Source organism: Wolffia australiana, chromosome 5 (genome assembly GCF_029677425.1).
Source record: "Wolffia australiana isolate 7733 chromosome 5, ASM2967742v1".
Lineage (NCBI taxonomy): Eukaryota > Viridiplantae > Streptophyta > Magnoliopsida > Alismatales > Araceae > Wolffia > Wolffia australiana.
In genome coordinates this window covers 12,993,313-13,135,224 of record NC_135839.1, presented here as the reverse complement: position 1 = coordinate 13,135,224, position 141,912 = coordinate 12,993,313, and the positions used below count along the sequence as shown (strand labels likewise).

Sequence of the window (141,912 nt, the reverse complement as noted above, 5' to 3'; positions counted from 1 at the left end):
TTCAGTGTTCTGACTCCTTACTACAGCGAAGACGTCTTGTTCGGCCGAGAACAACTTCAGAAGGAGAACGAGGATGGCATTTCAATCTTGTTCTATCTACAGAAGATTTATGATGATGAGTGGGAAAACTTCATAGAACGCATGCGTCGAGAGGGGATGACTAATGATGATGACATCTGGGGAGACAAGCTTAGGGATCTTCGTCTCTGGGCGTCTTATAGAGGACAGACACTAGCCCGAACGGTCAGAGGAATGATGTATTACTACAGGGCGCTCAAGATGCTCTCTTTCATTGACTCTGCCAGCGAGATGGACGTCCAAGGAGAAGAACAGAGCGACTTCTCTTCTTTTGGATCCATGCTTATGACTCAGAACGGCTTGCGAGGCAGCTTTGAAGACTCTGGCCGATCTCTAAATCTCAAAAGTAGCTTGAGCAGATCTGGCAGCAGCATCAGCCGCTTGTTCAAAGGTCATGAGTATGGCACCGCCCTGATGAAATTCACCTACGTGGTGGCCTGTCAGATTTATGGCTCTCAGAAGAAGAAGAAAGATTCTCGCGCTGAGGAGATTCTCTACTTGATGAAGAACAATGAGGCTCTCCGCGTGGCTTATGTTGACGAAGTCAGCACGGAGCGAGATGGAGTAGATTATTACTCCGTTCTGGTGAAGTACGATCGAAGACTGGACAAAGAAGTGGAAATCTACCGTGTGAAGCTTCCCGGACAGCTGAAGCTGGGAGAAGGCAAGCCAGAGAACCAGAACCATGCCATGATCTTCACCAGAGGGGATGCTCTGCAGACGATAGACATGAACCAAGACAACTACTTTGAGGAAGCCCTGAAAATGAGAAACCTTCTTGAAGAGTACTCTCAGTACTATGGGGTGCGCAAGCCCACCATCTTGGGAGTCAGAGAGCACGTCTTCACCGGCTCGGTGTCGTCTCTGGCGTGGTTCATGTCTGCCCAAGAGACAAGCTTTGTGACTTTAGTGCAACGTGTTCTGGCCAACCCATTGAAGGTGAGGATGCATTACGGCCACCCTGACGTGTTCGACCGGCTCTGGTTCCTAAGTCGGGGCGGCATCAGCAAGGCCTCCAGAGTCATCAACATCAGCGAGGACATTTTCGCCGGATTCAACTGCACGCTTCGAGGGGGGAACGTCACCCACCATGAGTACATTCAAGTGGGCAAAGGCCGGGACGTCGGGCTGAACCAGATATCCATGTTTGAAGCAAAGGTCGCTAGCGGTAACGGCGAGCAGGTCTTGAGCAGGGACTTGTACAGGCTGGGACACAGGCTGGACTTCTTCCGGATGCTGTCCGTCTTCTACTCCACTGTCGGGTTCTACTTCAACACCATGGTTGTTATCTTGACTGTGTACTCCTTCGTCTGGGGAAGGCTGTACTTGGCGCTTAGTGGCCTGGAGGATGCTTTCAAGAACTCTGGAACCAACAACAACCGGGCCCTTGGATCCGTGCTGAACCAGCAGTTTGTAATCCAGCTGGGTCTGTTCACTGCTCTGCCAATGATCGTGGAGAACACTCTGGAACACGGGTTTCTTCCTGCTATATGGGATTTCTTGACCATGCAGCTACAATTAGCGTCTGTGTTTTATACTTTCTCCATGGGGACTCGAACCCACTACTTTGGGAGGACGATACTGCATGGGGGAGCCAAATATAGAGCCACTGGCCGGGGGTTTGTCGTTCAGCACAAGTCCTTTGGCGAGAACTATAGGCTCTACGCCCGCAGCCACTTTGTGAAGGCGATTGAGCTGGGTGTGATGCTCACTGTCTATGCCGCTCACAGCCCGCTCGCCAAGAGCACTCTGGTTTACATCTTCATGACTATTACGAGCTGGTTCTTGGTTCTTTCATGGGTGCTAGCGCCGTTCGCGTTCAATCCTTCAGGTTTTGACTGGCTGAAGCTTGTCGAGGACTTTGACGAGTTCATGGGCTGGATCTGGAACAGGGGCGATGTGTTCACCAAGGCAGAGCAGAGCTGGGAGACGTGGTGGTATGAGGAACAGGACCATCTCAGAACCACGGGTCTGTGGGGGAAGCTCCTGGAGACAGTGCTTGACCTCAGATTCTTTATTTTCCAATATGGGATAGTTTACAGGCTGAAAATCGCGGGGGGGAGCACCAGCATCGTCGTCTACCTTCTCTCATGGATCTTCATCGTGGTGGCCGTGGGGCTGTTCGTGCTCATGGCCTATGTTCACGATAAATATGCTGCCAAGGAACACCTTTACTATAGATCTGTGCAGTCTCTTGTGACGCTGCTGCTGCTTGTGGTGCTTATCGTGTTGTTGAGGTTCACTGGGTTTGAGATCGTTGATATTTTTACTAGTCTTTTGGCCTTCATTCCGACTGGGTGGGGGCTGCTGCAGATTGCTCAAGTGGTTAGGCCATTTGTGCAGTCCACCATTGTGTGGGACATGGTGGTGTACTTTGCCCGTCTTTATGATATCATGTTTGGGCTGATCGTTCTAGCTCCGGTGGCGCTTCTGTCGTGGTTGCCTGGATTCCAGTACATGCAGACGAGGATCCTCTTCAATGAAGCCTTCAGCCGTGGCCTTCAGATATCACTCATTGTCACCGGGAAGAAGTCTGAGCTCTGACTTATCTTGTTCACTAGGTTGGTATTTTCTTATTTTTTTTATTTTTCTCTTTTTTGCTTGGGTTTTGTTTTTGGTTAACTGAAATGTTGGATTTTCTCTCACTCCCGTTCTCCATCTCTCCTGAAGTTAGGCACGTAATCGGTGAAGGTAGAAGATGAAGAGACATGTAGGGTAAGTATATTTTTGTCGTTTTGTTGGCCTTGGGATGCATTTCTTTTCCTGTTGAATGTATCTCTATCGCTTTTTCCTTGTGTTTATGCATGTCCCTCAGCAAACTAAGTAGATAATAGATTTGAGGAAGATCATAGTTAGAAGTGATAGAGAGACATGCAAAAAGAGACCTAAGGTTGGCGCTGAGAATGTTTTAACTTTTACTCCGTTGAATTTCTGTCCCATTTTCTTATGCCTCCACCAGTTTATCAATTTATCTATTTATCCATTTATCCATGTATGCAAAGAAGGACACACTTTGGTTTATTTTAGATGAACTGCCCCTGAACAGTACTGCCGGTGCACCAAAAATTTTTAAACCAGTTTTCTGGTTCCGGTTTCCATCCTCAACTGCGGGTATATCAAAGTCGAAGGGAACAAAATAATTAAAAACTATGCTCTCTCTCTCTCTCTCTCTCTCTCTCTTCTTCCATTTCTGCGCTTACAGCGGAAGCTGCCGTCTTTAGTTTTCTTTATTGATCCAGTCTTATTCTCTCTCCATTGAGGAAATCTCTCTCCGTCTCTTATTTTTCTTTAGAAATTTCCGTGAGGGAGTAGGCGAAGCACTCTAGCGATATGAGTGGCTAATGCTCGTGGTAACTTGGGGTGCGGGGAGTTGGAACTTTTATCGCCTGACAAGGGCTTGAGGCGTCTATTCCGTATGTTTTGATATTTTCACTTGTTTTCCTTTTTTGGTGCCCTTTTTCACGCTGTGTTCTTTGAGCTTATTTTCACTTTATAGACACTTATTGACGCGGAGTTCGTTGAGCCTTGCTGAAGGAACATGATCTCTGCGAGTTTTGTGCTCTTTTATTTTTTTGCTTACAATATTAGAATTTATGAATCGTAAGTGCTGGAAATATCGAGTCTATTTCTGGTGGGAGTAGATCAATCTACCTTATTTTTTATGTTTCATAAATATCAAATCTACCTTCAAGAATCCACCTCAACCTGGGACCCTTGTGTATTTCTTGATTGCCGTGTAGTCTTCGCAGGATACTTATTCGGGAAATCGATTTTTTATTTTGGCTTCTTATTCTTTTCGCTGGGTAGCCTGCTCCCTGGTTGTTTCATTACTCCATATACCACATGAATATATGAATCTGAAGATATTCTATCTTTTTATCCTTAAAAGAGTTTTTCTTTTCTGAACAGAATGAATATCTTCCTCTTATTGTCTTCTCTTTAAATGGGGATAAGTTTCCTTCTTATTATGAGTGTTATGTTTTCCACCTTGTCATTCCAAACAGATTTTCTGCATGCGATGGGCGCGTTGAGTTTGATACATGATTTAGAACGAAAACAGTTCCCTCCGTCTATTTATCGGCTGATGTTATGTTTGATTTACCTTTAAGTCATCCCTGTTCTTTTATGGTAATGCAATTTTAAAACCAAAGTAAACACTCTTCATTGAATGTTACATGTCCGAGATTGGTCTTGGTCTTCCATAGAGTGGCTATTTATGCCTTTTCTTCTTCGTTTATTTGGTAAAAGATTGGAAACCGATGATGTCTGCCACTCTCCAATGTATCCATTCCGGGTTTAAGTTTGAAATCTAATATATCTGTTTTTCCTTCCCAGGCTGCAATTTTGTTGTATGACTATTTGCATCAATGGAAGGAGACTCGAAGTCTTTTGTAGCCCACTGGTTTCTGGTGCCACACAAAAGTATCTCATCAGATATCCATTGGTAAACCGTTCTCAGTTTTCATGTTGTATCAAGTTTTATTTTCTAACTTCTTTGAAGTACTTGATTAATTAAAATGCTTGTTTATGCCTGAAATTTTATTTGGATCGAATGCACTCTGGAAACTCCAGAAAAATTACTTGGGATGAAAAAGAATAGCTGAGGGATACAATAGCAGTATCTCCTGAAATAGGTCAAACTGGGGTCAGGTTGACTTGACCACCACATGAGTTGAGAAACCCAACCAAGGGTCAGCCACCTGACCTTTTCATGAGTCAACTGTGGGGCCAAGTTGACATAGAGTCGGGTCCACAAAATGTCCTATCCAGAGTTAGGTTCAGGTTGCAAGGCAGACCCTTGACCTGAGGACAGATAGACTAGGGTTGGCCCGACCCAAGCCTGATACCAGATGATATCGGAACAGATATTGAACCTGTCGGCTGATTGCCAATCCTTCCACTCTATAAGAAAATATCTTCTTCAAGCTCTTAAAAAGAATAAAATAGCATGACAGAATTCATTTGTAGTGAATATGAAAGAAATGGTCATGCACTATGTAAATATTCTTGACAGTAACATAACAATGTTTGATCATTATTCAAACCTCTCTGAAAAGTTTTAATTAAAAACCCAATATCTTTATCTTTGAGGAATTATTGTTGGAGCGATGAGAAATAAATGCATTTAAGCAAGCCACTGAGATAGATTTTTTCAATTTTATCTAGATCGATATCCTTTCTTAACTTAAGGGCATTCAATGTTGCTTCCAAATATTCAGGCATCTTTAGAGGTTGAAAATTATGCAATGACTTTATTGAAGATAAATGGTTTGGATAATATTCTTTATCAGGTCCATAATCTATTTTTCATGATTTTAGAGGAATCATAATAAAAATGGACTGATTATTTTGAGATCATTGAACTTTTGAATTATAAGGCTCATACGAATCTAGAGTTATAATTTTTTTAATTCATAATATACAAATAGGAAATCATCCTGATAGATAAAATAAAATGTGGTGACGCACATAAGAGTGTGATGAACCAGAAATTAGCCTTAAATTTGCAGTTGAAGGCTTCTAGTTTTAACTATGATGTTTATAATGTCCTTATGAGCATAGAGCGAGTAAGGTTCGAATCCACCAGGAGCAAGTATTGTACAAGCAAATTTTATTGTTAATTTGTATTTTTAGATTTTTATATGTATTTTGAAATTTTATTTTAATTTGTATAAAGAAAGCTAGGGAGAACTAGTTCAAAATAATTATAGGAAGGTCAAAAATATGAATCCTATTTAATCTTTTATACAAATGTTATACAATAATTTTGAGAATTGTAATACAATTTTATCGTAAAAATACTAATCGATTCTAAAAAATACCTTAACCAGCGCTTTGGGAGCACTAGATGATGGTAGATGGAGATGGACATGAGTGGCGAGGAGTGGATAAAAGAGATACTTTGTTGATTGCAATGGAGATGATAGTGGATACGCCCCATAAGTGATCGAGCAGGGGAGAGTGATGACGATTTTACCATCGCTGGTGCAACAGAAAGGGAGGAGGATATGAGCCAACGAGCAGTGGAGTTGAAGGTGGTGACCATGATAATGGAAACCTAGGCTATAAGCGATGATAATCTAGGAAAAGGGATGAAGACGCGTGTTAGAAAACAATGAAGATCAAAGTAACATTAGATCTAGTGGTTCTTTTTCTTCACATATCTTGATATGAATGCCACTCCTTCAGTTCTTCACTCTTGGATTACAGGAAAGGAACCCCGACGAGATTTTGAATGAGTAAATCACCTTAGTAATTGATAATTCCAAATTTAGGGGTTTTATGTCCTTGTTTTGATTCAACTTAACCAATAATGTTTATGAAAATTTTTCACTTAAATATTCTAAAATTATTATAGGGCAAGTAAGGGGCCGATCTACAAAAAGGCAGAAATTTAATTTCAGAATGTTTCTCAACCTTGGAATGAAGGACATGAGTTTAAATGTGAGAAATATAATTTCTGAGATTTTTATATATGTTTAGTAAATTTATATAACTTCCTATGATCTAAATTGAAGCACAAATACAAAGAAAAACACTAAAATATTTTAAACTAATTTCATAATTTAATTCACACTCAAAATAGAAAATAAATATTTTTTGAATTTTATGGAATTTAATTGACACGAAAAACCACTACAAATATTAAAAGCGAGAGTTAAAGATTTTAGAATTTTTGTAGATGCAAAAATCACTGAAAATTGATTATATTAATTTTAGAGTTTTTTTCTGATTTTTTTGGAAATTTTAAATGCAGAAAATAATTTCCTAAATTTTCCTGAAATTTTCTGATTTTCATGATTTTAAAATGCACAAAATAAGGAAAATACCTTTTTTCGTTGATCGCTGGCAGCGGAGCAGCGACAGTGTGGCGGTGGAGTGGTGGCGGAGTGGCGCGTGGCCTTTGGGTTGGTTCGGGTTGGGTCAGCGGGCCTGGTGTGGCCCGTGAAGGGTTGCCTATTGGGTCAGCCCAATTAAGGCACACTATTGGGTCAGCCAATCGGGTTAGCCCGACTGGGTCAGCCAATTAAGGCAGGACTTAGCCGATTTGGCTAAGTCCTGCACGATGCGATTTTTTTGCTTAAAATGATGGAATTCAAGAGCATTTTTTTAAAAATTTGAAATGAAGAATGAAGGATGATCTAGGAAAAGATAGTCATGAATTTTAGAGAGAGAAATAAATGGATTTAGAGAGAGAAAAGTACTGAAATGAAGAGATAGAGAGAGAAAATCAAGAGAGGGCATAAAAGAAGTTTGAGATGGAATTTGAAGGTGCAAATGAAGAAGATATTTTGAATTTTTTAGGGCATTAACTGGGGATATGGACAAAGATATTGGGCGAGAATGAAACGATTCTAGGGAGAGGAAGTAGGGAAAACGAGTGTTTAGAGTGAGAAAATGATGGATTTGAAGGGTAAATGGATGGATGATGATAGAATAAGTTTGAGATGCTTTTTTTACAAGGATAGGGGGTTTTATTTATAGATCCAAGATGCTGGATAGATAGAGGAGAAAAAGGAACTACTCTGAACTATCCTAGACTTTCAACCCAAAACTCCTCTCAATCATATTTGAGAGTTTCAATTTGGAGCAATCTAAGCCATCCGACTTTCTCTTTCCTCTTATTTGTGTTGCAGGTTACCAGCATGGCACACTATTCTAGGAATTGAAAAGTCAAAAAAATTATTAAAAATATTTCAATAAAATCAAAATTATCTCCTAGCTTATAAAATTATGTTCTTGATGAATTTACCGTCAGAAATTCCATAAAAATACCAGAAAGCCCATAAAATCTTAAGATTCATTCTAAAAATATAATGAATCATTATAAAAATTTAAGTAAATATGAATTTATATTTTCTGACTTATAAATTATTTTTATCAAATAAATGTCAGAAAATTATGTTAAAATACCATAAAATATACAAAATTGGGAATTTTTTGTAAAAAATTAATAATTCATTTCAAGCCTTAATAACATGAATTTATGATAATTTTAATGATATTAAACACATAAAATACATGAAATTATTATTTTATTTGTGGTTACCAACGATATTAGTGAAAAATGATTTACATATCTCTGAAGATTTATGTCTCTCTCATAATGAACTCCCTCATATAATATATTATTATAGGAAAAGAAAACCACTGTATGAAGCAGAATACTCCTAATGAGAACTAGTTCCTGGCAACAACAGCGATGAATGATCCCATATTTTGTAGGTTTAAATTATAAGATAGTGATGAGGATAGTCATCTCCATAGGGAGTGGGGACTAATGAATTAATGACTTTGAAATGGTTATTAAAGGATGAGAATGAATATGTTATAATATAAGAATTAGAGATAAATATGATGGTGCATATTATAGACATAAGTGAAAAAGATAGGGATACATAGATAGTAGAGAGGTGAGGGATAAATTAGATGTTTATAGGTGGATATTGATGGATGTGTACAGGTGGATGAATATGTGGATAATTGGATGGCTGTTGAGAATGATACATGGTATGTGGAAGGAACTCACCATAGATAAAGGAGATTTGCTTCTACAATTGAGCACATCCTCTTTTGTTTTTTCTTCAAACTTTAAACAATACTTTACACCGAGAAATATTAATGGATCGTAAAATGATTAATTTTCACTAGGCCTCCCCGCATAGGAGTAATTTCAAGATGAAGTTACATGGATATAATGGCTTATTAATAGATACAAGAATAATGATGGGTAAAGGAAATACGGAACATTATTCTCTCAAACTTTAATCCAAAAATCCTTATGTATTTTTAGATATCACATCCTAAAGTTTGGTCATTCTCATTTGTTGATTTTTCTCTCTTCTCATTAATCAACATGTCATGTCAGAGCTCTATTGTGTCATTAATCAACAACTCAAATCCACCAAAGATTATACCATGAAATTCCTCATCTTACTACAAATCTGTCATGTGTCATGTAATGAAAAGTACCCTCACTGTCTCTAAAATGAGCAAATTTTTATCTGATTTTTACTGCTATTCTTCCTCCACGTGTTGACATATTTTCCAATCTTAGAATTGCATTTAGGGAAATTTAAGTTGTTAAATTTTATAATGTTGACACATATTATTTTCATATCACCTTTATTTACTTGATAATCTCAAGTTAAGGGTTTTCATTAGTCGTTAGTATTTGAGATTAATCAATAAAAATATAAACCTATACTCACTTAGTAATTTTAGCTAGTGATGAGCATGTATCCTCTCCACAAGGAATGGTGATTAATGATTTAATATTCTTAATAAGGTGATTATTGAGATGAGAAGAGATAAAAACTAAATATGGAACCAAGCTACAAGAAATACTAGGTGAGATAGTGATATTAATTTGAGGGAAGTAGTAAGTAGATGGTGATAATTCAGGTTTGAGAAGAGTGAGTGAATGCGAGACTGGAATAACGCCGATGCAAAGAGTGATGGGAATTGTGTAGAGAACGGCTTGAAGATCATAATTAACTAGTAAGTTAACTGTTCGACGATGTGAAGGCGGTAAGAGGTGATTTGGAGAATGTATGAAGGTGATGGAATGGCGAGGTGTAGGGAAAAAGAACTAAAATTATAACATTGTCAAGAAAGGCAGAGATGCTTGCAGTAGATCCTTACGTTCCATTAGGATGACGGAAATTTGTGAGAGCAGGTAAGCTCTCCCCCTTCTCTATTGATTCTTTCCACACACCCAAGACACCAAGAACACACTTGATGGATTTCAAAAACAATCTATCTTTCAATCAACCCACATGAGTAGGAAGTAAGTTCAAGGACGATCTTGACAGTGATACACGCCTCTATTTATCGATCAGAGGCTGTGGATGGAAAGAGGAGAGGGAGAAGAAGCATACCTAAAAATTTGAGCTCAATCAGACCTTTGGATTGTAAGCTATCATGTTCTAAATTTGGAGCAATCCAAGTCGTTCATTTTTCTTCCCTCGTCATCAGCACTAATGCTTCCTCTTTTTCCATTTTCGGATAAGAGGTCCAATCCTCAGATATTACTCATGGGTATGATTGCATCGTCTTCTGGAGTTACATGCTTCGAGATTGCCACGTGTAACTCTAGCGAAAACACATTTTCTCTTCATCTTTATTTAATTGTAAGGTGGTGACGCATTGTCGTGCATCACATCACTTTCTCTCTCCAGTTTTCTCTTTCTTATCGAATGATACATTGATGATTTCTTGATGTGGCTTGTGTTTCCATGTGCTACGTTAAGATCAAAATCCTTTTTTAATCAATCGTGGAGGTACAAGTGTGTGCCACGTGTACCGCCGCACTTTTGACTTTTCTCCTACGATTTGTATATTATAAGTCTTTTCGATCCATGAATCACATTTATTGAAATTTAAATCATTTTTTTTTCATTGGTCCATGTCCCATCCTGCAAAAAGCGTGTCAGTTTGTTAGATAATGATTGGTGCAGCTAATCATTGCAGAAGCTCTTGGTCAGTCATCAGCAGACAAATTGAATGGCAACATGTGGCGAACGCATTTTAAAGCGGGAAAAACATATTATCAATCATTATAAATTAAATATAATGTCTTAAATATATAATTAATATATATATTGACTTGGAAAATTCATATCTCTCTGAATGTGAAAAATTAATAAACAAATGTACTCCAAAATAGATAATTAAGTTATTTAAGGATACAATGTCAGAAAAATTATTTAAATCTGGTTAATCAACAAGAAATTGCAATTTCAATCTAAAAATAGGATTAATAGTTTTAAAGTTTGATAACACATAAGTATTAACGCATAAACATGTGTAGATTTTCCATGATTAACCTCCTAATTTATGTGTTATCACTACCTTAGTTCCAATACAACAAGAAGTTCATGGAGGACTACAAGTTAATCACATGTTCTATATCTTATTTATTTTTCATTAGTACAATGTATTCATTATAGTGTGCATGCGATGTTTATAATTAAGTACATCAATACATGATCCAATTTAAAAACTATGATGAAATCTTCATATTTAGATCAATAGACTTTCAGCATTCATTCTATATATTCATAATCAAAGGATACTCAAGGACATCTAAGCATGTGAATATAATAATAACTATATAGTCTCAATCATATATGAATATGGCATGTTCCATAGCTATTGGTGTGGACACACTAAAGATAGATAGTGGGTTCCCTTTAAAAAAAGGAGTTCATTAAATAGATACTCAAATTAAATTCATTTTTTTTATTTTATTGGCAAAAACACGGTGCCAGGTACGGCCAACCCTAGGGTTGTGCCCGTAGACCAATCCATCTGTGTCGTGGACGCCACCCAGGAGGGTTTTATTTATTAAGTGAAGTGTTTTTCAATGTTTTTAGGCGTGGAGCGAGTATATATATCCCAATTACACTCGGATCCCACTCGTCCACGCCCATAGTTTAGAAAAAGAAAACATACATAACTGATACCTTGCAGGCGCTCGGGGAAGTGTGGTCGTCATTGTCCCTCCAGAGCCACCCGGCGGTATCGGTGTAGGTCGGGAGAAATCCTTGCTTTCATGTCATCAAGCGGAGGCTGAAGTGCGTGGGGGGCGCTAGTCGGGGCGGGTACATCTGTTCCTCAAACTCCACCGTTCCACGCGATTCTCCAATCCCGCGGGCATGCCGTCGCGTGGGTTTGCCAGGTACGGAGGGTTGGTAGGCCGAGACGATCGACTCGGTAACATCCCCTAGCTGTAGAAGGAAACGCCTGCCAAGAGAGAAAGACGGAGGAGGGGGTCCGTGCGTGTACCATGTGATTGGCGAGGGCGTCAGCGGTCTGGTTGCCCTCTCGTAGCTGGCGGTGAAAGCACTTGATTTGATGATGACACTGCATAATATCCTGCCATATGCGATGGAGGCACCACTGGGAACATGTACCTGTACGAAGCATATCAACTAATACCCGTGAGTCCGACTCTACGACGATATTGTGAAGGTTCCGCTCCTCACAGAGGAGTAGACCATCACGTATTGCCGTAGCCTCGGCTACTGTATTAGTCTGTACTCCATAAAAAGAAGAGAAAGCGAAGAGTATACTCCCTGTATGAGTCCGAAGGATACCGCCTCCCCCAGCTGGTCTCGGGTTCCCTTTGGCCGTGCCATCCACATTCAATTTGAGGATGTCAACTGGCGGTGGGAGCCAATAAACAATCCTGTACTGAATGCGGATAAGGGCATGGGTCACGGGCATCCCTAAGGATCCAAGGAACTCGCAGGCGAATGCTGAGCTGCCGTCTCGGGGGGGATGAGGCGGTGAATACGGCGTAGCCATAACTTGACCTGGCGTAGGATATCCACAGCACGCATGGGTGTACCTGCAAAACGACAAGAATTTTGCCCTTTCCATATCTCCCATAGTAGATAAGCTATGGTGATGTATAGGATGGGGCGCCATTTAGAGTGTATTGGCGAGAGAAAGAGCTTGCCAAAACACTCAAACTGGGTCAGTAGATGCCAATGATCTGTGATTGGGCGCCAGCATGCCAATGCTACCTCACTATAAAAGAAAAGGTGATCCATGGTCTCTGTGTGGGGAAGTGAAGGACAGCAATGGCAGCAGGAAGGTAGCGAGTGCCCTATACGGATCACTTGATCGTCAGTCGGGAGCCCTCGATGTAACAATTGCCAAAGGAAAAAGGAGACTCGCGTAAGGATGGCCGGATGCTAGTTACAGCGACCCCAATGCTGTATAGGGGATTTTAGGCGAAAGTGTTCCCAAGAAGAGCGGCCTGTGTAGGCTCCATCAGATGTGAGTGTCCAGATAGCAGAGTCAGAACTCGAGTCCAGTGGTGTAGTCTGGACCTCAGGAAGTGTGTTCAGGGGGAGACCGTGTTGCTCCCAGAGGTGTGATGTATTGCCTCTGAGCAATTGAGTCACCGTGAGTCTCACTCGGTGTGGAATGAACTGGGGGTGGCAAGCGAGGGGCTCATCAGCATGCCAGGTATCATACCACGCACTGATGTCACCTCGGCCTATATGCCAGCGTGTGACTCGAGCCATCTCAAGCCAATGGCGCTGCCATGCCCGCCACCTCCTAGATCCCCGAATATCTATCTCGCGACGTGCCCATTTGCCATATTTGGCGTTGATAAAATTCCCCAATGGGAAGGATGTGGTACGCATACGCCATACAAGCTTCTTTTGAAGCGTATCCTGGACGTCCGAAAGTCGTCTGATCCCTAGACCTCCTTCTTCCGTCGGACGACATGCTTTCTCCCAAGAAACCTAGTGATGGCGCATCTCTCCCTCGAGGTGACCAGACCATAGAAAATGCGCACATATGCGTTCTACAGAGCGGAGAACGGTAAGAAATAGTGAATGGACCGCAAGGGTATGTAACAGGATACTCATGAGGACATGCCGAATAAGTTGGATACGGCCTCCTGGGGAGAGGAAACGAAGTTTCCATCCCTCTAGCTTCTTTCTAAGCTTACCCAGCATGGCATCGAAATAGTGATGACGAGCGGGGCCAAGAAAGATAGGGCATCCAAGATAATCGAACGGAAGGCATCCTCGTGAGAATCGTGTATAGTGCCGGAGTATCTCAGTGTGCCTTATAGTGGTGGAGGGTCCCACTATAAAGCTACTCTTCGAGGCGTTAACAAGCTGGCCCGAAGCGTGCTCGTACGCGGTAAGGACGCTCATAATTAAAATCATTTATTAATGGTTAAAATCATTTATTGAAAATTTAAAATGAATTTCTAATTTTCTCTTTATTTTATGGTATATTAACCTAATGTTTTGACATAATTTCATGAATAAAATAATTTCATATGTCATAAAATATTTATTTAAAGTTAAAATGATATTCAGATATTCTGATTTTTATGGATTTTATAGTATTTTACAGAATTTTCTGAAGTTAAATTCATGGAGAAAATAATTTTATAATTCAGAAAATATAATTTTGAATTCATCCAAATATTTGTAATGAATTAATTGACTTTTCCGCTCCTAGAAATTTGTGCCATGCTGGCACTCCGCCATACATTTCAAAGAAGAGATTGGTGGAGAGAGAAAATAAGATAGCTTAGGTCGCTCCAAATTGAAAGATTGTATCTAATGCTCCAAAAGAATTTTTAGGCTGAAATTTTAAGGGTAGTTCCACATTTTCTTCTTCAATCTATCCACCATCTTGAATCTATAAATAAAATGCCCATCATCATGTAAAGAAGATAACCTTATATTTTGTTACTAATTACGAGTAACTTAATGCTTTTCTCATTTAAAACATCATTTGGGTCGATTCTTATACTCGAAGAGTGAAGGATTGAAGGATTGACTTTCAAATCAAAACACATGAAAAAACACACCACTCAGCCCGTTGGGCACAAGACGACAATATTAGTATGATCTTTATCATTTTGTAACTCACGTCTTTGTCACATTTCCAAGGTTATCATCGCCAATAGCCCAGGTTTTCACTTTCACGCACACCACCTTCAACTTCACCACTCATGACGCCTATCTGGCTCTCTCTCTGTTTACTAATGAGTGTAAAAGTTTCATCACTCACTCCCCCTCTGAAATTCATTAGCATGTATATTTCATCATCTCTATCGCAAACAGCACGTTATCTCTTTCATCCTCTCCACTCCACTCATCTCCATCTCCGTCAACTGTCATCCAGAGCTCCCAAAGTGCCAGATGAGGTATTTTAAAATAAATAAATTAGTAATTTTCTATTACAAAGTCATAAGAAAATTCTCAATATTTTTCCAGAAAATCTGAACAAATTAGGTTAAAGGATTAATGCTTTCTGTTAAGAAAAGGATTTTGATGATTTAATATAATAAATATTAAATGAAATTAATTAAGTAGTTGAATATAGTAGTAATATATAAACATTTATTAGATAAATATGTGATGGAGTATATTGGGGATAATAAGTTCATAATTAAGGTAGAAGCCCAATAAGACAAGGAAAATTGGGCCCAATAACAGTTGAAGGCTATAAATATCCAATGTAGTCTTTTTTTCTAAGGTATTCCTTTGGTGCTCATTCTCTCTCTTCTCTTGAAAAATCGTGATCTCTCTCTCTCTCTCAACTGAAAGTTATTGAAAGTTCTGGCTGGTGGCGAGGAAATTCAAGACTGGTGGACGTCATCATCTGCATGTTTGTGATTACTGATTCTTCAAGAAAATCCTGGTTAGATTGTTCCATATCTTGTTGAAGGTTCTTAATACCAATTTCTTGAAATCAAGATACCAATTTCTTGATTTCTGTTGAAATTAATTTGAAGGTTCTTGAAATTCATTGACTTTCGTAAGTTAGAATCTAAAATCGAAATTTGAACATTCATAATTTGAAAAACTGATTTTGATCTTGGATTTCTGAAATCTAAATAACAAGTTGTTTTCGGTTTCTTGATTATGCGAAATCAAACATAAAATCTAATTGAAATCATGATCGATAAAGATTAAACATTAAATCACTTTTTACTACATTGTCAATTGATATAAAATTCAATTCGATTTTGATGTTTGCAATTATTTGAAATCATATAAGTAACTTTCTTGGACTTCTTGATTATTGAATATATTGACAGCTTTAAATCTATTTGAATTCTTTGATTAATTCAAATTAGTTTTGAATTCGATTTCAAAATATTGGAATATTTTAGGCGTCCTAATTCTAATTGAATTTAAGTAACGTTCTTGAAATTCAGTTTTCTTCAGATATACGAAATTCAATTCGAAAATTATTTATTCATCTTGTAAACTTGAATTTGAATTTTAGATTGGATGAAATTTAAATAACTGTCTAAATCGATTTCTTGAATGCATTAACTCGCAAATTCAAATACATTTGATATCTCCCATATATATATATTCGATCATAATTGAAATACCTATTGGATTTGAAATGATATATCGTTGTTATGACTGAACAGATTTGATACAAGTGTTTGATTTAAATTGATATCATCTAACTACATTGGATCAGAATTGATATAACTATTTGATTTGAATTGATATTTCCTAAATCACATTCGATCAGGATTTACACAGTGAAATTGTTTGATTTAATTTGAGATTTCTAAATCACATTCGATCAGATTCACTATGATTACTTTATTTGAATTGATATTTGTTAAATCACATTTAACTTGAGTTAAGACAATTGATCTTTAATATTGATTGATCTGATTGTCTACTTTGAATATTTATGATATTAGTAAACATCAATTGATTTCATTGGACTATCTTATCACAATTGAGCAGAATTATTACCAGTTGATATAAGTTTAGATTTTGACTGCATTTGATTAAATCCATTGGTAGTTGACATCGATCGACATTTGATACACGGTTTGTGACTTGAAAGTGGAAAAACAGAATTTAGGAGAGAACTAGTGTTAGGAGAAAAATTGACTTAAGGTCAACAAAGATATTGTCATTATATTGCTTTTCAGGGAAGTGCACTAACAGGAGAAAGATCACATCCACTTGAACACGGGAAGGTGGCCTGAGACGTGAGGACTTCATCAGCACAGAGTGGACTGAGGAGAGGCTCAGAAAGTTGCTGGAAGCTGAGAAGGCACTCGATTGAGGTCGAGGAAGACGTCGGCACTGAGCAAGTGTTTTTTTTGGTGTGTGATTACTTGAGATCAGTGTGAGCGATTGTACATCACAAATAGTTTTTCTCACTTTGCATTTGCCAAAGTGATTAGTGGAGTTAGGGCGACTCCTCGGGTGAGGCGCGGCTGCAGTAAGGGCACATTATTGCCCCGAAGCAGGGTAAAAATTTATTGTCCCTTGAGTGAAGTAAGTGAGAGTAAAACAAGGAATCTATATAAATAAAAAGAAGTGGAACTAATTCACCCCCTCTTAGTTCAGCACTTTCTGACCTTCTTATTAATATTTCAAATTTTATTTTCAATATTTTTATTTCATTCAATTAGATTTTTTTGCTTGAATCAATGTATAAATTCTAAAATATACAAATCAAAGATAAAAATTTGCTTACTCAATACTTGGTCTCTATGGACTTTCTTTGTGCTCGTATGAAAATTCAAAATTATAAATATTGTTGTATAAACCAAAAGCCTTAAACGACTTATTTAACCATATTGTCTGGTTCATTAGTATTACATTTAAATATCAATTAGGTTGATTCACATCATAGTTGTGTAAGTGGTCCTTAGCCATGAGACACCAAAGATGTATTGTAGATCAATAGTTGTTCTTTGACTATGTCCCACAAGTTTATAATCATGGAATTTCTAATAGTTAGTCGAGGTTCAACAATAAGTTCAAAATGATAATTGAGCGGTCAAGATGGGAGCATCCATCCTCTAGAGAACACAAGACAGCTCAAGGAAGGCTATGTGATGAAGTCCTTCACAAAGCTTTTGGAATAACATAGAAGAGTTATCTGATAATTTCGAAATGCATATGTACTAACTCGGATGACCAATTAGGGTTCATAGTTGAACATATTATAATTTGTCTCATGAGTGATAAGAAGTTCCATGAATGAGTCGATACACACTCCTTTGAATATTCTAGAGTACGAGGTGTAGCTTGGCATCCCATAAGCTAGAGAGTCGACCTATCGATTGGGTTAAATTGATCTATCAATAACTAATTTATATGATTACATAGCTAATTATTTTGGAAGGCCAGTGAAGGTTATAGGGAAATTGAAGTTGTTAACTATATTGATACATGGGCCTAGATGTTTGCTGAAAATATTTTGGCGATGTTTGGTGAAAATTTTTGCAGAAATTTGCATAGCACATTGCATAGCGTCGCACTAATGATTGCAAAAGAGAGGGAGCAATAAAGAGGAGCCAGAAAAAAATAATAAAGATGGAGAGAGAGAGAAGACCGACTGCACATTCGCATCGATCAGGCCTCTTTGCATGTCCGGTGCATGGTGTGTGGTTTAAATAGTGTGTGTTTAGAAATTTTGAGCTGCACCGTACATCACACCAAAACCGCACTGGTCACACGACATGACCTTCCCTACACTCAAATGGTTTTTTGGGAATCCAAAGATATACTTCAATGTTGGTGGTTTTTTTTTAAATACTCACTTCATATGAATACAGGAAGGCCCTAAATAAAATTCACCGTGACTAGTGTTGCTCAAGACCCTTCCCTTTCTTCTCCCTTCTCTTGGCTCCTCACCATTTTGAATGTTTCTGAGACAAGGTAAAGATGATGGTGAAGCATGAATGGGCTCATCAAGGTTGACAAGGAGATTTGATGTTTCAGGAATCATGCAGATATGTCAGGAGATTTTGCACTTGAGTATCTCAGCATGTCGTACTACATTTTTCATCAGTATTGTTTTAATTTTGTAGATTGGATCCGTGCCTAGGTCATTTGATTACCATTGTTTTGAATTTCATTTTGATTATGTTATCAGTCTTACATTGTGTAAATAAATTTTTTTTCTTACAAATCTAGGCCATATAACCCTAAAAGAATTCTTAGAATGCATACATATTTATTAGGATGATATATAAGCTCAAAAATTAGGGCTTTAACTCTCCGTTGGTATTTTTTATTTTAATAAATATATTTATATACATATATATATGTACTCACTTATATGGATAGTCTCCACTGACAATGGTGATTAATAATTTAATATTATTAAAATAGTGATTAGCGTGATGAAATGAAATATATATAAAATACTTAATATTTTAGTATTATAATTAAGATGATTATATTAGATAGTAGATAGTAATAAATAAGATTTTAGAAGATTGAGTGAGAACAAGATGAAATGATGATAACAACAGGAATGCACTTTACAGATATAAAGGGCGAATCTAATGAATAAGATGATTAAAGGACAACAATGTGATAATGGAAGGACGTGACTAGAGAAAATACAGGCGCAACACAATGGTGGGATGTAAGGGTGAAATTAATTTAAGCTAATTATGATGTCGAGAAAGAACAATGTAAGACAATGATAGTTATTGTAGATCCTTACGTTTTTCCAGGATCACAGCCATTTGAGAGTGCAGGTAAGCTCCCCCCTTCTTTTTTGCCTCTTTCTACACACCCAAGTCATTGAGAGCAAGCTTGATGCCTCATATTAACTCACTAGCTTTAAATCAGCCCACATGAATAGGAAGCAAGTTTAAGGATGATTTTTACAATGATCCACACCTTTATTTATGAATCATATGGCATGCAAAAAGAGGACGAAATTGAGGCGTCCCTCAAATTTCAGCTCAATCGATCTTTTAGATCATTAGATATCAAGTTGTGAAGTTGGAGCACTCTTAGTCCATTCTTTCTCTCTGCTCATCATCGGCGTTTACACTTTCTTGTTTTTCATTGGCGGTATAAGTCCCGAAAGATTCCTTATTTTGTACGAATGTCATTTCCAAGATAAGGAAAAATCTTTAAAAATATCATTCAATCCACAAAAATCAGAATATCACTTATATCATACACACTTTTATAATTATTTTAACGCATAAAAGTACATAAATTACACAAAAACAACCCAATAATGTGTGTATTATGAATATTGATTAAGGTTAAACATTTAACCATACCATAAATCATCCTAAAAGCATCAAGCGGATTATGTGTTATATCTATATGGTAAGTAATGATAGTAAGTGATGACATGCAGTTTTAGTAGTTTAATCTAACCATATTACATGTTTATTTGCATTAAATCAGTTATATATATATGTTATGAAGCTTGAAATGATATAATTTATTTTTAGACTGAAACTTTGAATTTTATGAAGTTGAAGTACTTTAAATGCTTTTTCTGAGATCAAATTCTGAAAGATATAATGTTATGCAGAGAACACAAGTTTTCCTGAATTGGTTGACATTATATCCGTAAAGATATGATTTTCTAAGTCTAAATGCATATTTATTTATATTTTTGGGCTTATTAATTTTGGAATAATTTTTAGCTCTTTTATTTCCATGATGCCATGTGTTGTCGTTTGATTCGTTGAACGGTCACCAACCAAAAATTAGGATTAATGATTGGCAACAACAAATCATTTTTTGCAGATTGTCATGACATTGAGACTGACAATGTCATAATGGCATTTATTGCTATCAGATTTATTTATTAACTTTTTAAGTGTAGGAGTGATTAGCAATATAATAAATGCTACGCAGAGGCCAAGGCTCGAAGAATAAAAATAATGATCATTATTCCTTTTTACTGGTCAAAGAAGATGATTGCATCCCATGTGTCACAAGACACCTGGCAGCAGGTTTATACATGTCACATATGTGTACGCGTGGTGCACATGTGTCATCCTGCCATTGGCTTTTTAAGGGAGTGCAGTGACATGTTGCGAGCTGACGCGCAGCCATGTCAGATGCGACATAGTTATTATTAAATAATAAACAGTTAAATTTATTTTTTGTCTTTTCCAAAAGTGATACGTAGCACAACAAGAGCTGTCGATCGAGGATGACACGCGCCAATCTGTGCCAATGATCACATTTTATGTGACGATGAGACAAAAACCTAATAGAATGACATGATGGCACTGACAAGGATGAGGAAAGTGAAATATTTTGTTTAAATCAATGGCTAGGAATTGTCCAAATTCCAGGCTTGATATCTGACGATCCTAAATTCTTGCCTTCACATTCTCCTCAATTCTATCAAACCTGAAACTAGTAAACCATAAATTGTTGAACCCTAAATCAGTTAAATTCTCATCTTGTCTCACCATCCCCGCCTCTCCTCTTCCGTCATACTACACTCTAGTTTCCACTAGTTTTATCATGATTCATTACTAGTTTGATACTTGTCCATTGTTCTTCAATTACTGCAATCTGCATCTTGATCACTATCTTCTTCCTATCACTATCTCTTATGCCATATGGGATCCTTCTCACCTCCTCGAATTAACCCAATAGAGGCAGATCTTCTTTTAGATCCGTTCCATGTGCAGACGGCCCTTACTGATGACTAACTAACTAAATTATTTTATGAGTAAAGGTTTATACATATTATTTATTAAACTCAATTTCACGATGACATATTTTTAGCCCTATGTTTGAGTTTATCGATTCTATGATGAAGCCATTATACTCATTTTTATCTTCTCGTGCATAAGGTGTAGCTTCACACCCCACACGATGAAAAATCAACCTATCAATTGAGTTAAAATAATAGTTGATTAATTAATCTCTTATTTGATACAATCAATTATTAAGGTAATCGATAAAGACTAAACCATTAGCTTTATTAAATAGACTAATATATGGGTTTAAAGGGTCATAAGATGTAAATAGAATTTTATGGGTTTTATGAAGGTTCTACTTAAGTGTAAACATGAGAAACCCCAGAAAAAATTTACCCTCGGAAGAGTTCTTCAAGCCCTCATCCTTCTTTTTCTTTATCTCCCTTGGTGCCGTCATCTCTAAGTGTCATCAGAACAGCAAAACAATGATGGGGGATCAATAACAGTGCTCATCAGGGTGGATGAGGATATCTGATGTTTTGAGGATTTCATGGACATTTTTGGAGGCTATAAACTCAAAAATCTCAACACAACTCAGTAGAGGAATCAATAAATTATGGATCTGATCTGTATAGAGGTGAGTTGATCATCATGATTTTATTTTTTTTAAAGGTCCATTACGGTTGCTGTTGTATGCACTTCATGAAACATAAATGGATCGTGTCAATTATGACCTCAAAATACAAAAATGTGTTGATCCCTTTTTCCATATTGGGAAAGTTTTATGGAATCCACCTCTTACTAGTTCAACCCTTTACTCTAGACTGGGAGATATATAAATGTATCATTTTAAGAAAATGTTTAGTATTGATATGAGCAATGAAGAAACATATTTCGAGGCAGCCTGCCATATGCATATATAAGTTGATATGATTTGAATTTATGTGTCATGTACATTGAGGGAGCCTAGCTCACATGTATTGGGTTTGATACAATCTATGATTAGTTGGGGCCACCCAATTTGTCTGGTACAACAAATCTTAATATTGTGGTGCTCAAATGGGGGACTCAGTCCATGTGATTAGCCCAAGCTACACAAAATTCCCAGCACATGATGGGCTTGGGCTAGCCGGCCAGAATGGTGCAGCATGAATCCATGGCCTCGTGGAGACCTTGTGCACACTAATCGGCCCCACAACTTCAAGGCGCAAAATAACTTGTAAATTTATTTGGCACCCGCCCGTATTTGAACTTGGGATGTGATCTCGAAAACTAGGTGATGAAGTTAATTTTTGGGGTGAATTATTTTTATGGTGATTCATTTAATAAAATATGATCAGATGGTGATTAGCAAGGTTTCCTCCTCAGGAAAAACATATTATGGAATTTTCATGAACACATTTGTATCTTTATATGCAATTTATTTAGTGAAGGGATGACAAGGATTATAAGGACATCTAGATTTGTACTTTGATATATTTATTTATTTAACAGGGAATCGTAGTAGAAAGATGTGAAAATGATGATGATAAAGGGTTTATGATGTGGGTGGAATGGGTGAAGTGGATTTTTATTTATAATTTATTTATCAACAGAGAAACACGATGGAATGATGAGAAATGATGATGATGATGATGAAGGGTTTGGATGTGGATGGAATGGATGTTGTGGATTTTGAAGGATGGATATAAAGTAAGGTTGTTGAGCAGAAGATGATAATGCAAGTACAAGGAACTTACCATAGATCCTTACATTTTTCTAGCGTAAAGGTGATTTTGTAGTATCAAAGAGTTCCTACACTTCTTATACTGCCTTCAAATGTCAATCAACAATGACAACATCAAGAAATCTGAATGTATTATGAAACCATCACTTAAAAATGTAGGAAAAAATCCAAGATGGTTTTGACATAGACACAACGGTCTATTTTTGGATCCAAGGGTATACTCTGATCTTGTACAGTGTTCTACGAGGCCATGATTGCATGGTGTGATTCAAATTTTGAAATCACATTTGTGGCAGCCCATGGAGCATTCACCCCACATACCACAGAAACCATCAGGCAGAGGGGTAAATAAATTTTGGGGCTTGTATTTTTTGTTTCTCTCTCACTTGCTATTACCTTTGTCATATCTCTCTTATCTCTCCACCATTATTTGTAATTTCTCTTATATATATTCTAATCTAGTTTTGATTTCTTCGTCTCGCTCTCATTGTTTGCATTTCTCAACTCTTTTTTTCTGGTCGTTTGTCTCTCTCTTGTTGCCCATCTCTCTCTCTCTCTCTCATTTCTCATCTCTCTCATTCTCAATCATTTCTCATATCTGCATCTTTCTCTGTCTCTCTCATTTCTCATCTCAATCTCATGTAGGTCAGCTATCTCTCATGCTGCTCATCTCTCTGTTATATCTATCTATTATTTCTCATATTGCTCTCGCATTGCTCATTTTTCTCTTATATATATATATATATCTCGTTTCTCCTGTCACTCCCTCATAGCTCATCTTTATATCTCATGTTCCTCTTCTCTCTCTATCTCTCTCTCTTACCCACATTGTGTGAATTTTTGCACTGGACTGCATGATGAGCCTATTGGTATGGGGTCATGTTCATGCCCAATCAAAATGTGCTTATTCATAATTTGATAATTTGATTGATGAATTATCTACATTTGGATGCATGTACTTAATTAATTAAAATATTTAAGTCTTCAGAAATTTGAAGATTTCAATGTGGTAGAAAATTCGACCAGAAAAAGTGTTAAATCATGTTATGGTGAAGAAATGTATGAGCACAAAATTCACATAATTCATAAAATATAATGTTATTCTAAATTTTTGCCAACAAAGACTAGCGGATGCATGATCAATTTTGGGAAATTAAGATTCTTGTGTTGTAGGAATACTTTCTTGGATAAAGCCGTGGATGTGAACAAATTTATTTGTGAAGGATTTAGATGAAATAACCTAAATACTAGGAATACATATCTTTTGAGATATATTATAAAGTTTGTTGAGATTGGCCAATCCATGTACATAGACACCACCATCAAAAGTGTTGACATGGAGAATATAAGAAAAATCTCATGCAGATTAGGCATAGAGTTAAAATATCTTAGGGGTTCACATCAATACTACATAATTATTATAAGATCATTGGGTCAATACAATTCTATGTAAACATTAAATTTTTCTGAGCTTGTAAGAATGAGTTTATATATGAAATTTTAACTTTGGGAACTTTATGGATTTGTCAATAATTTTTATCATATTTAATATAATTTATAGAACATTAAAACAGTATCGTTCCTATTTTAAATGAAAAATATTGATACCCCATTCTTGAAATATTTTAAATGTGTGAAAATGCTTAAATATAATATTATAAAATATAAATATATTTTTGGAATTTAATATAGGGCGCTCGAACAGTGGCAACAGAATTTCACGAAGGGCGCTCATACATGGCAGAGCTGAGGTAGAATTCAAATTTGGAGGTGCCATTGAAGGATTTTTTATGAAATTTAGATATAGAAACCAGAGATAGAGTTTAGGGTTTGGAGAGCGAAAATGATACAGTCTTCAGATCTAAAGTTATAGAAATTGGTGATAGGGAGAGAAGTAACAGACAATGAAGGAAAAGTCAAAGAAATGAAAGGGGATGACAAAACAAACATATATCTAAATTTCTAGGTACCAATTATAGTGTATTGATTCCCCAATGCCGCTTCCTAAAGTCCTATCATTATATTTTGGTAATATTGGGTATTTTTCTGTGCAAGAAAAGGATTATCAGTTTAAAAGAATTACATCATCCAGGATCTTGCAGACCTTTCTCCTGACGGTTAGGCACTGTCAGAGAATTGCCAAAATAATACTTATTCAAGCGCATGATTAATAAAATGAACTTATATAACTCCATGACATTTATTTGCATTTTTTAATTAATTGAGGGTTTGATTCTGTGAATTTCATCCTTCTCCTTTGGAGGGAGGATATAACGATTAGTAGAGTGATAAACCAGAAATTGGGGTTAATATTATAAATGCAATGGTATTTATAATTTTCCTTATGAGCAAGTCATTCTCAGTAGAAAGAAAAAACTCAATTGAGATTTTGTATGAGCAAATCTTGCCAGTTATCAAAATTAGTAACAAAATCAATGTGTACATTTTTTCCTAGATTCAATATGGGGGGTTTATTTATAGATCTCACTTAATATTTTAGATAGATCCAATAAAGATAGAACTATGTTTCACCTAAAAAATCCTTATATATTGTAAGATATCATCATTTGAAGTTTGAGCTCTTAACTTTTCTCTATTGTCATCCCTGATTCCAAGTGCGACATGAAATCTTCTGATTTCTCAGAGAGTATGTGTCAAATTTCACATTAAAAAATCCTCCATAATTGCACTTGAACATGTTCCCTTTTTCACAAAAATTCTGATACTAATTGGCATAAAAATTGGTGTTACGGACATGTCCTAAAATTCTGGAAAAAAGTTGTCAACCATTGACTTTAAATTCATGTACCCATTTCTGTGACACAATTCATACCTAAAAAGTAAAAACAAGAAAAAAGAAAATGCTCATTAAATGCCCCTCTTATCTTTCATAAAATTGTCTTTAACGATGTGTTTTCTTGCATGAAAGTTGATTAAAAATTAATATTTTATTTCCTCTATCTGGCACATGTTCTACGCATTATAGTGCATTTATTATTAATAATATCTTCCTGTTTTCTATTGTTCATGCTTTGTGTTAGGGAAATAATAATAATAAACAACTATATTTGAGAATTACAACTTAATCAATGTCTGTTGCTTATGATGTGTTGGGCCAAATCATTCACCATAGCCAATTATTTGTAAACAACAAGCATCTGTGCCAGTCTGAACAAATCAGGTTGTGACACATGAAAGAGGGGATTCAATTAAATATAACCCATTTAAGACCCCGAAAATATTTAAATAAAGATAATTTATATTTTTGTCTTATAATTTTTTTATGAATTTAATGCTTGAAGATCCATGGACATTGGAAAATCATAATATGATTTAAATATATAAAAAATCCATGGAAATATTTAAATAAATATATAAATTAATATTTAGACATAGAATTTATTTTATTTATGAATCTGAGGTCAGAAAATACTGTTTAAATACAATTAAATGAAAAAATTGGAATTGGGAATTTGACATGGTCTCTTGAGAGAGTTAATTTGCATTTTCTCCTCGAATATTGGGCATCCTATTCTGATCCAGGACATGGCTTGAACTCTCTAGTCTCCAACATGAATCAAAAAATGAATTTTCAATTTACCTAAGTCTTGGATTTTTAGTTAAGGTCAACGAAGATGTGACAATTTATTTATTTGAATCATAAAGGATTCAAGTGGGAACGGTATAAAAGTTCATTAATAAGTTTATAACATAAGATAATTCCCCACTTAGATATTACTTAAGGATTTATCTAATTCCAACATAAATGATAATTGATATATGTGCATAAATTAAAGTAGTTAATTAAATCAAAAGTTATTTATGCACAATTATCAATCATATTCAATATTATCATTATCAACCAGGTTGATGCCACAGTTGCGAAAGTGGTCCAAAGATCTGATACGCCAAGGATATGTACTAGATAGAGAGTCGTGTTTTGACATTGAACTAAAAGTCCCTAAGCCAAGAATTCCTGGATGTCTTTGCTCAAATGCAGCAATACATCCATGGATGTGATTTAGTGATCAAAACAGAATCATCAACCCTTTGAATCAGAGGAAACTTAACCGAGGAAGACAGTGTAATGAAATCCATTGGCAAGGGAATGTAAATATTACAAAATGAGTATTCTAATTGTCTCCCAATGCATCCGTCATGACCGATTAGGATTTAAACAATTCCCATACCCTAACGTATTCTAGATGTGTCATGAGAAGGAAGGGTTATATGTGCACATTAACCTATGATAGAAAGATCCCATCTAAAGGTTTGTTAAAACCCTCGTATCTTGTGGAATGTTTGTGGATATGACTCTTTAGGCCCAATGTACCAACTTATTTAATGACTCCATTGGCCTCATAACTTTTTATTTATAAACCTCATTAATAAACTATATTGAACATATATATATATTAAATTATCACAATGGAATGCAACTCAATTGGTTGATTGAGTCCCAAGCATGTGATATGCCAAGCTACACCACAAGAGGATTTTCTTAAAGTAAATTTTTTAATGAGAAACTCTGTTAAGTGCAAAAGGATGAGAAGTCCACTGCATAAGTATCCATAAACTTTTCTCCAGGTGAGAATAATTTTAATATTTGGAAATATTTGGCCCTACTGGTTGAGAAGAATTTAAGGATATATGGCATGCTAAGGAACACGTGGATACATCTATAAATTTATTTGAGCATATGTGTGGCTTAAATAAATTTATTTGAGGAACCAAAATGGAACTATATTTTACTCACCGCAAGGTGATACAATCATCTGGAAGTATATTTTACTCACCACAAGTAATTTTGTTTTTAGGCTTTCAAAGGACTGATTATTAAATAATGTTTATTTAGAAATGGGAATATTGCCTTGGACTTACATCAAGGCTGAACCCACCTAGATATGGGTCAACAACTTGAGGAAATAAGTCAAACAGGTCGCTAGAGAGGAATTAGTGGGTTCAAGCATATTGTAGATCAGTAGTTTGTAAAGAAGGAGCACGCTGATGGTCCATGTCATGTATGGCTTTTATTGGTGCAAACTCTTAGATTGACTTTGTTGCATTGAGTTTATACATGCGACTGAGGGTTATGGGTTGCTATTTGATTTCTAAGAAACACAAAAATCCGTGACATTTGATTCTAGTTGAGCATCCATATGCATTCATGTATAAACATTGTCATCCCCCCCTCTTTTTCCCAGTCCTGATACCATCAAACTTGTGTGGATTATGAGAAAAAAACTACGCCGATCTACAGAGTACACACGTGTGGTTGCTCGAAATATGATATCCATACCTTTCATATGAATGCATTTTCAAGTGAATCGGTGCTGAGGAGACATAAAACTGAGCTTGAAAAGTGCAGACCAATGTTGATCCACAAGTTTTTCAGCTGAATCCACAGCTGAAAAACTTGGGGATCAATATTGATTTCCAAGGGGATTACCATGGCTTTTGAGTAATAATTTAGATCAAAACCTATTATAATGTTAGACTTATTCATTCATGAATCCATTTTCGTTGTTCCATATTTTCAAGATTTCTAGGAATCAAAAGACCTTTCATCACCCATTTTTTGTGGGTTTTCTTTTACTCTTCTCCACTCATCTATCAGCACAAAATTTAGAGACAACTATCAGCATAAAATTGATGATTCTGCATATTATAAGTGGATCAGCAATGCGTTCGTCCTATTTGAATGGCACCTAGAATTGATGGTCCATGAAGTGGGAAGACATTCCAAAAGGGAAGACAAGGCAAAGACAATTGAATTAGTTCATATCCTTACATGATCAAACACGAGTGAGCTGGAATACACGAGTGAGCTGGTTACTATTTGGAACGAATTGGATCAGTATCGACCTCCAAATCCTAACTCAGTAGATAGAGAATATATCCTTCAGGATATATTTTACCTATCTTTACTTGGTCTAAATCATGAACTTGAGCCAACAGTTGATGATGTCATATCTGCTGCAATTCATGAAGAGATTTGATTGAAAGTATCAGTATAACGTAGTCGAAATCCGGACCATATTTCAAATTCAGCATTTATTGGTCAGCCTAAGGACAAAAAACCCCAGCATATGGCTTATCAGAATCAGAACCAAAGGAAGAACATGAGAGGAAATCAACATGATCCCAAGGAGAACCTTTGGTGTACAAATTGCAAGAAGAGAAGACATAGAGACATGTTGAGACAGCCAAAGAATTGGGGAAAGAGTTTCCTTAGATTTGAATCTGATAAACCTAGCACATCAGTTGATCTGAATCAACTAACTCGAAGGTAGAATGAGAGCTTAGCAGAATTGGGAAAGATCAAGGAAACAATCTCAAATATGAATCCAGAAGCTGTCTATCATCAACTGTGCTTCAATGGTTGATTCAGGTGAGTGTTATAATCTCTTAAAACTCTATCATCCACCAGTGTTTCATAGTTTATAATCATGAAAACAAAAATGCATTGATTCTAGCTTTGGGTGCTACACATCGTATGAGCCCGAAATCTGATATTTTTTATCTTTTACCCCAGGCAATAAGAAGGTTCAAACAGCAAATGGATCATTTTAACACTAGCATGGATTGGAAAGATCAGATTAGAACATATTGGAATATTAGAAAATATTTTACAGATTCTTAAACTGTGTATTAATCCCATCTATGTTCACAAATTAGCTAACTTACCTCATTATGGTGTACACTTTGATAATGATGAGTCATTCTTGGTGGACCAGGAGTCCAACCAGAGGGTTGGACTTGCTAAAAATGTTCAAGGAATCTATCATATTTCACATAATGGACAAGTTGTGTGCCTAAAATAGGAGCTCAACGTGAAGAATGAAAAGGATTTGAGACTTACATTGGCGATTGGGGAATCCTTCAATTAGAGGTCCCCAATTTATTTTTCCAAGTTTAAATTTAATAAATAATAAACTTGACTGTGATGAGTAATACTTTTCAAAACATAAAAGGCCTCAATATCCTCCATCCATAAATCAGAAACACTTACCATTTCAACTGATTCATATTGACATATGCGTCCAACCTTGGATTTGTACAGAAATTCAATGCTAAGATAAATTATTTCTGACCTAATAATGCTAAGGATTATTTCAATCAGAAAGTTATGGATTTTTTAAAAAATAAAGGATATCATACATGAGACATCATGTACATATCCCTAGCAGACAGACTTGCTGAAAGGAAGATAGGGCACATTGTTGAAAAAACAAGAGCTCTAGTAATTGACAACAATGCTCGAAATAATGTGGGGAGAAGCTATGTTATGTGACACCCATTTTTTTAATAGATTTCCATCGATTAGTAACAATCATGAGTCTCCTATTTATTAGATGAATTTAATTTCTCATCATTTAAATATGAAGAATAATCTCAAACCAAGGATGTTTGTGTGTATGTTTTTCTTAAGCCTAATGTGGCATTGAATGAGTTGGAATCAAAAGGTGTTAAATGCATATTTGTTGGTTACTCTAATACCAAAACGGGTATAAGTGTTTTTCTCCAAATTGGAGGAAATTTTTTTAATCAAAAGATTCACTTTTCAAGAAAATTCCATGTATTATTCTGGTACTAGGATAAGAACTGATATAGAGAATGGTGTTGCACCTAGGAGCTTCAGACAATGAATGTGGAGATACCCCAAATTTAGACGCACAGAAATCTGAAGTAAACATTATTCCTGATGAAAGTGTTCATTCACCCAATTCAGTTCATAGACAAGAGATACATGATTATGGAGATCAGATGAGTGGATCTGAGGCTGAAAACCAGAATCCCAAAGAAGACAAAGTACTTGAAAGTGAGAAAGGAAAATTGAATCTCCCTACACCCTTAATAAGAGGAAAAAGATTAGGTACAATAACCAAATTATATCCTATCAAAGATTATCTAACATATAAATGTGCCTAATTAGCACATCAAACATTCTTCATCAAGTAGGGGAGAAAAACATACTCGGAAGTGTAGGCAAGGCAAAAAAGGATCAAAGGTGGAAACAAGCTACTGATGCTGAATTAGATGCATTAAAGAGAAATAATACATGGGAAATAGTCAGTCTGCCTTATGAAAATACAGCAGTAGGATGTAAATGGCTATTTACTATCAAATATAAATCAAATGGAGAGGTTGAAAGATTCAAAGCTAGATTAGTAACTAATGGATATATATAGGTTTATGATATAGATTATCTCGAGACCTTTGCTCCAGTAGCAAAGATGAATACTGTGAGGATAATTATCTCTCAAGCATATAGTTTAGATTGGACTTTACATCAATACACTGTAAATAAAAAAAAATTACATAGAGAATTAGAGGAGGAAATTTATGTGGATATGCCACCAGGTTATGATCAAGAATATGGTGATAAAGTTTGCACATTGGAGAAGACAATCTATGGTTTCAAAAAAATCACCAACAGCTTGGTTAACTGACTGAAGTGTTGAAACATTTTAACTATAAACAGAGAAACTCTGATCATACACTGTTATAAACACAATAGAGAGATGAAAGTTACCGTCATATTAGTATATGTAGATGACATAAATGTGACGGGTGATGATAATGAATAGATAGAAACCTTAGGTTGTTGGTTGTCTCATGAATTTGATATGAATTACTTAGGACTTTTGAAATATTTTCTTTATATAGAAGTTTCATATCCTTCTTCCATTATTTTTATCGCAACAAAATTATACACTTGATTTGCAAAGATAAACATGTTATAAAGATTCCAACCACAAATTGAAGATGGGAGAAGATGTCGAGGTAGCTTACCAAGGAGTACATCAACAGCTCATTGGTAAGTTGATATCTATGTCGTACTAGGCCAGATATATCTTATGCTGTTAATACTTTAAGGCAATTCATGCATAATCCATATATTACTCATATGAAAGTTGATTTTAGAATTTTAAGATACATAAAAGGAACTATTGGATAAGGGTTAGTTTCTAATATAATAATGTTTGGAATTTAAATATCTATACTCACACAAATTTTGCAAGTTCACTAGTAGATCTCAGGTCAAGTACAGGTCTTTGTGCTTTTTTAGGAGGAAATAGTTACTTGAAAAGGCAAGAAACAAAAAGGTATCCAGATGCTGAATTGAGCATTGGTGGTGGGGGTAAGTGAAGCTGAATGGATAAAAGGTATGTTCATGAATTAAATAGAAAATTGCAGGGTACATTTAAGCTATTGAGAGACAATACAGCAGAGATAAAGTACGGTCCATGGTCCGGTTCAACATGAAAGAACAACATATGTTGACATTGATCAACATTTTATCAAAGAGCGATTAGAAGCTGGGGTTATCCGCAGCCCATACATATGATCTGCCAAAAATTGTGCTGATATCTTCACCAGCAGACTGGTAAGACTTTAGTTTTTAAAGCATCTTCACAAGCTCAGGATGGAGGGAATCCACACTTGGCTTGAGGGGGGATGTAGAGAAGAAGAACGTCACAGAAAATGAGGATCGAGTGCTGAGCTGGACGGGTCTGGAAGTCAAAATTTATGGAGATATATTCATAATATGTAAAAGTTAAATGGTTATTTCTCTTATTTCAAACTTTTTTTTTATTGGCAAAAACATTCGGTGCGCAGTACGACCACCCAAGGGGTTTTATATATGAAGAGTAGTCTTATTTCAAACTTAACAACATCGTCTAAAAATTCCATCAGGAAGGAATTTCTTGTTTTCTGCTCTCAGTCTACCCCGTTTCTTAAATCATTTGGGGCATTCTTCTCAGAAAAGGTCAAGATTCTTGAATCCTTGTTCTCTGAAAACCTACAGGAATGAGATGTCACAAAGATCATCTACATTTCTTGTCAGATTTCCATACCGTTTAACCTTGAAAATCAGCATCTGATGTCGTCATCATTATCTGAATCAAAAAGGACTTTGGATAACGATAATGATAATCTAAGACATCCACGGTTGACGCAAAGCCTATAAATGTTTCACACGGGGTTTCCTCTGGCTACGAATTGGCATTCCAGTTGAGTCTAAGAAAGTAATCTTTGACGACGGGGAAGAAACATCGAACCTGTAAATATAAGAACCTAAAGCTGCACAGTTAATCTTAGTCAAATAAACATCGACTTACACGTAGAAAGAGGAAGAAATATTTGATAACAGAATTAATTATAGAGACATATTAAACTACATTCATGGCATGCACTCCGGAAAAAGGGTATTTTTTCTCTTTTCACGACGATGCAAAATGAGAACCCAAATATAAACCACAATAAAACGTATCCCACAGGCTAGTTCTTCGTCTCCGAGATCACAACGACAGAAGAGAGTTTCATCTTACAGCGGTAAAAGCGAGTGCAAACAGTCTAAAACATTAGTAGACGGGGGCGCCAAAGGCAGGTCCAGCTTCCTGTCTACGTCCAGCAGCCATCCGCCACCTCCGGCGGAACCCACCGCCGGAGCGAGCTCGGAGAAGAACCCTTGAGAAATTTGAAGATTTTCTTGCAGCTGCCGAAGGCTAGGAAAATAATGAACAGGCGAGATATTGGTGGAGAAGCAGGGCACGTGATCCCTCTCGAAGCCGTAGCTATCGGCGGCACCGCCGAACGGGGTAGGAGACGTCGGCGGCGAGCCGAATTCAGCGTAAGAACACGCCGGCGGCCCCGCCACGCCGACGCGGGTCTTCTTCCCCCCCGCGCCCATCTTCTGAAACACCCTCGATACCACCCACTCGTCCTGCGTAGATAAATCCAAAAACCTTGTCAAATTATCGAGAAATAAAACGAAAAAGCGATATTTTCACCACGTGAGAATAAAAGAGGACGGCGGGCACTGTGCAACGATATGAGAGAGAAACAGTGGGGAAGGGGACGATAGATTGCGTGAAACGAGAGAAGAAAAACACGTCGACGGGCTCATCCTTCGACACGCAACAGAAGGGGTCTAGAGAGAGAGATCTGACGCTCATTTGGCGCGCGTCGCTCGTCAATCATTGTTCCGGTGGATAGAGATAGGTGGAGAGAGAGAAATGATGGGCTAGAGAGAGAAAGAGAACGATAATTGTCGTAGAGAAGCCTCTTGGAACGACCATATGTTTGGCTAGAGAGAGACATAACGATATGTAGTCCCGTTTGGCTAGAGAGAGAGATGGGGGAAGGACTGACCTTGGAGGAGCGGGAGAGGAAATGGTAGTTAAACTTGCCCTCCAGGCGGTATTCGTGCATGACCCAGTTGCTCTTCTCTCCCTTGGGAGCCCTGCCTCTGTAGAAAACTAGAGTTTTTTTCATACCCACCAGCGCGCAAGTCCTCGAACTGTAAATCTCCCGGTCTTTTCCAGTTGCCTTCCAATACCCCGCGTCAGTGGCGCGGTTCGTTCTCAACCCCGTCGGATACTTGCGATCTCTCAAGCTGAAGAAATACCATTCTTTCTCCCCCATCTTTGCCTTCTCTGAGATTTCGATAACGAGTAAGAGAAAAGATGAAGTCAAAAGAAAGGAAAAAAACAACTTGGTGAAGAAGAAGAAGAAGGTACACACCGGGAAGCTCCCATGGCTCGCACTTGTTCAAATCGATCTCAGCGATAGCTCTGCTAGAGAAGGCGCTGTCGAGAACCTTCTTCAGGAGATAGTAAGTGATGAGCTCCTCGTCAGTGGGATGGAAGCGGAAGCCCGGCGGAAGCTGCGCTTCGCTGCTCTCGAACTGGTGCGCTTGAAACTCCATAGCGGGAGAAGAGAGAGAAAGAAAGAGAGAGCAAGAGAAGAGAGAGTGGGTGAGGAAGATGGAAATCTCACTAGGAGGTGGGAGGGGGTTTTAACTCCTCTCGGCGATTCCTGTTCGATTAATACGGATTCGACGGATCAGGGAGAGTTGTCAGGGCGGGGAGGATCCAGAAACGATTAAACTATTCCCTCTCTTCGCTGCAGGGCTTATGGTATCCATGGCGGGCTCGCATGAAGAGAGATAGTTAAGAGAGAGAAAGAAGGGGGGGGGGGGGCAGTTCTCGCTAGCTTTTGCAGGATTTGTGCGGGCGTGTGCAAGAGTGCAGGTTTACCGCTGTCAGTGAAGAAAGCGAGAGGGCAGGGGGAACAGAAAGTTGTTTAAAGGTGGGAAGAATAGAGAAGAGGGAGAGATAAGAAGACGATATGAGGAAGGTGAGAGAGATGGCGGGGGGCCTGGAGAGGATTTGAGGTGATCTCCCATCAGATAAAGCTGGTCTCTCCATATCTCAATCTGTCAGACACAGTACAAGATTAATAGTCAGCTCGACAGAGACAGGGTAATTCCATCACATCATCTGCCATCTCTCTCTCTAACCCTCTCTCTACATCTCTCTATATTAATGATGAAACCTGCATGGCATAGTCTACGGGAACGGTCGCCATCCGAGGATCAAATCAAGGAGAGCCCAAAAGCTTTGATTTTGATTCAACGGGCGTCGTGTTTTCCCACCATCCAATCTGCCGAGGATTAGTTCTGTCGATTGAACAACAGTCCTGCGCCGCTCTTTATCCCTCTTTTTCTTCGGAAGATCATCAATTCCTCCTCGACTGTGAGCAGAGAGCAGCTGATTCGCAGACATGTCCTCGCCTGGAAGAAGCCGAGAAGTTGAACATTCCTTCAGCCCCACTGGCTATGTCATCTCCCATTTAATGTCCGCCTGTACAAAACCCCGATAATATCCAACGGAAGAACACGGAAATTTTCTTTCATCGAACTCCCCATCCGAAACGGCAAAGAGATCGCGCTTCCGATGTCATCACGGGCGTCGGATCTTCTTTGGCAGAGAGATAAACGAGGAAAACCCATCATGATAACATCTTCCCGTTTGCAGCGAGCATCATTACCCGCTCGTAGAACCCATCATGTCTCCGCCAGCCCGCATCGATGAATCAGTGTAATAATAGAGAGAGAGATATCTTATCTAGAGAGATAAAGAGGAGAGAGAGATAGATCGGCGTCAGCTCGCACGGCCAGAGAAATCATTCTCTGATGGTGCAACTGCATGCATGCACCGGCTCTTCCGCCTCGCTTCTCACGGATTTGACGTTCGCCGTCGTCCTATTAAGATTCATTAACAGCTCTTCCCACAGCCTTACATCAAATCATCCTTCATCGCGCATCTCTCTCTCTCTAATCGTTATCTCTCTCTCATGAATCTGCCTTTCGCTATTTCTGTGTCCTTGTTCCTCTCTTTTTGCTCTCTTCCTCTCTTATTTCCACGAACACTGTCTCTCTCTCTCTGTCGTTTAATCATTATCTCTCTCTCCTCAATCCGCCTTTCGCTATTTCTCTCTTTGTCCTTGTGCCTCTCTTTTTGCTCTCTTCGTCTCTTATTTCCACGAACACTCTCTCTCTCTCTCTCTCTCTCTCTCTCTCTCTCTTGCCTCTGTCTCTTTCGCGGTTTGTTTGTATCTCGCTCTTTCTGTCTCTTTCTATCTCTGTCTTGACATCCCTCTTTCTATCACTACGCTCGGAACACGGTGAGGAACACGAAACCTGCCGTTCCTATCAGTTTGGGCAGATTCCCAGTAGAGAGAGAAAGAGAGACTGATGGCACTGCGAACCAATTATGAGAGGTTTGCCACTGCCCGGCGGGCGGAGGAGAGCTCGATCTAGAGAGAGAAACAAGTCGATAGAGAGAGAGATGGATGAGTGGTTATAATGTATGTTATGGATTCCGCGATCTTCAGTGACGTAGGCGCATGTCATGCGCCGCCCAACCTTAACGGCGAGTTTCAGTGATCCCTGCCCAACTCCGAGGAAGAAGATAGTATCATTACGGCTTCCTCTAACGTCCACTCTCAGTCTCTGCTCCTGAACTCCGTTATCGCCCACCCTTCTTTCTACATAAATATTAAAAGATCTCTCTCTCTCCTTTTGAATTTCTGATTGTCCTTACTCTCTCTAATATATATTTAAAAATCCGGCTCGCGCATTCTCTCTCTAAGCATCTTTCAAAAAAAGAGTTGCAACCATTTTCTCTCTATCTCTCTATGTATATATATCTATCTCTATCTGTCTGGTTATCTCTCAACCTACCTATCTATTTTTCTCTATATCTATCTATCTCTCTCTATCTTCCTCTCTTTCTCTCTCTATTTATCTATATTTGGGCAAATACTACCAAAGAGCATGAACTCCCGTTTTTGTCTAAAAAATAGCATGAACTTTCATGATTGTCTAAAAAATAGCATGGGCCAATAAGAAGACGCCACTTGGTGTCTTCTTTTTTTTTTGTCAGCCATGGTCAACTGCTGACGTGGATTCCACGGTGGCATCCACGTCAGCAGCCGCCGCAGACGCCGCCCCTCTCCGTCTGCCGACACCGCTACCCGTCTCCGTCCCCCGCCGCCACCCTAGGGAGGAGGGCGAGGCGAAGAGGGGGCCGGGCAGAGGCGAGGGGTGGTGGCGGCCAGGGAGGAGGATGGGACGGGCAGGGGCGGCCGCAGGCAGATGAGAGCTGGAGAGAGGGGACGGCGGGGCGGCGGCGAGGGGGTGGGGGCGGCGGAACCCTTTCCCCGCCGCGCCGCCGCCCCCTCCCCCTTCCCCACCGCTCCGCCCGGCCCCTCCTCCCCCGGGCGGCGTCCGCGGCGGCCAGAGACGGCCGGCGTCTGCGGCAGCTGCTGACGTGGATGCCACCATGGAGTCCACCTGGCTGCCACAGTGGCTACCACGTCAGCAGTTGACCATGGCTGACAAAAAAAATAAGAAGACACCTAGATAAGCATGAAAGTTCATGCTATTCTTTAAGGCAAAAACAGGAGTTCATGCTCTTTGGTAGTATTTTCCCTCTGTATTTATATCTGTCTGTCTTTCTCTCTTTAAATATCCATAACTATTTCCGTCCCTATCTCTCTATCTGTCCATTTCTTTCTACCCATCTATCTGTGTATTTCTTTCTCTCAAAATCTATTTACCTATTTATCTCTCTCTATCCATCTCTGTCTATTTCTTTCTCCACCTATCTTCCTACCATCTCTCTCTACCCATCTGTCTGTCTACTTCTTTCTACATCTACCTATCTGTCTCCATCTATTTTTATCTCTCTATCCCTCTCTCCACCTATCTATGTATCTTTCGATCCATGCATCACTCTATCCCTCTCTCCACCTATCTATCCATGTATCTCTCTATCTGTCTATCTATCTATCCATCTATCCATACATCTCTATATATGTATCTATCATTCTCTCTATTCCGGCATTACTTTCTCACGCCGTATAATATACTAAACCTGCACGTTACAAGTTTTATCTTCCATATACTGTGCTCTCTCTCAATCTATCTCTCTCTCTAAAGTGCATTGGAAAATGGGGTCGCGAGGAAGTGAGAGATAGAAAGAAGCATCCAAAAAGCTGGTACGGCAGAAGACGAATCGTCACATCCAACGCAGACCCCCCTCTAACGGACACTTCCGTCAGTCAACGCCGCCCTACGGTCAACTCTCCGTCGAATCTTCTGATTTATGACGTCATCGATGACGTCCGCGTCTTAACCTCCGCGCCGACGGTACTCTGAGAAGCGTAGATTCCTTTTCGATTCTTCGCGTCGCCGATGTGAAGCATCAGCTGTGAAATGACGGTCGTTAATCGAATATAGTTAACATTGGGAGAATAAATTATTTGGCCATACCTTCGTCCCCACGTAAAATGATACGAATATGAATCCCACCACGGTTAATCCTGCCATAAGAAATTTAAAAATTATTTTAATTAGCTTTGATCGCATTCATTAGCTGGGAAACGCTGCAAAGAGGGATTTCGCACCGTCTTTCATCAGTAATCTCGAAATCAACCATTTGATGTTTTGAGGGCCGATCACGTATCCAGCAAGATTTGTCACCTGTTTCGAATGTTGAAGATTAAAAGGCGGAGGTTTATGTTTTTGGATTAAGAAAATTAAGGTATTAATATGGATGAGTAAGCAGACCATGAGGCAAGTGATTGTGATAGCTCCGGCTATTGCATGTAGCTCCCGCAGAAGGAATTCTCCGACTGGGTTTGTTTCCTGATCGATGGATAAGAAATATTAAGCCTAATATGTTGGAAAATGAAGGATTTTTCCATGATAATTAGACGATATGCACAGGGAAGCACATACACGATACATGTTCATGATGGACTTAAAAGCAATTTCCGGAATCATGAAAAAGCATGTCAGCCAGGCCCATGATAAAAGTTTCCTGCGCCATAAAATAGATTAACAGAAGATGGTGCGGATTGATTATCTAGGCGATTAAGTTTTTTTACCATTCTAAATCATGCCATATGGCAACAAATGTGAAGATCACCCAAACATTGAGGAGCTTCCTCTGAGAACCGCCAAGTGGGATGTAAAGATATCTGCATTAGTCAATGCAGGAAAGCTAAGAAAAAGCCTAACATGGAGATGAAATATATACATATGACGAATTTGTCATCATCATCCATACGTGGCTTGGACGAATGATGATGAAGATGATAAATTCAACAGATGGATGGCGATGAAGATGACAACTCTTTGAAACTGGACAAAGATGACAAAAAAGACATGATTAAATTCTCTAACTTATGGATGACAATGATGAAGATGTAGAAATCTCCACTGATGGATATTGATGATGTTGATGATGATGTTTGTTGTCATCACTGACACCGAAACCTGGATTAACTAGGATTCTATACTGTCAAACCTGACCAACCACTTGTTATATGATGCATGCCAACTTTTCCAAAAGGTTTCCAGGTCATGGCAATTGTTGATACATCGAGGCATGTTCTCGGGTGCTTCGATTCCTCCAATCTGAAAAGCCATCGTAAAGCAGTTCATTATTATTGCCAATAAGTGATAACATAGCTTTCTATCTTGACATAATTATCTTATTCCAATCGATCTCTGATACGATCCTAGATGTAAGCTTGTATCATGGAAGGGGAGTTGACGAATAGTGTAGATGTTCCTGGAGTTGGAGAGTAGAACGGGAATGATCAGAGTAGAGGTTGAATGGAGGAAGCAGGGATCGACAAAGAGGACGAGCTGGCTGAAGGCGCGGTGATGTATAGACAATCACGATGGACAGGGATCACATAGCGAGAGAGATAGAGGGCATAGAAACTGAGAGAAGAGACTGATGACTCTAGTTTCATTCTTCTTTGCTGCCCCCCTTAAGGGAGGGCTGCCCTATTTAGGGGAAATGCATACATGTCAAATGGCTAAAATACCCTTGAGGACCATATGATACTCACTGGAATTTTATTTTACTGAGTCCAACATACCAGAAGTTCGTCAAGAAACATTCTATGATGCTATAAATTCTTCTCGGATCCAAGCAGTTAGTCTGAATAAAATATTATCAATATAGTTCTACACCTGTGCTGCCAAATGCAAATTATATTGATGACCCTAAGTAATACTAGAAAGAAGACATGAGAATATCCAAAAATGAGTCCAGGTCACATACCAATGCCCACAACCTAAAATACCGCCAGATCAGAAGAAATTTTAACCACATAAAATTTAGGACCTGAGACAGAAAGAAAGGACAACATAAGCAACAAAAACTGATGAATGTCATGACAGTTAGAGAAAAATAGCGTTTATGGAGGCAGAAATAGCCTATTGTAATGAGAACTAAAATCTCCCTCAAATGCAATAGTTGAATGACATTCACGAACATTAATGATTTCACACAAGCGAGATATTGATATGATTTCATAGGAAATATTTTTCTTCTTTCCACGTGAGAAAAAATAAACATGAAGATACAAGGGATGTGTACCCCATATCCGATGATGAAGATATCTAAGGGAGACAGCCTTCTCCAAAGACCACTTCAAGAAAAAAAAATCAGGGCCGTTAGGTTATTCAAGGTAAAACCCTGAAAGCAAGGATTTTCAGATGAGTCATAACTGACTTACCTTGTGGCCATGGAGTTATAGTAGAAAAAGTGTGTGATGAACTCCAGAAGTAAAAAGCAAAAGATCCATCTGAATCCATACCACGCCACTTGCCGGATGGGATAACTTTTTTGAGGCGAATCCAACTGCAAAATTCAATAAAATTTCAAAAGGGACTAAAGCAACCAAATGTAAGTTCGGATCAGAAAATATCCTAGATGTTATACAAAAGATAAGCTCGCCAAATTTGGTAAATCCTGTTTGTTCTCCTGATTGCAATTAAACTCGGTTCAGTTCAATTCATGTCGATCATAAGCAGAAAGTTATCTTGCCTGTCCAGGAAATATAAATGAGCTCAAAGTAAATAATATAACTCTGTTGAATGATACAAGGATTTTAAGTTACAGTTGAAAACTTAATTAAGACATTACCCTAGAACCGCTTGATTTTGTAACGGCTTTCATAATAGATGCACGTTTTCATACTAAACAATGGACGAAGAGGACAAATAATGTAATCATAAAGACGCTTGACAATTACCTGAGAGGCAAATGAGTTGAAACTCATTATTGGCCCAGCAATGTATAGTGGAGCGTACAGCAAGTAGCTTAAATACGTTGAGAAGGAGTAGCCGTCGATATTAATAGATTTGTCCTGATAAGATAAAGCCACTGTTCACGCTACAAAGCCACTGAAAAATCAAATATATTGGAAGCAGACGCAGCTGCATTAAATCAGAGTCAGTGTCAATGACATCAATTAAAAAAGAAAACCATGGGTAATCACAGAAAATACAGAAAATAACATCATCCAAGATAGACAGATGAAACTTATTCTCATGGGGAAACATGGAATTCTGATACCTTCTGCCTAATCACTGAATCCGTACAAGCCCAGTGGTAGTCGCATCCAAAGCTAATCATGCGCAGAGTGACTGTGCAGAAAGAAAACCATCAAAAGTGAATCCATGAACAGAAAGGGGGAGACATTCCACTTCTCAGCTCTAAAATTCCCTATTCTGCCTTTAGATGTGCAGTTTAAGAATAATTTACGTTTCATTGTTTTTCTCCTTCATGTTTTACTGTGTCTCCCTCCAATTTCTCTTTCGGGTATTTATATTTTCAAGCGGATCAGATGATTCATGTGGCGGAACCAAGTAATGGAAGAAAACTGGCTTTTCTTGGTAAATTATTGAACACCTTTATTGAAAGAAAACCTGAAGCATGACCTGGTGGTGCTGAGAGATTAGGGATGCAACTGATGCAGGCCTACTTTGTCCTCATTGTTTTTCCCTTCTTATTAATTAATAAGGTTTCAGAGAAAATTTACCAAAAAAGCCACAGAAATTTTCTCCTGTTTTACAAAAAAAAGTAAAGAGTGGATAAGGATGCATTTCAATGGGAGCGTATCAGACGAAGAGAAAAAGACAATGAAACCAGAGAAAATGAAGATCATCATCGTCATAGAAGGCTAGCAAGGCTAAGGCTAGAAAACACTAAAGAACTCAAGTCACATGGCGATACATCTCTACCCTCTGTGCAGAAGAGGGTCAGACACACTCTGTCAACGTGAACTACAAGGAAAGTCAAAGCACAGGGGGTTATTAATTAGGAGGGTCGGGACTGAGAGGAGGCATTCTTGCTTTCGATTATCGAGCACTTGGCTGAAGAGTGGAAGTGTCCCGATCCAGAGGGCAGAGACGTTATTTCAACTTCCTCTGAGTTCATTTTTCGTCCTCACTACTATCGTCTTCTTATCTTCTTCTAGTTCATCCGTCTCCAACATCATATCGTTCTTCAGACTCTTGTTTGCAATATCGGGAAGTTCTTGTTGTGGAATCCAAGTCTACTACTTGCCAGGTTCATTGTTCTTCATATTTGTGCGGGAAGGGAGGCATTACATGGATCTCATCTTCCCTTTTCAAGAGAGATAAGAGCCCAAAGTCCATTACATTCAGGCCCATTAAGGAACTACTCTCTCATTTCCAACAGCTTTGACTTTCAAAAATCGAAGATAATTCAGATATGATTCAGAAAATGAATAGAGAATTTTAATTTCTAACCTAGTTGATTCAATAAAATTAAGGAAAAAGAATATATCTAAGCCCTAGGAAATGAATGCAATTTTTCCACATACTTCCCAATGGACTCTCCGAGGAAAGAGTATATTAAAGGTATCATAAGAACTTATGACACAGGAATATTTCGAATTGTTATCAGATCTAAAGATCATCTGGAAATTTTTTTTGAAAGATAGAGATCATCTGGAGTTGAGTAGGATTCGTGAGAGTAAACAAGAAACACAAATGAAACGCAGCTGAGAAATGAAATAACAATACCAAGATTGAAGCAAATTTGCCACCTAAAAGTACCCCTATAGCTGTCAAGAAATGCCAGACTACTCCTGTAAAAATGGGGTGATAGCTATCAAGGGAAGGTTCCAAAAATGAAGAGAACTAATCAAGTCCAATCACTTACCCCAATGACGAGAATGCATAACCTTCATAGATGCGAGTCAACATCAAAATAGCTACATTGAAGCTCCAAATAATGGAAAGGAAATACTTTGACTGTGAAAGTGCCTACAAGATGGACAACGGAAGTTTGCCCAAATGAGTATATGCTATGTAGATGACGTATTCTGTGGAGGATTAGAGGTGATTTCATGATGCTTTGACGTGCATAAAGGGAGATCCAAATTAACTTGGAAAAAAGAAATATGCAGTTTGCTTCTTTGATGATATGACACTCCTTCCCTAGTTTATTGTCACGGGACGAAGAGGACATGGCACTCCTCCAGGTATTATTCATCAGCGGATTTTTCATCTATTCGATGTATGGAATTCATGTACTCGTGAGAATTCTATGAATGGGCATAAATTAAATGAACGGATCTGAACTCGTGAAAAGTTATGCAGTGGACGGAACCTAAGACAGAATATCAAACCTTGACAATAAGGTAGTTCACCGAAGCGATAATGAGTATGAAAATCACACTGCAACAAAGATTTTCTCAGCATTTATCCAGTGTTGAGCAAAATAAGATTTTAGGATGAGAAAGAGTACCAGGCTCCATGTAAATAAAACAAATAGCTTAAAGAAAGCAACAGCCACACCACGGACATTCCTTTAGCCTTGAGGTGAAAAGAAGCCCGGAAGAGGTAGGCCACCAGGACAAAAAATCCTAAAACTAGGGAAAGAACAGGCAGATTCACACGAAAGTTTCTCCATTGCGAATCAGATGTGTCCTGCAGAAAATATCGGAACAAAAGGTGGTAACTTTTTTGCATATTTTAAAACAGGGATCATAAAACGTCAAAAAGATTCTCAAATAATTGCAAAAGCACGAGAATAATAAAACGGGTTGTATGGCTAGTGCAGTTCCATGGTACTTTGAAACGACAAAACCAAAAGAGCATTTTCAAATAAATAAACTATCACATTACGGGATTATTCACAAACGTCTAAAGATGATCAATGGAATTGGTCAAGAGCAAAATCATGAATGTTCAGCTGAGGCTGGAGAAGGTTTGAAAAATCAAAGAGGCAACCGGAACTAGGATTCTGATGCAGATTAATAAAATAATGATCACAGGTTTAACACATCGAGTTTCTCTTTCTAACAGAATTTTTTCCTTGGTAATCTTCACCCACCACGGCATCATTTCACATAGCGATGATCAATACACCAGGGAAAGATCACAAGGTTTTCTCTTAACTAGTAAAACGACCGAGCTCCGCCATTGGTAAAACGAGTCGACATTTTCCAAGACAAATTGGATGGAAAAAAACAACAAATTGAACTCAGACAAATGATCAAACTCGGGATCGTACATTAAGACGGTTCAATATCCATCCAGACTGCAGGCGAGGAAGCTGTCCGTAAGACGCTGGAAGCACAGACATCAAAATCACGCATCAGAATACGAATACCGATAACGAACGAACATAATTAACGGAAATCCAAAGTCTAAAAGCTCAAATAGCGAGAGTGGAACAGAGATAAATGATAGTAGAAAAGCTGAATCGCACACTCTTCGCAAGGGGAATACGATACCGTTCGACAGCTTCAAAGATCGGAAGACGACCACGCCGTAGAAGCCAATCGCGTATACAATGAGAAGAACGAGCTCCCACTGCTTCCACGACAATCGATTCATCCTCCCTCTTTCACCAAGGAAGAATCTGCTCTCTCTTCTATATATATACAAAGATGTCATATATATTTATATATATCTATATCTCTCTCTCTTCGCAGTCACTATATTTTATTTTAAAATTCATGTAAGTATTTAATATTCCCTGAAATTGCGCGAAAAATAGATTTCGAAATTTTTGAATCGTCGTCTTTGTTAACTGTTTCAGAGGCTGGTGGCGGTTTGAGAATTGAGAGCTACAATTACAAATCATGGAGGATTTCAATTCTCAGCAGCGGCTTCCTCTTATGGCGATCGCTCGATCTTGTCGCCGGCGTTTTGCTCCGGTAGATCTTCTTCTTCTTCTTCTTCTTCTTTGTTTTGCTGCGCCGAATCAGTTTTTTCGCCTTCGGAGAGGCTATTTTCCGGATCTGCCACTCTCTGTCGATAATATCGGAGCAGCACCAGGCAGATGAAGGCTGCAGAACGATCAAGCAGGTAATTGATCATTCTTTCCGTGTAATTTCCCTGTTGTTTGCATCAATCGCACAAATCTAGATCGGAGATCGAACGAACCTGCGGTAATTCGAGACTTAGCGCTGAGCAGATTCCACAGCGTCAAGGCAGCGGAGATTCCGAGCGCTCTCCTCCGTCGACAAGCCTGCCATCTCTCACGAGTCCAGTTTCCGACGACCGCGGCTGGATCGATCATCACGGAAGGACGTCGAGTTAGAGAAGGAATCGGCGTAAGATGCTTTATATTGATGCAGTATCTCACCATTTCGATGGATGTTTTGTGCGTAGGTGGAGTATAGTTTGGGAACAGTGAAGCCAAGAAAGAATCCTGCAGCGATTTTCGTGGGAGAAATTAGAAAGAAAATCGCAGAAACTACAAGGGATCAAATGAGATGAGGCAAGAAACTCAGACAACCTGCGGACAAGAGCCTCCACGGAGTAATCCAATGCCCGTACTTGGCCGTCAAGAGAAGAACCGGCGCAACCTGAATGAACAACGCGAGTTCAGAATTTATTCGATGATCTGGCGAAGGCAAGATCTCACCATGAGAGTCGTGGACGGATCCCCGGAGAAAATCTCTTGAACGACTGAGATTGCAGCATTGGCAGCCGGCAAAACCAAGCGACTGATTCTCACCATGTCCGCCTCTCCGATCCTGAAGTCGCATCTCACCTCCTCGCTTCTGCAAACCAACGGATCAGCGCCAGAAATCAACCAGCAAATCAAGAACAAATTCAGAAGAAGAACACCTCCGAGGAACCGAATCTCGGACGAACGCCACACCGAGGAGAACCAGCCCGAGATTAGACACCGCAGATACAAAGCTGAAAAAGAAGCGAGACTCGATCACGACACCGATCGAAGAGTCTACAAATCCAGACGCGAAACTCACACCTAAAGTCGAAATCTCTGGAAAGCAAGGAAGAAGAGAAGAAGAGCGTGCCCAGGCCGAACCAAAGGCTAGATTTCGCCGTGTTCTTCCACATCACCAGCTCCAAAACGGCGTCCTTGACGGAATCGGAAACGGGAGAAGAACTCTGAGGAGGCGGCAGAGATACCGGGATTTGATCTTCATTCCGGGTAAGCTTCCTCCTCCCAATCCCAATCCCCGCGTCGCGCTCTTCAGCGGGACGCTCGTCTCTTGTAGAGATCTCCTTCTCGAGACGTCGTCGGGCTCTTCGAGAGTTCCTGGGGGAGCCACAGCCCGCAAGAACAGCCTCCCCGCTGTTCTTGGCGCGGCGCCTGGGCTTGGCGGCGATCTCGGAGTTATCCTCTGGAACGAGGACAAGAGTTCTACGCCGCCTCGCCGGAGAATGAGAGAGCAGGAGCAGACGCTCCTGGCAGTGGGATTTGACGATCGGCTTTGGAGAAGGAACGCCATCGTCGTCGCTGAAGAGAGAAATTGTTTGTGGGTTTCTTTCTCTGAGGAAGTATGGCTCTGATCGACGCGAAGGGGGAGTTGTCGCTGCGGATGCAACTTCCATGGCAGGATCGATTGATCGATTGATTGATTGATTCTTCCGGGGGAAGAGGACAAGGGGGCGAGGATGATGAGAGGAAGACGATGGATTTTGTGGGGGGGGGGGGTTTAACGTTCCAGTTTCTTGTTTGAAATTTTGAACTTGGGTTTGATCCGACGGCTGTCGTTGCCGTCTTTTTTTCCGGGAAGGATGAAGATCTTTTCATCCAACGGTAGTGTTGTCACGAGTAGTAATGACGGCAGTGTTACAAAACTTTGAAGTCTCTCTATATGCATAGGTGTGAGCGTGTTCATTTCTTGATTTTCTTCGTGTTTGTGGCATGTTTGAAATATCTCTCCGTTTGGAATATTTTTTTATGATTTCAACTATGAGAAGAATGTAGAATCATTGATCTTTGGAAAATGCAATAAATAAATTGATGGGTGTAGATCTGAGAAATATTCCAGATCGTTCCTAGCTACAATTTATTTGAAGATTGAGAACAAATATTACACCAAAACTGAGCTTCCATTAGTCAGTGTGCAGGAAGCAGATTTGATATGTCAACACCAGGCTAAAGATATAACCAATTTTACAAATAGGACAAGAAAGTTGGAGTCAATTTTATATTTTTTAAAAAAAAATCATCTGCTGCTTAATAAGTGAATGTCATTTGCCTAGCATCATACGTATGCCCATCCATGTGCATTTTCTCTGTCAATTTATGCAGGTTCCACACCAAATCAAGATTACAAATAAGGGTGCCAAGCCAAGCTACATTTCTTCTTTTTCTCTATAGTGGGCTTAAGCTGACACTTACACTGTCACTCTAGATCATTTTTCACATCTTTGAATCAATAGAATGCATTATCCTTCTTGTACTCCTTTAGCTACCTTGCATTAGAGAACGAACCAAAATCTCAATTGAATGCATTATCTTGTACTCATTTTTCACATCTTTGAATCAATAGAATGCATTATCTTCCATTCCAAATTCACATCCCTGCATTAGAGAACGAACTAAAATCTCAAATTTGAAGAAAGAATTACGGAAATGTATTGCTAATGTCAACAACACCAATAATTTAAATATGTCATTCATACATAAATCTTTTTGGATATTGTGCCTTCTCATTCGTGTTCTACATGCAATTATAATGTAATCGATGATAATTAGCTAGACTATTACAATCAAGAGCTTAACAATTGTATTAAAATATATACTAAGTAGCATGGCCAACTTTATTTGTTGACACATTCAAAGTTGCACACGTGGTATTCAAATAGGGAAAATGTTGGAAATTACGCAAATATTTCCTCAACACCTGCCACTGGCCCTAACTTTCTTAGTGTTCATTGTTGATTAAAGTTAAAAAGCGAAAGAGAAGTGGAGGGACTCTCTTGGTGTCACAAATCGTTTAGATTCTGGCAGAATCACAAGTATTTATCCTTATCATCCTTCTCACCTCTCAGCATTTCTTACTTTATAAAATATATATTCTCGTCTCTTAAATATCTTCTAAAAGGCATTTAATCCCTAATATACATTCCTCGTGGATACAAACCTTGCTCATCATTAACTAGTCAAATCTTTTACGAGTTCAGGTTTATAAATTATTTTTGAATAAATCAAATATTAACAAAAAATTATGATCCTACATTCAAGTTCATAAACCGGTGACGTTGCCGGGAACAAATGTCATTAGGATTTTTGTGTCTTAGTGATTTTATTACACTACTATTTTATAAGGGTGTAATCAGTTATGAAAGGATGCAGAAATCTTGAAATAAAGGATGTGTTGCTTTAGCCTCGAAGAATCAACAACACTTAACACTTGGGAGTGAAGTAACAAAGTGAAAAAAAATTCTGCAATATTTACATTTTTACTCTTAGAAGTTCATCTTTTCTAGAATAAATTATCAACATTTTAATTCTAGATATGATAAAAACATGTTCGTTATGAGTTGTGACATTGTAAATACAGTCAAAGATACCGCATGAATTACTCTCATCATTATTTTGACAATCATGAAAACTATAGTGTGCATCATTTTCAGATTCAATACTCGCAAAATCATATTTCTTCACGAAATTCACTGTATAATGTTGAATATTTTGAAGGACTTAAAATTTCAGAATGATGAATGAATAATTATGCAATTGTTCAGGATAGAATTTATCATATTGATGATTCTTTTAAAAGTGACCAATACTTAGTAAGATTATATTAAAGTATATGAAGAAGATTTCAAGAATTCATGCGATATCAGAATGAGGGGACTTCAAAAAAATATGATTAGAAATATATTCCTCAACATTTTGACAAATATGAATATCAATAATATTTTTCAAAAATGAAGGATCTTTTGCAAAATGGTGTTTCTTTAATGCCCATAATTTTTTGACGAATGCACTGACATGGAGAAGTTCTATTTTATAAGGAAAATGAAAAACTTAAATAGGACATTTTTTTGTAAACCAAAACCAAACATTAATTATGAATTCCAATAGGACTATTTTGATAAAATGACATTGAATGTGATATATGTTCTTGTGACAATTTTTGTGATTTTCAGACATCTGATGTTGACAATGTCATTTATTTGAATCAAGATGAATCTATGAAAATGATATAGGCTCAGTTGAAGGAAAATATTTGTTTTAAAATAAAGGCATAAATATTTTATATCCTTTTGATGATATCTATGACATGAACATGTTATTTATAAATGCTCAAAGAAAAAAAGTCATAAGGAATAATCTTGTGATATATGCCCAAGAAAAGAAGTTCTGGATGAATATGATGATGAAATGATTTTTGTCATTTTGAGTAATTTTATGGCATTCACATGTTATTTTTAGATGTTCAAAATCATATTTCTGTGAAATAATTTTTTTGATAAGCATCTGGGTAAAATTGCATGATGAAGGGATTTTGAAGAAAAATATTGAATGCAAGGGTTGGGAATCTCAGCCCTTGATTATGCAGAGAAAAATTTCCAGTGAAAAAAGGTTAAACATTGATTAATTAGTAGGATTTCAAATAATTACTTAAGTCTTCCTTTCCACAGCCATTTATACCAATTACTCATATTTCAGGGCTACGATGATGCAGGACTTTGCTTCCTTAGGCAATCTACATCATGCCCAACTACCAACTACCATGAGACATTTTTCTCTCTACAATTACTCTCAATATATTAAGTAATATTGCAAATTATTTTTATGGAACCATTTGATTGCTAGTACCATATTTAAACCCCTAAAATGTGTTCATTGATACTGCATAACATTTGATCAAGGGGTGTATTGGAAGTTACGTCAACAAGAAGGGAAAGAACCAAAGCATAAGATGATGTAAAACTTAAAAGTCAGAGAGAGAGAGAGAGGAGGGATGGAAGGAGAGAGGGATAGAGAATGGAGAAGCGATAGAGATATACGGGGAGAGATATATAGATTTAGAATGATAGAAAGAGTGGGAGGAGGAAAGGGGGGGCATAGATAATCGAGAAGCAATTGAGGGATAGTGAGAAATAAGGGTGAGGGAGTTCTAGATACAGAATGATTCAGATAGAGGGAGAGGGTGGGTTAGAGAGAGAAATGGGACTAGAAGAGGGATTTATAGATTGAGAATGATAGAGAGAAAGGGTGGGTTTGGGAAAAACAGTGAATAGATTATGGAATAATTAGAGATAAGGGGGGAGGGGGAGAACAGTGTGAGAGCGAGGGAGAATAGAGACAGTGTGAGAGAGAGGTAGAACAAGAAATAAACTGGAATGTTAGAGAACAAGAGAGGAAGAAAGAGCAAGAGTTTGAGATCGAGAAACATATAAAGAAAAAGAGATAGAGGGAAATACTTCTATACATAAATATCAGTTCAAATTATCAACGCAGACAATGGATCAATGAGACATTATTTTTGTATGTGAAGACAAATCTGGCCCATCTATATTTCTCTCAAAGATGGGATTCGAGGCCTTTCAGTATTTCCTTACAAACTATACTTGGGAAAATATGAATTAAAGAAAGGTATCTTTATCCAATTGTAGCATGGATATGAAGGATACTGATTTTAGAACTCCAGTTTAGTTATTATGGATAAGGAGGAAAACTAGAAAAGGTATAAGAGCAAGGGCCCAAAAACCTGAAAAAATAGGAAATAAGTAGGCCACGAGGTAAGTCTGAACCAAAATCATAAGGAAAAAATGATATGCAATCGTACAATGTTCATTATATTTATGAAACGTGATCAACATGGTAGTCAAACTATCTGAAATTTGTTCAATTGATCACATGTTTTACATTCATTATCCTACATATTTATGTTTATTATGAAGTGTAAGGATTTGTGCCTCGTCGAGTGAATTAAAATGAAATGATAGTATGATAATCGCTCAATTTTTCACATATATGTGAATATTCCTATTCATAGATATCCACTAATGGCACTGGCATTTGAATAGACACCACTACCCGCTCGTACTCATATGATAAGGATTATTTTTCATTTGACCATTTATGTAGAGATACTAAGGTAGCATATTATATGAATCCATGGATGGTACAAAACCTAATCATTAATCAAGTTTGTTTGTGTTACGGCTGTATAAGTAGTGTCCTTAGACCTGAGCCACCAGTGACACTCTGTGCATGAATACTTCTGTTTTGACTATGACCTATGAGTCTCTATAGCATATAACTCTAAAAGAACTTAATTTTCCAATCCCATCATCAATAGCGATAAAGAAGACAAATGAATAGGGAAGGTCCAAATGTACGAGCGAAATTTTTTTCGTGCGGTTGTGCTGTGCGGTGCGAATTTCACACATTGCATCACACACAATATTCGCACACCGCAACACACACCGCACACGGGTCTGTGCGGTGTGGTTATGTGCAAGTGTGTGATTTTTTTGTGCCCCCCCCCCCCTCCTGCGCCCACACATCTCCCCCCCGCCCCCAACCCCGCCTTCTCCCTTCTGAGTGCTGACCATTTTCCCCCTCACCTCAATCTCTCCAAATCCATCTTCTTCCCCCCCTCCATCTGGATTGCTTTCCAAAGGCAAAGGGCTTCCCTAGAATCTCCTTTTCTTCTTCTTCATCCATCTGGATCGCTTTGGAGGGGCGGAGAACTATTATTCTTTGTTGTGCTTCTGATTTTGACTAGTTCTACGATCCTCTTCAGGTACCTTCTTCGAATTTATTTGTCATTTTCTGCTGATTTATCCTTCAGTTTATGTTTACTTTTCTGCCTCTTTTTTCTCTTCTTCTTCTTCTCTCTATTCTTCTTCTTCTTTGTCTTATGGCTATTAATTTTATTCTTCTTGTCTTCTTTATCCTCTTCCTCTTTTTTTTTCTTACATTTTTATTCCTTCTTTTATTCTTTTTTTTTTCTTGCTCCTTCACTTCCTTTTTTCTTAATTTTTTGTTTTTTGATCTGAGTAATTCTGATAGTCTTAGAGGGTTTATTTTTTCCGTGCATTCTAGCTCAGTGAGTAGGGTGAGTGATCGTCCTACTCGGGGACAATCGTCTGGGATCGCACCTCCCGCTTAGTGGGAGAGTCCTGGAAAGGTCCTGCGTGGGGCCTCAATTCGTTGAAGCCGACGGTGATGCGGTCTCCACATGGTCTGTGCCCACATGGTCTTCGTTGAGGCGTTGGCAGGCCCTGATGATGAGAGGGTGAGTAGGTCCGCCGTCCTGATGATGACGGCGGCAACTGGTGCAGCGGCCTGGGGCGACCAAGGGCGGCGGCGTGGGGCGACCGAGGGCGGCGGCGTGTGGCAACCGAGGGCGGCGGCGCGTGCGGCGATCGAGGGCGGCGGCAGGAGGCGGCCATCGAGGGCGGCTAGAGGCGACTGTCGAGGGTGGCTGGAGGAGGCCGTCGAGGGCAGCGAGCGGCGGCCCCGTGCAGCGGGCAGCTGCCCAGTTCAGTGGGCGGCGCTCCCGTGCAGCGGGCGGTGGCCTCGCAAGGCGGAAAAGCTCCCCGTCGTCCGGCGTTGAGGACGTCATCCGGTCGTCACTGTGGCGGCGGCGGTGCTCGCAACAGAGAGCGGCTGCCCGCCGCCGGCGGCGACGTCTCTTCTCCCTCCTTTCCCTCTTACTCTCCTTCTTCCTCTTCCCTTCTCCTTCTTCTCCTCTTCTTCCTTCTCTTTCTGTTCTTCTCAAACGAGGATGGAGACCTGCCTTCTGTTCGATGAAATGTCCCAATGAAAAAAAATAGGTCTAAGCATTATGGCGCCCACCCTTTCCCTTATAGGGGGGGGGAGGATGGGCCCCTAATGGATCAAACGGGATCCTTTTGGGGAGCCCTTATAAATGGGCTCCCCCATTACAAAACAAAAGAGAAAAACACATAAGAAAGGGAAATCAAGGGGGAAATAAAGAAGAAGAGAGAGGGAGAAGCAGGGGGGGAATTTGAGAGAGACCCATCTCCCTAGATGGCAAAAATGACGAACGGACAAACGACGTCCCGATCATGACGAAACACGATGAAAACGAGATTGACGAAATGGAAAAGAAAAAACACGGGTGGGAGAGAGACGAGAAAACATAAAGATAACTGAGCAACTTCACCCGGTCATCGGCGTCAATGGTGGGCGGCGCGGATGCGCCGATGACGACCTCTAATGGCGTGCGCCATCAATCTTCCCGTGGTCGGAAGAACTCGTCTCTGTCGAGTTGGGGTAGCTGGTGGCGGCGTCCGGCGAGGGCCTGGTCGTCGCTGGCGTGTGTCGCGTTCTGTGGCGATTGGGGCTTCCGGATCTGCACATGTAGTCCTCCGCGGTACCCGGCTCTCTGCACCATTAGTTACCCCAAGCAGTATACGATTGCCCGACTCGTGCCAATCGGGCGTGTTCACTGGGGAGGTGGTCGAGGCAAACTCGCTCACAACAATGGGGTTTAGAAAGGCCAGGGTAGGGGGGGAGAGAGGGGACTCGGTACGGGATCAGGCCCGCCATGTTAGTGGAGCAGGTCAGTCATCGGAGGGTCGAGAACGGGCCAGCGCTAAAAGCTCTCCAGGAGAATAGCTCTCCGGCCAAAATCTCACCGACACTCGGTTTCCCACGTCGGTCACTCAAAGTTGGCTCTGCGAGTCGGCAACTTGCTTGTACTGTGCATGCCTAAATGACGATTGATCATGATGCAATGGCAAAACATGCTGGGCGAATGCATAAAGGAGGGACTACTACGAGTGCTAAGGGTAGAGCTCGTGATGGGACTTGGCCATTGGCGATCTCGGGTGGGCTCAACCCCACGGCATGGGCCTCCGGATAGACAGGCGCGTGCTCGGCGCACGGGGTAGGGCGACGGCGATGGGCCGTGCCCTCTCGGATGGTGTGGCAAGCGCTACGCGTCCGCCGCTCGTCATTCGGACAGTGAGAGAGTGCGGGGTCTGCACCGGGTCGAGGAACATCCTGGACGAATCCGGTGGGGAAGATACGCGTTGGCTCTAGGCGAGTGGCTCAGGCGGCTGGTCTGGCGGCACGGCTGGTTGGACGACTGGCGTGGGCGGTTCGTGTGGCTGGACAAATGGCTCCGATGGCGCGGTGCGTGGTGCGGGTCTCCTGACGAGTGGTGCGAGCTGTCCAGCGGGCTGCACGATCAGTCGGGCTCGAGAACGCGTCTTTGTCTTTGCATCCCGGCTCTCGAGGGGGAGCAGGGTAGCGAACGGTTGTTAGCCTGACCACCTTGGTCGGGGCACACTTTGTTGCTGCCCTCGTGGTGTAAGGGCACCACATGAATCGTCGTCCATTGTGCAGAAACGAACATGTGTTTGCTCTGCCGGTTATGGTGACATCAAGATCGAAGATCTAGAGACGACCCAAGATGATACTTCCTACTTTCATATGGCATTGTCGCTCCACCGATAGAGACGAAGTGTCGATCCACGACACGTCAAAGGGTGTAGGATGCATGGTCACCGACCCTAGTCGGGTGACCAACGCGTTCGAGATGGCGTTGACGCAACTACCACTATCCACCGTCAACTTGCACATTTTGTTGTTGATCCGGACAAACGTGCAAAAGGCCGAGGTTCGTAGCGTCGAATCAGCCATCGGGGCTGTCCTCTGTGGGACAGGCGCAGGGTTAACCTGCGATACATTGTCAGGTGGGACGGGCGTCCAACTAGTGCTTGGGCGGTAGGCAGCGATGCTAGTAATGCACCGAGTGCTGGGGCGTGGAGCGGTGGCCGGGGTCGTGCCGGCGCCCACTATCTAGATGTACCCAACCTGAGGGTCGGGTGGGTCGTACCCGTTTGCGAGCTCTTCGCCTGCGCGGTAATTGTCATCGGATAACAGATCCAGATCTCCAGTTGGGTCCTGTTCGGTCTCTTCGGTATCGATCAACAGAGCCGAAGACGGACACTGGCTAGCTCGGTGCCCTTTCCCTTGGCACTTGAAGCACGTAAGTGGTGCTTGGCTGACGGTAATGCTGCGGGCCGGAGTATCACTCGTGACAGCCCGAGCGGGTGGGGTGATAAACTCAAATAAGGGTAGTCATTTCCATGTATTATTCATCTTAAATCTCCTAAAAGTAAGTACAACATTGCCAAAAATGCTTATTTTGCATAGTAATGAGATCATGCCTTTTCACTTTCCCAATGATTAAAAAGCTTACATTTTCTACTTAATTAATGTTTCCATCAATGCTTTGACATGCATTTCACAAGTTACACAGTTTGGGATTTACTTTTAAGAGGATTTGAGGGATATTTCAAGCCCCCACTCGACTCATTGAGTCAAGTGGGATATGAATCTAACGATTTCCCTAGTGTGTTGACTCTTCAGGTCAAGATTGACTTTTGATGGTCATAAAATTACGAAATTTTATGGGGAAGTGATGTCGGACGTCGTCTCGACGGCGTCCGACCGTCACCGAGGGCATGATCTCGGTATCGAATCACTAACTAGTCGGTCCACGCCTACGACGTCAACCGACGAATATGCAGAAACCAGGCGAACATGACGCTGAATGAGATGAGTTCCTACTGTGGTACGTGCTGAGTGCCGACTAGCAACAATGCCGCGCCAGAGCAAGACGGGGTCGCCAAGAAGTCGGTCCGCCTCCGGACTCGCCCGAGGTGGGTCGAGGCGAGCACGCCGTCGAATGGGAAGACTTCCCACAAGATTGCTCACACGCGCCGGGACGCCCCGACTGCACGGACAGGACAGACTCTCATAAAATTCGCCGTTTCTCGGCCTGTCTCGCTCACCTACCTAACCCGAGCGGTGGAGGCAATACGAAGAGTACTGAAAGAGATAAAAGACGTAAAGGAGCTAGGGTAGCGGGGTACCTTCGTCGCGCGGCGACAGGTAACTCAAATTGGAGTATCCACGGAAGGAGCTGACGATGCTGCTGTATGTCCAATCTCGAGAGCACCGGGCAGGGAGAGCAAGCGGGCGTAGCGCCAACGAACGGTACCGGAAGGACGCCGTACGACGGCGCGGCCAGAGTTGACGACCGGGGCGGCACTAACGGTCGGGTGAGGCCGCACGGTGTCCACGGCGCAGCAGAGTGGCGTCGGCCTCACGCAGCGGACGGTGTGGACGGCGTAGCATTGACCGACGCATCGTCGTCCGGGCTCGCTAAGCGCAGGGGACTCAACGCGCTGGTCGAGGCGCTGCCGCCAGCCAGTAGGCAGCGCCGACGGCGAAGCGGGCGGCGTCGGCAGGTATGCTGCGGCGACGATGGCGAGCCGGACGGCCGTCGGCGAGGCCAGGCGAGTGGCGGCGGATCCGACGGTGACGACGGGTCCAGCGAGACGGTGGTTCTGGCGTCGGCGGGTGCCGGCGACGACGGCGGCGAGCGGATGGCCGTGAGGCCGAGGCCAGCGAGCGGCGGCGGGTCCGACGATGACGGCGGATCCGCCGGCGGCGACAGGCGGGATCTCAACGGGGCTCCTGGCGGGCGACGATGGCGGGTCCGGCGGTGATGAGGGTGGATCCGGCGGCGGCCGGTCGGGCGGGGCCTCCTTCTTCCTTCTCTTCCCTCTCCTTCCTCCTCCTTCTTCTCCTTCTCCTTCTTCTTCTTCTTCTTCTTCTTCTTTCTTCTTCTTCTTCCTTCTCCTCTCCTCCACGACCTGACTCTTCAACTTCCAAGTATAACTTCCAAATTTAGGTCAAGAGTGGGGAGAGCGCCCACCCCTTCCCCTTATATATGGGTGAGGGTGGGCCCTTCCTTAACGTTCAAAACACAACATCAAAAAGGAAAATAAGCAAAGGAGTATAAAATGGGCTTGTCAGGCCCAACATAGAAGGGGGGGGGGGGGGGGAAGAGTTCCTCATATGGGCCCTTCCCCGCTACACGACAACATGATGACATAGAAAGGGAAATGACGAAATAGAAAGGGAAACACGATAAACATAGAAAGGGAACTGAAAGCGTCGGTATGCTCCAATGGTCGGCGTCCGCGTCATGCCGAATAACGGAATTTGGGATCCCGTGTGTCTGCGGCGGCTCGTCGAGGTGGTTGGACTCGTATCGGTGTCGGGCTGGATGGTGACGGCTCCTCGTGTGCTGGGTCGGTGATGTCCTGCTGCTCCTCTACTGCTGGCTCGATGACGACCGGTGGCGACGCGCCATCAGGAAGTCAAGACAGGAGTCTTGAGGCTTGGGACAAAATTTCAAGTCAAAAGGAGCAATGAAGAAAAAGATGAATGCTAACCAGTGGAGTTGACTCAATCGATTGGCTTGGTATGAAGGAGCTTGAAGGAGACCTTCTAGAATGTCCTTGGAGGCTTCCAGGTTGATCAAGACACATGAGGGTGACTCCAACTGGCAGATCCTGTTTGGAGGAGAGCCCAGGGTCGAGATCCAGCCCAGGATCCATGAGGTGGAACCCATCCACCCATCCATTCCAGCCCAAATCCAAGGGCTAGAGATGACTTGTAACTAACTCTAACCAACTTGTTCTTTTCCCTTCCCATTGGTTAGATTTAGTTGTAACTAACTATAGCCAGTTGGAATCTGGTTGGTTGGGGCCTGATCACCTGGATTGAGGCCTCAAGAACTCAATCCTGGATGTTCATCCAACCACCAAGAATGGCTGAAACAAACACATGTACCCCTATAAAAGGGCCCCCCTCACCCTCCTTGAGGGCATCCAAGAATTCAATATTGTTTTATTCACTTTCTTTCTTTTCTGAGCTTGTTCCTGGGTCCACCTTCATTCTGGAGGTGCAAGGAGTCTTCTAGGAGCGTCCTAGATCTCAAGCCAGTTGGTAGGGAGCTGGAGAAACAACCTTGGGCCCTTTGGGGTGTGACAAAAAAGGTTACGTGCTTCTTCTCATCCTATATCCCCCTGGAATTTTCCTAAGCTTCTTGGCTACTCTTAAGCAGATAGCCAATGTCTCAAGCTTTCCAACGCCCACTCACACGTGTCAAACTGATATCTGGAACTCCAGATATCGTCGTTTTGGTCCACTGCACGTGAGAGGACCTCCGCCCGCGTGACCAACGGTGGAGTGCTGAAGCATCAGCGCACAAGAGGCCCTTCCGCCCGCCCATTCAGCGGCGGAAGCGCCCACATTGTGCGCTATCTCTCTCTTACTCTCCTTTTATCACTCAATTAAATTCAGAATTTTTTATCTCTCCCTAGAGACGATAAAAAATTCTTTAAAAAATCTCAAAAATCATTCTCGGTCTAAGCTTCCTATGGAAATTTTTTCACACTTTCTAAAATTCATATCATCTTTATTAATTGAACATAAACCTGCTTAATAACTAAAAACATTACAAAAGAGGTTTATACAAATCTTGAACTCGAAATAGTAATTTAAATTCATCCTAACTAGTTACCTAGCTCCCTGAGGGATCGACCCTTACTAAAATACTACTAGTAAGGAAATAAAATTGTTGATTGGTACTTAACTATCCTTACAAATGACTTAAGATCAATTTTAACCCTTAGTTTTGACCAATCATGGGGTAGAACGCACAGAGGTGACGGGGGCGGTTCCTTGCCCTCCGATAGTCTAAGAGGCCCGAACAGTAGCAGGCGGGGCGGAGCGAGCGGGTGTCGCTCGGGGCACGTTGTGAGTGGCGTGCATGGGGGCTTCATCGCGCGGGTGCGCCATGTGCTCCATTAGGTGGTTGGCTTCATCGACCTCTACGGGGTTGCACTTAAGAGCCTCGCTGCGTAGGGTTGATCGAAGCCCGTGGGAAAATAGGCAGATGATGATTCGCGGGTCCTCCATGAATCGACATCGCATCCGACACTCCTCGAACGCCTTGATGTATTCCGTCACCGAGAGTCGACCTTGCCTAAGGTCGAGCCACATGAGGAACAACGACATCTGATACTGTCGTGGCATGTACTTACTCCTCAGCTTCTGCGCCATTTCGGCCCAGGACGTGATGGGTCATCCTCGTTGCTCAGCGGTGACTCGCTCGTTCTCCCAGAAGATCTCGGCCTATCCGCCAAGTCTCATCTCTGCATATTCGACGCACAAGTCATCGTCCATGCGGTACCACCGGAAATAGGAATTCATGCTCAACTCCCAGTCGATGAATTCCTTGGGCTTTCGCGACCCCTCGAAGACGGCGACGTTGGCACGCACACTCTTGTGGATCCGAGCGCGGTGCTCCTCTCGTCGGCGTTCGTCGTCGTCCATGCGCCGTTTAGGCGGCGGGTAGTCCTTGTGATGTGGGTCGATGCGTCGTCGAGGTGGGGTCAGATCGCGGTTGTGATCATCCCAGTGTCGGGGACGACCGTCACGCGGTGTGCGGATATCGAGCATCATGCGTGGCGAGTACCGGGGAACCTCGTCAGGTTCCTCGTACCAGCGGGGGTAGGGTGGCCGGACGTAGTCGTCACGGGGTGTCGGTGGATCAACGTCATCTCTATGATCGTGGGGCCGGACGTCGTCGTCACGGTGGGCCGGTGGGCCGGCATCGTAATCATGATCATAGCGCAGGACGTGCTCGTCCCGGTGGGCCAGTCGATCCGCCTCATATCCTCGACCATGGCGTCGGACGCGTTTGTCTCGACGGGCCGGTGGGTCGGCTGCATAGCCACAGGCGTCGTGCCAGACGTAATCGTCGCAGTGGGCCGGTATGTCGGCCATGTAACCTCGATCATGGCGCCAAGCGTGTTCGCCTTGGCGAGCCGGTCGGTCGGCGTGGTAATCATGATCGTCGTGCCAAACGTAGTCATCTCAGCGGGCCGGTATGTCGGCCTCGGGTCTTCGGTCATATGGCCGGACGTACTCGTCTCGACGGACTAGTAATTCGGACTCGTACCCACGATCGGAGTCGTCACGTGGGTATTGTCTATCTCGGGCACGGACGTCCGGTGTCGCGCGTCGCGGGTCTCGGGAGGATCTCAAAGCTCCTCGTCTAGCCTTCCATCGTGCTCCACGTACTCGTCGTCTTCGTAGGGACTCCTCGGACAATCTAGGTGTCGCGCGACCCGGGGTGGGTCGCGGGCTCGCTCGGAAGCCATGAGCGCCGATACAGCGTGGGTACGGGAGGTAGTGGGCGCGTGAGCAACTGCTCAACGTGCTCGATGCGGTCAGCCACAGTGCGGAGATACGCCCCTTGCTCCTCGGACGGGTCCTCCCAGGGTCGGTGCTGTCGCCGCTGTCGTCCACATGCGCGTCCTGCTCCTCGGCCGCGTGCGGCGGTGGCCGTGGGTGAAGCCTCATCGACAGGAGCTTTCCCGTGTGGGCGACGACTCGTCGTCGCCCTATCCTTGTTTTCACTAGGTGATGAGACACCTAGTGATCTCGGGGAGGTCCGAGGGGACCGCCGGAGTCCACGGCGTGCACCGGTGTGCTCATGTGGACCGGAAGATCGGGGGGCACTCGCCTCGGCGAGTGCGGTCCTGGCGGGCTCCGTAGGTGGCTGTGATGGGCCGCCTATGGGCCTCGCGGGACGGTGTTCCGAGAGGGCCATACGGTGGCCTATCTCGTCGGTCTACGATATAGTGCGTCACGGGGAGGTCGAACCTCCGAGTTGCGCCCTCCTGCTCGATCGCGTCTCGACAGCCATAGCCCTAGGGGAACCTATATGGTTTTCGAAACAATGAATGCGATGCAGAAATGATGATGATGCGGAGTCGGAGACGTGCTGTGAGCGTCCACAGGCGGGCTTTGATACCAATTTGATGTAGGACGGCGTTGAAGATGTCGTCAAGTCGTCACCGAGTATGATGGCTCGGCGACGATAAATGATAAAGAATCGGATAACGGCGGTGTCGTCGTCCGACGGTACCCTAATGGGTGTGTAACTACGTGAAGATGAATGCCCTACGTGTCATACGTGCAGGCTCCGACTCGAGGGAGGCGTCGAGCTCAAAGCTTGGACGGGAGTCGCCAGGTGACGGCGATGGGGGCCTCTCGAACCTCGTCGGAGTGACAAGGATGTCTACGGCCGAACGGAATCTATCCGTTGGGCTCGCACATAACGGACGTACTCGTCCGTATCGATAAGACACTCAAAATCGTAGTTTTCTCTCGTTTAACCTCACTCACCGCGCCGTACCGCGCACATCTCCCACGCCTCGCCGCACGCACCGCCCGCGCCATCTACAGCCTCCCACATCGTGCGGTGAGGCTGTAAACACCGGAGGCGCGGGCGGCGCAGTGCGGCGCGGGTGGCACGGGCGAAGGGGCGCGGGTGGCGCGGGCGAAGGGGCGCGGCGCTGCGTAGGGTGGCTGCCACGGTCGGCAGCGGCGCGGACACGGCGGCGTTTACCGCGGTCGCAAGCGCGCGGGCGACGTCATCCGGTCGTCACTGTGGCGGCGGCGGCGCTCACGACAGAGAGTGGCGCCGGCGGCGGGCGGCCCAACGGCGACGGCGGCAACGTCTCTTCTCCCTCCTTTCCCTCTTCCTCTCCTTCTTCCTCTTCCCTTCTCCTTCTTCTTCTCCTCTTCTTCCTTCTCTTTCTGTTCTTCTCAAACGAGGATGGAGACCTGCCTTCTGTTCGATGAAATGTCCCAATGAAAAAAAATAGGTCTAAGCATTATGGCGCCCACCCTTTCCCTTATAGGGGGGGGGAGGATGGGCCCCTAATGGATCAAACGGGATCCTTTTGGGGAGCCCTTATAAATGGGCTCCCCCATTACAAAACAAAAGAGAAAAACACATAAGAAAGGGAAATCAAGGGGGAAATAAAGAAGAAGAAAGAGGGAGAAGCAGGGGGGGAATTTGAGAGAGACCCATCTCCCTAGATGGCAAAAATGACGAACGGACAAACGACGTCCCGATCACGACGAAACACGATGAAAACAAGATTGACGAAATGGAAAAGACAAAACACGGGTGGGAGAGAGACGAGAAAACATAAAGATAACTGAGCAACTTCACCCGGTCATCGGAGTCGATGGCGGGCAGTGCGGATGACGCCGATGACGACCTTTGATGGCGTGCGCCATCAGTTTAATTTATCGATCCATTCTAGTTCAGTGATTTTGCCTATTACTCCGAAGAATGTGATTCAGAGGATCTTTGATTTCATTAGCTTGAATCCATGCAGATTGCTTCGGTATCTTGCTTCCTGGTGTTCGAATTTTTTGATTGGAAGAATTCTGCTAGTCTTAGAGGGTTTAATTTATTTTCTTCCTCTTCTTTTTCTTATTTTCTTCTTCTCTATTCTCTACTTCTACCCTTTTTCGTATCTCCTTCATTCTTTTTTATGTTCCCATTATAATTTCCTATGCGGCTAGAAATTTTGCAGTTAGTCTTTCTATTTTCTTATCTCCTTCACTCTTCTTTATTTTCATCCTTTACCATTTTCTCTTCTTCTTCTTTTTTTTCTTCCTCTACCTTTTTCTTCCCTCCTTTTTTCTCTTGTTCTTTATCTCTCTATTCTTCTTGTTGTTGTTTCTTCTCTTATGCCTATTAATTTTATCCTTCTTGTCTACTTTATCTTCTTCCTCTTCTTTTTTCTTACATTTCTCTTCCTTCTTTTCTTCTTCTTTTTTTTCTTCTCTCATTCTTCTGCCATTTTATTTTCTTCTCTTCTTCTTCTAACTTCCTTTTTTGTTCCATTTCATTTTTCCTCTTCTTTTTTTCTTCTTCAGCCATTTTATTTTCATCTACCTGTTTCTTCCCTTTCATTCCTTTTTCATGTCCCTATCTTTTTTGCTTGTACGACTATAAATTCTTCAGTTCTTTGTTCCTTTTTCATCTTTTTCATTTCATTTATTTTCTTAAAATTGACATTTTCAGCAGTTTATAATTTAGGCTTGAAATTAGATTTGACAAGACTAGGTTAGAGTCAGCAGTTTGTAGCAGTGCCTTAGAGTCAAATTAGTTTCTTTCGATCATGTCATGCAAAATCCGTAGGAAATTGGTAATATTATTTCTTGTCCACATTACGAAACTGCAATTATAGGATGAAGATGGTACGCCCCCGCATCAACTGACCGCTACATACATGTCTGCAGAAGAAGAAGCTCACAATAGCCCAACCACGAGAAAGAAAAAGCCTCGCCTTAATGCATGTGATGCAGTAAGGTACTTCACAAACATAGGTGGAAAAAATTTAAATGCAACTTGTGTGGTACCACTATAGACCGCCAACAAGTATTCCAGTCTTTGAAAGCAAATAACGCCATTGCAGTACGCCTCTGTGGAGGCACCTGGAAAGGTTCCATAAAAAATTATTCCAGTCTTTGAAAGCAAAGACAACTCAAGCCGTACAAGAGCGATCAGGTCTAGAGATGTTTGCCGGTGGAGACAAGGAGAAATAGTAATGCACTGGACTAACTGTGGAGAAGACCAAAGAAGAACTGGTGCGGTTCATATGTCTGTCTGACTCGCAGTGGGTCATTGTTAAGAAGAAATACTTCATACGGCTTCTTCGTTATATTGTGCAAGAAGAAATACCATTACCGTTAGCAAAGGCTATCAAGGCAAAAGCCTTCTCACTATACCAAGATATGAAGAAATTTGTTTTTAAAAAATTAGCATCCATTTCTCAAGTGTCGTTGACACTTGACGCGTGGACGTCCAAAAACAACATTGCTTTCCTCGGTGTGACAATGCATTGGGTGGACTTTTGAGTGGACATCGTGCGAGCGTGTTCTCAGAATACGCCAACTGACTGGCTCCCACACTAGCGAAAACATGAGTGCAAGTGTCCTTGAACTGTCGGAGGAGTTTGACTTGAAGAAGAAGGTATGGGTTACGACATAAAAATTTGAATAACTGTTATTTTTTACAGTTTTGTTACATTGATGAATCCAAAATATGCAGTTGTGCACAATTACTACTGACAACACATTGAACAACATAAAGATGATGACTATTGATAAAGAGGAGCATTTGAAGTTGGAAAACCCTCATTTTAGTGCAAGCTGACTCGTGCTTTGCGTAGCGCACGTTCTAAACTTTGTGGTCCAGGCTGGGATGAGCTCGCTACGTGTGATAGAGGCACCATAAGAGTCATTGATTATAGATGAGGACGATATGGCTGGTACGAACAATGTAGAGCAAGGCAACATACTTTTTGCGTTCTCTGCATCTAATCTAGGTGATGTCATACACCGGCTCCGTGAGATAGTCGCAAGAATACGCAGCTCAACCCAGCGTGAAGAACGCTATGTAGCATTATGCAAGCAATTTGGGTTGCCTGATCATAAAAATTCCATTGGACTGCCCCACAAGATGGAATTCTACGTCTTACAGAAAAAAGGGATGTTGTAGATATCATAGCATTGAACGTCTTACAGAAAAAAGTCCTATGTGATGAGGAATGGGCAATGATCAAGGAGTTCACAGGTATATTGCAACCCCTTTAGTTGGCTATTACAGTAGCGTGTTGTTCAAAAGCACCCACAACAAATGAGGTAATTGTTTTCATCAGAGTAGTGATGAGACACTTAAATGGTGTAATGGCTGGTAATAGGGAGGGAGAGATGTTACGAGTGAATAGTGTTATGTCCACGGAGCAACATACATTATTGTACAAGGCTTGTGAGGCGATGGAGAGTAAGATGAGAAGATATGCATCAGTCCTCCCTCGCAAACCAGCCTTCACCGTTGCTTCCCTCGTTGATCCCTCCATGAAGTTGCGGTTAATAGACCGTGACCATTGGGACAAAACAGTCATGTATGTGCAACACTTGCTACAATCCCCCGATATCATCGATGAAGACAACATCGTTCGTTTAGATTCCTCGACCTGCTTTTGACTGGAGTGGATGTCTACAGCATTCTTCAGTGAAGCACTGGACGAGCTGTTATCGGATAGTGAGAAGATGCCAACTATTACACCACGACACGAGCTAGATGTGTGCATGAGCTCGCCTCCTCTCAAGGGGACTGAACCATTGCACTGGTGGAAAATAACAAGAGAAAATTTATATCCAAGGCTGGCAATGGTTGCAAAATAATTCCTATCGGTATGCACGACGAGTGCTCCATTGGGAAGATTCTTCTCTGCTGGTCATGTAGTCATCAATTATAAACGTTCAAGATTGACAGTAGAGAGCGTTGAATTACTTATGACACTAAAGTGTTGGTGGCGAGCGGAAGAGGGTGACGACACTGATATGAAGCAATCAAACGAAGATAACGACTAAGATCCCATGGTATGCTTTACTAGCTATTTTATTATTTTCCATTTAGCGGTTAATTTCATATTTGCTATTTAGCATTGGTCTAACTATGATGATATTTCCATCTACCACAATGTTGATCTCTTCCTCTTGGTCTGAAAAGAGGAAAAAAATTGAAGTGGAGGAGTATGATTCTTCCTCTGCGTGTTCCCAGAAAAGGATGGAGGTTCTTCCCACTGTATTACCATAATTGTGCTTGCTATCTCTATGTTTTTTTCATTTTTATAATATATGTATCAGTCTTCTGCTCTAACATCATAATTCTATTCCTTTAACATTTTTACTCCAAATATCACCTACAGCTTAGAACAAAATTCACACAAAGCAAACAAAAGAACCGCACATGGGTCTGTGTGATGTTCTGTTCGAATTCGTTTTTGTTGTGTTGGGAAAGCTGAACAGAACGAACAATTCGCAAAAATTCACACAGAAAGAACCGAACGATCACATCTACATTTAATCCATATCTTCTTACTGCATTATTTTTGTGATGAGGAAAAAAATCTTCTTAATCCATCTCTTCTTAATGCTGGCAGTAGTAGCTCCCCAAAATCTAGTTCTCAATCACAAACAACTTTTCTTTTATGTGTCATTTTTCTTCTTCACTCTTTTATTCTTACAAATGGTTGGTTCCAAGAAAATTTAGGCACCTTCCAGTTGTTGAAAACGGAGAGGTAATGGCCTTGTCAGACATTACAAAATGTTTTTATGATGCTATATCACGGATGGAAAGGCAGTGGAGCGAGGAGGTGCCATTGTTGCAGCGATAGAAGACATTGAATGTCAAGTCCTTTTTCAATTCCTTGATGAACAAGGCACTTTTGAGCTGAAAATCCAGTTATATTAAATCAAGATGCTGTAAACATTTGGTGAAATTTGTGTCTCAGATTAACTGTGGATGATTTTGGGTCTGTGGGCAATATTTTGTGAGTCATATTCTATGACTTCAGACCCAATGAAGTCCTTCCGTCTTAAACTCAGATTTGCATGGTCAGTTTTTCTTGCTAATTTTGTAGCTTTTGTTTCATGTTTTGGGATGTGTGATTGAGTTAAGTGTCTTCAAGCGTGTGCTGTGGTGCTTTTTGGTATTCAAGTAAGAACAATCTATGCTGTCACAGTTTATGGAAATTTAGAGTTCAATGCTTTCACAGCTTATGGAAATTGCTGTGGTGCTCATGTCGATCCCCATTTTCTTCAGAGTTTTTCAGTCTATATTGAAAATGAGAGGGGATGTGGGGGTCTGGGCACTACGGAGGTGCGATAATGCTGGTTCATGAGACGCAGGAGGGGCAGATCTTCGACGCATGGGAGCGGGTCGGCACAGACTTGGTGCAGACTCCTCTGGAAGTGTACCAGCGGCTGGAGGCGGAGGGCCTCCCCATCCAGTATGCGCGGGTGCCCATCACCGATGGCAAGGCCCCCAAGAGCTCTGACTTCCACGCCATCACGCTCAACGTGGCTGCGGCACCCGCCAACGCCGCCTTGGTCTTCAATTGCTAGATGGGGAGGGGGAGGAGGACGACGGGCACAGTGATCACCTGCCTACTGGTGCTCAGGATCTGGCACGGGCGGCCGATGATGATGCACGATGCCGGCGGAGGCGGAGATGAGCCTGGAGAGGCTCCCCAATTGGGGTTCATCCTCGGGCAGCAAGGAGGCGCCGGAGGAGGGCGGCGGAGGCGGCGGCGGGGAGGAGGAGGAGGTCAGTCGACATCGGCGGCACTTCGTGATCAATGACATCCCACTGATAAAGAAGTTGACGAGGCTGTTCGACAACGGCGTGGCGTGCAGGGAGGTGCTGGACGCGGTGATCGACCAGTACTCGGCGCTTTAGAACATCCGTCAGGCAGTGCTGCAGTACTGGCGAGTGTTCAATCATCAGCACGCTGAGCCGAGGGTGCGGCGCGTCGCCCTCTACCGCGGTGAAATATTATCAACTGCTATCGATAATTTTATGAATTTAACCGTTAATTTTATATTATTTTTTGCCTTAGAAATGATTTTAAAAATCAATTAAAAATATTCTATAATTTCAACGACTACTATCGATTATATTATGATTTTAATGGTTTACTTTTTATTATGTTTTGCCTTCGAATGATTCTTAAAATTAATTAAGACTTTTTAAGTATTCTATCAATTATATAATGAATTTAACGGTTATTTTTTATTGTTTTACAAATTACAAATGATTTTTTAAAAAACCTAATATTTTACAACATTTTTAACGAATTTTATCGATTATATTATGAATTTAATGGTTATTGTTTTATTGTTTTACAAAGACAAATTTTTCTTAACATTAGGTAAGAAATTAATACAATTTCAAATAATTTTATTGATTATATGAAGAATTTAACGGTAAATTTTACATTTTTTGGTGTAACTGATTTCCAAGATTTTTTATGATTTTCCGTGAATTCTAACGACTTCCTTCAATCATTTATTTAATTTAGCTGGTAATTTTTATCACATTAAAAAAATTTTGTAAAAAAATAAACTGAGAATTGTGTGAATGTGTGGTGCGAATAAACTGAAAATAAACTGAGCACTGTGCGGTGCGAATTTTCGCACAAAACCACACTGCACATCGCACATGCCCTTTTGTGAGTGGGAAAGTTTGCACAGCTGGTGCGAAAATTCATCAAGCAACGCCTGCGCTACTCTACAAATGGAAGTGACTTAGCTAACCATGACATGACATGCAATCGTAGAAGCATATCCCATTAATGGTATGCTCTTCCACGCGAGGCTCAATAAACCCATAGGATGAAAAAACAGAGAAATTTATAAACCAATTATGGCCCTCCCTGTATGAGGTCTTGACCATCACACCCTTCACGAAGATCACAAGAAGAGAATCACGCCATAAACAAAAGGCAAATCAAACTACAGAGGATGTTGCTGTTAGAGTCAAAATCACAATAAAAGAACTCATCGATAATCATTTCCACACAATAAACTAAATAACCCTGGACCGTGATTACCCATTTTTAGATAAATACTCGAGACCCAAATCATAATTCCATTAAGGATTTTATTAGCTCAGACTGGATATGACCTTTGGTTTTTAAATTTCACCAATAAAAGAACTATCAATAAGAAATGGAGAGAGATCTAAACTCTCAATAGCACTTAGAGCTTCTCTAACATTTTGATCAATTGGCAAAATAAACGGGGTTAGTGGGCCAAAACTCAGGCAGTGGATTAACGAAAGGCCCAATAAGAAAACCGAGATTTTTATTTTAGGGTTCGGAAAGGCCATCTTACTGCAAGATCGGAGAAGCCGAAGAGAAGAAGAGGAGCGATGTCGACGGAGGCGGCGGAGGTGCAGAAGCAAGAAGGGGGAGCGGCGGTGGCGAAGAGGAAGCCGGTCTTCGTGAAAGTCGACCAGCTCAAGCCCGGAACGAGCGGCCACACGCTCACCGTCAAAGTCGTCAGCTCCAAAACCGTGCTTCAGAAGGGCCGGTCCGATACCGCACTCCGCCAAACGAAGATCGCCGAATGCCTCGTGGGCGACGAAACCGGCACCATCGTCTTCACCGCCAGGAACGAACAAGGTCTTCCCTTTACCGCCATCCCTCCTCTACGATTAATTATCCTCCTCTACACTTAAACCCAAGCAGATTGGGGACCTCGCAATTTTCTATAGGTTCCCAATTTGGGACGAAAATGAAGGGACCCGTCGTGTAGCTACGGAAATCCAAACAGATTAGGGGCCTCGAACTTTCTCTAGGTTCCCAATTGGAATTAAACCACAGGGACCTATTACAATTCCGCTACAGAAACCCAAACAGATTGGTCAGGCCTTCATAAACAGAATTGAATAGAATATTCTTTTTGTTCTTCTTCTTTGTTTTGTTGTGGTTGTAAAACTGAGGATGAGTGAGCTTGTTTTTGTTGTGGGTGAACAGTTGATATGTTGAAGGAAGGCGCGACGGTGATACTGAGGAATGCGAAGATCGACATGTTCAAAGGGTCGATGCGGCTGGCCGTGGACAAGTGGGGGCGGGTCGAGGTTACTGCGCCGGCCTCCTTCACCGTCAAGGAAGGCAACAACCTGTCCCTGATCGAGTACGAGCTCGTCAATGTTGTGGAGGAGTGAAGGCTTTTGTCTCTGGTTCTCACCCTTTTTTCTGGAACTCATCTCACTGTGTTTTTGGAATTTGGCCCTCTTTTGGAATCAGATGGTGAAGAAGATCCGAGCACTTGAGACAATTTAATGCATCAAGACGTTCTATTGCCGCACCCACACAATAAGTTAAACTAATGTTTTTGCATGAAGAAGAGGAACAGTCTAGACTGGGGAAGGGTACTGCTTAGCTTGCAGACGAACCCGTCTCTTATACTCCGTCGGATCCTGCAAAACCCATTAAATCATTTCATAAATGTATAAATGGAATGGGCAGTTTCATTCGGTTATTTAGGAATATAAAATCTTATAATAGATTAATGACCCATCTGGGTGATGTATTATAGGTTCGGTCAGTGCATTTGAGAACATTTGATTAGGGATTTGAAACCTGTGGAAAACATATTTTTTGGCCGAATATGTTTTGGTAATCAATTAGGGCAGTGGGCAGATCCAATTTCTACCCAAAATGTCTATTTGGGCAGTGGCTGAATATTTTTTTGTCTATTTTTATTATTACCTATGATATAAATAGACATGAAGGCGAGAGGCAGACCTGTATGAAGAGCTGGTACCCGTCGGTCTGAGCTGGGTCGGCTGGGTTGGGTTGATCCAACAAGTCTTGAATCCCAACTAGGATTTGCTTCACCGTAATTGCAGGTCTCCAGCCCTGCATATCATAAAACGTTATTAGTTCTCTGTTAAAATAGATAATAAAGTGATTATCATATTGAGCTCAGAGAGTTAGATAGTTACCTTGTCCTCGTTGAGTATTGAGAGGCAGACGGTCCCAGATGGGTAGACGTTAGGGTGGAAAAAACCCTGAGGGAACTTGCATTTTGGAGGCTTGCTGGGATAGTCTTCACTAAAGTGCAGAGTAATGGGGAAGAACCCACCATCCCAGTCAGTCTGCAATAAATAATCATTGGCATTTTTATATAATAGATTGCCGGTAGTAGCTTTCTTAAGGGGAGGGAACTAGAAAGATCATTGCGCGAAATTCAGAAAGGCTGAAATGTTTACAAACGGCAATAGAGATTAGGTAAGAGTTCATTAAATAAAACATTAAAACATCCGTTGGACAAGTATTTATGGCCCTGACCCAGATCATCTGTGATCCAAATTCAATTGATCGAGGATACATTAGAAAGATTTTCTATGTTACCGACCAGTTTGCATTCAAAATTTGAGAACCTGAGCCAACTGTACAACCAGAAAATATGACCTCAGAGGAAACGATTGCTACGGAACAAGAAGAGGGCCACGAAGTTACTGAAAAAGAGAAATAAGATTTTGCTTTGCTGATGGGGAATCCAGATGAATTACGGCCACTAGGGCCCAATTATCTGGGCATTTGAATCAGACCTACCACATGAATTGGGGTCCTTGGCGCAATTATATTTCATCAATACGAAAATTCATGAGACCCCTTTACCATATGAGTCAGCTATGATACTATCCAAACTCTAGACAACATGAATGACCCGAGTATACGGAGGAGGATTGTCTCCTTATTAACAACAAACTGAAGGATGTGGATCTACGGACCCATCCATAAAGATTGGCGATAAGTTCATATCTCTATAAAGATAAAAGAAAATAGAGTAGGAATGCAAGATATTCTTCTCCATTTTCCCAGGGACAACGGAAAAGTTCAAACATAACCACTTAAAAATTTTCCTAGATGCAAGTGGCCACTCTATCATGGCCAAGAATAGATTTCAGGCACGCTTTCTTAATTTTTTTCTGCCACAACCCTTCTATAATGGAGCGGGGCTTTGAAAGCTTCTAACGATATTCATCCTAGAATCTTAAATAAAGAAGCATTAAAACATAAGCCGCACCAGAGGAAGAAATAACAATCAAACTTCTTTCTCTCGTGAACATGTAGATAACAACCAGTTAACTGCACAGACGTCAACGCAGCATCAAAAAGAAAAAAAGCAGACACATTCATTTGTTCCCCCTGGCATGAACACAAGTAACAGATATATCTACGGAGAATGAATTAGAACACTGGCAATGCACTCTTGTCTAGGCATTCGAAACACTGGTAGTGTTCTTCTGATGCATTGTCAACTTATACCAAGCGCTTCACAGATTCGAAACACTAGGGGAAATAAGCAACCGAAAACTATAAGAGATTCAAATGTCATCCGTTCACGCCGTCCAACACAAACTTATTTTTTCATACGTAGATATCGCGATCAGCCTTGTCGGAATAATCAAAGAAAGAAGGCATAAATTTTCCATAAATCATGCCATGGATTTCAATAAAAGAAAGGCAAATACCCAACAAGACGATCATAGATGGCAATTATTTTCAACAGAAAGGAGGTTCGAAAGTTACAATTACACGCAATAAAATAGAGGTTAAATGTTACGCGACATTAATGTAATCCCATTTCAATATCATTCGAATCGTGAAAAGCATCACTTCTTCAGGCTTGGCCTCCAACACAAGATTAATAAAGTATTCTTCCATAAAATTTAATGAAATTAGCAATAACACAGACGGGAACAAGAGCAGCAACAAATCTTAACTACAGAACAACGACGAAAGGGAAACTGGTGGAAAGCGCGGGCATACCCCCTGCTTGCCCGGAATCAAGCACTGCCAGATCATCAAATTGACCGATCCATCCGGTAGGGTTTCCGGCCTCGCCACAAACCCCTGAAGAAGACAAATTGAAAAAAAAAAACCAATAAACTTCCGATCAGCAATCAATAAAACACAACAGGATAGAATTAAACACGAAAGGCCATAGATTTCCAGGGAAAAACATGGAAAGGAGAGGGATATGGTTACGGACATGGGGGTGATTCTTACGCCATGCTTTCCTCTCCTCCGTTAAACGACCACGTGAGACTCCACCCGACATCCTTCTTCCCCTTCTTCTTCCTGCCAAAAACGATTCCTTTCGACTTTCCCCACCTCGATTCTTCCTTCTTCTGTCGTCGCTTCTACTTGCCCTGGGGACCAGGTTAACACAAAAAGGGCGAGAAATACTCTCATCTAGTCATCTCCTAGGAAGATACTAAGTTGGTCACTCCAAGCTATCTTTGTGGCTGCTATTTGGCCACGTAATCTACTCACCAGAACATTTTTCTTTTTCCTTTTTTTTTACTTTTTTTTGTTGATATATTCCATCGCATATCTACTGCTTTAGGTAAGGGTTTGGCAAATCTACTGATGGTGGGCGACTGGACGGATGACGAGTGGTGACGGACGGAGTGCGATGGGTATAGTTCCGGATCATCCAGGATGTGGACGATGGACGGGACGGAACGAAGATTGGCCCGTCCAACGTCCGGATATTTCAACTTCGTCCAAACCGTCCCGTCCAGGGCTTCGTCCATTGCAGAAAAAAATCGTCCGCATTCCAACTTTGCCAGTTTCGTCCTGTCCGGAGAAAAACCGTCCCATGCCTTGTCCCAGACTAAAAAAAATCACATTTAAAAATTTTAATATACTTTTCTTAGTTTTTATGGAAATATGGAGGAGAGAGAAAGCGGAGGTACATACGTACCATTACTTTTGGGCCGTGTTAGTTTGAGCGTGCAAAAACGCAGGGACTTTGATGCAAAATGTTAAGGAATTGATGAAGCGATGCAACGTGGCAAGATATCAACCGTCGGAAGCAAATCCGATAGATGGTCATCCATCCCTTACCATCCATCGTCCAAGACCTCTGGACGGGACGGTTTTTTCATACAACGATAGGAAAACCGTGTCGTTCGTTTGTCCCAAGACAAATTTCTATCCCAATTTTTGTCCAATCTCGCACACGAGATGATTTTTTCGTCCTGGGACGAAAAAACAGTCCCATCCGCATCCTGGCACTATAATGATGGGTTGTATGTCAAATGTCCTGTCCCTTCACACATCGAAGATTTTTGAAAACTCTGTTACATGTCACATGTAGTCACACTGTGTCATCATTATAGTGTCTCACACTCCCTCACTTGATTTATCTATCTCTCTCCCTTTCAGTACTTCTCTATCTCTAATATGAGTACACATGTCTACCTGTCATTGTCCTTGCCACACGTCGCTCCCCCCTCTCTCTCTCTCAATCTCCTGCTCTCTCAGTCATCCTCTCTCTTAATCTTGAGTGTAATGTTTATTTTTTTTAAGGAGGTTACCACTAACAGTTAATGATGGAGAGAATTGATCGTTTCATAGATTCTATAATTATTTTTTTCATGATACTTTATTTTGAAAAGTTTCATAGTAAAGATGCTTTGGAGAGTTGTATCTAATGCATTATATATGTGCAAGGCATGTACCTGATTTAGTGTTTGTCCAACTGATATCTGTCTGATATCCGATATTGGACAACTGATATCCGATATCGGCAATAAAACTGGGACAGTGTCTGATATCGGATATCAGATATCTGTCAATATCCGTTTTGAGGTGTGGAGGGATATCGATGATGGATATCAGATATCTGTCAATATCCGTTTTGAGGTGTGGAGGGATATCGATGATGGATATCAGTTATCTAAGGAGGAGACAGATCTCAGATATCTGATATCAGCTATCGATATCCAGATATCGAAACCGATATCCTGATATCAATACCGATATCCGAATATTTTTTTCCGAAATAGTTGCAATCCCATATGGAAGATTTCTAAGATTTTTTTAAGCTTTAAACCCGGTCCAGCCGTTTTTCATATAAACCCATGTATTATGTTGCGCGCGCAAGTGGATGCTGCCTATGACATTATTAGAGAAATGCCCCTCCGACTTTATATTCTCCAAATTTGACTAGGAAAACTATAAGAAAATTAAAATGCATTCATTAAGGCCCTATAAATAATTTATCTGGATTCATAATCGTGCAACGTGTAACCTAATGTTTTTTATGGGGACTAAGGAATATTTACAATATTTTCCTCAAAATTAGAAATTAAACTAAAAGCTTATTAAAGTTATATCATGTATGTGTAAGATGTCTCCTTATCCACCACTAAATCCCTGATAAAATTTTGCAAATTCTACAATTAATTCCCTCACTATCTTGAAAATTCTACAATAAAAAATTTATTATGTTGGAAAAGTGTAGAAATTTTTAGGGAAATCTTGAAAATTCTGTAAGTAATACCGACACTATGTTGATCTTAAACATGATTTAAATACATAAATACACACAATATAGCCAACATTTATATTAGTGAATTAAGTGAAAATTTTAAATATTTATATTAGTAACTTTACAGTATCTACAATGGATAATTATAAAATTTTAATGTTGGAAAATTCTAGAAATTTATAGAGAATTGTTGAAAATTATTCAATTAATGCCCATACTGTCTTTATCTTAAAAATGGTTTAAATGCCCAATATTTATATCAGTCAGTTAAGTGCAAATTTTAAATATTTATATTAGTAATTTTATAGGATCTACAATGGGTAATTGTAAATTTTTAATGTTGGAAAAATCAAGAAAATTATAGGAAATGTTGAAAATTCTGCAATTAATGCCCATACTATGCTGATCTTAAACATGATTTAAATGCCCAATATTTATATTAGTCAGTTAAGTGCAAATTTTAAATATTTATATTAGTAATTTTTCAGGATCTACGATGGGTAATTATAAAATTTTAATGTTGGAAAAATCTAGAAATTTATAGGGAATTGTTGAAAATTATTCAATTAATGCCCATGCTATCTTTATCTTAAAAATGGTTTAAATGCCCAATATTTATATTAGTCAGTTAAGTGCAAATTTTAAATATTTATATTAGTAATTTTGTAGGATCTACGATGGGTAATTATAAAATTTTAATGTTGGAGAAATCTAGAAATTTATAGGGAAATCTTGAAAATTCTGCAATTAATGCCCATGCTGTCTTTATCTTAAAAATGGTTTAAATGCCCAATATTTATATCAGTCAGTTAAGTGCAAATTTTAAATATTTATATTAGTAATTTTATAGGATCTACAATGGGTAATTGTAAATTTTTAATGTTGGAAAAATCAAGAAAATTATAGGAAATGTTGAAAATTCTGCAATTAATGCCCATACTATGCTGATCTTAAACATGATTTAAATGCCCAATATTTATATTAGTCAGTTAAGTGCAAATTTTAAATATTTATATTAGTAATTTTTCAGGATCTACGATGGGTAATTATAAAATTTTAATGTTGGAAAAATCTAGAAATTTATAGGGAATTGTTGAAAATTATTCAATTAATGCCCATACTGTCTTTATCTTAAAAATGGTTTAAATGCCCAATATTTATATCAGTCAGTTAAGTGCAAATTTTAAATATTTATATTAGTAATTTTATAGGATCTACAATGGGTAATTGTAAATTTTTAATGTTGGAAAAATCAAGAAAATTATAGGAAATGTTGAAAATTCTGCAATTAATGCCCATACTATGCTGATCTTAAACATGATTTAAATGCCCAATATTTATATTAGTCAGTTAAGTGCAAATTTTAAATATTTATATTAGTAATTTTTCAGGATCTACGATGGGTAATTATAAAATTTTAATGTTGGAAAAATCTAGAAATTTATAGGAATTGTTGAAAATTATGCAATTAATGCCCATGCTATCTTGATCTTAAAAATGGTTTAAATGCCCAATATTTATATTAGTCAGTTAAGTGCAAATTTTAAATATTTATATTAGTAATTTTGTAGGATCTACGATGGGTAATTATAAAATTTTAATGTTGGAGAAATCTAGAAATTAATAGGAAATGTTGAAAATTCTGCAATTAATGCCCATGCTGTCTTTATCTTAAAAATGGTTTAAATGCCCAATATTTATATCAGTCAGTTAAGTGCAAATTTTAAATATTTATATTAGTAATTTTATAGGATCTACAATGGGTAATTGTAAATTTTTAATGTTGGAAAAATCAAGAAAATTATAGGAAATGTTGAAAATTCTGCAATTAATGCCCATACTATGCTGATCTTAAACATGATTTAAATGCCCAATATTTATATTAGTCAGTTAAGTGCAAATTTTAAATATTTATATTAGTAATTTTTCAGGATCTACGATGGGTAATTATAAAATTTTAATGTTGGAAAAATCTAGAAATTTATAGGGAATTGTTGAAAATTATTCAATTAATGCCCATGCTATCTTTATCTTAAAAATGGTTTAAATGCCCAATATTTATATTAGTCAGTTAAGTGCAAATTTTAAATATTTATATTAGTAATTTTGTAGGATCTACGATGGGTAATTATAAAATTTTAATGTTGGAGAAATCTAGAAATTTATAGGGAAATCTTGAAAATTCTGCAATTAATGCCCATGCTGTCTTTATCTTAAAAATGGTTTAAATGCCCAATATTTATATCAGTCAGTTAAGTGCAAATTTTAAATATTTATATTAGTAATTTTATAGGATCTACAATGGGTAATTGTAAATTTTAATGTTGGAAAAATCAAGAAAATTATAGGAAATGTTGAAAATTCTGCAATTAATGCCCATACTATGCTGATCTTAAACATGATTTAAATGCCCAATATTTATATTAGTCAGTTAAGTGCAAATTTTAAATATTTATATTAGTAATTTTTCAGGATCTACGATGGGTAATTATAAAATTTTAATGTTGGAAAAATCTAGAAATTTATAGGGAATTGTTGAAAATTATTCAATTAATGCCCATACTGTCTTTATCTTAAAAATGGTTTAAATACCCCATATTTATATCAGTCAGTTAAGTGCAAATTTTAAATATTTATATTAGTAATTTTATAGGATCTACAATGGGTAATTGTAAATTTTTAATGTTGGAAAAATCAAGAAAATTATAGGAAATGTTGAAAATTCTGCAATTAATGCCCATACTATGCTGATCTTAAACATGATTTAAATGCCCAATATTTATATTAGTCAGTTAAGTGCAAATTTTAAATATTTATATTAGTAATTTTTCAGGATCTACGATGGGTAATTATAAAATTTTAATGTTGGAAAAATCTAGAAATTTATAGGGAATTGTTGAAAATTATTCAATTAATGCCCATGCTATCTTTATCTTAAAAATGGTTTAAATGCCCAATATTTATATTAGTCAGTTAAGTGCAAATTTTAAATATTTATATTAGTAATTTTGTAGGATCTACGATGGGTAATTATAAAATTTTAATGTTGGAGAAATCTAGAAATTTATAGGGAAATCTTGAAAATTCTGCAATTAATGCCCATGCTGTCTTTATCTTAAAATGGTTTAAATGCCCAATATTTATATCAGTCAGTTAAGTGCAAATTTTAAATATTTATATTAGTAATTTTATAGGATCTACAATGGGTAATTGTAAATTTTTAATGTTGGAAAAATCAAGAAAATTATAGGAAATGTTGAAAATTCTGCAATTAATGCCCATACTATGCTGATCTTAAACATGATTTAAATGCCCAATATTTATATTAGTCAGTTAAGTGCAAATTTTAAATATTTATATTAGTAATTTTTCAGGATCTACGATGGGTAATTATAAAATTTTAATGTTGGAAAAATCTAGAAATTTATAGGGAATTGTTGAAAATTATTCAATTAATGCCCATGCTATCTTTATCTTAAAAATGGTTTAAATGCCCAATATTTATATTAGTCAGTTAAGTGCAAATTTTAAATATTTATATTAGTAATTTTGTAGGATCTACGATGGGTAATTATAAAATTTTAATGTTGGAGAAATCTAGAAATTTATAGGGAAATCTTGAAAATTCTGCAATTAATGCCCATGCTGTCTTTATCTTAAAAATGGTTTAAATGCCCAATATTTATATCAGTCAGTTAAGTGCAAATTTTAAATATTTATATTAGTAATTTTATAGGATCTACAATGGGTAATTGTAAATTTTTAATGTTGGAAAAATCAAGAAAATTATAGGAAATGTTGAAAATTCTGCAATTAATGCCCATACTATGCTGATCTTAAACATGATTTAAATGCCCAATATTTATATTAGTCAGTTAAGTGCAAATTTTAAATATTTATATTAGTATTTTTTTATGATTTACGATTGGTAATTATAAAGTTTTAATGTTGGAGAAATCTAGAAATTTATAGGAATTGTTGAAAATTATTCAATTAATGCCCATACTGTCTTTATCTTAAAAATGGTTTAAATGCCCAATATTTATATCAGTCAGTTAAGTGCAAATTTTAAATATTTATATTAGTAATTTTATAGGATCTACAATGGGTAATTGTAAATTTTTAATGTTGGAAAAATCAAGAAAATTATAGGAAATGTTGAAAATTCTGCAATTAATGCCCATACTATGCTGATCTTAAACATGATTTAAATGCCCAATATTTATATTAGTCAGTTAAGTGCAAATTTTAAATATTTATATTAGTAATTTTTCAGGATCTACGATGGGTAATTATAAAATTTTAATGTTGGAAAAATCTAGAAATTTATAGGGAATTGTTGAAAATTATTCAATTAATGCCCATACTGTCTTTATCTTAAAAATGGTTTAAATGCCCAATATTTATATCAGTCAGTTAAGTGCAAATTTTAAATATTTATATTAGTAATTTTATAGGATCTACAATGGGTAATTGTAAATTTTTAATGTTGGAAAAATCAAGAAAATTATAGGAAATGTTGAAAATTCTGCAATTAATGCCCATATTATGTTGATCTTAAAAATGGTTTAAATGCCCGATATTTATATCAGTCAGTTAAGTGCAAATTTTAAATATTTATATTAGTAATTTTTCAGGATCTACGATGGGTAATTATAAAATTTTAATGTTGGAAAAATCTAGAAATTTATAGGGAAATGTTTATAATTTTTAACAAAACAATTGTGTAACAAAATTGACTACTTCTGTAATATTTGACTGTCAAAATATGCCCTTCGCTTTAGAATTTCCCCACGGCTCCGTCAATGGTTTGTGCTTACTTGGTCATCACCTGCATAGCGAAAGAGAACAAATAAAACACGATGATTATGTAAAATATGCATTATAAGATAGTCAATGTAAGGGATACGTACCTCGAGCAGATGTGACTACCCATCCTGGCCATCCTCGCGATCTGAATCCAGCTCCACATTAGTGTACCATCGCTTGTTGTCTACACACAACCAACACGTCACAGTGATGAGTTGTTTAATGTTTATCGGTGACAAACATGCTCTCTTGTACGTGACAATAGCGTTACCCGCTGAGAACATGCGCTCAGCAGGAGCGCTTGTTGCACATACGGACAATAGCTCCCTTGTAATGGATGCAAGGGGAAGCATTTTGCCCCTATGCTGGCCCACCAAGAAAGTGGGATGAACACTCCCTCATTAGGCACGACCTCTGTTAGGTATTGGTTGAACTCGTCTAGTGCCGACCTTGTTGACATAGGTGCCGGTTAGACTTTTTGCATAGTGCTCTGTAGTCAAGAGTCCAACTCTCTACCTTTTGGGTGCTCAGTTTCAAAGTGCCCACCTGTTGCATGCCTCGGTGAGTCACATGGTTACCTCTCTGTCGTCCTCACGGAGCATTGACCCTTTGTGGAATGGGTCCATCAATGCCTCGTCGGTGATTGCATCATTCACCCACAAGATTTTTGCATACTACGCTAGCTTGCATTACATTGCCTTACAGGCTTGCGCCATGTTAGAACAATCTTCTTCATGCAACCGCCATACGCATGTGAAGAAAATGCCCGCTTTGATTTTTGTGACCACCTTCTCCTTGTGGCTCATGAGGCCGTCTATGAGAAATAATACATTACATATAGTCGGCGCTACTGTCGTTCAAACATGATCGGTGTATACAGCGAACTGCCCAAGGATGCAACAGAATTCTTTCTACAACTCCCTCTCGTCCTTCGACATCTTCGTCGACTTCCCCTTTCAGCCAAAAATTTTCAACACTTCATCAATCACATCACGTTTCTTCACGGAGGCTGATAACATAGCATGTGTTGTTCCAGCGGGTCGGACAGTCCAACACGGCCATGTTAGAATCTTCGACTTCAGGGTCGTCTTCACATGCCTTTGCATACTCCTCTCTTTGTTGCGTAGAGCTCCGAATATTGCGCACTACTGTCCGCACCTTCACAACTACATCACCCAAATATAACAGACGACGTGCTCTGTCATTGTCTTCAGACGCTGAGTATATATCTCCATGCACGTTGTCCTCATCGATGTCATATTGTTCTGTTGTCCTGCTCACATCGCCTTCATCGGGCTCTACTACATGGGTCAAAGGAATGTCGAAGCTTTTAATTGCTGCTTGGACGACAATGTTCAAAATGTGTGCAACACCTAGGACGTGTCGTCTGGGGCTAAATGTCGGGTTGGCGCTCTTTATCTTCTTTGCAACCACTGACAACATCCTCTTATTCGCAGAGGTGTTGTCAATAGTCATAGCATACACCTGCATAAACACATGTCACATATAAAATCACATGTTGAATTACAAAGATAAGTTTGATGTTGAATGATGACCTTTGGTCACAGGAAGAATTCTTCCAAGACCTGGAGAACGATGGGCGCCATGGTGTCCCCATCATGCTTGCTGATGATCTCTCAAATGTAAAGTACTCGCTCTCGGTACACCCATTTCTCGTCCACCTAATGAATAGTGATGCCTTGAAGTCCAGTACAGTTCTCGGCAGTCCACGCGTCTATAGTGAGGGACACTCAGTCCACATTCTCCCATAGCTTCTTCACCTCTTCCTTCATGCGTCCATGCATTTGGATCGTCCACTGCTTCATGACCTTCCCAATGGGAGATCCAAGTCCAACTATGGCGCATAGCGCCATGGCTCCTTGAATACGACATTCTGAACGATACTCCACGGTGAATTTGTCAAACATATGAATTTTGAAATGACATTCTTCATCTCATCAGGCCTTTGCCCTCTTATAGGTCCTTGTCGACTTGGGTCTCCCTATTGTTGGTCGTGCATTGCTTCCGTTATACACGGCTGATCATGGTCAACCACCACCAAGCCCTTAGCTCTGCATGACGAGCATGATGATAAGCTTGGAAATGTCTCCAAAATATGTTGGTGCTCTTGTCAGCTTGATGCTTGATCGGTTTTCTCTTACTGTGCGGATTCTTCTCACAACACAATAAGCATATGTAGTAACCATCACCAATGTGTTCGAAGTAGTCGATGATGACTGAATGGTTCGAACGAGGGTGACTCTGTACGGCACAATATGTTCCCACGTATGTACCTTCAAAACAGTTGGCTCCTACCCTAGCGCAGTCTTGGGGGGGGGGGGGGCACTACCTCTAGGTGGGTTCATGGTTCTGAGAAGCATAATTTGGTTATCAATGATCGGTTTATACATCAACACATGTTGATGCACTATGCTTAAAACTCTAAAGAAGGTATAGTAATTTACAACTACGTGTGCAGATAATATGAGATACAATGAAGATAACACGATAAAGAAATCGAACAATATAAGAAGCAAACTTAATAAGAGCTGAGAGGAAGAAAAAGGAAGAAGGGAAGACACAATAAAAAAAATTCATGAGTGGAAAATAGGGAAGAAGAGTCGAAGAGGGGAAGCAAACGATATAAGAGATAAGATAACCAGGGACACAAAGAGGAGAGGGGAAGAAGATAAAAAGAGAGAAAAAGTTAAAAAATGATGAGAATAAGGGAGAAGAAGAGGGGAAGAGTAGTGTGAAAAAAGAGGCGTGGATAAGAGGGCAGAAGAGTAGAAGAGGGGAAGAAGAAGCAATTAAAGAGATTAGAACACCAGAGAGGAAGAGGGAAGAAGAAGAGAATTGAAAAAAAGAAAGAGGAGAAGAAGATAGAATAAAAAAAATAGCAGCGATGGAATTTTTGAAAAACATAGAAGAAGAAAAGTTAAGAAAGCATGAGAAGAAAGAAGGAGAAAAAGGGAAGAGAATTGAGAAAAGAGAGAGGCGTGGAGAAGAGTGCAGAAGAGTAGAAGAGGGGAAGAAGAAGCAATTAAAGAGATTAGAACACCAGAGAGGAAGAGGAAAGAAGAAGAGAATTGAAAAAAAGAAAGAGGAGAAGAAGATAGAAGAAAAAAAATAGCAGCGATGGAATTTTTGAAAAACATAGAAGAAGAAAAGTTAAGAAAACATGAGAAGAAAGAAGGAGAAAAAGGGACGATTATTTAGAAAAGAGGGAGACGTGGAGAAGAGTGGAGAAGAGTAGAAGAGGGGAAAAAGAAGCAATTAAAGAGATTAGAACACCAGAGAGGAAGATGAGAATAGAGAGGGGAAAAATTAAGAAGGGAAGATAAGAAGCAAGATTGAGAAGAAAAGAGAAGATGAAAAATTAAGAAGACAAGAGAAGACGAAAAATTTAGAAGGAAAGAGAAGAAGAAAATGAAAAATTAACAATTCCCAATTGCATTGAAGAACATTAAAAAAAATCAACATAAAATTATATATACAATGGGAAAAAAGGTTCAAACTAAAAAATAATTTAAAATTAAAATATTAGAATGCAAAGGCTAAATGCATTGAGGAAGATAAAAAAATTATCGCTACAGATACTTTAATTTGAAATCAAATTCTTTAAATACATTCTATAAGGCTGGAAATTTCAACATTCTAACGAACAAGAAGAAGATGAGAATTGGCAGAAGAAGAAGAAGATGATGAGAAATAGCGGAAGAAGAAGAAGTGAATTCTTGGGCGAAGAAGGGGAAGAAAGGGAAGCGTTTGAACTGTGAATAAGGGGGAATATGGGGAGTGGGAGAGGGGAAGAACAGGAAGAAGAACTTACCACCGTCCGTCGTCTGCCGATGCCGCCGTCCACCGTTCACCGACCACCGACCACCGCACCGTCCGCCGTCCACAAAGCCGCCAAAGTTTTTCGAATAAAAAAACAGGTAATTAGGTTATAGATGTTGGATATCAAAATTCAATATCCGACATTGTAAACCGATGTCGTCATCCTATACCTGAGACTAAGGCGGATAACGACATCGAGATGGATATCGATATCGGATATTGTCACTGTAGCAACCGATAACCGATATCTGGATATAAAAAAAAGGATACCAGAAATTCCCTTTCCGGCATCTAATACAACATCTGTCCTGATACCGTTATCCGATACCGGTATCGGGACGGGCGATCACTAGCCTGATGAATGTAACACATTTCTTCTATTCTACAATCTCTCTCATCTCTTTTATACTCTCTATGAATAAAAAAGGAAAGAGCCATTTCCATTATTTAATAGCAGTTTTCTAATCCGAGAGGCATGACGAGAAGAGGCACAATGCCATCTGAGAGCATAAACTTGTTGGGGAAAGAGTTAAGACTACTAGAGGAGGGATACCAAAGTGGTTGTATTATGTCTTCCATGGTGTAATTCCCCCATCCTATCCAATGCCAGATGAATATTGCGGACAAATCAGATGGATGTTCGACCTCAACCTCCTGGACTATCCGAGGCTATTGAAGGTCAAGGCATGTGAAAGAAAGACAGGAAAGCCCTATTTTTCATACTCAGAGGTTTTTCCCTTGAGATCAATGGGAAAATAAATATCAAAGTTTCTACTAGGATATCTAAGAGTCGATATGGATAAAAATGTCAACGTGGATCAAATGAGGAAGGCATGAGTTCTTTCTGTAAGAACCCCGAGATGGGAAAGGAAGATAAAGAGCCATAATTTATTGGAGTGCTCTTTATGTCGTGTTTCAGGTAAATAACTTGGGAGAAACAAGTTTATTACTATTGTGGTCATAAATCTACTTCATGTGATACCTGCAATGTTCCATTGTTTCACTACTATGCTCAAGGATTTTGGCAACATCAAGTCAATGACTCTAGATGAAGCAGTCAGGTTAGTGAAACTCTATGAAGAGAAGGCTTGTGATCATCAAGCTGATTTGGGGGAGCAGACATGATGTAGAAATTTCTCCAAGATGAGGATGCGGAAGAAGCAGAAATTGTGAACAAGGACAAAACAAGAGCAATGATGATCAATGAAATGAAAGAGATAATTAGCCTGATGGAAGAAACAAGAATGCGACCAAAATGATAAGAAAGGAGATAATCTGAATGTGGCCAAGATGGAAGAAAAAGATCCATCAACTTTGCTGATGACATTCATTAAAAATGATGTAGAAGTTTTGATCCAATGAGAATGTCATGGAGTGACAAAAGATGATCTACGGTTTTTTGACATCAGAGCTAAAAACCATGCGAAAAGTAGTAACTCCTAAGTTTTGGACAGTTATTCTTTCTCTTGGCCTGCTGGAAAAGGTGTGTAAAATGGTGGTGGCGAATGGAGGGTTCACAATCTATGATTGTGAAAGTAGACCACAAGTCAAAGATAATAAGACAAGTGAATGATTGTACTTTCTGAAGTTATGAGCAATGAAGATGTGTCATCCAAGTAAAAAGATGAATAAGGACTGATGTAGCATCAGAGATTTTTTTGCTTTAATTTATAGTCACTAAGGTGATTGTAAAGTTACCACATACAACCAACATCTGTATGCATTATGCTCGCTAAACAGATTGACTAGTCCTCTACAGTTGGTCTAGGTAGATTACTGTGGCTCAATCTCACCACATTCCGCTGGTGGATGAAGGTATTTCATGATGATCATTGACGATTTCCCTTGACTAACCTGGGTATCCATTTTTAAGTAGAAGACATTTGTGTTTAGTGTCTTTGTAATGTTTAAAGAATAGAAAGATGTAAAGATATGCTGTTCAAAGAACAATGGAGGAGAGTTATTTTATAAACAATTCAAGGAGTTTTGGAGGAGCATGGAATTAAACAACGTGCTATCCCTTATGCACTTCATCTAAATGCCATAAAGGACATGGTAGATTAATTTATTATCTATATACTAGGAGCCATAATCAATAGCATGAAAATAACATAATAATTCGAGGGAGAAGCTATCAACCCATGTTTATAATCTGAACCGATCTCCCATGTATAGGGTTCTAGGGCCAAGATTGGGACAAACTTTATACAGTTTATGCAGTGGGATATGTAAAATTGAATTGTAATGGATATGTATATAATGATTAACTCACCTTGGTGCTAATTGGATCTACGATTTCCCCGTTCCTAGAGTTTAATGTGTTAAGCTGTCCAATTGCTAGATTTATCCACATGATCATGGACATGTCAAATCTCCTTCATCTTGACAATCCTGTTATTTCTCCACCAACGTCATTACAAAGTTCATGTTGCGTCAGGAATGGATAGGAGCCAAGGGTAGAAGTGTAAAATCTGAAAAGTTGTGGCCTGGATGAGTGTTTTAAGGCCATCCTCTATTCATACTAAGAAGAAAATTTTCATAAAAACCCCTAGATTTTAATTATATCTTCTAACGTCCAAAAGACCATTTGCATGTGACCCTCGATGCCCAAGTATATGTGTGTAGCTAATGACTCCAATGGCATAATTGATAATATTAAATTTAGGGGATTTAATTTGTCATTGGTAATTGAGATTATTCAATAAAAATATATTCAACTGTACTTAGGCATATTTAGCTAGTGATGAGTACGGATCGTCTCCACAGGTAACAATGATTAAGGATTTAATTCTTACTATAGTGATACGAGAAAAGATAAATTCTAGAGTAGAGTAGGCGAGAGAGTAATATCGAGTAATATGTTGTATATAGCTATAACTCAACTTAAATTAGTTAGAAAATAGGATGCCATATTCTCCCCATCGTGCTTGTTGAGGATCTCTCGGATGGCAAGTATCACACCCGATACACCCACTTCTCGTCCACTCAACGAATGGTGATGCCTAGAAGACCAGTACCATTCTCTACAGTCCATGCGTCTATAGTGAGAGACACTTGGTCGACATTATCCCATAGTTTCTTCAACCCTTCCTTCATGCGGCCATGCATTTGGATCATCTACTACTTCATCACCTTAGCATTTAGGGGTCTAAGTCCACCTATGTTGCGTCACGCCATAGCTCTTTGAATGCGATATTGTGAACAATGTTCCAAGGGAATTTGTTAAGAAAATGAAACTCACAATGACATTCTTTGTCTCTTCAAGGGTATGCCCCTTTAAAGGTCCTCGTCGGATTGCCACTCCATGTGGTTGGTCACCTATAGCCTGGGTTGTTAGTGGCTGCTTCTTGTCAACAATGCCCTTTAGCTTCTCATAACGTGAAGGACGACAAGCTTTGAAATGTCTCCAACATACATTAGTGTTCATGGCATGTTGCCGCTTGATCGATTTATGCTTATTGTTAGGGTTCTTCTCTCGACATAGTTAACATGCGTGATACCCATCACCAATAGGTTTGAAGTAGTCTACGATGACTGATCTGATTGATCGTAGATGACTCTGTGCACCACGAGATGTTTCGACATGGGCATCATGATAATCTTCGGTCCCTGCCCCAGAGGTGACTTGGGGCAGGACATTACTTCTACATGTATTCATACTTTTGATAACCATAAGTGGGTTATCGGCATTTTTTTCTACTAGAATACATAAACGAGTTATGATATGTTATGCCAAAAACTCTACACAAACAAGAAATAATGAAAGTTTGAATACAGCCTAACACATAACAAATTCCAAGAGTAAAATAAGAATGATAAAACTAACACCATGGAGGAGAAAAGAAAAACACAAAATAAGAACACAATAAAGAAAAGAAGGAAAAGAACTAGCAGAAGGAGGAGGAGAATGAGAGGAGGAAGAGAAAGGAGAGGAAAGCAGAAGAAAAAGAAGAAGAAGAAGAAGAAGAAGAAGAAAAAGAAGAGGAAGAAGAAGGAGAAGAAAGAAGCATAGGAAGAAGACGAAATAAGAAGGAGAAGAGAGGAGGAAGAAGAAGGAGACGACAAAGGAAGGAGAAGAAGAGAAAGGAAGAAGGACCAGAAGGAGGAGGAGAATGAGAGGAGGAAGAGAAAGGAGAGAAAATAAGAAGAAGAGGAGGAAGAGGAAGGAGGAGAAGAGGGGAGGAAAAAGAGGAAAGAAGGAGAAGAGATGAGGAGGAAGGAGATGACAAAATAAATAGAAGAAGAGAAAGGAAGAAAGAAAAGAATCAGCAGGAGGAGGAGGAGAATGAGAGGAGGAAGATAAAGGAGAGGAAAGAAGAATGAGAAAAGGAGAGGAAAAGAAAGAAGATAACGAAAGAGGAGAGGAAGAGGAAGAAGAGGGAAAAGTAGCAGAAGGAAGGAGAAGAAGAAGCAGAAGGAAGGAGAAGAAGAAGCAAAAGGAAGGAGAAGAAGAAGCAGAAGAAGAAGAAGAAGAAGAAGAAGAAGAAGATGATGATGATGATGATGATGATGATGATGATGATGATGATGAACAAGAAGAGGATGACGGAGGGGAAAAGATGCCGCCATCAGGCGATACCAAAACATGAATCTTCAAAACCAGACCTAGCAATCGGTATCCAATATTCATTCCATGTCGGACATCAAAAGAACTGACATCCAACTTCGAGATCTGGTATAGCCATCCATCCCAAGAGACGGAGACGAATGCTGATATTGAACCAGATGACGGTATCGGATCTTGGTACTATAGCAACCCATATCCAATATCGTCATCTGATACACATATTGGTAAAAACAGATTTCAGAACACTACTTACCGATATCCGATACATCACCCGTCCTGATATCGTCATCTGATATTGGGTACAGGACATGCAAATACTAGTCCAAGGAGATGGAGATAGACGGAAAGAGGGAGATGTAGAGCGAAACAGAAAATGTTTGAAATATTTATAAATAAACAATTAAAATGTTGAATTATGGGATAACAAGTATGTAACAAATATGTCTTCATCCTTTGTAACAAATATGTCGTTCGGCGACAAGAAAAGAATGGGATAACAAGTCTAGTGACAATGATAAAAATATGATGAAATCGTCAAAAATCCTAGGACTCGTGATGAGATAGGAGACGTGACAAACTTTACGTGATGCTCTCATTTGACACTATTTGTCATCTGATAAGCCTAAAAATGCACGTAAATATGTCGTTGATTTGGCGTTAGACTTAGACAATAAAATTTATAATTTCCCATTATCACTAAATATAGAATATAGAGTAAGCAAGGGGTCGAACCACAGGGAGGCAAAAAATAAGAATTTTTATCCAATTTCAATGAATTAATTCAAAGATGAATTAATTTTGCAATTAATAAATCTTAATTATGCTCAATAATGTTTTTAATTAATCAAAATCAAGTAAGACTTAATTTTGATTTTAAATATTTCGGTCAGAAAGCTCAAGATAGAAATATTTCAATTTTAAGATCAGATTAATTCGGATTATTAATTTCCACATTATTATAAAATTTTAAGACAATTTTTATGAATCAAATTGGGAATTAAATAATCCAGAAACGGATTTTGAAATTGGACTTCAAGATGGATGAATTTTAAAATCAAATTTTATTTTTAGGTTTTTTATATATTAAGTTAAATTCCTAAACAATAAAAATCGAAATATAGAGAGAGAAACTAGACAAATTAACCTCGAGAGAGAAAGTGAAGAATTTGGGGAAAAGATGAAATTCGACCCTAAATTAAAATTCTAATGAAGCAGAAATGTTCTAAATTGATGTAGAATTAAGGATCAAAAATCAGATCTTGAATCAGAATCAAAATGCAGTGTAACCTCATTCAAAACCAACTTCTAGGCCATGTACATTTTGCCCATGCCTTGGCGTTTTAGAATCGTTCAAGAAGAAGATTGAAATACAAATCAGAAACTTACAACTTTGAGTGCATAATCAAGAACTGTCGACTTCCAAAGCATCCCTTGTGTCCTTCCTGGCCAAATCCTTGGAGAGAGCTTCAAAAAGTGATTTTCGCCCATTTACAGACCTCCATTTAAAGATCCAACCGTCTGGATTGTAGAGGGAGAAAGGACGAACCTACCCTCAAAATTTCAGCCCAATCGGACATCTAGATCTCCATATATCGTCATTTTACTATCGATTAATCTAGGCCGTTGGATCATCTTGTTTATTTTTTAAAAATTGATTTTTTTGTAATTGGCTGACGCATTCTTTCTCGTTTTCCGCCATCTCAGATCGCGTTCTGACACCTGGTTGTCCGCGTTCGCCGCCCGCAATGATTGAAAAGCAGTTCCTGTATTTTAAATGGCTAAAAAAAATCCACGTCAGCCTTTCTTCCCGTTGAGCCGCAATTTTTGACCTGTCTTACAACAAAAAAAAAGCGGTGAGCTTACCGTTTTTATTTTTTATTGTTTTACGGCGTCGATTTCCGCGTGTACGGGAAAATTGATGCCGTAAAACATCGATTCCAAAAAGAAATGTCAGTTAGCGCGTGCATTAAATGCATGCGCTAACGACTTTGTTTTAATAATAATTTTTTTTAAAAAAAACTTAACATGCACGTGCGTGTCGGTTGCCGCGTGCATTAATGCACGCGGCAACTCGACGCTGCATGCACGCTGCGCACGTGCATGTCGGTGGCGGTGTTTTTTTAATAAAATCACTCTCTCTCTTATTATTTAATAATAATAATTATCCACTCATTCGCCCAAATTTTGGGCGAATGACGTGGATGCCCTTAATATATAAATAAATACATTATAAAATGCCAAATACATTAAATATGCATTATTTAAATATATAAAAATCATTTCTTGGCTATATAATGGTCAAAAAATTATATAAAAATACGGGAAAATTCCAGAGAAATTAGAAAAGCCTTTACCAACCTTTAGCCAAATATTTAAGGCCCTGCAAAAAATATTTCTTCACTAAAATGAGGTTAAATTCCATGTGATAAATGATAAATGATAAGTGATTTATCTTTATTTAAATATGATAACATGCAAATATAGTCATTAAAACACATAAATATAATGTAAACTTTATTAATTAATCATGTTAATTTGCAAGTTATCATCATCCATCCGTCATGTCCTAGCCATTATATCATAGACATGTTGCTCCGTATTTAAAAGATACAAATGAGTGAATTGATTTACTCATGGAAAATGTTTTTTTGTCATCTATTACCATAGACATATGGTCCCTCATGTGCTTGACGCTCCAAGATGGCTTAGGGTATGGTGAACTATCAAACCTTAATCGGTCATCCAAGTTAGTCATATTGAATTCACAAATCATCGTAAAGAGCTTCTCTGATATTCTAGTGTCTTGGCAAATGACTACATCACATCGTATTCCTTGAGTTGTGTTGTCTTATTGATAAGTCCAAAATCAGTCATGTAATAACACATATTTTAACAACATTTTGAGACCATTTCATGTGTATTTTAGCCTATTTTTATGAAATATTGCACGCCATGCATTAAATGAGACAAATGGTAAAAATGATAAATTTTAATATCATTTTATGCATGTTATATGATTGAAATATTTCTTAGTAAAAAAAGACATGTCAGAGTTGTTTAAATTCCTAATGTGCTATTAAATATGTTTACAAAGTGCAAGGGTGAAGCTTGTATTTAATTTGCAGAAAAGACCGAGGGAAATATTATTAAAAATATATATGTATAGGGAGGTTTTATTGGGCCAGCTCTGCAAAAAGGGTGGTTTTGTTGGGCCGGCTATGGAGCAACCCCAAGGACTAGGTCTCTAGCTAGTAGCCAGGCCAGCGAGCGAGGGCCGCGCAAGCCGGCCCAGCTGCCGGCGAGACCGATCGCATAAGGGAGCCCAACACCCCTCAGCAGGGGCCCATGAATGAGCCTGCATAGGAGCAACCCCAAGGACTAGGTCTCAAGCTAGTAGTCAGGCCAGCGAGCGAGGGCCGCGCAAGCCGGCCCAGCTGCCGGCGAGACCGATCGCACAAGGGAGCAACCCCAAGGACTAGGTCTCAAGCTAGTAGCCAGGCCAGTGATTGAAATATTTCTTAGTAAAAATATACATGTCAGAGTTGTTTAAATTCCTAATGTGCTATTTAATATGTTTACAAAGTGCAAGGGTGAAGCTTGTATTTAATTTGCAGAAAAGACCGAGGGAAATATTATTAAAAATATATATGTATAGGGAGGTTTTATTGGGCCAGCTCTGCTAAAAGGATGGTTTCGGTGGGCCGGTTATGGAGCAACTCTAAGGACTAGGTCTTTAGCTAGTAGCCAGGCCAGCGAGCGAGGGCCGCGCAAGCCGGCTCAGCTGCCGGCGAGACCGATCGCACAAGGGAGCCCAACACCCCTCAGCAGGGGACCAAGAATGAGCCTGCACAGGCCAACGTCTGTTCGCATGAGAGAGGTAATGTATCGTTAATTTCACACTTCAGCGTATACTATATACAATGCCATATTTTTAACTTCCCCAATATGGGATGGTGAAATCTCATGCATTCTTAAATTACATCGCATCGGGCCGGGATTTTAGATAAAAACCAGATCGCGGCCCGACGGGCCGCGATTTGAAGAAAATAAGAAGTAAAAGCGAACCGGGCTTCGAGCCAATCAGGCCCGAAGCCCAGCTCATTTCGGGCTTTCTTAAGTAAACGGACGCGATCTTAGCCGTCCGATCGTCTTTAAGAAGATCGAACGGCAGGATCTGTCCCGTTTATTTTTTATACATATTTTCTATATGTTTCAGGCTGACGTGGGTGCGGGACCTGTCGGTGGACGAATATGGAGAAGTGAAGGCGCTGACGGGGAGCTGACGGGGCGATGACGAGGCCGTGGACCTAAATGAAGGCGATCCAACTGCCAAGGGCATTTCGGTCCACCTTTGCCCCTGCCCGGCGACTTCACCGGCCGGAGGCCGCTCTCGGCCGGCGAGGGGGGGACCAACCTTGATCTAACAGCCCAGGGGGATTCCCAGGGCCATCCTTCTCAATCTGAAGGCCCAAGAGACCTCTCCCAGGCCGTTAAGAGGGGCCGAGAGGCCCTAATTTCAGCATCTCTCGTCGCAGGAACGAACAAGAAGGCGGAGGTCCCTTTTGAGCTTGGAAGCAAGACGACGGCGTCATGACAGCGCTGGTAGCGGTGGAGGGCTCTGGAAGGCTTCGGAAAAGGTCGAAGGTTGCCTGATTCTGTGCCAGCAAGGGAGAGAAGAGAGGGGGAAAATGCATACCGATGCTAGGCGGCGGCGATCGGGGTTCTTTGATCCAGGGCAGGGTCTGGTAAATCTGATTCCTTCTCTGTTGACATTTGGATATTTTGATATTTCAAATTGATTCAAGTTTTGTTCAGATTGAATTTAGTCCACGTTGCTCTGAAGATTTTTACCGTAATTTCTCTTGGGCATTTCATCGAACATCTCACGTGTTTGATGAATGTGTCTTGATTAACGTAAGTTCTACTCTACTCAACCTTATAAAAACTTTAAAATAAAATAAAATAAAAAATATTTGCATCTCTTTTGAGCATTCTGCCGAACACCTTGTGGTCTTTCGGCAGAATCACTCGTTTAATATTTTCTCTCTTAACTTCGAACCTCATTCGGGCATTCTGTCGAACACCTCAAGGGCGTTCGACGAAAGACCGTGTTATCTTCAATTCCTCTACAAAAACTAAACGAAAACTTATCAAAATAATATTATAACTAAGCATATTATATATATAACTGTTCTTCTTCCTTCTATCCTCTTATTACTAAGTACTCTTTCTTATTCTTAAGTATTTTATATTTCTTCACCAGCTACCAAATATCTTAATTCTTTCTTACTCTTAGTAGCTATAAAAGATAGATCCATATATCTAATATTCCCACACCTATCTTATTGAAGTATTATCACCTCTACTTATTAATTAGTTATCTCTTCTTATTACTATTATCTTTAGTATTAGCACTAAATCTGATTAACTAATAACTCAACTATTGAATCTACACCTAAAGGCCAATCCCTGTGGAGACGACCTTACTCCCACGTATACACTTGAGTAAGTTTCTACATGTTATAAATTTATTTGATTGTAGGCAAATTAAAAATCACAACGACAAATTAAAAATTAACACCCCAATTTGCCTCCATCAATTATACTGAGGGAATACAGTACTATCTTGACAACTTAATTGTCTTTTTGAACTTCTTACTGAACATGAGATAAGATTATTAGAAATTCTATGAATATGAACTCGTCGGTCATAATCAAAGCACAACCGTTCATCCATAAGACTTCTTTAAATCATGATTGATAGTCTACTATAATACCCACTATCGATTCATACGGATCAACTAGATGAACTATCCCTACTGAGGAGAACCCACTATATATTCATAGTGACTCAATGTGAACGGCTATGGGAGCGACCATACTCATCATATGCGTGAGTCTAGATAATACAATTTGATTAACCAGAATTTGTGTTAAACAAGTCATTTAAAGGTTCTGATTTATGCAATGATATTTATAATAAATTGTTCTTTCTTAGAATACGGTAAGGGTTTAGTCCACAAGGAAAAAGTAATGAGAGAATAAATGCAATTCAAATATTTTTTAAAATAATTTTTGTAGAAGACTTTATATACATTTTTGGCTTTTTAAGTATTTTCTAAATAGGAAAATCAGTGAAATAAAAGGAAACTAGTAAAAAATATTTTAAATAAATGAAATGCGTATTTATTTATTTTAGATAAGTTCTAATAATTAAATGTGAAATTTAGGAATTTTGGGGGACTTTTTAGGGCAAGAAATAAGATTTGATGTTAAAGAGAACCTTTGGCCGCAATTTGCAGACAACACTCCGCTTGCCAAGAGAATTGGACGCCAATGGGTAGTAGACTGAAAACGTTGTAACTTGTACTGTAATAGGGCTTTTTCAATGTATTTTAATGTGTCAGAAAGCTTGATATATAAGAGGGTGTGGTCTTTAAAGAAGAGGGCCAATGGAAGAGGGATAGTTCAGAAACTCAAATGGTTAAATGTACTCTTGATATTTTTTCTTGTTGATTATTGATAACAGATGATGATGACATACAAAAGGAACAAATCATTTCCTAGCTAGGTGTTTAAGTAGAAGATACAAATGAAGCCACTATAAAAAACCAATGGGGAGAATAATTTTCACCGTCAATAACCATTTCTCTTATGAGATTTAAGGACTTGGATAGAGTTTGCAAAGACTTGGAGGAGGTGCATCTGGATCCACAAATATTGATGCTAGAGGAAGGTAAGCCAAAGAGTTTTGGAGAAGCTCACAATAAAGGTTTATGGAGGGAGGAAATGCTAGAAGAGATGGTGGTCATTCTTAATAATCAAACTTTTGAGATTATTACCCTACCCTCTAGGTGTAAAATTCTTGATCTAAAGGGAGTTTCAAGGTTTGTGATGGCCATGCCCTCAAGTTATCTAGGGTTTTTTTTTCCTAGGTTTAGGTTAATTTTTCATTTCTAGTTAGGGTTTCCCCTTGTTCCTCATGGGGCCAATATATAGGACCCCTAGGTTAAGAAGAATGAAGATTCTGTCCTTCGACATAAAGTTTTTGGAACACGAGAGAAGCTAGAGAGAGTGCTTGAAGAAGGCGGCGCCGCCGCCGGCCCGCTCCTCGCCGTCGCCTGCGCGCGCCCATGCAGCCCCCGCGCGAGCCCCTGGCCGCCGCCGCGTGCGCCCCTGAGGCCGTCGCCCCGCGCGCCCTGCGGACGCCGCCGCGCAGCCCCTGAGGCCGCCGTGCGCGCACCCTGCGGCTGATGTCGCGCGCGCCCTGCGGACGCCGCCGCGCAGCCCCTGAGGCCGCCGTGCGCGCACCCTGCGGCTGATGTCGCGCGCGCCCTGAGGCCGCCGCGGGCACACCGCAGCGCGCCGCCGCGCGCCCCTGAAGCCGCCGCCGCGCGACCAAGCCGCGCCGCCTCGAACCCCTATGCCGCCGCCGCGTGCCCCGAGCCGCACCGCCACACACACTGAAGCCGCCGCCGCGCGCCCAACCCGTGCAGCCGCAGCCCCTGATGCCGCTGTCGCGACCGCTGAAGCTGTCCAAGCCACGCGCACCGCTGCCGCCAAGCCCGCCGCCGCGGCCGCCCGAGCCAGCGGCCAGCCGCGACCCAACCGGCGGCCGCGCCGCGCTCGGTCACGGCCCTGCCGCCTACCAGTCGAGGCCACCCCGTCCGGTCCGGCCCAGCCGGGCCTGGGTGGCCCGTCCCTCCGGTCCAGTGCGCCAGCCCTCCCATTGGGTCGACGCCAACTAGCCAGGCCCAAAAGAGCTCAGCTTGCTGGCATGGCTCCCGCACCTCGAGGCGTTGCAAGCCCCGCCCTTGCACGCATCCCGATGCACCGTTTGCACACCCCACACGCTGTTCGAGGCGCCACTGGCCCAGATCGCCTTCTGGGCCAGCCCTCCTAGGACCGCCGCCCAGTTCCGCGGTCCAGACCGCGGTCGACTGCGGCCCAGTCGCGGCTGCCAGCGGCCCAGCCGCGGCCGCCCGCCGGACCACCAGCGGTCGCCGCTGGCCCAGCCCCGGCCGCCGCCGACCCAGTCCGCGGCCGGCCACCATCCCAGCCGCACCCGACCGCCGCCCGCCGCCCGCCGGACCAGCCCGCGCTGGCGGCGCCGCCGCTGTACCGCAACCCGGAAGCCGCCGGGGCCGTTTCAGCTGGCCGCCACTGCCGCCACCCTCGGCAGCCGCTGCCGCCGCCTTCGATCGCCTCCCGCTGCCGCCCTCGGCCGCCGCCCACCGCCGCCCTCGGCCGCCGCCCACCGCCGCCCTCGGCCGCCCGCCGTCGCCCGCCGCCGCCTTCGGCCGCCGCACGCTGCCGCCCTCGGCTACCGCACGTCGCTGCCATCGGCCGCCGCATGCCGCCGCCCTCGGCTACCGCACATCGCTGCCCTCGGCCGCCGCACGCTGCCGCCCCGATCGCCGCACGCCGCCGCCATCGCCGCCGTCGTCCTTGCTGCCCCGCGGCCCTCGTCGTAGTCGCCACTATCATCGACGTATGCCGCGTCACCGTTTTGCCTTGTCCCCAGACGGCCGCCTCCAACCGGCGGCTGCCGCCCGCTGCAGCCCTCGGCCGCCGCCACCACCTTCCTCGGCCGCCGCCCACGGACGCCGCGCGCTGCGCCCCTGTGCCTGGTCGCCGCACGCCGATGTCCTTGGCCCCCGCCCTAGGCCGCCGCACGCCCCGCCGCGCCCGGTCGCTGCACGCCGCCGCCCCTCGTACGCTGTATGCCGCTGCACCGTTTGCCGCCATCTCGTCATCCGGGTGGCGGACCTCCCGCCCTCCCGTCGTTGGGGCCTGCCAACGCCTCGACGAAGACCACGTGGGCGCAGACCATATGGAGATCGGTCATCTTTGGCTTCATCGAATTGAGACCCCTCACAGGACCTTTCCGGGACACCCCAGAGCGGATCCCAGACGATTGTCCCCAAGTAGGGCGAGCGGATCACGCGCCCGCCGTAGGACATCACCGACGTCGTCCTACATCAGTTTGTATACCTACGCTTACATCTTGGTGATCAAAATATTGGGGAAAGACATCAAAATTAAGGTGGATATTTTTTGGGTTTAATCTCATTTTTCAAAAGAAAGTTACCATTTGAAGTTACTAATAGAGAGAAACAACTTTTCCAGAAACTCTAAAGGTTGTTTCTTCCATGATCTTTGAGTTTCATTGTAAATGTGCTTTAAAAAGTTTTAACTAATGCAATATAAATGTGCATAACATATGATTGATGAATGAGATGAATTCTTCCCTCTCCAATTTTCACTCCCTATTGTTTTTTCTATTCTATGTGAGAATCAACAAGGTAGATCCATTTTCCAGCATCTCTCTCTCTCTCAATCTATTGATTCCTCTCTAACAATCTCTCTCTCACACACTCACACTTTAGTACACTCTCTGTCTTATGCAAATTCTCTCTCTTCCTTCCTCTCTTGCCCGCTCTCTTAGTCTCTCTCTTTCTCTCATCGTAACTCTAAGTCTCTCTCTCAATCACTCACTTTCCCTATCTTACTCTAACTCTCTCTCTCTCTCTCTAATACACACTCTCTCTCAATCTCTCACTTTCCCTCTCTTTCTCTAACTCTCTCTCTCTCAATCTCTCACTTTCCCTCTCTTTCTCTTAATCTCTCACTTTCCCTCTCTTTCTCTAATTCTCTCACTTTCCCTCTCTTTCTCTAATTCTCTCTCTCTCAATCTCTCACTTTCCCTCTCTTTCTGTAACTCTCTCTCAATCTCTCACTTTCCCTCTCTCTATCTCTCTTTCTCTCCGCAGATGACCCTTTTGCCATTACATCCAGAGCTGCTGCTGCAGATTGTGAACCTGTGAAGAGAGGTTAGTAGAGGGAGGGAGAGAAAAAGAGCCAGATATAACTTTTTCTTTTATACATTTATCACAATTGCCATCAAGACATCACATCTTGTCATGTCACCCTCCAGACCCCTCGCCGTATGGCACATCATCGTCATCCATGCAACTTGTCATGTCTCCCATCCCATGACAGTCTCCCAAAACCGTCTTCCATGAGATCTGTGTCTTTTGCCATGCCTCTAGTGACAAGAGAGAAGAATGACAAAACAGTTGCTGAACCCTACTTTAGGTATTTTCATGCGCACAGGAATTCAGTTAACTTGTGTGGAATGTTTGAAGAACTATAAAAGAAGAAGAAATTTACTGTCATAAAAAAATATCTGCGAGAGAACTTACTGCAGATATAGATTTGATGTTGGAAGTGAAGTTATAAGGCCATCCTATGCAATTGCAAATGCAAATATAATACACAACTTGGTTTCAAAATGACCAAATTAAGATGGTGGCCTCCAGTACCAGGATGGGAACTGGTTTAAACATAGCCCTGTTTCTTGGCAATATTCATGTTCCCTCATTTTCACTTTACCATATCGTATTGACTCTGGCTACCTTACTTTTCTTAGTCATCTGCCATCATGTACCAGCAGCCCCATATACCCGATATGCAGGCATAAATGACTTTCTAGAAGACCGACAATGGAAAATCCTGACAACAATCACACCAAATAGGGAGCAACATGAATCCACGTAGACCAAACAATTTTGTTTTTTTTTGGGGAAATACAAGTTGCTCACATTAAAATGAGCCAGCCGGCTTTCTACGAGCTAGATGAGCAGATGAAATAAGCAGCCCAAAAAGGAAACACAAGCAGCGCCGAGGCCTGTTTTTAGCAAAAAAAAGTTCATATACATTAAATCATATTTATGAGGGATCAACACAAAATCTTTAAATTTGTGTTAGAAAATAGGTATAATTAAGCGCAGAAAATTGGAAAGAATAGTGGACGAACCAAGATGAATACGATCTCTTGATGGGCCAAGGAGGCTGTAATTCCATTTTTTTTCATTGCACATCGCACCCAACCTTGCAGCTATTTAATAGAGATCCAAATAAATAATAAAGCTATTCCAGATCGAGTAAATTAGAGCATAATTTGATCATACCTCATGATGACGAGTTTTGATAACTTGAAAGAGACGAGACGGATAACCTCTTAGTTTAGAGTTTATGCGGAAAAGAAGAGACTCAGTGCGGGAAATCACTTTGTTGGGTAGGTTATACTGACGAAGAACACTCATGAACTGGAATAAATGAGAGCCGTGTTATTGATGTCACGCCACACTAATAGAAACAGAAATAAGGGATGGAAATGTACAATTTACATCATGGACAAAAACTTAAGAAATACGATTTTTGGAGTAAAATGAAGGAAAAGGCAATAAAGAGTTTGGCTGGTTCAAGAATTGACATACCGTGGGATTTGACTTTGCCTCTGCTCTTGAAAGTCTAATCTGGAAAATGAAAAGAAAATCACAAATCATACTTCAAAAAACTGTTGCATCAGAAATAAGATAATTGAACATCGCAATTCACTATAATAATCTGAAAAATATTGTAGAGGCACCTTCAGAGTTAAAAGGGCTTGCTCCAGTTGCCGTATCTGAATCCACTGCTCGGTAATAATATCCTTCATCTACATTTTTTTGAGAAATCACTCAGATATTCAGAATCAGAAATTGTCGAAAAGCAAATAATACAAGATAGCCACATAATGATACTTTGATCAAACAACATAATGACATCGTTGAAAGGAAAACATGCTTACCTTTTGAACTTGAGAGGAAACATAATTCAGTTTTTTCTCCCCATCGTATGCCTTTGATTCTAAATTTTGAATATCAAATTTATTTTTCCTCGTTTCACTCCAGAGTTTTTGAATCTAGAATTATTATACTGGATGCATTAGTTTAGAACCAGTGTCAATTGATGATAGAAAACTCTATGTAGACTGATTAAAAAGTGAAGTGAGAAGTATAACAAAACCTCCTCTAAGCAATTAGCCTTCTCTTCTGCGGACGATGATGCACATCGTGATTTCTGCAGGAAGGATTGTAATGAGAAAGTTGACTTTATAGAGTGCTGCTACGATCCTAGACATATACTGAGGAGAGCTACACTACAGATTCTGTGGTAACACTTACTTTTCTGCTAAAATTTTCAACAAACCCAAATAATTTACACAAGTTATAACAAGAATCTTGACTTTTTAGCGTTCGAGATCACACATTTCAGGTCAGAAAGGGCCTCCATTTCTTATTGTACTTTTACCTAAATGAGGACCCGTCATCTTTGAAAAATGCTTTCTAGGTTTACGTTCCCCTTTTATGATTCTCACGTTTCTCTGCGTCAGCTACAATGTCTTAATTTTTTCTTATAATCTCAAACTATAGCTTCAATCTAAGATCAACTGAAATAGTTAGTGGTGATTTGTCAATTTTTTTAGCAATGATCCTTTTTTACCATATTTTTAAAAATTTTGAACAACGTTCATGGCAAAGTTTTTCACACTACTTTGAATCATTCACTGGTAAGCATCTACAGTAAGAAAGGCTTTTAAGATTAGTGATTCACCATGACAGAGTGTAACGATATAACCATGCCTAGAAATGAGAGATCTAAACTCGAATTCAAGGTAATTAGAAAAAAAATGTGCACTAAATGATCCTAGTTGCGGCAGAGAATCCGGAGATTGTAAAAGACTCATGGAAAGAACATCATGCAATCATTCTACAATTTAACAACAATAAGTTAGCAAACAACAATACTACTTCTACTTGCCAGAATAATGCTCTCACTCATAAAGCTAGGATTAAAGGCTTTCTTTTTGTACTGGAAAAAAGCCTTAATGTAGAAAATAAAATAAACCAAAAATCACCAATCATGCCCTGCTCCAATTTTTTTTCTTTAGTTTGAAAAGACGAAACCAATCCACTGGAGGTGAACCTAGTCAGCCATAAAACTGGAAGGCGTAGTTCACGCGAAAAAAATTAGGTGATACTAAAATAGAACCTACCGTTGGGTGATGCGAATCAGGCGAAACGTGGCCTTTGGAGCTCATCTCTTTGTTCTTCATATATTTTTCTTGATGATTTAATCGGGATTTCAAATCTTCCACATTCTTTTGAAGCAATAGCTCTGAAAAACGGATGGAATTATCATCCGACCTCTACCAAGAACCGCAGAACAGACGAGGAGACCCCCCCATTCAAAATTGCAGAAGCAATTCTCCGAAAAGAGCGAAAAAGTTGTCGAGCACACCCATAACTGAGCGCACCAAAGGTGATTCCAGAACATGGGTAAATGAAGAACCCAACAAAACAATGAAGTGAAGAGATCGACAATTTTAAAAATAATTCCAGTTGTTCTCTACTCCTAGCTTTAACTTAAGACTCTACCCGGATTGCTACCATCGAGATTTCCGTCAAAGAGTTCTCTTGAAAATCACAGGCAAAAGAAATTCTTACCCAGCCGAGAGATCATCTGCTGTAATTGTTCTAATTCGGAGTAGCCATCGGCCGTTACCGGCGAAGAGGTGGAATCAGGGAGAGACCAGATCGGCGAGAGGAGGAAAACAAAACCCATGAACAACATCGTGAATCTGCTCCATCTTGATCGGCGAACCTGCTGAGAGTACATCGAAACCAGTAAATCGCCGACGACGATTGCATCAAGCTCTTGCAGTCAACTACTCAAGCTAGTAATTTCGTGCAAGAACGATTCTTTTAAACTTTCGAATGAAATAATATACAAGTAAAAGCGAAATAAATGTGCAAAACCTTTTTAAAATGATTAGCGAAGTTCAAAATGTTTATAGTAATTTAAATTATTCGATGAACATAAGTAGACATGGTCGTGCGATTGTGCGAATCCGTGCGACTTGTGTGTTCTGTTCGGATTTCTGAACAGAACAAACTCTAAAACGAACTGCACTTCGCACAGACCCCTGTGCAGTTCGTTTGTTCGAATTGTGCGATTTATTTTTTGAAAAAAGAAAGAAATGAGTGTTTTAGATCCTCCTCCTTGCCGCCCTCTGTCCTCACTCCCTCCCCACTCCCTCCGTCCTCCTCCTTGCCGCCCTCCTTGCCGTCAGTCCGCCCTCCTCTAGGGCTTCCTCAACCCTCGGTCCGCCCTCCATGCCGTCGCTCTCCGCCCTCCTTGCTGTCGGATCACCCTCTACGAGGTAAGAACTCACCCGTTCTCTCCCTCTCCCTCTCCCTCTTCTTCTCCGATTCTCTGTCTCCCCCTCTCTCAATCACTCCCCCTCTCCCTCTCCCTCTCCTTCTCCTTATTCTTCTCTCGTTCACTGACTCTTCCTCACGCTCTCACTGCCCCTATTCTTCTCCATTTTTCGATCTCCCACATTCCCTCTTACTCTCCCCTCTAGGCCTCTCCCTCTCCCTTGCCAATGTCACGGTGTATATTCATCTCCAATTCTCTGCCCCTCACTGTCTCTCATTCATTCTTCCTGCCCCTCTCCCTCTCCCTCTCCATATCCATGTCTCCCCCTCTCACGGTCTCTCTTCTTCAAAAGTACTTTGTCCCACCGTCCTCTCTCAATCTCTCATCCTCTCTCTATCTGTCTCCATGTTTATGTCTCTCCCTGTCCATCTTCCTCTTTTTCTCCAATTCTGCGTTGTCCCTTCTCTCAATCACTCTTCCTCTGCTTCTCCCTCTCCCGTCGCCAATCTCTCTCCCTTTCACGGCGTATATTCATCTCAAATTGTGCAAATTTTGCGTTATTATTTTCGCACATCAAACGAACAGAACAGAGAACAGACCCCTGTGCGGTTCGTTTGTGCGAATTTTTTGTGCGAATTAAACGAACAGAACAGAACACACAAGTCTAAACATAAGTACTTGCTATCCTAATTTATATCTCTTAAGGCATTATGTTATAACTCTCTACTAGGGAAAACAGAAACTCTAAGGTTAAATATCTATCATTGCCTGAGTAATTTGATGCTATATTACATTATATTGCTGGCTCACAATTCCATACCAATATTTTTCACAAATTTGTGAGGCACTCAAGGGTTTTATATTTTATTATTTGTGAAGGGATAAGTTGATAAAAGAAATCATATAAGGAGAATAGACAAATTAAGCTACCTAATTCTGCATTGTCTCTCTTTTGGACAATTAAGTCAACCCCTTTTGAACAACTGGGAGCTTTCAAGCTAATGACTCAGTGAGAGCCCAAGCCTTTACTTCATTAGTGGCAGGAGTCATACCTAATAAAGGCCATTCTCCACTAGGGGGTCTAGGAACTGTTTTGTGTGGAGCGGTCTACATGCAAGGGTCTCTACTAGTAAGCTCAAATTTTACATGGCATAATTTTCCCTGCCAATATTTATAAAGAAAAAAGATTTAAACCTAGCCTAAGTATCAAATGCACTGTGTGAAGTTTTCAAAAAAAATATAAATGAAAGCAAACAAAATTCCAAAACATATGCAATGACCTTCACCATACATCTAGTTGTCTTATTTTTAATATGTATGATATAATGGTAAATCATTGAAAAAAAAATTTTCTTTCTTTTCTCTGATCTTTATGGTTTTTCAAAAAAGTCACACATTTGGTCTATAGGTTTCATATTTTTACTTATTTTTATTGAAACTTTAAGAGATCTAATGACTAAGAATCTAATCAAATATTCGTTAAAGATCTAATGACTCAATTGTTTTATTGCTTTAACTTCCAAAATATCTCCATTTTTCAACTGCACATCGAGCCACAGATGCAGAATGCCCATTTGATCATATGTGAGTTCTTGGTGGTTCACTTTGAGAAGACTTGATGGAAATACCTGTATGGCAGTTCTACAGTTCACTTTGTGTATATATGTGATGGAAATACCTGTGTGGCTGTTCTACATTCAAAACCACTACCAGATGAAGCTCAAGGGCGATAATGTAATGTAGTTCCAAGTGGAAATATATATATTTGATTTCCTTCCCTATATTGGACATGGATTACACTTTTGGCTGCAAAAGGCATGTCAAAGGGTCCAACTTTCTGTATAACTTTAGCATTAATGATAAAAAATACAACTACCTATATGCATATTCTTATTTTATTATGATTTAGTTTATGAAAATATACTTTTACCTAGTTGAATCATTCATAACAGCGATGAAATTGATTCTCATTGATAAGATGATTCTATGAAATTATGTAATTTTTTAAAGGATTTTTTATTAATTTCATGAAATGTCAATTTAAAATGATTAAAATAAGTGGTAAATATAAATATTACATGGCTCTCAGAATAATTTCCATCCCGTAAGAGAGAAGAGGCAGCCATTTATTTATCATTTTTATTTCTTAAGCAACACTTTAAAGTTAACCTTAAAAACAATAAATGTGTTAAAATAAGAGAAAATAAAGACTAATTCCAAATAATTTAGTAAGTCTTATAATTTATCGTTTGGATGAATATCTAAGTTAATTTTATTTTTAAGTATTAAAAGTGGGTTATCAGACCCTTGTTCAACGCAGTTTGACTTATTTTTACTGATATTATTGAAAAAAGTTGCCACGATATTTTGAAGATCTTATAATGAAGAATTTCCAGTCAGGAACCTTCATAATTCTAAAAATATTTGACTTTTGACTATACAATCAATACAATATTATATCCTGAAATATGCGTTCGGACTTAAATTTCAGGAATTAATAGTACAATGTTCAATATCATTCATAAAAAACCAATCAGACTTGATTTGACTGGTCAAATGATGAGGCAAACAAATATAAATTAGTTCATACAAAGAAAATTATTTAAATATTTTAAATCATACAAAAATAATTTTGGAGAACTATTTTTTCCTTTCCTTGAAATTGAAAGAAATCAATTCTATTGTACAAATGAAGTACGAAAATTTTGGAGTCATGTTTGATCTGATTTGGTTTAATTTTCCTAATTTTATAAGATATATTAAAATAATTATAAAGTTTTCTTTCAAAAATTGGAAAATTTGAAATCAATTAAATTTTATTTAAGTTTTTAATGTAAAAACATCTGAAATAAGTATTCTGAAACATAGGCTTCAGTTATGAGAAATTCAATCGGTAGTTATGAAATTTAATAATAATTAGAAAATGAGTAAACAATTTGATGATTGAGACCAATATAAAAGTTTGGTCACATAACCATTGTCCTTCGAGCATTAACAATTGAGGAATATGTGATTGGTCCAAACTAAGGGGTAAAATTTGATATTAAGTCGTTTTTAAGGATAGTTAAGTACCAATCAACAATTTTATTTCCTTACTAGTAGTATTTTAGTAAGGGTTGATCCCTCAGGGAGCTAGGTAGCTAGTTAGGATGAATTTCAATTAGTATTGCAAGTTCAAGATTCATATAAACCTTTTTTGTAATGTTTTTAGTGATTAGGAAGGTTAATGTTCAATTAATAAGGATGATATGAATTTTACCAAGTGTGAAAACATATCCGTAGAAAGATTATATTGAGAATGATTTTTGAGAATTTTTTCAGAATTGTTTATCGTCTCTAGAGAGAGATAAAAAATTCTGAATTTAATTGAGTGAGAAAAGGAGAGGAAGAGAGAGAGCGCACAAGCTTGGGCGCTTCCGCCGCTGTTTGTGCGCTGGGCTTCGCCGCTCCACCGCTGGTCGCGCGCGCGGAGGTCCTCTCACGTGCAATGGACCAAAACAACGATATCTGGAGTTCCAGATATCGGTTTGACACGTGTGAGTAGGCGTTGGAAAGCTTGAGACATTGGCTATCTGCCTAAGGATAGACAAGAAGCTTAAGAGAATTCTAAAAGAATATAGGGTGAGAAGAAGCACGTAACCTTTTTGTCACACCCCAAAGGGCCCAAGGTTGTTGCTCCAGCTCCCTACCAATTGGCTTCAAGATCCAGGATGCTTCTAGAAGACTCCTTGCACCTTCTGAATGAAGGTGGACCCAGGAACAAGCTCAAGAAAGAAAGAAAGTGAAGAAGACAATACTCAATTCTTGGATGCCCTCAAGGAGGGTGAGGGGGGCCCTTTTATAGGGGTACATGTGTTTGTTCCAGCCATTCTTGGTTGTTGGATCATGGATGAATGTCCAGGATTGAGTTCTTGAGGCCTCAATCCAGGTGATCAGACCCCAACCAACCAGATTCCAACTGGCTATAGTTAGTTACAATATACTCTAACCAATGGGAAGGGAAAAGAAAGAGTTTGTTAGAGTTAGTTACAACTCATCCCTAGCCCTTGGATTTGAGCTTCAATGGATGGATGGATGGGTTCCACCTCATGAATCCTGGGCTGAATCTCAACCCTGGGCTCTCCTCCAACCAGGATCTGCCAGCTGGAGTCACCCTCATGTGCCTTGATCAACCTGGAAGCCTCCAAGGACGTTCTAGAAGGTCTCCTTCAAGCTCCTTTATACCAAACCTATCGATTGAGTCAACTCCACTGGTTAGCATGCATCTTTTTCTTCATTTCTCCTTTTGACTTGAAATTTTGTCCCAAGCCTCAAGACTCCTGTCTTGACTTCCCCATAAAATTTTGTAATTTTATGACCATCAAAAGTCAACCTTGACCTAAAGATCCAACACACTTGGGAAATCGTTAGATTCATATCCCACTTGACTACACGAGTTAGAAATATCCCTAAAATCCTCTTAAAGATAAATCCCAAAATGTGTAACTTGTGAAATGCATGTCAAAGCGTTGATGGAATCATTCATTAAGTAGAAAATGTAAGCTTTTTAATCATTGGGAAAGTGAAAAGGCATGATCTCATTACTATGCAAAATAAGCATTTTTGGCAATGTTGTACTTACTTTTAGGATATTTAATATGAATAATGCATGAAAATGACTACCCTTAATTGAGTTTATCAATATGTCATATGCTGATTGTTCGAAGACAAAATGATCCACGATTTACCAGACAATAACTTTTTAAAATTAGTACGTAGTTCGTTTTGTTTTAATACCTTGGTATGCATTTTTTGATAAACGTTCAAAGTAGATTATGCAAAGTTTTATATTAGATCAAACATGTTTAATCATAAAAAGAATTATAGATATGAAGATAACCAATTTCATATGGTTCAAACTATGCAACTCACACATGCACTGGATAACTACCTACATGTAAATGAAGACATGTGATGTTAGACAATCAAGTCAAGGGGCCACATCATTGAGTTAGGACTTGGGATTGTATGACATTTAAATTATAATGTCCTGTGTGTTGTTTATAATTTTGTTGAACACACAACAATTGGTTAGTGAAACTTAAATTCATAGATATATATAGATGCCCAGCATGGACTTATCTATACCATAGATATTTATATCTGAATTAATGGATTATTTATACAGCTTAAATATAGATGAATAAAATTTAATATTTAGAAATAAATAAATTTAAACTCATTGATTAAAAACAATGAATCATTTTATCTTTTACGGCATATAAAGTGAATGTTAAACTTGTAATTATGCTAATTCAAAATTTAAAGAATATTTTATGTCATATTTTTTTCTTTTATATTAAGCACATTTGACCTTTAAATTTATGAAACTTAGTGAATTGACCCTGTCACATTCATAGCCAATATTGGCAGATATAGCTCTAATTCCAAATTACCTGTTCCGTCCTTCTCTTAGTAAAAAAATCTAACTACAAAAAAGAGCCTCATATCTCACCTTCTGAAGAAATCTTGATGCTAGTTTTGAGGAAGAAGGTATAAGGAGATCAATATTTTGACATAGAATTCATGTTGTTAGCAACCTTGGTCTGAAGTTCATCGGTTGGATATTTTTTCTACTACTTTTTTTATACTGGAAATGAAGGTTATTTTCGACATCTATAATGGATCCATAGCCTCTAGAATTATACTGTTTGATGCAGGATAGAAGAAGTTATGATAAGCTCAAATTAAGTAGATTTTTACTGGTTATTTATGGGTTAGTCGTGTGAGGAATTGAGCTATTCAACAATAAAAGTTAACCTCACAGCCTTAGGGTGAGTAAGGTGTCGATCCTCAGAGAGCAGATAAGACAATGGAAATTCTGTTCAATTCAGTTTATAATTTTAGCACTCAACAATCAGCTTCAACAATCAGCTAAATTATCCTCAGAAAAATCCTACAGAGTAGTCTTTAAGAAAACTCACCTCAGCTGAATCTTCAGTGAAGAGTTTCTTCACTGAATGATTCACTCCAGCCCTTTGGGACAAATGCACAAACACCCGGCGGGTGTTCCTGCGCGCGAGCACTGCTGTGCGAGGGTGCGGCCTGCGCGCGGTGCCTACTGCGCGCGGGCTGCTCCCTGCGCACGGGTGTGCTCGCTCGCAGCGTGGCGCCTGCGCACGGCTGCTGCCTGCGAGTGGCGCACCTGCTCGCAGCGCTGCATCTGTGTGCGACTATGGCCGCCGGCGGCTTTGGTCGTGCACAGTTCTACTGCGCGCGGCCTTGGCTGCTGGCAGCCTAGGCTGTGCGCGACTAAGACTGTTGGCAGCCTTGGTCGTGCGCAGCTCTGCTGCTGGCGGCCTGGGCTGCGAGTTGTCTTGACTGCTGGCGGCCTTGGCTGCGGCCTTGGCTACTGGCGGCCTTGGCTGCGGTCTTGGCTGCAAGCTGCCTGAGCTGCGAGCTGCCTTGGCTGCTGGCGGCCTTGGCTGCGGTCTTGGCTGCTGGCGGCTTTGGTTGCTGGCTGCCTTGGCTGTGACCTTGGCTGCTGGCAGCCTTGGCTGCTGGCCTTGGTTGCTTCTGATGGGGTAAATGGTGAACTAGATGCAGTGGGAAAACTGAGGATTTGAATAGGGACGAGAAGGAAAACGACTCAAACAAACTGTAAACTGGAAATCAAACTAGAAGAAGAAACAATATCAGTTGGAATCGTTGGAAGATCACTGGAGTTTTTCTTCCAACCCAAATTAGATTGTCTATAGGGAGAGAAGTACACAGTTACTGAAACTTGAGAATCGCTCCGTCCTTGTGTCACGATCCTTGCGGCAAGGTGGAGGTCGTCTAGCCCAAGTTATTCCTCAGCTTGCTCCTTCTCCCCAGCTCCAATGCTCATCAGCTCCTGGAGGGTGCAGAACTCTTCTTCTCCAAGCCCTGGCCTGTTCAAATGGAAATTCTGGACAACCTAAAATGCTCTCTCAAGAGGCTATTTATAGGTTTCTCTGATTTGTGCTTCTTGGAGATTTTTAGGGCTTTTCTTCCTTCTAATTTTTCGCCAGCTCCTCTTGGTCAAGTGCACTCCTCGTGGTGCTTGATCCATATCTGAACTCATTAATCCATCAAGTGAGATCTAATCCACTTGATTCAGAGGATCAAGTGGGGTTAGTAAGTAGGAAAATAATGTACATGAAATATGACCAATAAGGATTAAATGAATGCAAATGATACTTTGATGCTCAGAAAATCATTAATAATTTATGACATATTGAGAGTCATCAAGTTACAAGGAGGAAGCACACAATGACTTAGGATTCACATCGTCAACATCCTTGGCCTAAAAATCATCACTTGTAGATTTTCCTAATTATTATTTTTATTAAAAAAATTTATTCATAATATTCATAATAGGGATTGGCAGTTGTCATCCGTACGTCACACATCACGGTGATGGCACTATGATGGATGATATGATGGTGACGATGATAAAATATTCATGACGGTGACGTGATGATGAAGGAGGTCCTTGGATGGGTGACGTGACGAACATCAGGAATGCTGTCGGTCACGGATTTGTAAAAAAACATTTTAAAAGGGAAAAAACCTTTAAAAAATTCTCCTTAGATAGTGTGCAACATTGGGAACTCTAAAATATTGGGAAGCTCAATAAGGCGTATTATTTGAATAACATAATTGTGAGGAATTATTATTGGTCACATTAGGTATATTTTTCCCCTAGATATATAGGGAATATTATATGAGAGCCTATGTTGTATTAAATGGATTTTTTTCTCCCTGGAATAATATGATTAATACTGTGCAACATCTTTAATACATTGAGTACTCTAAAATATTGGGAAGTTCATTAAGGAGTATTTTTTTAATCACATAATTGGGAGGAGTTATTATTGGTCACATTAGGTATATTTTTTGAACTAGATGGGTAAATATTTTTTTAAAAAATTCACATGAAGCATTGTGATATTTAAGATCAGATTTTTTACCTCATACTAGTCATCATCATCAGAAAGCCCTTGTCATTATCGCCATCACAAAGTTGAGCATTCTCGGCATGTAACCAACACTTCATAGTGACAAGGAGCACAACGCTTTCAGCAGTAAGACATGCCTTTTGAAGGTGACGACTACATCTCCTGTAGAGAATAAACGGTCTACTAGGGCACTAGTGACACATATAGAAAGAAACTCTTGAGTGAGGGTAGATAGTTGAGGGTAAGTACGTGTGCCTATGCATGCTCACCATCCTAGTTTTGTCTTTGTGTTCTTCCTCTCAGTTACATGGAGATAGGTTTCCAATTCCTTTGTTGGAGTGGATACCCACCATTCCTTCTCTCTAGGGGGGTACCCCCGTCGATAAGTTCAGTGAGCCAATCATCATCCTCATTGTCATTAAATGCAAGATCTCGGTCCCCATGAAGGGGCATTAGTCGTCAAATGAATACCAAAGCATTATGACTGATGCTAGGATTGAGTGATGACCCCTTGTTGAAAGGGTCGAGAATGGTCGTTTTTGTGGCTGCTTGGTTCTTTGATATAATTGACTAATACTTCAATATCCTAATCTTCGTACTCTTACACGCTTGTCAGATCGATGTGATTTGTCCAACAGTCAGCTTTCTTCATGAGACAAAGATTGTAGGCACATCCAATTCTGTATGATAGTATCAATATGTCTCATCAACACCTTCAAAATGCAAAATACTTCCACAACTCTCCCTGTCTTCGACCACTCACATAGTTTGTTGTTCTGTAAAATGGCTTTAGGATGTTGCGGAAGTAAGCCAACATTTCCCGCTCTTCACAAGAGAATCTCAAGTCATTTTCCATTAAGATAAAATCTGTAAAGCCGTGAAATAGATGACATCTCGCTTGTCCAAAGCAGCATGTAACATGTCATACGTACTGTTCCCATCGTGTTAGGCAATCTAATGGGATTTGGTTATGCTTCTTTTGCCCTAGGTCTTTGCATTTCTTCACGTACTGTTTGCGTCCTTGCGTCGATGCTCGGATGCTTGTGACTAAGGATGTCACACAAGCGAACACAACATCCCCAAGACATGGGCAGTACCATGAATGACCATTTATTGATATCATCTGCTTGTCGCTTGAGGCACTGCCTGTGGAGATAGCGCCAACCTACATTAAAAAATGGTGAGTCATGTAATAAAGTAATATATTACATAATTAAGTTTGATGGGTTGTCACCGACCTTCATTCTCAAACCAAAGTCATCCAATGCTTGGAGCATAATTGAACTAATATTCTCACTATCGTGTTTCCCCACAAGGTCGCGTATTGCAAGCACACGTTCAAATAGTTCCCATTGGTTAATCACCCAATCAACCATGATGCCCAGAAGATCACACGAATTCTCACCAGTCCATGCGTCCACTATCAATGAGACCTTAGGGATATTTGCTAATAACTCTATGAGCCTCCCTTTCATGACCCCGTAGAGTTTCTATGTCACAGCCTTTGTTTCCTTCATTCTTGGCAGGTCAACAATCATCTCAGTGGTGTACTTCCGCATGATCTTGAACCCCACACTGACCACGATGACCCAAGAGGAGTCCGTAAGACAAAAAAATTGCGCTATAATCTGCTTCATCTTGTCTAGCATCTTCATCATTGGATGGCCCTGCCATTATGCCTTAGCTATCAAGTGTTGATCAGTAGAAATGCCCTTCAACTTAGCATAGATTCTACCACAATTGAACTGCTACTGCCTCCAGAATATGTTTGTGTATCCATCTTCATGCCTCTTCAATCTATTCCGTAATTGATCTACTTTTTCATCGCGACATAGTACGCACGCCCATATGCCTGACCCAACCACCATGAAATATTTCAATATAGTCGTTTGCCGATGACCATCCAGCCGAGTCAATGTGCAAGTCGCCACGTGGGATTTCTATTCAAGACTATGTAATACACATGTAAGTATGCATAGAGGATGAACGAGTAACTGTTAAGTTAAATAAGTATGCACATAATTATAACACAAAATAAAATTTCAGCAGAAATTAGGTAAAAGAGACGGTGCATCGAGGAATTAAATAGGTGAAAGAAAATAATGCATTGGGTAATTAATTAAGTGAAAGAGAATCTGATCATCTCATTGTGGTTTGGTCATTTCAAATGGCCTGGATCCCAGTCATTGTTTTAGTGGGACATTTATTTCCAACATAGCCATCCTCCATTGAAGACTGAATTACAGTATGCAGAGATTAAGATGGAGATATTAGAAACAATAGAGGAAGAGAGAAAGATGAAGGGAGAAGAAGGCGGAGAAAGAGGAAATGCAGAGATTAAGACGAAGAGAGTAGTAACTTCAGAAAAAGAGAGAAAGATGGAGGGAGAAGAAGGTGGAGAAAGAGGAAGTACAGAGATTTAGATGGAGAGAGTAGAGACTTCAGAGGAAGAGAAAAAGATGTAGGGAGAAGGTGGAGAAAGAGGATGTGCAGAAATTAAGATGGAGAGAGTAAAAACTTCAGAAAAAGAGAGAAAGATGGAGGGAGAATAAGGTGGAGGATTAAGAAGTGCAGAAATTAAGATGTAGAGAGCAGAAACTTCAGAGAAAGAGAGAAAGATGTAGGGAGAAGGTGGAAAAGATAAATGCAGAGATCAAGATGGAGAGAGTAGAAACTTCAGAAAAAGGGAGAAAAATGGAGGGAGAATAAGGTGGAGAATTAGGAAGTGCAGAAATTAAGATGGAGAGAGTAGAAACTTCAGAGAAAGAGATAAAGATGGAGGGAGAAGAAGATGGAGAGGGAAGATGTGCAGATATTAGGATGGAAAGAGTTGGAACTTCAGAGAAAGAGAGAAAGATGGAGGGAGAAGAAGATGTAAAAAAAGAATGTGCAGAGACACAGATGGAGATGCAGCCTATTTTAACCAACATCAATCGTAGAAATAATGTTTCCCATGATATAGAAATCAAGGCATAACAAAAATAAGAGACATATCACTGGATTCAGATCAAATACTTCTGGAATATGCATTTCAATTTTGAGACTTTAAAAAATAGGTTTATTTACTCTGTCTTGATTAAACATTTCAAAGGTAACACACCAACCATTCCACGATTGGAAAATACATGAATCACTCACCAACATAAGACAATGAGTGGAACATCACTAATCAAACCATGAGAAGAAAAGTAACGCGACAGAAATTCCTACAAACATAGCTCAATATTTTAAAATGAACAAAGTCTCTGACTATGATAATGACGTTAAGAGCAAGTTTCTTGAAATTGAAGATAAATTGTCTGAATGAGAATCATCAAATATCATGTCATTATCCTTTCTTCAAAAAATGAAGCGTTAATGAAAGAAGCACCTGATGACGTGATAGAACATCGTCTTTGTGTCTTCTGCTTCCTGTCTTCCTGACTTCTGTTCGTGTCAAACAAAAGAACAAACCGAGCCCAGAGGAGAGAGTTCTACAAAGAGAAAGGGGGAGATTCAATGGAGATGATCTTGCCGTGCAATTGGGAGTGATAGAGACAAGCAAAAGAGAACATGCAAGAGCGGGCGAGAGAGATGGATAGAGAGATCTAGAAATAGAGACAGAGAACAAGCAAGAGCGAGCATGAGAGAATGAGAGAGAGATAGCCAAGAGAGAGGACACTAAGAGCATTGTATTTTCATCACCTGTGACGATGATGCCATCCGGTGATGGGGCGATGCATGCGGTGACGCGTGACAGAAACGTGATGGAATTTTTCAAAATGCTGGCACATGTGACGGGACGGGACATGATGAACTACTCATCACGTCACCGTCCATCAGTATGTGTCATCCGTCCCATCACGTTCGGGGCATCACGTCCGGACGTGTTGTTCCCTTATCCATAACCGTATTATTTGGGTTAAGATTGAAAATAAGATAGCCAACTGGAAGGATCACTTATGAGAGACACTCAAAGAATCTTGATTTCCATATGTCCTTAAATAGTGGTGAAAATGTGACCTTGATGAGGACTAAATCTGCATCAAAATAGAAGGCAAGAAGAGAATCAAGAGATTACGGAAAAAAAATTGAAACATCTTGTTATACATACTTTAATATTTGAGGTATTTTCTTTTGAATTATGTTGAATGATTATTTATTATTGGATATCCTTGTCTACATATTTGGAATATTGGCATTTTTGGGTTAACTAAATATAAAGACCTAAAGTGTATCCTAGTAGGCTTTGGGGATCAACTGGTGAAGGCCATGGGGCTGAAAACGAGGAGACTTGGGGGTGAGTCAAAGGAGGTCAAATAGCTTCATTCCATGAAAAGAGCTTCACCAACCTTTATTTACATTATATCATTCTTATGCCTTATTTACAAGTTTCTTATATATATATATATATATACATATATGTAGATTTATATAATTCATTAGATACAATCTTGAATTAATATACTTAATATTGATTAGATACCATGTCGATATATTAAAAATCCATTCTAGATAGCTTGAATTAAATCCTTGAACTTTGCTTCTCTATGGATGACCCCTCTACTCATCGTGTATATCTTAAAATAGAGGTTTCATTATAAATATTATTGTAAAAGTTGATTACAAAAAATGATAGTAATTAATCTGGTTCATTACATTTAAATTCAACATCTCAATTATGAAAATTTTAATGATGTGGATGTCCAATAGAGATCATCATTATTTAATCTTAGAGATCTGATATACATTATTTAATCTTGAGGATCAGATATCCAAGACTAGATAAGGATAATCTCTATTGATTTCCTTTCTAAATAAAAGGGTAGATCCTTAGAGATCATAGGAGAAAAGAATTGGAAAGAGAGAGGTAGGAGAGATGAGCACATACGAAGAGAATATAGGTCCTTACTTCATTCAACCTGATCCTCAAAAGAAAATCTAGAATCAGAAGTGTATTGAGATAAAGAAAGTACTTAATATAGGGTTTTTAAATAATAATGGTTGGTGAAGAATGTACAGATTTAGAGGAAGGCAGGGAATAGGTAAGGATGGATATTATGTGGCTATCAAGCCAAATCATATCATCATGTTTTATTTAAGTTCATTAGTTAAAAAATTAGTTCATTATTACTCCAATGTGATATTTATAATGAAGTCCACGAATATGTGAAATGATCTAGTGAATTATGATGAGATCATAATACAATCATTGCTATTATTTAAGCATGTATTCTAAATATTCCTATTCAATGCATAGTCGAGCTGGACATTGAATTGTACAGATAGAACACCACTAACTGATCCTACTTGTACGATAAGTATAGCTGATCTTGTGGCTATTAGTGTGGCAACAATAAGGATAGATGGTGGGTGCTTTTTGGAGAAACGGTTCACTGAATTTATCCAAAGAATCTGTGCATGGTATTATACCTAAACGTCAATTAGGTTGATTCATATTCCGGTTGTATAAGTGATCCATTGACCTGAGACACCAATGACATCTCGTGGATGGACGACTACATTTTGACTATGACTTAAGAGCCTCTTATTAAGGGATTCAAAAAAGTCATAGCTCAGATGTAGTTGAAGAAGACGAAGTGGAGATCCAAGAGCAACATGAGCGCATGGATACTTCTAGAGGCCAGCCTTGTGAATGGCTTCAGAAAAATCTTAGAATGAGCAAGTCAAGGATGAAAAAGTTTCCCATGAGGTACATGTGATGTATTGATTTCAAAGATCGATTTGGAATTAAAATCACTTTCACATTTGAAAAAATATGTTTTCCATGATTGAACCAAAGCACAGAATCCAACAGGTAACACATCTAATTTAAAGGTATTTTATATTTGATCATAGAATTTGATCATTAGATAACTTCCTTCTTGAATCATGATAAGGGCCAGCACATTTCCCCCAAGACAATATGATTTAGGAGAACACAAATCAAGATCAATGAAGAAAGAAACTAAAAATGAAATAAAATACCAGGATAAAATTTTATTTGGTGCCAGATACCCTCTGAGTGCAAACTGTTTTAGAGCATCCAAGAATGAAAAAGATAGAAAATTAGAAATGTATACCTAGAGTAAAGGGGTGAGACCATTCCACTTTTCTCCCTAAGGTTTCCTTAATTTTATTTACTTATGTAAATATGTTGGCCAATCCATCCATACAGATGGAAAGAGGATATAATGAAGAACTAGTGCTCAAAATTTGAGCTCAATCCGACAGTTGAATCTTCAGTTATAAAGTTTTGAATCTGTAGCAATCTACGGCATTTAATTCTTTTGGCCATCTTTCTTCATGAAATTTCAAGAAATCTCCCTCTGGTTTTGTGTAATTTTATTTTGGCACTGGTATTAAAAATAATTGGATATATGCCCCCTCTGCTTATCAATCATCTTCATTATCTCTCCTATTTTACCTGAAAAATTGCCAAAATCCCTCTATTCTTAAAAAAAGTAAAAATACCAAAAAAATTAATGAAATTGGATATTTATGCCTGAAAAAACTACAGAGATCAGTTTTAGAGACCTTTTCTTCATGTTTCCGACTGAATTATTTGAAGAAAAAATCAGGAAAAATCATTAAGAGGATTCTAAAGACAAATTTATTTCTTTTTTACTATGATAAGATGCAATTATTATCATTTGAGTGGAAATAGAAATGCAATATGTATGAAAGTAATGCTATAAATTACATGTTATCAATATGTATCAAGGATATCTAGTAAATTTTGGTTTTTATTTAAGAACTCATACATTGTAAGTGATTCCTAATGTTCATGATGTAATGCTTATAACATGTCATTGTATAAAATTCAAGGCCAAGAAATTTTCTAGTAGCATATGTTATTACTTGATTGATCAGGCTATTACTTTTCTTTATTAAAAAGGAAGGCAAGAAGTCCTAAATGGAGTGATTTAATGTTTGAATTCTATCCGATTTGAACACGTTGTTTGAATCGTCGAATCCGGATATGGTATTCAGTTCAGCTCCTGCGATTCTGGGTCAGCCAGCGGTCGTCGGCGGCACCAGCAGCGGCCAACGGACGCCAGCAACCGCATGTGGCGGCCGGCCAGCGACTACCAGCGGCGGCCGGCCAGCGACCGCCAGCGGCTATCCGACCACTGATCTGTCCAGCTCAGATCCGATCCGAACACGATCTGCACATCTATCCGGATCGGATTGTTCGAACAAGATGGCTGTTCAAATCGAATGTTCGAATACAATCTGATTCGAACATGTTGTTTGAATCGGACGGAATCGGATGTTCGAATCCAGTGGCCGCCAGCAGCGCCCAGCTCCGCTCAGTGCCTGCCCAGCACCGGCCAGCAACCACTCAGCGCCGGCCAGCGGCCACCAGCGCTGGCGACCGCCAGAGAGAAAATTGATGTCGGTCGCAAGCGCCGCTGGCGGCCGCTTGCAATTTGTTCGAACTTGTTGGAACAAGTTCAAAAAAAAGGCCGAACGAACATGAACAAACAAAATTGTTCGAGCGAAACTTTTGATCGAACACGAACAAAGGGTCTGTTCGATTGAAAGATTCGAACAGATCAGTTCAAATTGGCAGTTGTTCGTTTGAATCTTTCGAACAAGATTTTAATGATCAGATCCGATTTGATCCCCGGTGCCTAGAACAGACCCTTTGTTCGTGTTCGATTGAAAGTTTCAAACAAATAAATGGGTTTGTTCGTGTTTGGTCGGCCATTTCTTCGAACTGTTCAAACAAGTTCGAACAAATAGCCAGGGGGCACTCGCTAGCGACTTTCTCTTTGGTGATCACTGGCCGACGCTGGCGGCCGCTGGCAGTTGCTGGGCGCAGCTGGTTTGTGCGGGCCAGGGCTGGGGACCGCTGGCCGGCCCTGGCATCTGGTCGTCGGCGCCAGCTGCTGGCTGGTGCTGGCGGCCGCTGGCGGCTGCTGGGCGCAGCTAGATTCAAAAATTCGAGTCAATCCGATTTGAACAACGTGTTCGAATCGGAACGTATTCGAACATACGATCCGAACAGCCATCTTGTTCAAACAATCCAATCCGAACAAACGCACGTCTCGTGTTCGGATCGAATCTGAATTGGACACATCGGTGCTCGGATTAGATAGTTCGAATGCCCCATCCGATTGGATTAGAGAGAGGGAAAGAGAGAGGACACAGATGAGAGAGAGAGGAGACACAAGCGAGGGGACAGAGAGAGGAAAAGAGGAAGAGAATGCGAGATGGAGAGATGATGACTCTAAAATATGTCATCAAATAATCAAGTTCTTAAGTTTAAATTCATTACAATTATCTTGTGAATTCATGCTAAGTTCATGCATATGTATTGTTTTATGAAATCACTAACCCCACTTGATTCTTTGAATCAAGTGGAATATATTTAACATTTTATGGCTAGTGAACATTCAGAAACAGGTTAAGAAGATCAAGGAAGAGAGGAGGATCAAGAGAAGTGGGCAAAAATTTGAAGTGGCAAAAATTACGAAAATGCCCCTGGGCATGACTTAAGAGAAAACCTATAAATACTCTCTTGAGAGAGGAGTTTAGGTTGTTCAGAATTTTCTCTAAGGAAACTAAGGCTTGGAGAAGAGGATTTCTGCACCCTCCAGGAGCTGATGAGCTTTTGGAGTTGGAGAGGAAGAACAGGCTGAAGATAGCTTGGATTGAAGAACCACGCCTCGCCGCAAGGACGTGACACCCGACGTGGGGAAATCTCAAGCTTCAGCCCTGTAATCCCTCTCTTCTCAGACAATTTTGGTTGGGTTGGAAGAGTCACAAGATCTTCCAATATTTTCCAACTGAGGATTGTTTCGTTTTAGATTTGATTTCAGTTGAACTTTGTTTCTTTCTTGTTCTGATCATCCTCCCCAAACATCCCTTTGATATAGCAGAACCACTGCGCGCAGCAGCACCGCTGCGCGCAGCAACGCCGCCGCGCGCAGCACCGCAGCACCGCCGCAACGCCGCCAAGCAGCAGCCGCCGCGCAGCCACGCCGCGCGCGACAGCGCCGCTGCACGCAAACACCTTGCGCGCAGGTACCCTGCACGCAAGGTGTTTGATCCTTTGCCCCCAAGGGCAAAGGTACTGTCTACAGAGAACTTCTCTGTAGACAGCCTCTATTAAGTTAAATCTTTAACTTAATCAGAGCAATAACAGTTAAATCTTTCGACTAAACTAGGAATTAAAGAGGAATTCTGTGATTTTCCTGAGGATCATTTAACAGAGTTTAATATTTATTTTAAATTGATAAGTGACATATCTATTGAATAAAGAAGGAAATTTCTGCTGTTTTCTCCTGCTCCCTGTGGATCGACCCTCACTCGCCTTACGCCGTGAGGTTTATAAATTTGTTGCATAAGCTCTGAACCTCACACGTCTGAACTGCTAAATAACCAGTAAAAAACACAAAATCTGAGCTTATCAAGAGAGAAAGAGAGGGAGAGGGAGAGCGACAGATGCGAGAGAAAGAGTGAGAGAGAGGGAGAGGAGAGAAATGGAGAGGGGAGAAAGAGAGAGACAGAGGGAGAGGGACAGAATGGGGGAGGGAAAGGGAGAAAGAGAGGAGAGAGAGAAGGTAGGGACAGAGAAGGGGAGAGGGGACGGGAGAAAGAGAGTGAGGGGTAGGAGGGAAAGAGGGAGAGAGAGAAACGGAGGAGACAGGAGAGAGAGAGGAGAGTGGGAGAGAGAGAGAGAGAAGCAAAGAGAGGGAGAGAGAAGGAGAGAGAAGGAGAGCGAGAGAGGAGAGAGGGGGAGAGAGAGAGAGGTAGAGCAAGGGAGGCGGAGAGAGAACTAAGAGAGAGTGAAGAAGAGGGTTGAGACAGAGCAGTGAAGTTGTTTTTTTTTTTGCGAGGTAAGCGAAAGAAGGGATTTGACAAAATGGCCAAAAATTCCTTTCTGAGTTCCCATCAAGTGGGGCTTCTCCATCTCCCCTTCTCGAGCAAGAGCCCATCGTCGTGCATGTAGAAGACGAGAGAATGGCCTTATTTCACCTTTTCCTCCGGTGGATGAGAGAGAGAGAGAGAGAGAGAGAGAGAGAGAGAGAGAGAGAGAGAGAGAGAGAGAGAGAGAGAGAGAGAGAGAGAGAGAGAGAGAGAGAGCAAAAAGGGGAAGTGTGAAGTTGAGGTCAGAGAGGGGATACAGAGCAGTGAAGTCGTCGAATTTTTTGCGCCGAGATCAGGCGCAGGAGGGGGGAATCTTGGAGATCCCCTGCCGATGGAGCTCGGTCAGCACGCTGTCCAAAGACGGCGGCTTCAGCCCCAACGGCAACGGTAACCAGGGCTTCGCCAGAACATCCCCGATGGCCGCATCGATGCTCTCCTTAGACTGCAGACACAACATAATCAGATCAAAGCTCGAGACTTTCAACGGAAAAACTCCAAGCAGAACTCACAGGATGGGGGTTGGCTTGAGCGTGAGGCCTCGCCGGCGGAGGAGGGCCTCCCTCTTGCTTGTAAATCGAGTGTGGAGGGATGCCCGGGACAGGGGGTACCATAAATCTCTACAGGGACCAAAGAAACTCAACTAAGCTGAAACTATCGCAAAAACGAGAGTAGAAAGACTCAGGAAGAAGACGCTACCGCCGGCGGAATCGGCTGCGGGAAGCACGGCGTTCCCTGGGTAAACGTGTTAGGAACCCAGCCCTCTCTCAATCCCTGTGCAATGCGTCGTATCAGTCTCAATCGCCGTAGATTAGAGCTATGAAGGCATCTCAAAGAAGAGGTTTACCCGACGATAATGGGGGTGATGCCAGTAAGAAGTATCGTGGGGAGGCGGCGGGGGGGGAGTCCACGGCGGTGGCGTTGGCCGAGGGGGAACAGCGTGCTTGGGCCAGACGTGGACCGCGGAATGGTCGACGGTGGGGTGACCCCAGACGTGTAGAGGCGGCCGGAAGGCTTGGGCGGGAGGGGGGAAACCTAAGGTCGGCGCCGGCCATGGCGCTGCCTCTCTCTTGTTCGCCGCCCCGGCCGGCGGCGCTGGATACATCTGGCGGCGCTGGCTCCAGCTCGCCGCCTCCGCCTCCCTCGCTAACATATGCTTCCGATGCGATCGATATTTCTGATCGGAAAAGATAACAACTTTGAGGAATCTCTCGTGAAGGGTCGAGTTGCGTTTTCGGAATTTACCTGAAGATGACTCGCGATGTTGTGCCGAGTGAGATAATCGATGCCCATCAATTCCAAAATCCGAGACGGTACCGCCTTGTCGACGCCAAGTTGCTCCACCGCTTGAACGAACCTCCGGTGCAGGTCCGGCGTCCAATCGACCTGGTAGATTCCCGATCAGAGTGGAGAAGTTTGGAAAAATGCAGGCGAAATTTAGTACTAACCTTCATCTTCCGTTTCACTTGTGGGTCCTTGGATTGGGAACTATTGGACTTGCGAGCCTTATCCGATTCCGGCGAGGAGGAGCTGCCCGCAGACGCCGATAGATTATCTTCATTTGGAGCTCCGCCGTCGCTGTTTAGCTTATTGACCTCTTCGTTATCTCTCTTCTCGCCGTCGTCTGATTTCTCTAAATCCTGGTCTCCCGTGCTCCTTGAAGCGGTCGACGTCCCCGAGAACTCGGCGAGCATCTCTGTCGGGTCCAGTTCCAAATCCGGCAAGGCCTCGCCGTCGTCGAAGCCCACGAACAAGTCATCGAAGTCGATGCTTTCCAGCAAGTCGCCGGTCGAAAAGTCGCCGGAGAAGTTGTCAGCGCCACCGCTGGCCAGCGCTGAGAAGTCGGTCCCCGTGTCCCCCCCTCTATCGCCATCGTTCGTGCTCCTCAAAGGCGAGATTGCAAGCATCCCAATGATAACGTTGAAGATGAGGACTGACGGCGAAGGAGACGTTGAAGATGATGATCGGATTATCAGGCCTGTCGGGAAAGATCGAAGGTTTTCATGGGCGACTTGGAGCTGCTGCTGCCGGGCTATGTCCGGCGAGTTTCATCGGCCGGCAAATCTGACGGGCGGAGAGTCAGGGCTGGTCTTGAATGCAATAAATCTATTCAGCAGGTTTTGGAGTCTTCCCCTCTTGCCATCTCCACCACAACTTCAATTCAGATTTCTTCGATTTTCTTTCTATCTTTTGTTTGAACGTGCCCCACCCCTTGCACCTCCCTCTGTTTTTTTATTCCCCTCCCTTCTACTATGTGGACGTCTATTTTTCTAGCCCAAGCAAAATCATCGACGCAGTGGCTCGTGAGAGAGAGAGGAGGGTGGCGCATACGACAGCGTTGGAAAGCATACTGTCTCGAGAAGAGCAAGTTAAGGGAAAAAGAAGAGAGATAGATAGATAGAGAGAGAGAGAGAGGGGGGAGATTACAGTGGGAGTGGTAGAATATCCTTGTCCTTTCCTATAATAGCAGACTTGTCACTTTCTCTCCCTCGTTTTCAAGCTCCAATCTTACAGCGACTGGTGGCTTTTGGATCAGGATGAAGACCCTCTTCCTCGACAGTGAATCCTCATCCAGCGTTGTTAACATCTCCGGCTTGGTAAATATCTCCAAATTCACAGAGGGTGAGGGTCACTTGCCTTCCCTTCTATCCTCCAAATGAACTTCCCATTAAGGGACCCTCGACCAACATTATCATAGCCTCTCTGACCAACTATCGCTCCCTCTTCATCTCTCTCTCTCTCTCTCTCACTATAACTCTCAACGCGTATACATCAATCTTTCCGTGCCTTTCTTTATGTTTATATTTTTTACAAGTGGTCTCGGTTGCCAAGCCGTCACGATGTTGTCATACTACCCAGGTCCGAACACGACTGTTTTTACCCCCCCAGGCCCCAACCCCTCTTCAATCTCTCTCTCTCTCTCTCTCTCTCTCTCTCTCTCTCTCTCTCTCTCTGTAGGGATCGGGGATTCGGACAGATCGTTCGAACACCGATCTGTCCGAACACCGATCTGATCAGGCATTCGAACGAACGAATCCGAACGCCGATCTGTCCAGTGTCCACTTCAGACTGTTCGAACAAGATGCCTGTTCGGATCGAATGTTCGAATAAGACCCGATTGTTTGAATCGGATCGAATCGAATGTTCGAATCCGGGCGCCCAGCAGCCGGCCAGCCCCAGCCAGCGACCGCCAGCGGCCAGCCAACACCAGCCTAGCGCCGGCCAGCAGCTGCCAGCTCCGGCAAAGCGGCCGCCCAGCTCCGGCCATCTCCGGCCAGCGGACGCCCAGCACCGGCCAGCTCCGGCCAGCAGCCGCCAGCGCCGCCCAGCGCGGGCCAGCGGCCCCCAGCCCCGGCCAGCGGACGCCAGCGACCGCCAGCGGCTGCCAGCCGCGGCCAGCGGTCGCCAGCGGCGGGCAGCGGACGCCTGCGGCCGCCAGCGACCGCCAGTGGCCGCCAGTGAGAGTCGCTGGGGCCGCTGGCCATTTGTTCGAAATTGTTCGAACAATGTCGAAAAAATGGCAATCGAACACGAACGAACCAAATTGTTCGAATAGGCATTTGTTCGTTCGAATCTGTTGATCAAGATTCGAACGATCCGATCCGATACCCGATGCCTATCTCTCTGTCGCTCCCTCTCTCTCTCTCTCTCTCTGTAGCTCTCTCTGTCTCTCTCCCTCTCTCTATCTATCTATCTATCTATCTATCCATCTATCTATCTATCTATCTATCTCTCTCTTTCTCTCTCTCTTTCTGTCACTGTCTTCTCTCTCTTTCTCTCTCTCTCTCTTCCTCTTTCTCTCTCTCGTTCTTTCTGTCACTCTCTTTCTCTCTCGCTCTCTCTCTTTCTCTTTCTCTCACTCAGTCTCTCGCTCTTTCCGTCACTCTCTTTCTTTCTCTTTCTCTCTCTGTCTCACTCTCTCTTTCTATCTCTCTCTGTCTCTGTCTCTCTCTCTCTCTCTGTCTCTCTCTCTCTTTCTGTCTCTCTCTCTCTCCCTCTCTCTCTTTCTCTCACTCTCCCTCTCTCTCTTTCTCTTTCTCTCACTCTCCCTCTCTCTCCACCTCTTTCCCTTTTTCTCTCTTTCTTTCTCTTTCTCTCCCCTCTCTCTCTCTCTCTGTGGGAAGGGAGATGCAGGCAGGCAGATGTCCGGGTAGAGTGATGGACTGATCTGCGACATAAGTATAATGTTATTCATCTCCCCCTTCCACCGCCCTCAGTTATTCAATTCTGTCAGTCGCCGACGCGCCGCGAACGTGAAGCCTATTGTGAAACAATTGCGTTTGTATGGAGAGGGCAACTTAATTAAGAGACGATCCCCTGTAATTCCCACTTGCCTAAGAAGGGATCTCACGTCGAGCCCGTCAGGCAATGGCGCAAGTATTACGGAAATAAATATCTCTTCTGATTATAAGTTTCCATGGCAACAGCACTGACTTTGCTGAATTGTTGTTCACCTGGGGAAAGAAACGGTGGAACAGGAATTGACATGCTTTCAAAGCAGTTGTGGTCTTATTTAATTTCCTGATGATCCGCTGTCCCTCCGGGCCGACATGGAGCAGCAACAAAATTAGTAGAGACGGGGCGTTGGGGCCTCGTGGAGTCGCATGGCCTGGACGGTTTTTTTAATAGCTTCTGCCCCTACGTCTAGATTAATGTCCAGGAAATTTCACTCTGGCGTTTCAAAAATTTCTGCGGTTAAAATATTTAAAATGTTTGAAAATCTATCTGCCTTAATCTGATAGTGTCAAATTCTCTCTCTGTCGCTCGTTCTCTGTCTTTGTCTCTAACTCTCTCGCTCTTTCTCACGCTCACCCTCTCTCTCCTCCTCTTTCTCTGTCTTTGTCTCTAACTCTCTCGCTCTTTCTCCCGCTCACCCTCTCTCTCCTCCTCTCTCTCTCTCTCTCTCTCCGTCTCTCTCTTTCACCCGTTCACACTCTCTCTTCCTCTCTCTCTCTCTCCCGCTTACCCTCTATCTCTCACCCGTTCATCCTCTCTCTTTCACTCCCTCACCCTCTATCTCTCACCCGTTCATCCTCTCTCTCACCCGCTTACCCTCTATCTTGCACCCGTTCATCCTCTCTCTCTCTCTCTCTCTCTCTCTTTCACCCGCTTACCCTCTATCTCTCACCTGTTCATCCTCTCTCTCTTTCCCCCCCGCACCCTCTCTCTCTCACCCGCTCGCCCCCTCTATCTCTCACCTGTTCATCCTCTCTCTCTCACCCGCTCGCCCCCTCTATTCCTCTCTCTCGCTCACCCTCTCTCTCTCTCTCTCTCTCTCTCTCTCACCCGATCACTCTCTCTCTCACCTGCTCACCCTCTCTCTTCCTCTCTGTTTCTCTCTCCCTCTCTCTCTCTCTATCCTTTCACTCTCCCCTCTTTCATACATACATAGACTCTCTGTCCTCTCTCCCTATCTATCTATCTATCTATCTATCTATCCATCTCTCTAATATATCTATATTTCTCTATATAATATAGGATATTTATAATCTATAATAGATCTCTCTATAGTTGAAATTGACTCCAGGGTAGATGACTTTGGATAAACCCGGAGGATCAGATTGAGACCTCTTTGTGGAGTTGAAAATTGTACATCCTAAGCCGTTTCTAGAAGAATGCGTCGGATCAAAATAGCTGTTTTTCTAAATACTTCTATCTTTCTCTCCATGAATTAAAACTGGACTTCGGGTTAGATTAATCTAGATGAGATAATGTAATCTGGTACACTGATATTTTATTTAGACGGTTCACTATCGAGGGATTAAAATATGGACATCTGCGCAGGCGAACGGATAGGTGCGAAGGATCAGTTCATCTTTGTAACTAAAATAAAACTGGCATTAGTTTGGTGGATGGGACGGGCCCTCGTTATGGTTCGGAGCGAGATTTATGGTAAAAACCAGGACGAAGGGCCCGGGTTTTGGTATTTAACTAATATCGTCGCATTTATAAATGGATAGTGCGTGGATTACTAAATTGGAGGCGAGAGGAAGCCGTATTATCTTACTCTAGACAGGAAAGATGGAAGGGTCAACGGCGATGAACGAAGAAGAGTGACCCCAAATTAGATCCAGGATTTGTCGTCTGTACAACTGTCAACGTCTCTCGTGGGAGATCAACCCCATTCCTTTTTTTTTCATTTCAGTATTGTCCCGAAGGATTTATTTCTCATGTTTAGAAATATTTTGAGAGGAGGCCATGGCGTGTGATCAACTGAGCTGCGGTGTTCTTCGGGCAACAAGTCCACCTCCAGAGCCCACGAGAAACCCTGCAAATCTGCCTTCGCATCTGGGCGAAATTTGCGGTTGGCCAGTAAATGATGGCCCATGTCGATGCTCTCTCTCTATCTCTCTCTCTCCGTCACGCTCCCTCCCTCTCTCTCCCCATCTGTCACTCGTTCTCTGTCTCTCTCTCTCTCTATCTCTCTATCTTCCCCCCCTCTCTTTCCCTATCTCTATCTCTCTCTATCTCTCTATCTCTATCTTTAGCTATCGATATATCAATTAGTATCTCGCTCACAGTCTCTCTTACTCTCTGTCTCCTTCTCTCTCTCTCTCTCTCTCTCTCTCTCTCTTTCTCTCCCCCTCTCCCTCTCTCTCTTTCTCCCTCATATATATTTCCCTCACCCACAGTCCTCTCTCCCTCTCACACATACACTTTGTCCTCTCTTTTAATCTCTCTCTCACACAAAAACAGACACTCTGTCTTCCCTCCCTATCTTTCTCTCCCTCTCTAAATATATACATAATGTACAATATATCTCTCTGTTGCTGGTCCATGTCGATGCTCTCTCTCTCTCTCTCTCTCTCTCTCTCTCTCTCTTTCTCTATCTCTCTCCACATAACTATCTTTCTATCTCTCTCTTTCCATCTATTTAGCTCTATCTCTGACTATCTCGCTTTGTATCAATAACTCTATCCATATATCTCTTTCTCTATCTCTGTCTATCTTTCGCTGTCTCTATTTCTCTATCTATCTCTATCTTTCTCTCTAACTATACATCTATCTATCTCTATCATTCTATCTATCTACATCTGTCTAGCTCTCCCTATCCATCTATATCTCTCTAGCTCTCTCTAACTATCTATTTATATCTCTCTTACTCTCTCTTACTACGTATATTTCTATATATCTCTCCAATTATCTCTCTCTCTATCTATCTATATCTCTCTAGCTCTCTCTAACTATCTATTTTTCTATATCAGTCTATCTTTACCTCTCTCTATCTGTTCTCTCTCTGTGCGATTTTCAGCAAAGAATATTCCGTAACATAGTCCAGGCCCATGGGGACTAAAATCGAAGAAACACTGCAAGATTTGCAATCCGAACATGACTGTAAACACAGGATACGTTGTCATGTTTTAAATCTCCAGCCTCTGCAAGTAAAAGAATTTCTTCGTAAATAACTCTATCTTAGTGAAACGGATGCTAGAATGGGTTCGATATGCTAGAATGGCGTCGGGATTGTATCGATCCCATTTCAGATTTCTCGAATGTTCCGACGGCGAGGATCATGATCTGATCGAAGAGAACTGGACGATCCTAGAGAGAGGGAGAGAGAAATATTTAATCTTGATGAACCCAAACCAAATGATCTTTCATCAGTAGACACTGCTCGGTCGAAAATCTCAAACGACCAAGGGCACCAAATCATGATGTGATAGACTTTCCGATCAGAACAACTATTCCTGATATGAACATCCAAGTCGGGACCGATCCTAAATTTTACAATTGGGCGTATTCTGCCTTAAACCCAGCCCATGATCTTTAAGGAGGAGAAGCGAATAACCCGCTGAAATTGTGACGGGTTAGCTCATCTACCTTATCTCTCTGTCTAAGCATCTAGCCCCTGGGTCCACTCGATTTGCATTCATTAACAAAAAACCAAGAGCTAAGTCTGTCGCCTTGCCCTTTCTTACCCAAGCCCATCATTCCCTCTCCTACACGATTCGAGATACACACCGGGAGACGATGCCACCTAGTCGAACAAATTATTCGCCTTCAGAGGGGACTGCGATGTTGGACCAGCTATACTGGGCCGTGGTCTCACCAGAGAAGACCCAAATAGCTAAAATCCTACAGCCATATTCCGATTCTATCTTCCATCGTAGTATTATGGCTTAACCCCATCATATAACCCCGTATTGTGCTTGACGTCTTTCAGAGAATCGGCGAACCGGGTCTGCTCGGGCCGGGCTTCGACCAACATCTTCACTACCATGCGCATGGACGGCCGGTTCATGGGCAGGTTGCTGGTGCAGAGAAGTGCGATGTTGAGGACGCGCAAGATCTCGTCGTAGAAGCAGGCGTCGAGCTTCGGATCAACGACATGGCCGACCCCTTTAGTGTCCAATGTCCCGCACACCCACCTCACCAAGTCCTTTCCCCCGTAATCCTGGTCCACCGGCGGCTTCCCCGTAACCAGCTCCAGCAGCACCACTCCGAAGCTGTATAAATCGCTCTTCTCATTCACCCGCAACGTATACGCGTACTCTGCAAAATTCAGGAAAAAAACCCAGTTAAGCGAGATCCAGAAGAAACCCAGAATAGCCACGGCTGATCAGAGTGAGTATTATTAAAAAAAGATTGGTTTTTTATGAGAAAATGCGGACCTGGGGCGATGTATCCGCAAGAACCGGCGATAATCGACATGGACTTGACACCCTTCTCCAGCGGCTCGATCGCCTTGGCGACGCCGAAGTCGGCCACCTTAGCCCCGAACTCTGCGTCTAAGAGAATATTGCTCGACTTCACGTCTCTGTGGACGATCGGAGGCACGCAGTCGTGGTGAAGATACGATAGCCCCTCCGCCGCGTCCATGGCGATCTTGTACCTCATAGGCCAACTCAAAGATCCCGCCTTTGGCCCATGCAGAAGCTCCCCCAGTCCTCCGTTGGGCATGTACTCGTAGACTAGAAGCCGTGATTCCTTGTAAGCGCAGCAACACCATAACTTGACGATATTCTTGTGCCGGATCTTGCCCAGTGTAGCGATCTCCGCCTCGAAGGCATCCCCCGCTGCGGAGTTCTGAGGGTTGCACCAGAGCTTCTTCACGGCCACGGTCTCGCCGTTGCTTAAGACGGCTCTGTACACCTTACCTGAAGCTCCCGACCCGATAACGTTATCCTCGTCGAGGCAGTAGAGAATCTCGTGCTCGCTGAAACCGACCTTGTGGAACGAAGTCAGCGTCCATCTGCACTTATCACCCTCATCTTTCGCCGATCCTATCTTCTTGTATCGATAGTAGAACCAGCCCAAGCCGGCGAGGAGAATAAACCCGGCGAGAATGAAGAACGACCGGAGAAGCCAGAGATAGCCCTGGCTCTTCCTGGAGCTTCCTTTAGAGGAGCAGAGCCCCGGCAAGTCGCCGCAGAGGCTAGGGTTTCCGAGGAAGCTCGCTTTAAACGCCTCGTTCTCGAAGAACGGGGGAAGATCGCCGGAGAGGAGGTTGTTAGAGAGGTTGAATTTGTTCAGCTTCAGGTTCTGCAGCTCCGGAGGAACTCGCCCCTTGAAGCTGTTGTTGGAGAGATCGAGATAGTTGAGCAAAGGAAGAGAACCCAGCTCCGGCGGGATCTCGCCGGAGAAGGCGTTGCCGGCGAGATTAAGCTCCGTCAGACGCTTCCACGCTTGAATTCCGTCGGGGATCTCGCCGGAGAGAGAGTTTCTCTCAAGATCAATCTTCTGCAATTCTGCCAAGTTAATAAAAGAGGCAGGCAAGGAGCCTGTTAGACGATTACCATCCGCGGACAGCTCATACAAGGAAGCCAGAGTCCCGATCTCGGTCGGGATTTCGCCGGAGAACTCGTTCCCGGAGAGTATAAGATTCGAGAGGTTGGTGGCGCCGGCGATGGCGGGAGGAATACGGCCACTGAATTTGTTTCCAGCGAGGTCCAGCAAGTAAACATGAGGCAGTCCCCACAAGCTACGAGGAACCTCGCCGGAGAGAAGATTATTCCCTAGACGAACTCGTTGCAGGCTTCGGCAACTTCCCAGAGCTTCCGGAACGGCCCCGGAGAAGTTGTTATCGATCAGCATCAGCTCCTCTAGCAAACCCTGCTCGCACAAGCTCCGAGGAATCTCCCCGGTGAATAGATTATCCGACAGGTCGACAACAGCGAGCGGAGACTTGATCCCGAACTCCGCAGGCAACGACCCATTCAAACGATTACTGAAGAGCCTGATCTCGGAGAGCTTTCCCGCCCTCGTAACGCTATCGGGTAATCCTCCGATCAACCGATTCTCGTAAAAGTTGAAGCTCTCGAGCAGCGGGAGGTCGAAGAAGCCGGAGGGAATGGTTCCTTCCAGGCGATTCATAGACGCGTCGATCCGGCGTAGCGAGGAAATCTTCGACAGACCTTCGGGAATCTCCCCGGAGAGAGAGTTCTTGTAGAGCTCTATCTGAACGACTCTAGTAAGCCCCGCGAGAGACGAAGGGATGGCGCCTTCGAGATCGTTACGAGAGACGTCGAAGTTGAGGAGACTCCGAAGTCGCCCCAGAGACGGAGGAATACTTCCGATGAGGTTGCACCCGGCGAGCCAGAGAACACGGAGCGAGACGAGGTCACCGAGTTCAGGAGGGATCGGCCCCGGCGTGAAAGGATTGTAGGATAAGTTGAGCTGCCGGAGAGAGGGGACGCGGCCGAGGAAGCCGGGAATAGTGCCGGAGAGGAGATTGGCGACGAGAGAGAGGTTCTCGAGGTTGGGAAAGCGGCCGAAGGACGGGGGGATGGCGCCGGAGAAGTTGTTTCCGGTGAGGTCGAGGTGGCGGAGGAGGGGGAGGTAGGCCAAGGACGAAGGCAGAGGCCCGACGAGAAGGTTTTCGGAGAGGTCGAGGTGCGCCAAGGCGGGGCATGGAGTTAACGCGGCGTCGGGGAGGGTGGAGTTGATGAAGTTTCTCGCTAGAGAGATGAAGGAAAGGTTGGGTATGCGGCAGAGAAGAGGATGAAATGGACCTTGGAGATCTTGCCCGACTATCTCGATTGCGGTGACTTCGCCGGCGGCGGAGCAGGACACGCCGGACCAGTTGCAGGGAGTCTCGTCATCCGCTTTCCAGTCGGAGAGCGCGCCGAGGGGGTCGTCCAGCCCCGCGCGGAACTTCAGAAGAAAGAGACCGTCCTGGTTGACGGAAGCTACTGTCTGAAAGACGAAGAGCAGGAACGGAAGAGCTCGGAGAAGGCGCATGGCGGCGAGGTTGATGGCGGCTCCGCTGCAGTGGCGGGGAAGGAGAAGGTGGTGGGTCGTATGAATTCAGTGGGACCTTCCAAAATATAGCGGAAATCAAGCCGTTCCCTTGATTTCCTTCTGTGGAAGCCTTATTTTTCTAATCTCTTTCCGTTAAACGCTCGCTCTGTTTTCTCTATCGCCGGGCCCTCGGACGAACGGACGCAAGACGGAAGAGAAACGAGGATGGCAGACTGGCGAGGCCTCAAATCAGTGGACTCTTAGGGAGACTCTATGCAGGCTACTATGCGCCTGCGAGTTTATAAAACGGAGCGCAGATTGCACGGCCACTGACGATTCAGACAGAACCCACCGTCGCGTCAATGGCCCCCCTGTCTCCTCCCCAAGAACGACAAGTTAGATTTGTGAAGTTTAGTTTTCTATCCTTGATAACATTCTCTCGCTGTATCTGTACCGCCGACGAGAGTAAAGGGCGAACCAGAGGAAGCGCTGGTGCGCGATAAATGCCTGTGGGGAAGCTGCGGTCCCGATATCCAACGTCTCTTCTGTGCTCTGAGACTGGCCATGCGCGTAGCCGTAAGCAAGCTCCACGAGAGAGCGTCATCTACGTCGCGCCACAGTCCGCGGTCAATGAAAGCGACGCGTCAGATTCAATGGTGCCGACAGCCACGAATATTTTATCCTCCTCTCAGTTACTAAACGTTTTATCTGATATTTTATCTTCGTGTTATCCGCTTATCATTCTTTCCGGCAGAGCTACAAGCGGGTTTCGGTCGACGTCGAAAACGATGATGTTTGATCTCCGCTTTGAGATGGGGAGATTTGGCTTTCAGCGCTAGGCCTCGTAGCCCGCTTTATCCCTTGCGTATGTCTCTATAGACTCTATTTATCTCTGAGACGATATCTTCGGATTTATCTTTCCCGTGAGTTCTGTTGGGTGTGAAGGCGAATGATTTCGATTTCGAATGCATGCGTATCGCCGTAGAATCGTAGGGTTTCACGGCGACGCCGATGAACAGAAAGATGCTTTTCCGCCAACCAACACTGAATGAATGAGTGAATGCTATTTCAGACTGCCCACGTTGTTCTTTCTCCTCACCTTCGAGGCGCGCATTAAAAACCAGGACCACGTCCCACCGCTCCCCGGTGCAACTCCAGGACATGTCCCGCTGGAACTTAGGAGAACCTCTTTCCGTCCTTTGCAAGATTTCAATTAGTTTTAAGCTTAACTTGATGCTGATCCGCGTTCTTCTTGGGTTTTTGGAATCTTCTCCGGGCAGAGATCGACCGAGTGAAGAGCCAGTGAGCTTATTGCGCCTGCAATGATACGAAGGTTGCGTCACGTCGAGCATCAGAGATCTTACTCTTGCCGGAAGTTTGCACGCCGTTCGATTAGGCAAGAATCCATCAAACGATTCTAAATCTCGATGCGTGACGAGCTGCCGAACCGCTGTCGACTGCAGCGAAATCGATGATAAAAGATTCGTACTTGGTGCAAGTTAATGCGGCAACTGGTAAGAAATAAGAAAGATTAATGTCGTTGACAGCATCGGACCGCCGCCCAAGGCCGACGGAGTAATTAACCGCAGAGAAGAGCCCAGGGAAATCAATTCTCTCTGTATTCAATTACGTCGGATTGATGATAGCCTCAGCGTGCCTTCATCCTGGGGAAGATCAATCATTTTTGTGGGCCTTAGCCCATTTTCAAGCGAAGAAAAAGGTTCTAGCCCGAATTGTATCTTCCCTCTACAGGTGAAAGCTTACGGTTTGCTTGCGGGCATGGATAATTTAGAGGCTTGAGCGTTCGGGGTTCCTCATTTTCGGCTTTGTCTGTTTCTGTCGGGTACAAGATTGAACGCTCCTAAAAGAGAGATAGATAGATAGGTAGATAGATATATGGATACCAAAAAAGAAAAAGATAGAGAGATAGATGGACATCAAGAAAGAAGAAGATAGTGAGATGGATCGATTGATGTGAACAAGTAAACGTTTGTTCCCTTGGTCCATCGCACACGTTTCTCGTTCATCTCTGTTACTTGCACGCGAACCAGGCTCTCTTTTACATAAAACGAACGGCTCGCCCGAAACCGCTCTTCCCTAACTTAAGCCAATAAAATTGGAGCCCCAAAGAGATTAACGAAGGCGGAGAAGAAGATGAAGAACAAGGAGCAGCCCTTGTTACAGGACGACGAAAATTACCAATCCAACGTACAACGGGCCATCAGCCAAACTTTCAGAAGCGTCGCCCACCTCGCTAATCTCCTTCCCACCGGCACAGTCCTCGCTTTCCAGCTCCTCTCGCCGATATTCACGAACCAAGGCCATTGCGATGGCGTCAGCCGCGCCATGACCGGAGCTCTGCTGGCCTTCTGCGGCGCGTCATGTCTTCTTCTCAGCTTCACCGATAGCTTCAGAGACGCCAAGGGAAATGTATGTTACGGCTTAGCCACGCCGAAGGCCATCTGGGTAATCGACGGCGCCGCCGGGCCTCCGCCGGAAGAGGCGGCGGCGTATAAACTAAAATTCATTGACTTCTTGCATGCGTTCATGTCCTTGTGCGTCTTCGCCGCCGTCGCTCTCTTCGATCAGAATGTTGTCAAGTGTTTCTACCCGATTCCTTCCAAGCAGGACGAAGAGATTCTGAGATCGCTCCCTGTTGGTATTGGGGTCATCTCGAGCATGTTCTTTGTGGTCTTTCCTACTACCCGCCATGGAATAGGCTCCCCGGTCTCGTCTAAATGATCATTCTCCCTTAAAAAATTCATTAGCCTCCCTTGACTCTGCCTTTACAAAGTCGTCGGTAATTAAATTTCATCGTCGAAGTCGACGCTGCGACAGACTGACATCTTTTCGTGTTCTTGCGGTGGTCTGCCCAAGATGGGTATCAAAATCAAACTGTGTCAGTCCCTGATTAAATCGAGAGTACCGTGATAGAGAATCTATTGAAAGTCATCATTTTTGCGTCTCTTAAGACGCTATTGAATATAAACTCTGATATTTTTCTTATTTTCGGTGTTGCCACCCTGTTGCTAGAAGAAGGATCGAAACCATTACACGATTGAAGGAATGATCAATTTTGGTATTTCTCGGCCGCAAAACCTTGGTTTCGCTCAATCTCTCTCGATATTTACCTCTTATTTCACCGACATATGTCGTTCATGCGGACACATGTCGTGCTTTCTGGAAACAGTCAAATTAGAAATACTTGATTGAGCGATTTATATTTTTTCCATCGATCAAGGATATAGGTTATTATGAAAATTTTGTTGAATATAGTTGGTAGACTTAGTGCTCGCCCAACCAATATCCGTCCGTCATCCAGTATCGGACAACCGATATCCGATATCGGATATTGGATATTAGTCGATATCCGTCTAGAAGGGGTTAGACGGATATCGGTATCGGATATGGGGGGGTGAGGACGAATACGGTATCCGATACCAGATATCAGTTTTCCAATATCCGGATTTTGGAGACTGATACCGGATGCCATATATCGGTTTTCGATATCCGGACATCGGTTTTCGGTATCCAGATATCGGAACCGATTTCAGTCGATAAAAGTAAACTATGATTCACATTCCACCTGTAAGTTTTAATCGCATTGTATGGTTTTTGATTTAAGATCAATGCCCATTAATATATAGTGTGCAATTTTTTTTTCTTACATATGGGATAACAAGATTCAAAGTTAATGTAAACTCTGAATCCCACTATCCCACATGGGAGATTTTAGAAACTTTTCTCTGTATATATTAAATAAGGGCGATAAATTATTTAGTATTAAAATAATATCTATATCTATTATTGCTACATTTAAGAGCATTATATATGTATATTAAGTTATTATTTAATCAGTACGCCGTCCAATAAATAGAAAGACAAATTTCTATATCTTTCCATATGGGATAAAGGGATTCCGAGTTTAACACAAAACCCGAAACCTTCTATCTCATATGGAAAAAATTAAAAATCTGGAACTGTATATAATAGTTGGGATCTATTATCTTACAGAAAGCTCTTCCAGTTCACCCATGCCCACGTACGTGTAATGCGGGTTATCTAATCAATTAAATTATTTTAATTATAATTCGATGCGGATATCGGTTTTCATTATCCGCATCCGATATCCGATATCGTCATCTGCCCTGTTGAGACGCAGTCAGATGCCGACATCGAGATCAATATCGGTATCGGATATCGGCGATGTAGCAATCGATATCTGATACCAATATCCGGTATCCGAATATCGAAAAAAATGGATACCGGGAAATGCCTTTCCGGTATCCGATACAGCATCCGTCACGATACCGGCATCCGGTACCAGTATCGGGAGGGGCGAACCCTATGGTAGTTCACATTCCCGGTCTACAGCTAGCACTTCATTTCTAGAGTTTCTTTTTACGATTTTTAGGGTTTTCACTCAAAAATTGTCTTGATCCGACTGCTCAGTTGGGCCAGATGGGGATCCCATATATCTTACGCCTTAGAAATCTGACAACAAAGAATTGTATAAAGAACATGTCATAATGGGAATCCATTGCATCAGCCAACTTTATTTGCTATTGAAATGATGTGACCTTCCAGAAGAAAGAAAGTTGGAGATTGGCAAATATGATTTCTATACTGACTATATAAAGGCAAAAAAATAAAGTATGGCTACGAAATTTTAAATGCATGCATAGCCAAGGCCTACTCTTTACACCCGTTGGTGTTTTGCTACCTTTTATGCAGCCCATTATTTTATATATACTGTATACTTATTACGCAAATTACACAGCTAGTTCTAAAATATGATATTGATAAATACTACGTGAATATTGAATGACATGAAAGGTTGTATCATTTATAGTAATCAGATAGATCTCATTTAAATTACTTTATAGTTTATTATTTAGGAAATATTCAATATTAATTATTTAAATTCTTAATATAACAAATATGTAAACTAATTAATGGATTGTTTTATAGACAATAGCTGTGAAATGACATTCTGATCCATAAAATCGAATTTAAAACTCATAATTTATAATTAATAAACATCTCACACGTGAGGAGGATGGGGGAGCGGGTGGAGATGAATCGTCGATAGGAACAAACATCTCACGACTATCTAGGGACGGTTCATTCATTGGCGTGGAGACGCGTTTGCCTGAACGCAGATGCATGCAAATGTAATGATGAATCGACGACGTCTACAATGGCAGAATAGGTAGGCTGACACAGGTTAGACTCTGACACCAACTTGATGTAGGACAACTAATGCAGGATGACTATGGTGACGGGAAAAAGGACGACAGGTAGTGAGGGGTGTAAGATGACTGTGGAGAGTGGGAAATGGAAGATGGGATGTTAGATTGGGGATTGGTTAGAGGGGATGGATATAAATAATAGTCCACAAATTTTATGGTCAATTTTGAAGGCTTAAATCCGATGAAAAAGTAGTGGTGCAGCCCCTTTCCTCGTCGAGGGTGGGAGTACTGTCTTCAACCACCGCGAAGATGCCAAGCACTTAAATCAATACCTTGAATTCACGCTCGTGAGAAAGTTCAAGAAAAGACCTAATCCACTAGTCATTGAAAATCCCAGAAAATTCAAAACAAATCCGACGGCGGTGGATGAACTCTCGAGGAATATTGACGAAGAACATGGGACACCAAAGAGTTTAGGAATACCTCAGCACCAGATGATGCGTGACGAGGTTGCTGGGAATTCTCGACACATTGTTGGCAGAACGATTGACGTGCGCTTCGATAAGATTTCACAGATCCAACTGCGCGGCCAGGGGTCAAGGGGGAGTCATCCGCTTACGGGGTTTAGGGCAGCACCCCAAAATCTAAACGGTATGTGCCATACAAGTAGCTGCGAGGGCGTCCGGGGCACAGACAGCTCGCGCGGATGGTGCCTGTGCGGGCGGTCGGCATGGCGACCTGCGTGGGCGGTGCCTATCAGGCAACCGGCGTGGTGCCCTGCACGGGCAGTGTCCGCGCGGCGCTAGCAGCCGGGCGTGGTGACAGTCACTAGCGCTGGCGTGTGTAGGCGGCTGGCGCTGGCAGCCGGCGTGCGGCGTGCGTGGGTGGCTGGCGCTAGCGGCCGGTGCGCTGCGTGCACGGGAAGTGGGGCGCTCGCAGCTGGGTGGGCGCTGGCAGCCGGCGTGCGGCTGGGCGCGCACGATGGACGGTGGTGGCTGGGGTGAGTGTTTATCAGAGCAGAGTTTCCCCGTCGACGGTGGTGGCAGTGTCAACGATCCGACGGGCTAGGTTTAGGGCAAGTCCTCCAAGAAGAAAAACTCAATTATTGAAATTAAATTTGCCCAATGTTTCTTACAACATTGGCCTATACATATGGGCCTTGAAGGAAAGAAAAAATACAAAAAATAAAAATAAAAATAAAAACAACGATGGGTGACGTGGTATCGTGTCACGTCAAAGGGTAGTTCTTGATCTGGCATTGACGACGTATCACGATGCATGGTGGAGCGTGCGTAGGTGGAGACGTGACTGATGCTGGTGCGTCGACTTGGTCGTTGTTCGGCCGGTCCTGTAGTTGTTGATGACGTTGACGCGTGATGGAGCGTGTGTAGGTGGAGAAGTGCCAGAAGCCAGTGCGTTGACTTGCTTGGGCAACGACGGCGGTGCGTCTGGAGAAGTTGTGTTGTCGTCCTCACCACCACTCGGATACCCTAACATGCGAGTCAACGAGTGCTAAGTCCAGTGGGCGACGAGGGACTTGGCCATAGACAATCTCAAAGGGGGCTCAACCCGGTGGTACGGTTCACCAAGGAGTTCTATACAAACTCGGCGCATGGGATGATCAAATCCCAAGTCACGAGGTGTTCGCCAACTTGGAAACGTAGCAGGTTGTCCAAGTTTCAATTGACAACCTCCATTTGCCCGTTGGTTTGCGGATGGTAGGCAGTCAAAAATTTGAGCCTCGTGCCGAGGAGACTCCACAAAGTCATCCAGAAGTACCCATACGTCTTGGTCAGACACGATCGAAGCTAGCAGGCCATGGAGGCGCACAATTTCTCAAAAGAATAATTGTGCGACCTTCGTGGCATCGAAGGTCTTCATGCAGGGCATGAACTGCGCCATCTTTGATAACTTGTCGATGATGACCATGATGGAGTTATTCCATCGTGCAGTCTGGGGTAATCCTAGGATGAAGTCCATGCTGACGTCGTCCTAGAGATGCTTAGGCATCGGCAGTGGGGTGTACAACCCATCGCTCTTCTTGATTGGCTTGGCTAAGGCACGTACGCGGCATTGGGCAACAATGTTGCTGGCGTCGTGCTTCAACGACGGCCAGTAGAATTAGTATTCTACGACGGATATGGTCTTGACACGTCCAAAGTGATCGTTTAGACCTCCGATGTGACATTCCCACGTGAGGAAGTCAAGCAGTGATGTGCGTGGCATGCAAAGTCTATTCTGGTAGAACAGATAATCGTCGGTGATGATGTAGACCCGGTAGTCACGGGAAGGTCCTTGTTGAGTTCTAGCGCTGATCGGCCCAAAATTGGGGCAACTATTAGGTCCTTCCCAGATGGTCTCGAATCTGAGGATTTTCACCCTCATCATGTTGAGCATGTTGGCTCTCCAGCTAAGGGTATCAGCGATGACGTTATCCTTGCCCTTCTTGTGCTTGATGACGAAGGAGTAATACTGTAAATACTCGACCCATCTCGCTTGACGGTCACTCAACTTCTGCTGAGAGTGCAGGTATTTGAGTGCCTCGTGATCCGAGAAGAGCACGAACTCCTTGGATAGGAGGTAGTGCTGCCACTGCCTTAGTGTCTGGACGACTCGATAGAACTCCTTGTCGTATGTAGAGTAGTGGAGTCTAGCATCGTTCAGCTTCTCGCTGAAGAACCAATTCTGACGCCTAAGGCGTCACAAGTAACCTTGAACACCTTCTAGAAGTCGGGTAGGCGGAGGACGTGCGCTTGGGTCATCAAGAGTTTCACGTGCTGGAATGCTCCTTCTGCAGTCTGCGTCCAAGTGAATGGCTCCACCTTGAGGCAATCAATGATGGGAGCCATGACAGAACTGAAGTTCTGTACAAAGCGTTGATAGAAAGTAGCAAGACTGATGAAGCTCCATACGTCGTGGAGACTAGCCAGTAACGGCCACGATGTAATGACCCAGACCTTTTCCGAATCCACAGCAACGCCCTGGGCAAACACAATGAACCCGAGGACGGTAACTTTCGAAGTGAGGAAGCTACACTTCTTAGGGTGTGCGTACAACTGTTTGCGCCGAAATACGGTGCAAACCTGCTAGTGGTGGTCAAGGTGCTCCTCTCTCGAGCGGCTGTAGATGAGGATGTCATCGAAGCAGACGACGACAAACCTCCTGATAAATGTGCACAACACCTCATTCATGAGGCGCTGGAAGATACTCAGCATGTTGGAAAGGCCAAATGGCATGACTCTCCACTCATACAACCCGTCCTTTATTTTAAAGGCGGTCTTCAATTCGTCATTGGGACAAATCTGAACCTGATGTAGCCACTGAGTAGGTCTATCTTCAAGAAGATAGTGGGGTCGACCATGATGTCGAAGAGGTCCTGGACACGAGGAATGAGAAAACTGATGCAAGAGAACGTCATGGACGAAGTGCTGCCATCACCGAGGGGGATGGACTTGGTGTCAAGGGTGACGGTGTCGGACGTCAGCTCGAGGTAGTTGTCCGACACGGGGGTTCTACGATGAAGACCTATGATGCAATGCAACGGGCGTGTTTGTCTAGTACATGTGACTGCCGACAAGCAATAAGGTGCCGACTTTCGGGACGTCGATGGAGTCGCCCTGAAACAGTTGGTAGACCTCTTGAACCTCGTCAGGGTGGGACAAGGGTAGGATGTCGAACGGGAAAGTTCCCGCCGGGTAGTGCTCGCACGGACGGGCGATCCCGACTCATACGAAACAGGGAAGACGCTCAAGATGTGGTGTGTTTTCGCTCAACCTTTCACGCTGGTAAGCCAAAAATAGGGGTAAATTTCACTAATTTTTATCCCTTGTCGTTGTCAAATTCAGCTTATACAATTAAATTTATAAAACCCTAAGTTAAGATGTATAGTGATAAGTATAAGGTATCATCCAAGGGAAGCTAGTAAGTTTATTAAATTGATGATCTAATTGAATAATTTTATTCTAATTAAAGTTAATTTGATCTTCAATGAAGATCAAATCACCCTAATTAGATGAGAAATCTAGAAAGGGAGGTAGGAGAGATGAGAGGAGTAGATGAAATAAGGGGCTCTAAGTTGAATTAATTGATCCAATTGAAAGGATCAAAGAATTCAATTAGAGAGATTAAGAATAAAATTTAGAAGTGTTTTGGTTGGTTCTTTAGGTTTGACAATTCAGCAATAACTACTCTATTGGATAATGAAATAGAAAATTTAATATCCTAGAATGTTAACCTTTTTATAAGTTTGTTTTATAGTTTTCTTTTATATGCACTTGGAATAGCTAGGAAATCTCTCAATTTCTCCTCTCAATCCTAGTCAGGGCTTGTACATTCCTCTCAAGTAAAGCGATTAAGAAGTTCAGACAGGGATCAAGAAGAAAGATTAAGAAATTCAACTAACAACATCCAAAATACACCAAAAGTTCAAATGCAAAGAAGGAAAACGTACCAAATAGGTTGATCCAAGCAGGAGCTCCTCTTTGTCTTGCAGCTGTGATAGAGCACCATCAAGAATGAGCGCCCCCTCTCAAAATTTAGCTTTTATAGTTAGGTTACGTGGTAAAAATCACCATTTTACCCCCATTAAGTAATTAATTTTTATCTATCAATGTAGGATTGATCTGAATAGTCCAACATAAAGATAGAAAGAGGGGATCAAGAGGCGCAAATCCATAGGAAAATCATCTCAATCGGACTTCAGGATCAAAAGTTATTAATAAATGAATTTTAAACCAATTTAAGCTATTGGATTTAAATTCATTTATTTATTCATTTCTTTTTTTTTAACACGCCATGACGCGTCGCTCTCTCATTGGTGGGTGCATTTTGAATTCTCCTTTTTGCAAAAAAGTCCTATTAAAAGCCTGGAATTGCTGCTGGACGCCGCCAAAAAGTAATTGTGTATATGCCCCTTGCGCATTCTCTGTCATCTGATTTATCATAAAAACCATAAAAAAATACTAAGTAATTTCAATAGAACCCTGTAACTGTTTAAATAATAGCTTTTGCTGTTTTTGAGGGCTTAATTGCAACTAAAATTTACGCAAAGCCCCTAGAAGAGTAAACATTGTTTTAAAACTCATTTTCTCATTATAAATATATCATTTTCTTCTTTAAAAATTCATTTCTCACTTAAATAAATCTCAAAAAATCCAATTAAATCTTAAATAAATCCTAGAAATTCCAAAAAATTCACGAAAATTTTGTACATCCCATAATAATTAAGCTGGAAATTAAAATTTAAACATTCTATTTTCATTTAAAGTAATTATTTCAAGCTCAAATAAATCCCATAAAATTCATAAAATTAACAGAAAATTAGGAAAAAATCAGAAATCACTTGGGAACATTAAATTTATGCAAATATATGATAACAACGTTATTCTATGCTCTTTAAATGCATAAAATTGTGCTAATAGCATGAAATAAAGACTGAATTTATGGTGTTATCATATATTCCCCTACTTAGACGTTGCTAGTCCCGTAGCAACATCTAGGTATTATATCTTTTCATCCTGTAGGTCAAAGAAACAAGTGTTGGAATAGGTAAATGCATCAATCTCAAGCTGAGATAAAACACTAAATGGCATTTTGAGCTTTGACCTTTTCAGGAATGCGGGTTCCTCTCTCATTGGTTTGTATGACTACGTAGATGAAAAGGGAGTGTGCTTGTCGCTAGGTATGAGACTATACTCCTATGGTAATCTTGCTTCACTCATTTGATACTGGCCTCACATCTCTCGCAAGCAAGATCACTTTCTCCAGGGGTGGCTGCCACCTAGTACTTGTCTCTCCATTAGCTTTTCTCCTACCCAAGAATAGAAGAAGCCATTTCCTCCTCCTTCTGAGCACAGAATATGGAAGATAACAAGAAGAATATATGGCGAACTTGTAAGATCGTGATAC

General features: G+C 41.4%; 9 protein-coding genes, 2 long non-coding RNA genes, 1 other non-coding gene and 1 pseudogene across 19 annotated transcripts in view; 6 read left to right on the top strand and 7 right to left on the bottom strand.

Moving 5' to 3' along the window:
* Window positions 1-4,631, top strand: part of LOC144703259 (callose synthase 12 pseudogene) — a 7,352-nt pseudogene extending 2,721 nt beyond the window's left edge. Inside the window, exons 1-4 of one of the 4 annotated variants that reach the window (XR_013581511.1) lie at window positions 1-2,639; window positions 2,753-2,793; window positions 3,371-3,491; window positions 4,414-4,631. The exon at window positions 1-2,639 is cut by the window's left edge and continues 2,721 nt beyond it. The product of XR_013581511.1 is annotated as a callose synthase 12 pseudogene, transcript variant X3 (transcript). Of the gene's footprint in view, window positions 2,640-2,748; window positions 2,794-3,370; window positions 3,492-4,413 lie in introns of all 4 variants that reach the window. The other 3 variants (XR_013581509.1, XR_013581512.1, XR_013581510.1) reach the window with 3 other exon arrangements.
* LOC144703987 (small nucleolar RNA J33) lies at window positions 242-316 on the top strand. The gene has a single exon (XR_013581687.1). It is a non-coding gene; the product is annotated as a small nucleolar RNA J33 (small nucleolar RNA).
* Window positions 4,632-33,004: 28,373 nt separating the features above from the next.
* CUC1 (NAC (No Apical Meristem) domain transcriptional regulator superfamily protein) lies at window positions 33,005-34,808 on the bottom strand. Its single transcript, XM_078575385.1, has 3 exons — window positions 34,299-34,808; window positions 33,927-34,210; window positions 33,005-33,498 (listed from the first exon to the last, which is right to left on the bottom strand). The coding sequence occupies exons 1-3, from the start codon at window positions 34,480-34,482 to the stop codon at window positions 33,100-33,102; spliced, it is 867 nt and encodes a 288-aa protein (XP_078431511.1). The 5' UTR covers window positions 34,483-34,808; the 3' UTR covers window positions 33,005-33,099.
* A 3,270-nt stretch (window positions 34,809-38,078) lies between these two features.
* Window positions 38,079-44,843, bottom strand: LOC144703254 (MBOAT (membrane bound O-acyl transferase) family protein). The gene is made up of 18 exons (XM_078575382.1): window positions 44,694-44,843; window positions 44,471-44,526; window positions 43,703-43,884; window positions 43,584-43,632; window positions 43,115-43,218; window positions 42,976-43,040; window positions 41,501-41,571; window positions 41,178-41,291; window positions 40,659-40,783; window positions 40,520-40,571; window positions 40,202-40,264; window positions 39,434-39,543; window positions 39,012-39,104; window positions 38,863-38,944; window positions 38,692-38,769; window positions 38,529-38,604; window positions 38,395-38,444; window positions 38,079-38,330 (listed from the first exon to the last, which is right to left on the bottom strand). The coding sequence occupies exons 1-18, from the start codon at window positions 44,794-44,796 to the stop codon at window positions 38,226-38,228; spliced, it is 1,578 nt and encodes a 525-aa protein (XP_078431508.1). The 5' UTR covers window positions 44,797-44,843; the 3' UTR covers window positions 38,079-38,225.
* Window positions 44,844-44,968: 125 nt separating this feature from the next.
* LOC144703255 (reticulon-like protein B18) lies at window positions 44,969-46,868 on the bottom strand. 2 transcript variants are annotated; one of them, XM_078575384.1, is made up of 7 exons: window positions 46,244-46,868; window positions 46,039-46,113; window positions 45,833-45,971; window positions 45,704-45,773; window positions 45,551-45,616; window positions 45,349-45,471; window positions 44,969-45,251 (listed from the first exon to the last, which is right to left on the bottom strand). In XM_078575384.1, exons 1-7 carry the CDS (start codon window positions 46,771-46,773, stop codon window positions 45,079-45,081), a joined length of 1,176 nt encoding a protein of 391 aa, XP_078431510.1. In that variant the 5' UTR covers window positions 46,774-46,868; the 3' UTR covers window positions 44,969-45,078. The 2 variants fall into 2 exon arrangements, with proteins under 2 accessions (XP_078431510.1, XP_078431509.1); XM_078575383.1 differs by having other exon boundaries at window positions 46,184-46,867.
* Window positions 45,185-47,630, top strand: LOC144703258 (uncharacterized). The gene is made up of 2 exons (XR_013581508.1): window positions 45,185-45,270; window positions 47,480-47,630. It is a non-coding gene; the product is annotated as an uncharacterized LOC144703258 (long non-coding RNA).
* A 20,957-nt stretch (window positions 47,631-68,587) lies between these two features.
* LOC144703251 (uncharacterized protein At4g28440-like) lies at window positions 68,588-69,535 on the top strand. Its single transcript, XM_078575379.1, has 2 exons — window positions 68,588-68,877; window positions 69,232-69,535. The coding sequence occupies exons 1-2, from the start codon at window positions 68,625-68,627 to the stop codon at window positions 69,420-69,422; spliced, it is 444 nt and encodes a 147-aa protein (XP_078431505.1). The 5' UTR covers window positions 68,588-68,624; the 3' UTR covers window positions 69,423-69,535.
* SCE1 (sumo conjugation enzyme 1) lies at window positions 69,509-72,456 on the bottom strand. Its single transcript, XM_078575378.1, has 5 exons — window positions 72,263-72,456; window positions 72,040-72,123; window positions 70,206-70,358; window positions 70,006-70,119; window positions 69,509-69,677 (listed from the first exon to the last, which is right to left on the bottom strand). Exons 1-5 carry the CDS (start codon window positions 72,329-72,331, stop codon window positions 69,615-69,617), a joined length of 483 nt encoding a protein of 160 aa, XP_078431504.1. The 5' UTR covers window positions 72,332-72,456; the 3' UTR covers window positions 69,509-69,614.
* A 25,535-nt stretch (window positions 72,457-97,991) lies between these two features.
* LOC144703249 (myosin heavy chain-like protein) lies at window positions 97,992-101,362 on the bottom strand. Of its 3 annotated transcripts, XM_078575374.1 has the most exons (10): window positions 101,102-101,362; window positions 100,651-100,772; window positions 99,621-99,674; window positions 99,403-99,516; window positions 99,202-99,270; window positions 99,050-99,088; window positions 98,741-98,878; window positions 98,587-98,667; window positions 98,372-98,457; window positions 97,992-98,282 (listed from the first exon to the last, which is right to left on the bottom strand). In XM_078575374.1, the coding sequence occupies exons 1-9, from the start codon at window positions 101,271-101,273 to the stop codon at window positions 98,395-98,397; spliced, it is 852 nt and encodes a 283-aa protein (XP_078431500.1). In that variant the 5' UTR covers window positions 101,274-101,362; the 3' UTR covers window positions 97,992-98,282; window positions 98,372-98,394. The 3 variants fall into 3 exon arrangements, with proteins under 3 accessions (XP_078431500.1, XP_078431501.1, XP_078431502.1); XM_078575375.1 differs by lacking the exons at window positions 97,992-98,282; window positions 99,403-99,516 and having other exon boundaries at window positions 98,305-98,457; window positions 101,102-101,360; XM_078575376.1 differs by lacking the exons at window positions 97,992-98,282; window positions 99,403-99,516; window positions 99,621-99,674 and having other exon boundaries at window positions 98,305-98,457; window positions 101,102-101,359.
* Window positions 101,363-119,152: 17,790 nt separating this feature from the next.
* Window positions 119,153-121,801, bottom strand: LOC144703246 (putative transcription factor GLK1). Its single transcript, XM_078575370.1, has 6 exons — window positions 121,081-121,801; window positions 120,878-121,018; window positions 120,480-120,809; window positions 120,332-120,406; window positions 120,145-120,252; window positions 119,153-120,077 (listed from the first exon to the last, which is right to left on the bottom strand). Exons 1-6 carry the CDS (start codon window positions 121,537-121,539, stop codon window positions 119,928-119,930), a joined length of 1,263 nt encoding a protein of 420 aa, XP_078431496.1. The 5' UTR covers window positions 121,540-121,801; the 3' UTR covers window positions 119,153-119,927.
* Window positions 121,802-127,461: 5,660 nt separating this feature from the next.
* Window positions 127,462-131,047, bottom strand: HSL1 (HAESA-like 1). Its single transcript, XM_078575369.1, has 2 exons — window positions 128,245-131,047; window positions 127,462-128,125 (listed from the first exon to the last, which is right to left on the bottom strand). The coding sequence occupies exons 1-2, from the start codon at window positions 130,811-130,813 to the stop codon at window positions 127,746-127,748; spliced, it is 2,949 nt and encodes a 982-aa protein (XP_078431495.1). The 5' UTR covers window positions 130,814-131,047; the 3' UTR covers window positions 127,462-127,745.
* Window positions 131,048-131,069: 22 nt separating this feature from the next.
* On the top strand, window positions 131,070-132,606 carry LOC144703245 (uncharacterized). Its single transcript, XR_013581507.1, has 3 exons — window positions 131,070-131,469; window positions 131,568-131,678; window positions 131,886-132,606. It is a non-coding gene; the product is annotated as an uncharacterized LOC144703245 (long non-coding RNA).
* Window positions 132,607-132,813: 207 nt separating this feature from the next.
* Window positions 132,814-133,819, top strand: LOC144703051 (protein DMP4-like). Its single transcript, XM_078575129.1, has one exon. It carries the CDS (start codon window positions 132,968-132,970, stop codon window positions 133,553-133,555), a length of 588 nt encoding a protein of 195 aa, XP_078431255.1. The 5' UTR covers window positions 132,814-132,967; the 3' UTR covers window positions 133,556-133,819.
* The last annotated feature ends 8,093 nt before the right edge of the window (window positions 133,820-141,912 follow it).

What these genes read in the sequence shown, in the direction of transcription:
- CUC1 (XM_078575385.1), bottom strand. Translation starts at nt 34,482, where the DNA reads ATGGAGTTTCAAGCGCACCAGTTCGAGAGCAGCGAAGCGCAGCTTCCG. An exon ending in CGAGCCATGGGAGCTTCCCG is followed by an intron (nt 34,211 to 34,298) that starts GTGTGTACCTTC and finishes TCGAAATCTCAG; the next exon opens with AGAAGGCAAAGATGGGGGAG. An exon ending in TCCTCTCCCGCTCCTCCAAG is followed by an intron (nt 33,499 to 33,926) that starts GTCAGTCCTTCC and finishes TTATCTACGCAG; the next exon opens with GACGAGTGGGTGGTATCGAG.
- LOC144703254 (XM_078575382.1), bottom strand. Translation starts at nt 44,796, where the DNA reads ATGAATCGATTGTCGTGGAAGCAGTGGGAGCTCGTTCTTCTCATTGTA. An exon ending in GGATATTGAACCGTCTTAAT is followed by an intron (nt 43,885 to 44,470) that starts GTACGATCCCGA and finishes TATTTTCTGCAG; the next exon opens with GACACATCTGATTCGCAATG. An exon ending in ATTCAGTGATTAGGCAGAAG is followed by an intron (nt 41,292 to 41,500) that starts GTATCAGAATTC and finishes TTATCTTATCAG; the next exon opens with GACAAATCTATTAATATCGA.
- LOC144703255 (XM_078575383.1), bottom strand. Translation starts at nt 46,773, where the DNA reads ATGGAAGTTGCATCCGCAGCGACAACTCCCCCTTCGCGTCGATCAGAG. An exon ending in ATCCGTCCACGACTCTCATG is followed by an intron (nt 45,774 to 45,832) that starts GTGAGATCTTGC and finishes TTGTTCATTCAG; the next exon opens with GTTGCGCCGGTTCTTCTCTT. An exon ending in TAAGTCTCGAATTACCGCAG is followed by an intron (nt 45,252 to 45,348) that starts GTTCGTTCGATC and finishes ATCGTTCTGCAG; the next exon opens with CCTTCATCTGCCTGGTGCTG.
- LOC144703251 (XM_078575379.1), top strand. Translation starts at nt 68,625, where the DNA reads ATGTCGACGGAGGCGGCGGAGGTGCAGAAGCAAGAAGGGGGAGCGGCG. An exon ending in CACCGCCAGGAACGAACAAG is followed by an intron (nt 68,878 to 69,231) that starts GTCTTCCCTTTA and finishes GTGGGTGAACAG; the next exon opens with TTGATATGTTGAAGGAAGGC.
- SCE1 (XM_078575378.1), bottom strand. Translation starts at nt 72,331, where the DNA reads ATGTCGGGTGGAGTCTCACGTGGTCGTTTAACGGAGGAGAGGAAAGCA. An exon ending in GGCGTAAGAATCACCCCCAT is followed by an intron (nt 72,124 to 72,262) that starts GTCCGTAACCAT and finishes TGTCTTCTTCAG; the next exon opens with GGGTTTGTGGCGAGGCCGGA. An exon ending in CAATACTCAACGAGGACAAG is followed by an intron (nt 70,120 to 70,205) that starts GTAACTATCTAA and finishes TATGATATGCAG; the next exon opens with GGCTGGAGACCTGCAATTAC.
- LOC144703249 (XM_078575374.1), bottom strand. Translation starts at nt 101,273, where the DNA reads ATGTACTCTCAGCAGGTTCGCCGATCAAGATGGAGCAGATTCACGATG. An exon ending in GCAGATGATCTCTCGGCTGG is followed by an intron (nt 100,773 to 101,101) that starts GTAAGAATTTCT and finishes TCCGTTTTTCAG; the next exon opens with AGCTATTGCTTCAAAAGAAT. An exon ending in TCAAAACTCGTCATCATGAG is followed by an intron (nt 98,668 to 98,740) that starts GTATGATCAAAT and finishes TCTATTAAATAG; the next exon opens with CTGCAAGGTTGGGTGCGATG.
- LOC144703246 (XM_078575370.1), bottom strand. Translation starts at nt 121,539, where the DNA reads ATGCTTGCAATCTCGCCTTTGAGGAGCACGAACGATGGCGATAGAGGG. An exon ending in AAGTGAAACGGAAGATGAAG is followed by an intron (nt 121,019 to 121,080) that starts GTTAGTACTAAA and finishes GGAATCTACCAG; the next exon opens with GTCGATTGGACGCCGGACCT. An exon ending in CGCAGCCGATTCCGCCGGCG is followed by an intron (nt 120,253 to 120,331) that starts GTAGCGTCTTCT and finishes TGGTCCCTGTAG; the next exon opens with AGATTTATGGTACCCCCTGT.
- HSL1 (XM_078575369.1), bottom strand. Translation starts at nt 130,813, where the DNA reads ATGCGCCTTCTCCGAGCTCTTCCGTTCCTGCTCTTCGTCTTTCAGACA. An exon ending in TTGCGGATACATCGCCCCAG is followed by an intron (nt 128,126 to 128,244) that starts GTCCGCATTTTC and finishes TGAATTTTGCAG; the next exon opens with AGTACGCGTATACGTTGCGG.
- LOC144703051 (XM_078575129.1), top strand. Translation starts at nt 132,968, where the DNA reads ATGAAGAACAAGGAGCAGCCCTTGTTACAGGACGACGAAAATTACCAA.